Consider the following 138,249-nt stretch of genomic DNA (forward strand, 5'->3'; position numbering starts at 1 on the left):
AATTTAAATGTCAATTTAGGGATAATTTACATCTTAATAATATTGATTCTCCCTATCTATTTATTCATGATTTCTTTCACATCCCTCATAACATTTAAATTTTTTGGATACTCTTCATGTTTTTTAAATTAAGTTCATTCCTAGGAATTTAACCTTTTCTGTTGTTGTAAATTAGATTTTTAAAAATTATGTTTTCTGATTTTTTTGTATATAAGAAACCTATTGATTTTGTAGGCTGATTCCATATCCTATCACTTATTAAATTATGTTATTGTTTCCAATGATTTATTTCTGTTAATTCTCTTGGATTTGGCAGGCACACAATGCTATCATTTGCAAATAATGATACTGTTCACTCTACCTTTCAAATTTTTTTATCATTGACTTTGCATGCCCAGTTTACATTGGTTGGTGTTTCTAGAAAACTGCAGAATAATAGTAGTAGTAGAAAACATCCTCTTCTTGCTCCTGAATTTGATAACAATGGTTCTTATTTTTCATCAAGTATGTTTATTTATCTCTATTAAGAAGGTACCCATAATTTCCTATCTTATCAAGAGTTCTTATTTTTTTAACTAGAAGAGGGGATTGAACTTTCTCAAATGTTCTTTCAGCATGGATTTTTTTATACTTGACTGATGGATATGGTGTCTTAATGGATTTCCTCAATTTTCTCTTTCCTAATTCACTTTTTAAATTTTTATTTGTTCCTTCCTTTTCCTTTCTATAAGTTTAGTTGGTTATTTTCTAGTTTCTTGAGTTAATGCTTAATTCACTTATTTTCATTTTTTTTCTTTTTCTTAGTAAAAAGAAGAGTACCTAATTTGCACTTCTCAGGATAAAGCTCACCGATTTCAGTGTACAATGGTTTCATTACCGTTATCTTTAGGAATTCTGCAATTTGTTTTATTATGTTTTTGATCCAAGAATTATTTGAAAGAGGCATTTTGCTTTTTGTATTGCCAAGTGGTAGAAACTTCTGATAATTTCTAGTTTTATTATTAATACCTTTTTAAATAATCAAGTTAATGAAATATATTAGAAATGTTATTTGTTTTGTGATTTTAAAAGGTTTTTTAAATAATTTTTTGTATGTTGGGCCAGCCCGTGGCTCACTCGGGAGAGTGTGGTGCTGACAACACCAAGTCAAGGGTTAAGATCCCCTTACCAGTCATCTTTTCAAAAATAATAATAATAATAATAATTTTTTTGTATTTGAATAGACAAATTGTCCACAAGTTACGAAATTATCCACAAGTTAAGAGTACAAAGGGCATACGGTTTCCCTCCCTCGCCTTTCCTGAGCTGGACAGTTCCTCTCCTCACAGGCAACCACTGTTACAAGTTTCTTGTTTTTCCTTCCAGAAATATTCCATGCATTTACAAACATATATAGATACGCATCGTTCATTTTTATTTGTAGTTTTTACTCACACAATTGGTAACACAATGTGTACCTGCACTATCCAGTATGGGAAGCACCAGCAACCTGTGGCTTAGGGACACTTGACATGTAGCTAGTATGACTGGAATTTTAAAACAAGAGACGGATGCTTCCCGTGTTGCTCTGTTTTACTACATGGTACATACAGAAGAGCGTTGTGCTCAGTTTTCTGAAATAGACTATACAAGTGTCACAGACACAGCTGTTAAAATCATTCAGTATTTAAGTGCAAATGCTATGAATCATTGCTGGTTAATGGAACCACTGAAAGAAACAGAAGACAATAAATTTGATGATCTTTTCTTTGCCAAAGCTCCTTGGCCAGATTGTGGAAGAGTTTTTCTAAGACTTACTGTACTCAACTCTCGATTTTCTTGAAACGAAAGGAACGCTTACCAAATACGCAATAATCAAAGATAAAAAATGTAAGGGGCAGTTTTCTAACCAATATCACATTACATATAACCAAGCTAAATTTGAAACTCCAAGTAAAGGCAAGTTCATTTGTGACCTAGCCAGACAAATATAAGAATTTCTAGTTAAATCTTTTTATAATAGTGATCAATAATTATGCTTTTACATACTTTTCTCCCATGAATAAATATGCAGAATCCTTAATTAAAGTAGTCAGCATTGTTTAAATTGGCTACAACAATTACAAAAAAAAAATTTAGGGAATACTTTGTTGATACTGATAAATTGAGAGCTGCTTTTGAATTTATGCAGTATCATTTTAAATTTATGTTAATTATACCGAACTGACACAAGAGTTAGCAAATTGAACGTGGACTGGTGTAGTTTTGAAACTGATATGCTTTTGCTTCTAAGTCAAATCACTTTTTCCAAAAAGGATAAACTAGTTTGTCAATGAAGCTGCAAATATTAAAGGAAAATGTTTTTTGGTATTCAGTTCACTTATTGGAAAATCAAGTTTGGAACAACTTGGATATGTGAGTCTGCTTTTTAATCTGTGATGCCAAGGAAAATAATTCACCACCATTAAATAGGTAAGTTTTGTTGCTGCTCCCCTGGATTGAGACATGTCACCTGGCCCTTTCACAAATCCACGCCTGAGACTGCTCTGCAGTAGAACTGCCACATCTTTGAGGTGGCCACCTCATTGTGTACACCCAAAGCAAATTTTGTGTGGCCAGACTGGCTCTTCCTCACCAACTTCCACCACCCTGCTCCCAGCCTCCCTCTCTCACCCCAGGCCTGATGAAAACTTCCCCCCAACCCCCACCAAAGGCAGGATGAGTGCCCTGCTGTGCTTACCTCAAGTTCCCCCTTGTCCTGGAAGTTTTCTCTGGTCACCCATCCCCAGGACATCCCCCAGCATGGGGCCTTGAGCTGGGGAACATCTTCTGTACGTGTGCATCTTATTTCTCTAACCCCACCTGAAGCTCTTGGAGAACAAAGATCCCACCTCTTACTCCTGCTTAATGATAGCTGAGTAACTCACAGCTGGGGAGTGACCTCCAAAGGTGACATTTCAGGCACCCGGAATCGGTTAATTGAAGCCAAAGGTCCTTCTGGTGCCCTCAGAGCACATTGCAAAGAAAGCCCTCAGCTCTGTGTAGAGAATCATGACAGGGGGTGAATACAGAGGGGACAAGAACCTTGTGCCCAACACTGGGCATCAGTCATTTTTCACGTTTCTTCACTTAATCCTCAAAACAACCCCTTAAGATGGAGTTTATGATCCTCACCTTACAGATAAAGAAGCAGAAGTTAAGAGAGATTCAGGAAGCTAAAAGCGATTCTCTATTTGGGGTAATTAGGGTAGGGCTGGGGACTCATAAATGGTAGGATTGTCACCGACATGCGAAGTCCCAGAGCAGGTAAACATTTGCTCAAGGGTACCAGGAGTTGAGCCAACATCTGGACACTGTTTTCCCTGACTCTCCACTCGCCTTATGAACACCACCAAGCCACTCTGCCCGCCTGAAGTCTCCCCACACCCCTCCATGAGACCCGTGAGTCTGTCACCACCAGGGATGGCGCAGGAGGACGGGTCAGTGGGACTCTAGGGTATGGGAGGCACGGGGAGGGACCAATGACTCCTCAAGGTCTCATTAGGTTTGAGGATGTCTGTATTTCTGGGCAGAATTTCCTGAAATGAGTGTCTCAGGAACGCAGGGACTGGTTGGTCACCCAGGAAGGACCTAAGAAAGGGCAGCCCTACCTGGGCAGGAGGGGGGCACAGAATCCACCGCATCCCGGGAAGATGCTCCTTAGCCAGGGGGAGATGGGACCGAGGGCTGCTCGGCCTCAAGTCGCTAAGATGAGCCGCCCGCCCCAGCCAGGGTCAGGGTCACGGAGGCTGGGCCGTGGGGGAGGGCGGTGGGGAAAGGGGGAGGGGAGGGAGGCGCGGGGAGGGCATCCGGCCCGGGAGCCTGATGGGGTGGGGAGGAGCCAGCGCTGCTGGAGGGGACCCAGGAGGGGAAGTGGGGGGAGATGGGGGCCGCCCCGCGGGACGGCGGGAGGAGACGGGGAGAGGCTGACGGGCCCAGGCCAAGACTCGTGCTGCGGGAAGGCAGAGAGGGGAGGTGAGCAGGGGACAGCGGGCCAGAGGGAAGCCTCTGCATGGACGGCAGGAGAGGGCGGGCAACGGCAGCAGCTCCGAGGCGAGACTTGTAAAGCCCTTGCTTTAAGGCAACACCCTGGTGTCTTTCCACTGGGAACCACCAGTACAGGCGAGGTTCTCTGGGAGGGTCACCCCTCAGGCGACCCCAGTGATGGACGGGGGGATGGGACCAGAAGGGCTGGGACAAGGGAAGTGGAGAAAGCCCCAGAAAAAAAGGCAAGGGAGGGAGGATCTGCCTGAAGCGGGAAAGCCAAGGCTGGGCCGCGGCGAGACCCCCATTGCTGGGGACAGGGTGGGGGTGACGGCAACGGCAGCCCCCGTGCCGGGAGGGTTAAGCATCCTGCTCCCACCCGCTCTGGGTCCCGCCCACGTTGTTTACGTCCTCCCCAAAATATTCAGCCTCCAGCCCGCTCCTCTCCGAGCCCCAGCCCCTGCCCCTCCCCCACGGTTCGCTGGGGCGGGGGCGGGGACGTCGTGCGAGCCCGAGACCGGGGACTGGGAGGGAGAAGCGGTCAGGGAGGAGAAGCCGGAGGTGGGGGCGGCGGAGGGGAACTCTAGGGACAGCGGGGAGGACAGGGGGTCAGAGACCGTGGGGACAGAGAATCGGCCAGCAGAGGGACGAAGGGTAGGAGTGGGCGGCAGGACTGCTTCCCGGGCCATCGGCAGGGAACTTTGCTGAAACTTTGCTAGCCCCAGGGAACAGTGCGGGTCAGGGGGAGGGAGCGGAAAGGACCAGGAGGACATCAAGGGCGATTTCGGGAAAGGGCCAGTTCTGCCTTCCTCCGTCTCTGCCCAGAGTTCTGCCAGGCATGGCCCCCGAGGGGCAGGGCAGGGGAGGAGGTGGCCCCCCGCTGGCACGAATCGCTGAGGACCCGTCACACACACACACGTTTTGCAGGCCAGGGTGACCGAGGGGAAGCCATGAGGCAGCTGCTGATCCCGCTGGCCCTGTGGCTGGCTGCGGTGGGCTTGGGCAGTGCCGAGCTCACGAGGGTCCAGCGCCGGGGCCTGCAGGTGGCCCTGGAGGAATTCCACAAGCACCCACCTGTGCAGTGGGCCTTCCGGGAAACCAGCGTGGACAGTGCGCTGGACACGGTTAGTGGCATGGCCTGGAGGCAGGGAAGAGGGCTGCACGTGGGGAAACCAGCATGCTCCCGGGAAGTGGCAGAGAAGTCGGGCTCTGTGAGCGCCCAGCTCTCTTTAGAGAGGCCGCTGCCACCCCAGCCACCTCCTTGGCTGTGCGGTTTCACTGTGGGGAGAAAGGCGGTCACACCCAGGGATTGCTTTGCCGCTCAGCTGGCTGCTGGCCCTCCTCTGTCTGTTGGTCTGTCTGCAGCTCTTCCCAGCCGGGACCTTTGTGAGACTGGAATTTAAGCTCCAGCAGACGAGCTGCCGGAAGAAGGACTGGAAGAAACCTGAGTGCAAGGTTAAGCCCAACGGGGTGAGTGAAGGGGTGGTGTGTGTGTGTGTGTGTGTTTGTGTGTGTGTGTGTGTGTGTGTGTGTGTGATGGGACACGTGTTGGGGGTGAGTGCATGGAATTGGGAAATCCTGCGGGAAGCCCTAAGATTGGAGACCCCACAATGAGGAGCCTCCCAGGAAGCGGAACTGGCTCAGTCTGAGCCCATGGTCGTGAGGGCAGTGGGTGGGCCGGGGGCCTGGAAGGCGAGGAGAGTGAGGCTTGAGTTACCCCCAGGACTCATCATCCCAGAGCAGGTTCACCTGTCTGAATTCCACTCTCAGGCTTCAGGTCACTGGTGGAACAAGCTCATGGTATGGGATTTGTCTGGTATCCACTCTCGGCCATTGAGTGAAGATGGCCCGGCCTGGGCTGATTCATAGCAGGGCTCCACTGTAATCAGCTACCTTGGGGGTGAACTCACGGCTCTGGGGGTGATCCCTGGGCTGGGAGTGCAGCAACCTGGGTTCTGGTTCCTGCTCTGCAAGCACCAGCCCTGGGCTTTGTGGGTTCTGTGAAGGCCTCAGTTCCCTCCATGTGCAAAGAAGGGAATTGGATTCTATCAGTGACTTTCAAACCTCTTGGTTCCGGGACCCTTTGGTTCAAATCAAATCTTACAAGAACATGTAAATGAATAGAATAGATGACAGTGGAGTGGCTCTGGTGGAGTCAGATGGGGAGAACCCAGCTAGAGAGGTTCTTGCCTTCACATCTGCACACATGTACACACACACGCCACATTTGCACCCTGGCATATACACTACACCCCATGCACATGTGTGCGCACACACAGCCATGCACATGCTTGTGCACGCACGTGCCACATACACCCTGCTTGGGAAGGATTCCTGCCTACACACACGCTAAAGTCCCATAGTTAGAAACTACAGGATTGTTTGAGTTCTGAAATTTCCCAGTCCTCAGGTGGGCTGTGCCTGAAACCAGCTGGCCCGCATGACCCCTTGCCCCCTGCTCTAGGGCCTGCCGGGGGAGCTAGTCCCATTTTGGGCGCCCCCAGCTCCCACCCTGGTGGTGCCGCATGCCCTCCTCACCCCTTTCCCTCACCCCATGCTCCCCTCCCAGAGGAAGAGGAAATGCCTGGCCTGCATCAAACTGGACCCCGAGGATAAAGTTCTGGGCCGGATGGTCTACTGCCCCATACAGACTCAGGCTCCACGGGTAAGACAGGCAGAGAAGAAGCAGAGGGGGCTGGAAAGACAGATAGAAGCTGGGCCTGTGGGAGAGGGAGAGAGGCAGAAGCCTGGATAGAGGGGAAGGGGGCGGGGGAAGGAGGGTCTCTGGGCCTGGTCCAGACATTCCCTGGGGGATGTAGAGGTGGGGCACTGCCCGCCCTCTCCAGGCACTGCCTGAATAGTTGCTGGCACTGGCAGGAACCTGAGCAGCACCAGGAGACCCAGTGCAGCAGGGTGGAGCGAGCTGGCGAGGACCCCCACAGCTACTACTTCCCTGGACAATTTGCCTTCTTCAAGGCCCAGCCCCCCAACTGAGCCCTGGACTGGTAGGCGGCCAGGAGAAGGGACGGCCCTTGGCATGAGAGTGGGCTGTGGGAGGAAGGGAGGGGATGGGGTAGGAGCCTGGGGAGAAACTGGGACTTGGACCAAAATGGCCTTCCTCACACAAATCTCAGTTTTTCCCTTTTCTCTAGAATTGCATCCAGCTTCCTAAACAGCTGCGGGTGGTAACCAGTGGAAGAGCCTACCCTCCCAGGGAGATGAACCCTTTCTATCCTGAGCTAATAAAACTGCTCCCCAAGTTGTGTTCTCTCCGCTCCTTGCGTTGTCCCCTTTCTCCATCCAGCCCACGGCAGGCCATCTGAATGAGAGGTCCTGGTGTGCAGGACCCTTCCTGTCACACCTCCAGGAAACAGCAAGTGGAGCCTCCTGAGCAGGACAGACCAGAAGTAAGCAGAGGAGCCTGAAGACGTAAAATGACAGGCAGCGACACCAGTGAAAACAGAGCTGTTTAATAGGGATTAGTGGGTGGGAACAGGCATAGAAGGCTCCAGGGAGGCACAGGACCGAGCCACAGTAGGCAGTCATCTGGATAGGCAGATATGGAAGGCGGGTGAGCTCCAACTTCCAGGAATGTTCTGGAACGCTCTACTCTGTCCAAACACTCCTAGGAGTGTGACAGGAGTGGGGCTGGAGGCGCGCCTATCCCTACCTTTTCCACTTGTGGCCTTAGGAGGAAGGAACTCTTCCCATTAAGTCTCAGCTGGAGCAGCCAGGATCAGCAGCAGCTGTGGATGGAGGCTCCACAAGGCCCTTTCCCCGCTGCACAGCATGTGCCAGCTGCCCGTGGAGAGCTTCCCACCTGCTAGAGGCACTCAGGAGGGGCGTCCCTGCAGTATGTGCAGGGAGGGTGGGGAAATGTTCCTGAAGCGGGAAGGGGAGGGCGAGGGTGAGGGGCTGCTGTCAGGACAGGGATAAATGAATAGCCCAGTTTCCAGGGCCAGTGACTGCCATGAGGAAACCGGGAAGACAAGTGCAGAGGCAGGGAGGGAGATATGGGCAGCCAGATCACCTGCTAGGCTTTCCTGGGCCATGGGGCACACTCAAAAGACAAAGGAAGAGGTAGTTCCTGCGGGGCTGAGTGCCTGCTCGGCCTGGGCCAAGCTGTCACGGGCCTGGCGGTCCAGGTCGTGGCACTCCTGCAGTGTGTCCTGGAACTGCCGGCAGGCCTCCTCCAGGATGGAGCTGCTCCGGGTCGTCCGGGACTCCCAGTACCCTTGCTCCACCCAGGGCTGGGCCTCAGTGGCTCTGGGGCCTGAGCTGGAGCTGGGGCGCAGTGAGCTGTCCAGGTCTCGGCACAGCTGGTAGAGCTCACTGCCACGCCCAGACACACGCTCCCCGTCGATGACTTTCAGGCCGGGAAGCAGCTCTCGGACCACCGCCCAGTAGGAAGGGCTAGCACACAGTGGGTTGCTGAGCCGGGCCAAAGGGTCCCGGAGCCGCAGGTACTCGAGGCACCGCAGCCCAGCCAGACACTGCAGCTGGCCAGGAGAGGCCAGCAGGTTGCCTGCAGCACTGAGACTTTGCAGGTTCTCACAGGCAGCCAGCGGCTCCAGCCCAGTCAGCCGGTTGTTGGAGACGTTGAGCACGGCCAGCTGGCGCAAGGAGGCCAGCGGGCCCAGGTGAGTGAGCGCATTGCCCGACAGGTCCAGCCACTCAAGGCCCAAGCACTCCCCCAGGCAGCCCAGGTCCGCCAGCCCCAAGCCTCGCAGCTTCAGCAGCAGGATAGACTCTAGGGCAAACTCGCCTGTGCATGACTTCAGCAGCTGGGGTGTGATGCGTGGCCCATCAGCCTCTCCGGGCTTTTCACCTGCAGGCTCCATGCAACAGAAGTCAGGTCTGGGCCTTGGCAGTGCTGTCACAAGGATGTGGGTGCCACTGGGGTTCAGTTGGCTGCTCTCCCCCAGAAAGGCACCCCAACTCTCTCCAGGCCAGCTCCAGGAGGCCTGTGTCCGATATCCCACTCAACGGCAAGCAGGTCCCTAGGGAGAGACAATGACACGATCAGGCAGGCCTCTCCCGAGCATGTCTTGTGTCCTGTGCAGCAGATGATGGCACAAAGCCTGGCCAGATTTACCACCAGATCCAACAGTCTCCACGGCCAGGAGAGACCTGAAGGCCAAGGTCTAAGGCACAGGCCACAAAAGCCCACGTGCCGGGAGCAGGGCGCAGGTCCCAGCCTGAGAGGAGTGGCCTGACTCTCCTTGGCTGGTTAGGGCCATGCTGGACAGATTCAGTCCCAACATTGTCAGTTCTTTCCATTTGTCCAACATAGACTTAGGACAAAATCTCATTACTTTACTTTTTCAATACCATTCATGATCCATCCTTCATACTAATTTTGAGGTGTTTCTTTTTTAAAAAGTTAAATTTGTTTTTGAGTCGACAACAGGTAACCATCCTACGATAGTCAATGCATATGCAACATAAATGACAGCTCACCGAACTTTCTTTTATTCACTCAGAAACGCTATCTCAATTTTTTGTAATATTAACAAATAATTCAAAATGATTTCTAGATGACAGGGACCAACTTGTGCTCTCTGGCTGCAGCTGTAAGCCCTATGGGGTAAGCCTTTAGTCACAGACAGGAAACTGAGGTCAAGGGACGGAAGGGACAGGCAAGCCCAGGTAAGTAAGTGGCAGCACAGCCCGTTCCCACACCGCTGCTCTCCCCACTCCACCCTGGCCTGCCAAAACCAGCTCCTTTGCTCTGGCAGCAGCTGCTCAGAGGTCAACAGGCTGCATTAATCATGATGTGCCAGACAGCACAGTGCCAACTACAGATATGACGTGATTTCCCAAAAGGGCAAGTTGGGGGAGGCTGGCTAGTCAAGGAGGTTGTTTTGGAAGGAGGAGCAGGGTGGCACCTCGGTGGCTGAAAAAGGGGGAGAGGGGCATGTCAAATCACCAGTGGCTGGGACAGCATGAGCCCAGGTGCTGGGGGGCAGCCTGCGGGAGGGACGGTGGTGATGCTGTCCAGAGGGGTTAAGGTCTAAGCAGAGAGGAAAATGAGAACAGACCTCTGCTCCCAGTGCAGCTTCCCAACCCTGCAGACTTTGGCCAGGCCCAGCCTCAGGCATCTACCAGGCCCGCAAAGCACCAGGGCATCACGCTCCCTGTGGTGGTTAGCACTGGGGGGTTGCAGCTGTTCACAGAACCTTTGAGTTTGCATAATCAGCGCCACTTTTTATCCCCCTCTCCAAGGAAACCAGGCCCAGAGCCTGGTCTGTTAGCTCCTCCAGCCCCCACTGGCAGGGATATTTAAAGGGCTCCCCACCAGGGGGCTTTGGGGAGGCTAAAATCATGCTGCACAGCCTCCCTCTACCCCATCCAAGAAAGGGAGGTCCTTATCCTCATGATCCCCGTTTCCTTACCTAGCTCCCCTCTATCCACAACACTCCAGCTCATTCTTTTTATACCTCATTTCTTTCCAAAAGGGACTGGAAGCATCTACTGAGAAGTGTGGATTCCCTCAGTGCAAATGGGATCTGCTGGGGTCTGGAAGCAGGAAGTGATGCTATCACTTTGCTTTTGATTAAATGCAAAGCCTGTGGGGTGGAGGGTGCAGGAGGAGCACCTTAAAGCCTGTTGTGGTATAAAAACATAAGCAAGGGATACACAGTTCAGCAAGTGTAGGAGACCGGTACCCGAGGGGAGACAGTAGAGAATTAATGAGTAAACACGTTTATGGGATTAGGAGGGTTTTTCCAAGCTGCTGGTCTGAGAAAAAAAACCCTAGTTTATTTCAGGTTCTGTTTATGAGTCAATATAAATAACATATTATACTGATTAAGCCAGTTATGTCTGGTACAGAGCTGTTTATAGAACACTTTCTGTTGCCATGGCACTTTGAAGGTTCAGGGCTAACTACTTATCAGCAAAGTAAAAGCATAAATTCCTCCTTTAAAAAGTTCTCAGGGTCCCAGGTTCATTCAAAGTCCAGATCTCAAGAAGAGGGAGGAGGGGGAGACAAGCAGATGGGCAGCCAGGTTTTGCTGGCACAATTCCAAGACAGCAAGGACCATGTCACCTTGCTGCCTAGGGCCTTACAAGCGAGGGCATGAGAAATGGGACAAGGGAACAGGACCTAGAACAACTAAGGATCTGGCAAGGTGACTGGCAGAGGCTCCCTTCTCAAACATCTGGTACACAGATGGGACAGGCTGAGGACAAGAAGACATCCAGCTATGCAGCAGTGAGCTCGAGTGACTGTGGCATTGGGCTGTGGAGGCAGTTGGTGCTCCAGGCTGAAGGGATCAGACACGATCAGCAGGGGGTGGTGGCTGGAGTCGAGGAGAGGCACGGGGTACGGACCTCTTGCAGTATGTGGAGGCCTCTCTCCAGGCGTTTGCACACCTCTGCCCCCACACTATCTTGGGGTGAAGGTGGTTAGGAGCCCCATGCACAGTGAGAAGTAGAGGGAGGGGGTGGAACTCAGGGGAAAGGGCCACTGCCAAGGCTGAATGAGTGTGAGTGTGGGAAGGATGCTGAGGAGCAGCCGGGAGGGCAGCGAGGCTTTCGCAGAGGGAGAGATGACATTGCTAAAATGCCCCACTGGGCTCAGGCAAGGTGAGGCTCACGACAGAGCTGCTGAGTGGGCAGTCCCAGGTGGAGGCCAGGCCAGGCCAGACTGCAACCGGAGGAGTGAATGCCCTGACAACCTGGGCTGCCTTTTTCCACAGAGAAGGTGGCATAGCGAAGGGAGGGAGAGAACCAGAGGAGTAGGCAGAGGGACACACGGAGGAGACAGCGGTTGTGTGTACTCACAGCATTAAAGCTGCGAGGAACATGGTTTACAGAAGAGAAAACAGAGCAGTAATACCCACCCAGGACAGAAATCCGGCCTTTCCCACCCCAAAGTGCCACCTGGGTAAGACTTGAGCCTGCCTGCCCTGTCCTTCCCTCACCACGACACAGGCTGCCTGGGTCTTGGTGACTGGATGAATGGCAATAGCACTGTGTGGTTGCAGCAAAACCGTGACCCTCACAGGCTCAGTGACCTCTGCCCTGCTCATGGTCATGGGTCACACCTTACATCTGCACACTGAAGCCAGGTAGCCCTGGGTAGGGCTGCAGACCACCCACTGCCCACCCACTTGGCTACCCTATCGAGCAGCAGGGCTGGAGGCAGGCAGTCGGCTCTGCACCAGGAGGATAGCCTCACGCGTGACTGCTGCCACTCTCCTCCAGAAAAAGGGAGCCACCCTTGTCCTACTTAGGGGGATAGACAGAGTCCTCTTGGCCCCAAAAGTAAGTAAGAAGGACTTGGTGACATGGATGACACTTGGGTATCCTGAGGGAGGCTGACTGTGAACAAGGGAAGACAAGCCCATTCCCTTGTTGAGTGTCAAGTTTACCTACCTAGGAAATGGGGCCAGAAAAACGATGCCTGTGAAGTAAGGCTGGGGGGAGAAATGGTTCAACCCAGAGCAGCCTCAGGTAAAGTCACCCAATCGCTTAGGTGGACTGGGGACCCTTCCTCCGCCCCATTCTCTCCCCTCTCCAAACAGTTTGGAAAAGGGTTTCTCCATCCTGGCATTCTTGTCATTTTGGGAAGACTAGGACTTTATCGTGGGGCTATCCAGTGCACGCAGGAGGTTTAGCAGCATCCCCGGCCTCTACCCACCAGACACAATAGAACCACCCCTCTTTCCCCCAGCTATGATAACCAAAAATGTCTTCAGACATTGCCAATGGCCCCTGGGGAACAAAACTGCCTCCAGTTGAGAAAAAAGCTCCAGAGCCCAAGCCTCCTAGCTTGGGACCTTACAGCTCTCTCACATTCTCCCCCCATCCCTGGTTGTCTCCCACTCTAGGCCTCCCCATCTTCTCCGAGACACTGGAGAGCAAGTTCAGTGATGCTGCCTGACAAAGGCACGGTGCCTCTTCCAAGAAGAGCTTGAACCACTCAAGGGACAGTGGCACAGACCAGCGTACAGCCCCTCAAGCAGCTTTCGGATGCATCCTATTCCTGGATCCCCTCTTCGCCCTCCATCCCCCAGCCATATGGAATCAGAATACTGGGAGCATGGCATAGGACTCTGCAGGGAGACGCCAGGCTGCGGCCAGGCACGCCCTGTCTTCACTACTCAGATGCACTTGATTCGGAGCAGGAGCCATTAAGGAGGTCCAGCTTCAGTCAGGGACCCTCCCCCAGACAAGACTCACCTCTCATCAGTGGAAGTCTGTGAAGACACCCTCCCCACCCCACTCCCCACTCCTGGCCACTGCAGGGAGAGAGGTTATCTAGGCAATCTGGAGGACTAATTCAAATCATGCTACTTCAGCCATTAAATATGTTTACAAAGCTTTATTTAAAATATGCAATTACTATACTGTTAAAATGAAAATACCACATGCAATATAGTACACAGGGTATAATCTCAACGTAAAAAAAAGGAAATACATCAATGTACAGAGTCTATCTCTGAGTAAAAGGATTATGGTTAATTTTTTCTGCTTCCTTAAGTTTTCAGTAATTTCCAAATGTCATAATGAATTAGTCATAGTGAAACATACAGGTAACAATTCAACCAGGAGACACAAGGTGACAGGCTTCCAGGGCTGCCAGCCCAGTGAGAGAGCAGTTTGTCCCTTACCCCCACAGCCACAGCCAAACTGCAAGTTAGGCCTGGGGCACTCACGCCAACTCTTCTGACCTCATCTCAAGGGCCACCGTTCCCAGTGACAAGCCCCCTCAGGCTACCTACACTTGAGTCCTGTGGCTGGCCTGCCCCAAACACACCTGGCCTCTCTCCCTTTCCTCTCCCATCAAATCCCATCCTTTCCTGGAACCTGGGCCCTCAGGTCCTGTACTCTACCCTAAAGGAACTCTGAGCAATCCATTTGTGGGCTCTATATGTATCTTTCTTGCTTATAAATAAGGGATTTGCCCTTTAAAAGTGGCCAGGGACAAGGGGAGGTAAGGGTGCTGACGAGTGGGATATATACTCAGCAACCTAGAGCCTGGGTAAGCTACTGAAGTTCTTTCTGAGGCTGCTTTCACTGTAAGAAGAAATGCCAAGATTTCCAGCAGTCTGGAAACAAACTACAGACAGCCCCTGACTTCTGATGGTCCAACGTATGATTTTTCAATGAAAGCAATACATATTTAGTAGAAACCATACTTTGAATTTTGATCTTGGGTTAGCAACATGCAATAGGATACTTCCCTTGTGATGCTGGGCAGCGGAGGTGAGTTGCAGCTCCCAGTCAGCCACATGATCGTGAGGGTAATCGACCAATAACTACAGTATACTATGTGGTCTCGGTTTTCTTGATATTGTGTTCTGTGTTTTTGCATCCCCTTAGGTCTACAAAATGCTCATCCTGTCTCCTGCTTCTAGTGAGAAGAGGAAGGCAATTTCTTTTTAAACTAAACTCTCAAGATAATTGCCCAGCACGAAGGTGGCAAGCCAGTAATGGCCATCATATGTGAGTTAGGACTTTTACAATTCACAATCTTAACCATAAAAAGCCAATGAGTGATGCAGTGAAATCATCAGCATTGGTTAAATCCACTGTCATCACAAACAAAGGAGCTGGGCCAATCAACAATATGGAAAAATTACCTGACACACGGATAAAGATTGGATACAGAAGCACGTACTGCTTAGCCTACTGATGGTCCAGGCTAAGGTTAGAAGCCTTTTCCACATGCTAAAAGAGCAAGCCGATGATCCTACCTGTACGCAAATGCTTTAAACAAGTCATGGTGGTTCCAGTGCTTCAAAGGCATCATAACTTTCATAATGTGAAGGTCAGCAGTGAGGTACCAGGTGCAGATACTGAAGTGCCTAAGCTTTTAAGGAAGAGCTGCACAGAATAACTGCAGATGAGAAAAATTTGCCAGAACAAATATTTGATGCCAATGAAATGAGCTTGACCTGGAAGCATTGCTGAAGCAAACAAACACCCATCGAAGGGACTTCCATTCAAGATGGCGGAATAGTGGTCCCCAGCATCACTCTCTCCCACAAATCAACCAATTTATAACTATAAAAAAGCAACCACAGCCAAGCTGGGGCCACAAGAGCTCAGGGAAAGAGGAGGAGAGACCTACAGAGTACATGAAGCTGGGAGAAGCCATGATGAAAGAAAAAACCCTCCAACCATTTCAAATCCTGGCTGCTTCCAGGCTGGAGCTGCTGAGTGCATGAAACAGGAACTGGCAAAAAGCCACAGCTGTGCCTTTCAGATGAAGTTGCTTGGAAGCAGCAGCGCAGAAGAGGGCCTTGGTGGCCCCCAGGCCAGCAATACCACTAATAGCGTTCCCATGGACCCACATAGGACCGAGGAGCCACAACTGAAAAGAAGGAGCCACTCAGAGGCCGGTGAGTCATCACAAGGGACTGGAGCATGGCCTGTCCCATGGAAGTGTTTGGAGCACAGGTGGTGGGGGAGACGGGATCACTGGGGGAATACTGGGGCACCGCAAGGACAACTGATATGTCCCCCAATCAGCGTAGGACCACTGAGAGAAGACTGGTCAGGAATATAGAATTGCATGGGGTGTACTTTGATAAGAAGACTCAGGCCCGGACCATTGTTTCTACACAACCCAGGCGCACCATATTTCACTAGAACCAGAAGTACCTATAAAGTCAACCATTAAAACCTGAGCTGCACAAAAAGCCTTCCCTAGGGAATCAGCAGCAAAGCAGCAATTTAGTTCAACCACAGAGCTCAAGTTCTGGTCCCCACAGGAAGTTCCCCCATTTTAGAAGTAAGCAAAGGACAACAAATTAGTTCCAGTGCAGAGTTTGAGTGGTGGGAACAGCAAATAATTCAACACAGAAATGAAAGAAAAAACAAAGTACCCACAACCAGAGACAAAATTTAATATTAACTAGTAAAGGTCTCATTTCACCAAAGAACACCTATAACACCTAGAAGGACAGGAAGTCCCCTGGGCTACCAAGCCAGAAAGGCAGAAGGGCCAGGGTCCTCAGCCATGCCCCCCAACACCTGCAACCAGCCCCGAGGGTGGGGGCCTTGGGTCTCAGCCACACACCCCCAACAAGTGCAACCACCTCAGCGATGACCACTCAGCTGCCAAAGGAAATTCCCTGGGCTCTCGCAAGCTGGGGTGGTGGGAGGCCTCGGGCCTTTGTCACACTCCCCCCCAACACAAGCAACCAGCCCAGCAATGACCACTGACCACCGAGCCGCAGCAAGAAGGGCTCTGGGTTCCCAAGCTGGGGTGGTGGGAGGCGAGGGCTTTTGTCACACCCCACTGACATCTACACCCAACCTGGCAATGACCAAGCCACCGCTGTAAGTCCCGCAGTCTTCCCTGTGGGGGTGCCACAGGCCTCAATCTCGCCCCTCCTCCTTCCTCTTCTTCCATCACACTTCCTTCTCCTTTCCCCTCTCCCTCTCCCTCCCAACTGCTCTGCAACATCATAGAATGTAAAAAAACAATATTAATAAAATAAAATAAAACACATGATAAAAATACTGACTTTTACACATGAAGATACTAAAAAGCCTCATGCAAAAATTATATACTCAGTGATTACTCAAAAAACAAACAAACAAACACTCATCAAGGGTCCAAGATAATGCAAGGATTCAAGGCATTCAAAGACTGTGTGTCCCTGATTTTGGGTGAAAATGGTGTAGGGTACAAATTAAAGCCTTTCCTCTACCACTTGGAGAACCCTAGAGCATTCAAGAATGTGAGCAAGCACACAATTCCTGTATATTATCGCCATAACAAGAAAGCCTGGATGACATCAGCATTGTTTAAAGACTGCTCTTTGAGGAATGGCCAGTTAGTTCTGTTGGTTAGAGCACCACCTTGTAACACCAAGGTCAAGGGTTCAGATCCCTGAACCTGCCAGCTGTGAAAAAGTAAAAAAAATTAAAAAAAAAAAAAAAAGACTGGTCTTTGTAACTGTTTTATTCCGCAGGCAAGAGAATATTGGAAGCAAAACAACATCTCATGCAAAATTCTTCTGATCTCAGACAATGCTCCATGGCACCCACAGCACTTCGGCGACATGCATCCTGATGTAAAGGCTGTGTATTTGCCCAACACAACCGCGCTCATTCGACCAATGGACCAAGGTTCAACGGTTGCCTTCAACGCATTTTATTTACACCAAACGTTTGCGCAGGCTGCTGAAGCAACTGAATCTGGCCAAACACTCTGAGAGTTTTAGAAAGGTTTTTAACCTTCTAAATGCTACCAGGAACATCACTGCAGGATGGGAAGAAGTAACACAATGATGTATGAATGGCATGTGGAAGAAAGTTTTGAAGACACACATGAACACATTTGAAGGCTTTAACAAAGATTCTGCTGCTGCTGAATAGTAACAGGATATTAGTGCCTGGGAAACACCTAGAATTGGACACTGATGAAGAGGATACTCATGAACTTGTTGGCATTAATGCGAAAAAGCTTTCCAATGAGCAGCTGATCAAACTAGAGGAAGAAGTAAGAAAGAAGGTGAGGCAGAGGAAGAAGTTACACCTGAGGCACCAAGAAAGTTCATAGCACAGAAGCTGGCAAAGGCATTTGCTACCATCAGCAGTGGTGTACAGATGTTAGAAGAAATGGATATCAATTACAAGAAATTTGTAAGAGCTGACAGGCAGATATTAGATGCCCTTGCTTGCTATAGAGAAATACATAATGAAAAAAAGGAACAAACTGTAAAGTCAAGCTTGAAATCTCCTGAAGATCACTATGACTGCTAACCCATCTACAAGCGTCAATGCCCCAGTGCCTTCTACCAGCTATTCTTGAGGCCCATCAGAAGGGAGAGAAATCAATGACCCTGTCGCTGTGGCATCTCCATCTTCCAGCTGATTTTAGTTGAATGCTTCTTCAGACCCGGTGTGCTTTCAGCTGTGGATGTTAATGGTGAGTACCATACAGCCATTCTGTTTTTCACTTTCAGAATTCAATAAATTATGAGATACTCAACGCCTTATTATAAAATAGGCTTTGTGTTAGATGATTTTGCCCAACTGCAGGCCAATGTAAGTGTTCTGAGCACAATTAAGATAGGCCAGGCTAAGCTATGATGTTCACTAGGTTAGGTGTATTAAATACATTTTCAATTTATGATATTTTCAACTTACAATGGGTTTATCAATAGCTTACCAGGATCTAGGTGGCTGTGTATATCCTACCTGCCAGCACACGCCTCCCCTTGTCCCTGGCCATTTTTTAAAAAAGCAAGCCTCTTCAAGGTATGTGTCCATTTATCCACATGGACAAGTTGTATGTAAGGTCCTCAATACCCACTATTATTTCAGTAGAACATTACGTTTTCTAAAACTGTTTAATACAAGCCATAGTCACTTATGAACACAGTAAACCTTTCCTGTGCTCATGTTGCTAGATATGAATGAGGCAACGGGTAGACAGAAAATGACATCTCCCAGGAAAAAAAATATGGCAGTTTGTCAAGAATTGAGAAACTGTCCCCATTCTTACCAATTAGGTTTAATATTCTGGATGTCCCCATCTGATGTCTCAGGATGCGACACTCTGCTCTCTGTTTTCACCTACTGCAATTTCCATGGGTAGGTTTTGAGGGCATCAGGCTGTGAAGTGCTCTTCAAAGCTCCTGAGACTCCAGGAAGCCATGGACAGGATGACTGCCTACACCCCATCCATGTCTGCCCATCCACACATGCTGGGCAGACTACAAGGTCTGTTCCACCTTGGCCAGGTTGCTACCGGAGAAGATAAGGGGAGGTGGGGTATAGTTGGGGAAGTTCTCCAGGTTGGTCTTCAAGAAGAGGAGATGCTCAACGGCCTCCACTTGGAGAAGGGAGTTCTGTTCTATGATGGTGGGGCTGTGCAGGGAGGCAAAAATACTCTTAGAGAAGGCTCTTGTTGGGGGGCAAGACAGGTAGATAGTGGCCAGTCTGGCCAGTGCTGGCCAGGCTTCACGCTTCTTTTCCCAGTAAGCCAGGGGGTCCTCCTGGGCTCCAACAGTCTCATTCTCCCGCAGGTACTTCTTGATGATGATGCTAGCTTGATGGTTCTCAGTGGCCAATGAAGCCCCGCTCCTCTCAGATGCCAACAGCCCCACACTTTCCAGCCGCTCCAGCAAGCTCTTCTCCCTCTGAACTAGCAGGAAAGACCCGGAGCTGCTGCTTCTCTTCAGAGGCTCCTTCTGGCTCTTTCCCTCAGCCCCAGAGCTCCTGGCTATTCTGCTGGTGACCACAGGCGGACCTGTGGGGCTCTGCAGGGATCCTGAGATGGGCAAAGCATATTCAGATACCATAATCTCCTTCACCTTGTATACAAGAACTTGTTTCCAGTGGTCAATGTCGGCCCCCACGGGCAGGATGGCCTCAATCTTGCTCTTGAAGCGGGGATCCAATAAGGTCGCCAGCACAAACTCCTCACGGTAGAAGAGCTCATTGAGCTGACAGTCTGTGGAGAGCTGCAGGGCCAAACCCTCAGCCAGCCGGATGGCTGCACCCACCTCCCCGACACTCTGCTCTTCAAAGCACCCATGAACCTGCTCCAGGAAGATATGCAGGTAGCGCAGCTGGGGCAGCACCTGGCTTAAAGAAGCCTGTGCTGTGCTCGCCTCCTGGACCACCATCTGGAAGGGCTGCAGGAGCTTGACCAGACTGTCCGTCAGGCTCCAAAACGTGGCAGACAAGGCCGTGCCAGTCTTCCCCAGCTGGTATTTTTCCTCATATGCCTGAAGGGGCTGCTGCTGCTCCATCAGCCATTCCATCAAGTGGTAGGCCGAGACCCAGTGGTCTGAGAGTTCCTCAAAGGGCTGATGGGCTGGGAGGCCACACTGGTGCTGGAGCTGGGCAAGGAGCCTCCGGGCCTCCACAGAGCCTTGGAAATGGTTGCAAATGGCCCTGGCTGTGCCCAGGATGATCTGAGCACTATGATGGTGATGCAGAAAGTTTCTCACCACAGAGTCTAGGCAGTGGATGAAACAAGGGATGTGAGTATAACCCTCAACCCTCACTGCCTGCTCCAGGCTGGGGCAGCCGCCTGACACCAGGAACCCTGCTCTCAGGGAACCGCGACCCAGCCACAGGCTGATCTGCTCCAGCAGCTCCAGCTGCCCATCCTCTGCAGCTCTCTCTGGGGTCAGGCCTCGGACCCAGAGCACAGCTTGCTTTCTTGGGCTCCCCGATGGTAGTGGCCTGCTGTCCGGCTGTGTGGCTACCCAGTGGGCAGTGACAACCACATAGTTGACAAACAAGTCCTGAGCTGACATGGAGGTGGTGAGGTGAACACGGCCCCCCTCAGCCCACTGCATCTCCTGCAGCACCTGCTCACCCACAGCCTCGTGCAGCAGGGGCAAGGCTTTGTCAGAGAAGAAGGCCAGAGAGGGCAGGTGGTAGCAAGCATCGACCTGGGCCATGAACTTTCTGAAGGGCTGGGACGAGATAAAGGAGAGTGGCAATGCCAGGCTACAGAGCAGCTCTGCAATGCTGTGGTTCCAGGCCTGTGCTTGGGGCTGATTGGGAGCATATATGCCACAGTGGTTGTCCCTGACTGCTGTGGGGGAAGCAGGCAGGGGTGGTGAGTCCAGGAACAGCTGCTCAGGCTTTCCTAAGGCCAGTTCCCTGTCACTGCCTTCCAAGGGTGCAGCATCTGGGCTGCATGTTGGAGCCAGGAGCCCCTGAGGGGCAGGGCTGGTGGTAACTGGTGGCAAGCCCTTCTGCTGTGTCCCCTCCTCTCGGCTGGCTGTAGCTGGCCTTCTTTCCCATTTCAGCCCATGCTTACTTGCCAAGTGACGGACAAGGCCCGAGGTTTGGGACCGCCCCTCAATTTTGCCCTGTCGGATGCTGGTGTGACACAGGCTACAGATTACATGGCAGTTGTTCTTGCTGTCAAGGGTAAAGAACTGCCTGACATCTGGTGTGGGCTTCAGACCCGTGGCATGCAGAGGGTCCACGGAATGTGGGACAGAATCCAAGCCCTTGGTCTCTGCTTTTATAGCTCTGACCAGCTTTTTCAAGCAAGGGGGCTTCTGGAGGCTCGGCTGAGGCCGTGACTTCTCCCTCACACCAAGAGGCAAATGCTGCTTCTTCCGTTTCTTGAGGAGTCGCACCTTTCTGGCCACACAGGCCGTGAAGACATCAACTTGCCTTGCTTCCTTGCTCTCGCTTGACTGGCTCCCCTCCAACCTGTCTGGACTGGTCACATGGGGGGACTGGGGGAAGGTCTGGACCAGAGCTGGGATAGAAGGGGCCCGGCCAGAGCTGAGCAACGGGGACCTCGACTTCCTTCCTGTCTGCTCCCCTCCTTCTCTCTGTCCACGTGACTTCTGCCTGGATGCCTTCTTCTTCTCAGGCTGCAAAGGGGGCTCCTGCCCAAGCACAGGTTTGAGGCCATGGACTGCAGAGTCTCCCTTTGGCTTACTCTGCCCAAGGCTAGCCCGGCACTTGGCATGGCAGGTGACTGGGTGAAGACCAGGCCTCCCCAGGGAGCAGGTTTTTCTCTTCTTGCTGCAGGCAAGTAGGCCAAGGGCACCTTCTACCTGCCTTTCCAGGAAAATTTGGTCCAGGTCAAGTGAAAGGACTGATGTGCCACTGGGCCAAGGGCAAGGTCCGCTGTTTTGCAGGGACAGGTCCCTTTCATGATTCTTTTGGGAAGCAGAGTGTCTGATTTTCCTCCTGTGGCCACTGCCAGCCTTTTCCTCTATGTCTATAAAGTCAAGTTTGACCTCAGTCTCTGGAAGGCCCTCCCTGGCAGTCCAGTCAAGTTCATGAGGGATGCTGGTAGCTCTGGTGTTGTGCTCAGGGCCAGGACAAGCCAAGGTGGCAGCTGGGATCTTGGGTGTGGTCACAGGGGAGTCAGCACACACTCGGGATTTCTGCCCCACTGATCCTGAAGGAGCCTGTCCTTTGGGAGGCTTTTCGATCTTTTCCACTTCCAACATGCTTGGGAACCTGGGGAAATGAAAAGATGGGCCTAGGCTGCAAAGCAAGATGAAAAGAATGGCTCTCAGCTGCACTGCTTAACTGTGATGAGCACTGAGGAGGAGGTAGCCCAGATGGGAAGAGAGAAGACCCAATGTGTAGCAAGAGAATACAAAATCAGTCCCAGGACAAAACTCTCCAGACTACACACTCTCCTTGGCAGAATGGGGCACTCTAGCACCAGACCCCCACAGCCTTCTGCACACTAATGGTTTCTGTGTCCATCTTCTTTGACAAACCGACTGATTTTTCTTTTTTCTTTCATTGTTTATTGAGAACCTAGGAGGCACTTGGCAATTTTTCTATGTGTTAGATACACTGTAAGGTAGGCAAGACCCTCTGTATTCGTGTGGCCTCCATACCGGTGGGAGAGAGACATGAATAAAAGATTCATACTCACAACACATAGAACTAGAGCCACGGTGAGGGTATGAAGGACCACATGGTGCTGTGAAGACCCTAAGGAGGGGACTGACCTTGCCAAGTCACAAAGGTTTGCCCAGAAGACAGATCAGAACTGGCTGCTTTGAGTGCTGGCCAAGAGGGGACAGAGCTTCTCTGGTCTCTGTGTCCTGAGCACCTGTGCTGCACCTGGCACCTAGGAGGCCACGGCAAATGTGCAATGTAGCTCAGCAGCTGTTAAAGAAAGCAGCCTAAGCCAGAGGCCTTGCTCATATCCCTGAAACTCCTTCCCTAGACGTCAGCCTACCTCAGAGAACACAGACTGGGCAGCTCCCTAACGCCCTGTGTCCTCTCTCCTTTCTGTAACAGAGAAACTCCTGGAAAGACTGTTTATAATTTCTCACCTCCCATTCCCCTTGAAACCCACTCCTCTATGCTCTTGCTAAGGCAACCAGTGACCAACTTGTCACTAACTCAAATGGACTTTCTGCAACACCTGAAGCCCCTGCCTGCTTCTTCCCTTTCAAATGCTGTTTTCCCTGGGCCCTGGAACACCACATTTTCTGGTTTTCCTCTCACCTCTCTTTTTCAGTCTCTTTTCTGGTCCCCTCTTCCTCTGTCTGTTCGTTTCGTGACATTTCTCGGGCTGCTTTTGTAGGCCCTCTGCTCTCATTTGACACAATCTCCAGGGTCATTTTCTTTCCTCCATGACTTGATTACTATCCACATACAGGCCACTACCATGTCTCTTTCAGGCTCACAACTCTTTCTTAAGCTCCCCCTCATCTCCTCTTCCCACTCAATCTTGGTAAATGGGATGTCTGTCCACCTAGATGCTCAAGCCCAAAACCTAGGTGTGATCCTCAATTCCTTTCCTTCTCATTCATTTTCCTGGAGATTAGGTCAAGTTCAGGAGAAAAGAGACATGAAGAAGTCAGAAGAGAAATAGGTAGAGGAATGAAAAGCAAATGATAGGGAAGGAAAAGCCCAGTGAACTAGGATGTGTTTCCTTGGGAAAGGGAAGATTCAGAGGAAGATGACTTAATAATCATACCACGAATATCTGAAAGTAAGTAGGCTTCATCTCTTCAGATCAGAACAAGACCTAGATTAGATAGGAAAAGATTGAAAACCCATACATTCTGACACTGAGTGATGTTAAACATTAAGGACCACCAGAGATGGCAGGGCTCCCTCTAACAAGTGACAAGATGGCTTAGGTGACTCAAGTGAGATTCTGCCCAGAGAGAGGAGCTCCTTCCAGCCAGAGGAGTCTCAGATGGGTTAAGAAGCAGGAGCTTCAAGCCCACCTCTCAAGCACTCAGTTAGCCCCCAACAAATCGAATGAATAAGGCCCCTGTGAGGTGATGCCTGTGGAGGGGCTGAATAAAGGTGCAAATGAAATGCAAGATGCTGGTCAAGACCCAGAAGAACTGCTGTTAGAACTGCAGGGGACTTACCTCACCTTTTATCTCATGCCTGAGAAAACTACAACCAACAGTGTTAACATCCAGGCGTCCAGGAGCAGTCTGTGAGATCTGTCACCATCAATAAGGACACAGAACAGGGCGTGAAACCAGGCCCTGCCAGACAATGGTATAGAAAAGGGAAAAACCTGTCTGTCAGGACTGTGGCCTGTTCATACCCTGAAACCTTCAATTTGAAGACCTACGAGTTTAACTCAAGGCACCAATCCTGTTGTTCCCCAATTAGCATTGTCCCATCAGGAACTCTATACTCTGCAGATATTCTTCACACATTTAATCATTTAACAAAAATTTATCAATATCTATAATGAGCCAGCACTGTGCTCTCAAGATCCAAATATAGGAGAGTAACTGCCTGGTTTGCACCTGGGGCCAGGAAGAGAAGGCAACGTGGAAGCAGGTTCATCACATTAGAGCAAGGGAAAGTGGGGTACAGGACTAATAGGCAGGGAGACAGAGGCCGCCCAGGGAGGGCCCCAGGCTGACCTAATGTTAAACAGACTCTTTCACACTGAAGAGCTTGGATTTTGTTTTGTAAGGGGTTGTTTACCTTATCTGCTCCAGGATCTTTAATTCCAGACAGACCCGTTGGGTATATGTGGGATCTAGTCCAATCACTGTACATCAGTAATGCCGCCCTGTTCTCTTCCACTGGAGCACATCAAGATGACAGCAAGGCTGATGTTGTTGAGAGCCAACCTTGAATCTGAATCAATCTAAAATGTAAACTTTCTTCGGATCACAGCACAGGCCAGCCACCAAAAAAACAAACAATTCAAAAATAAACAAAAAACAAACAAAAAATAATAAAATGTAAATTTCAAGAAAAAAAAAAGAAAGAAAGAATAGAAAATCATCCACAAATTCCAGTACTTTGACTATTAGTAAGAAGCTACTTGTGACACACATCACCACAGGTGACCAACCCACACTGGAGAACTACAACCACAACAAGGGTTTCTAAGCCAAGGTGTGGCATGCCAAGCTGATCACACAGGCAGCAGCCACTCAAGAGGCAGGCACATCACTGGGAACCAAGAGGTAAGGAGGGCCAGCGCAGGGTAATGAGGGAAGGACAATTTGTAAAGCTATTCAGGAGGTAGACTATGCTTGATTGAGATGTGGAGGAAGAAGGGAGAGACTCCCTAGTGATCCCATTTACTCATACAAGTCAGTTTTGGATATACTGAGTTTGAGGTTCTGCTGGAACAAATCTTCAGGCAAGTTTCCACAGAAACTGAAGGAAAAAAATAGGGAGAAGAGAGTGGAGGGTGCTGCCCTGGTAACCCTGGCAATACAGGGAGGCAGAAGATGAGCAAACCTCAAAGACAACTGAAGCAACGGGGAGAGACAAAGAAAAACCAAAAGAAAGTGATGTTAGAGAAACCAAGGAAAGAGACTTCCCAGAAAGGAGTGATCAACGGGGTCAAAGGTCACTTCACTGGCAGTGCAGTGGGAAGGGTGGGAGAAGCAGGCACTTGGGATGCTGGGGTGGGGATGGGAGGGAAAGGATTGGTTGTGTCTCCATACAGAGAAAAGGTGCAATGAGGAGAGGTGAGGCCAACCACACAGGAAAGAGGCAAAACCAACGGCAGGAGCTTCCAGAGGGAAAAGGGATCTCCAGGGCACAGGTGGTGGATAGGATTAGCCTCTGAGGCAGGAAGGAATCTTACATGTTTTGACCGAGGAAGGAAGCAGGATAGCTTTGGTGGCAGGCAAGTCTTTGAGTGGTGGTACGGAGGGAACTGAGGCAGTTTATGCCTGAGAGCCCATTGATTCCCCAGGGGAGCCATGTTTGTAAAGGCAGCAACCTGCGGGATGAGTGGTCGGTCTTCAGCAGTGTTTGGCCTGGGATGGGCGATGCCTCAGCATATGCACTGGATCAATAAATTAGACTTTCTCCTAATTGCTCTTGCCAACCTTTTCCCACGTGCATGCCCAGAAGGAAAGGGGCCACTCTTGTGCGTGCCTCACCCCAGGACCTGTGCCAAGCTCAAGCCACCCTGGGCATTCCATAATGATGCCAGACCTTTCTCAGATCTCACTGTGCCCAGGCCACCAGCCCCTCTCCTCTCACCCCCTGTCCTGGGGGAGGAGGGAGTGTCTACTCCCCGCACCACCCCCCAGAGGACTTTAATGCACTTGCTGGGCCCTCAGGTCCTGGACTCCCTCACCCCCACCACCTGCGAGGAGACTGAAAGGTGGGGAGGAAGAGAATACAGCAAACCACTACATAATTTTGGGTTTTGTTCCACATGCAAATTTGGCTTCTTACAAAATCTGAGGGAAACGTTTGAAACAATAGTCATCATCATTAGACTTCACGGGACTGCGAGGGTTACAGGAGTCAGCATCTGCGACAGGACCGGGGCAGGTCTGGCACAGGGGCTGATGGGCGGAGCTGGCTCTAGGCACGGGGGCGCTGCGGGGAGCGGGCTCGCCGAGGAGGGGCCGCCCCTCCCCGAGCCCCAGCTCCCGGTCCGTGAGCGGGGGACGGCGACGACCCCGCCCGGCTCACCTCAGGCCAGGTTCCGACGGCAGTCCGCCGCCCGCTGAGCCCGCGCTGGCCAAGCCGCGAAGCCGGACGCGGCTCCGCACCGCAGTCGCCGGCGCCTTCTCGGCCGCTGAGAAAAAGCCGCCGCCAGCGCCCCGCCGTCGCGCTCCTCACCGCACAGCGGGCGGGAGTTCCGGAACGTGCCAACCGGCTGGCGAGAGGCCAGGGGGACCCCGGGTTCCGGGGAGAGCAAGAGGCCACTTCCGGGAGCGCCAGCCCGACATGCGCACCCCCGCCCCGGAGTTGGTACATTCCTCCAGCCCACCGCCGCCCAAGGCGCAAGCGCGGGAGGCCGCGGCCGGAAGCGGTGGAGTCGGGGCGAAACGAGGAGTCACGCTGTGGAGACCCGGACCAAGATTCCTTAGAATTAGTGCGGTAGTTAGGACTGGTTTACACTATGGCATTGCGGAAAGCACTTACACGTCCTTATTCGGTACATATTTGGTGGTGGTCACTGTGCCAGGCTCCGGGTCGATGGTGGCCTAGGTTTCCTCCTCCACAGAGGGGGTCTCAGGTCTCCTTCCACTGGGCCCTCTGTTCAGTGTGAGTCTCAGTTCCCGTGTGCGACACATTTCTCGTCCGCACGTGCAGATGGAAGGGGTCACAATGGCAGATTCACACGTTGGGGGTGTCCCTGCCTGGAATGCTCACCCATAATTTAAAGAAACCAACCCAGGATGTCTCCTGGGACACGTACCCACTGCCCAGTGTTGAAGCAAAACACTTCAGTCTGTAAGGAAATTTAAATGAGGCATTTATTAGATTTGCAAACGTGGGAGACCACGTCTCTGCGTGATTATGTGAGTCTGCCCAAGACAGAAAAGGTGATGATAATTTACCAATATCTTGTAATGTTGAAAGCTCTTTGACTTCCACATATACATGCTAGAGAAGTTCCAGCACATGTGCACGAAGGCGTATAAAGGGATGCTTACTACTTGTAATAGGAACACCTGGAATCAATGAAAGTGTCATCAATAGGGGAGCAGAAAAAGAAAATGTACGGTATATCCCTAATGAGCTAGATCTATATGTAATAATATTGTGTCAGTCAGCTATGTTGCAATAATGCTGCATAATAAAACACCCTAAAACTATGTGACTTACAACAACAAGCATTTAAGTTTTGCTCATGTGTCTCTGCATCAGCTGGGATTTGGCTGATCTAGCCTAGGCTTGGCCCGACTTGGCTCCAGGTCATTTTGTGATTCGTCTGCTGCACGTTTCCACTTCCCTGGGCCAGTAAGCCACCCAGGGCATGAATTTCGAATACGAAGGCAGAAGCACAAGCCAGCTACACTATGGGCAACTAGAGCTGGGGAAACTCTGAGAGCCAGTTTACATACCAACTCACATCAGCCATTGGTTGAAGACTGTGAGCCTGGTGATCATTTCCTGATGGCACATCCAGCCTGCTGCAGGGCGACACAGGGAAGAATGCTGGTGCTGGCAGGTGGAAGTTGTCCACACCCTCCCCCACCCCGTGTACATGAAAGTGTTAAGAGCAAGAATAGGAAACACATTGACAGTGTCTATCATAGACTTGTCTACTACAGTCTGTCATCATAGTTTTGCTCTTTACTAATATCATAGGTAATAGTGGAGTGACACTTGTTTTAATTTGCTTTCCTTGATTATAAACGATGTTTAGCATCTTTTCATGCTCAAAAGTCTTATATACTTCTTTTGCAATTTGCCTGTTTGTGTCCTTTGCCCATTTATCTACATTGCAGAAAATTAGAATTTCAATTTAGTTAAATTTATAAAGCTTTCTTCATAGCTTCTATTTCATAGCTTCTGGATTTCTGTTTTTCTTCCCCTTAGATAGACCTTCCCTATTATATAATTTTTTAAAATTCTCTAATTTTCTTCTAGTACATTTGTAGTTTCATTTAAATTTGTTAAATCTTGCATCCATTTGGCATTTATTTTGTTGTCAGGAAGGGAGAAGGGCAGAGGGATCCGGGAAGCTCTGAGGGTATGTCTGTGTGTGGCAAGGAGATAGGAGTTGAGGGGTGCTTGTTAGAGAAGGAGACCAAAAGAGAAGGGTGTCCTGGATACTGAGTAAAGGGGACCCCAAGAACTGGAAGAGTTCCACTACTGCAACTGTGACTGTGCCTGTGTCCCCAGGAGGGGAGGGCAAGGCGAGCATTTAAACTCTCAAAAGAGAGGATTTCCAGGGGAAACTGCAGTGGAGCCTGAGGTGGCTGCGGCCTGGAGAACTCCGGTGCACGTGGAGCGGGGAGACATCCAGTGGGGGAGGCAGAAGCTCCGCAGAGACCACACTGCTGCCGTGCGATCCAGCAGCCCATCCCAGTGCATACAGAGCAGAGAGACGTCCAGCAGGGGAGGCGGAAGCTCCGTAGAGACCACACGCCCTGTGGGGAGGCCACTGCTGCATGATCCAGCAGCAGGTAGGCTTCACTGCTGCCACCTGGCTCCATCCTAAGCCCAGCCCAGTGCACACGGAGCACGGAGACATCCAGCAGGGGAAGGGGAAGCTCTGCAGAGACCACATGCTCTGCAGTGCCTCTGCGCATCCCAGCAGCCTAGCCCAGTGCGCGCGGAACAGGGAGACGTCCAGCAGGGGAGGTGGAAACTCAGCAGAGACCACACACCCTGCAGTACCACCCTGTGACCCAGCAGCCCAGCCGAGTCCAAGCTGACCAGAGAGGTGGCTCCCCGGAGAGGGCCAAGACCCGAGGCAACCACACACCCAAAGCACTAGTGGCCAACTGAGCAGTCACTGAGGTAGCCATACCAAATTGGCAACCCCAGCAACATCTTAGTCAGACAATAGTGTCAAAACTATGGACTGTGAAACCCCCTGCCACAATGAATAAACATCAAAGAACAGATACCAGAACTACAAAAAATCAACAAAGTACACCACCAAAGCATAATAACTCTCAAGCTCTAGATCCTATAGAACAAGAAGCCCTTGAAATGACTGACAAGGAATTTCAAGTGATAATTCTAAGGAAACTGAATGAGATAAAAGAAAACTCAGCTAGACAACATGATGAAACGAGGCAAAGTATACAGGACCTGAAAGAAGAAATGTACAAGGAAATCAATGCCCTGAAAAAAAATGTATCAGAAATTGCTGAACTGAAGAATTTATTCCGCGAAATAAAAAACACAACAGAGAGTTTAACCAGCAGGCTTGCAGAAGTTGAAGAGAGAACCTCTGAACTTGAAGATGCACTGTTTGAAATAACACAGGCAGACAAAAAAAAAAAAAAAGAAAGAAAAAGAAAAAAGAATCAAAGGCATTGAAGAAAATCTGAGAGAGAGACCAGACAACCTTAAGAACTCAAATATCCGAGTCAACGGTATTCCAGAAGGGGAGGAAAAGGAGATTGCATTGAAAACATATTCAACAAAATAGTGGCAGGAAACTTCCCAGGTATAGGAAAAATCACAGATCCAGGAAGCTCAAAGATCTCCAAACGTATTCAACCCAAAATGGTCTTCTCCAAGACATGTTATAGTCAAATTGGCAAAACTCAAAGACAAAGAGAGAATCTTAAAAGCTGCAAGAGAGAAGCATCAAATCACCTATAAGGGAGCCCCAATCAGACTAACATCAGACTTTTCATCACAAACCCTAAAAGCCAGATAAGAATGGGATGATATATTCAAATACTAAAAGACAGAGATTGCCAGCCAAGAATACTCTACCCTGCAAGGCTATCCTTCCGAAATGAAGGGCAAATAGTGTATTTCTCAGACAAACAAAAGCTGCAGGAGTTCACCAACACATGAACACACAAGAAATTTTCAAGGGAGTACTGGGTTTGGTTCCTGAAAAATAACTACCACTGCCATAAAAACTCAAGAAAAATCAAAACCCACTAGTATAATAAAAATGGCATTCATGAAGAGAAAACAAACAAAGAAAAAGGCAATCTACAACCCAAGGAACCAACAAACACAGAAAACAAACAGTAAATCAGAAAGCAAGGAACAAAAGACACCTAAGACAACCAAACAATAATCAATAAAATGCAAGGAATAAATTAACACTTTTCAATAACAACTCTTAATGTAAAAGGTTTAAATTCCCCAATCAAAAGACACTGACTGGCTGACTGGATTAAAAAGGAGGACCCAACTCTACGCTGCCTTCAAGAGACCCACCTCACCCATAAAGACTCACATAGACTAAGAGTGAAAGGATGGAAAAAGATTTACCATGCAAACAGAAAAGAAAAACGAGCTGGAGTAGCTATTCTTATATCTGATAAAATAGACTTTAAACTAAAAACCATAAAAAGAGACAATGAGGGACACTACGTAATGATAAAAGGACTGATCCATCAAGAAGACATAACAATCATAAATATATACGTGCCTAATGTTGGAGCAGCCAGATTTATAAAACAAACTCTATTAGACCTAAAGAAGGAAATAGACACGAATACCATAATAGCAGGGGACCTGAACACCCCACTGTCAATATTAGACAGATCATCTAGGCAAAGAATCAGTAGAGAAACACAAGATCTAAACAAGACTCTAGACCGACTGGACTTGGCAGATATCTACAGAACATTCCATCCAACAACCTCAGAATATTCATTCTTCTCATCAGCACATGGATCATTCTCCAGGATAGATCACATGTTAGGTCACAAATCAAGTCTCAACAAAGTCAAAAAAATTGGAATTATCCCATGTATTTTCTCAGACCACAATGGATTAAAATTAGAAATCAATAACAAACGAAATTCTGGAAACTATACAAACAGATGGAAATTAAACAGCATTCTACTTAATGACATATGGGTCCAAGAAGAAATCAAGCAGGAAATCAAAAAGTTTATTGAAACTAATGAAAATAATGATACATCATACCAAAATCTACGGGATAGTGCAAAAACAGTACTAAGGGGGAAATTTATTCCATTAAATGCTCAAAAGAATGGAAAGATGGTAAGTGAACAGCCTAACACTTCACCTTAAAGAACTAGAAAAACAAGAACAATCCAAACCTAAAGTTAGCAGATGGAAAGAAATCATTAAGATCAGAGCAGAACTGAATGAAATTGAAGCCCAAAAAACAATACAAAAGATCAATGAATCAAAAAGTTGGTTTTTTGAAAAGATAAATAAAATTGACAAACCATTAGCAGGGCTAACAAAAAAAAGAAGAGAGAAGATTCAAATAACAAAAATTAGAAATGAAAAAGATGACATTACAACTGATTCATCTGAAATACAAGGAATCATTCGAGACTACTATAAACAACTATATGCCAACAAATTTGAAAATCTGGAGGAAATGGATAAATTTCTGGACACACACAAGCTCCCAAAACTGAGCCATGAAGACGTAGAAAATCTGAACAGACCAATGGCAATAAAGGAGATTGAAGCTGTTATCAGAAGGCTCCCAACAAAGAAAAGCCCAGGATTCACAGCAGAATTTTACCAAACATTCAAACAGGAATTGACACCGATCCTTTACAAACTATTCCAAAAGATTGAAACAGATGCAAATCTCCCAAACTCATTCTATGAAGCAAACATCATCCTGATACCAAAACCAGGTAAAGATATAACCAAAAAAGAAAACTACAGGCCGATATCCTTGATGAATATAGATGCAAAAATCCTCACTAAAATACTAGCAAACAGAATACAGCAACACATACGTAAAATTATTCACCACAATCAAGTGGGATTCATCCCAGGGATGCAAGGTTGGTTCAACATACGCAAATCAATAAATGTGATACACCATATTAATAAACTCAAACACAAGGACCATATGATCATCTCTATAGATGCTAAAAAAGCATTTGATAAAGTTCAGCACTCATTCTTGACAAAGACCCTCTATAAGTTAGGTATAGAGGGAAAGTATCTCAACATAATTAAAGCCATATATGATAAACCCACTGCCAATATCATCCTGAATGGGGAAAAGCTGAAAGCTTTTCCTTTAAGAACAGGAACTAGACAAGGATGCCCACTCTCACCACTCCTATTCAACATAGTGTTGGAAGTACTAGCCAGAGCAATCAGAGAAGAGAAGGAAATAAAGGGCATCCAGATTGGAAAAGATGAAGTCAAACTGTCTCTGTTTGCAGATGACATGATCCTATATATCGAACAGCCTAAAGCCTCTACAAAAAAACTGTTGGAGTTGATAAATGATTTCAGCACAGTAGCAGGATACAAAATCAACACACAAAAATCAGTAGCATTTCTATTCTCCAATAGTGAACATGCAGAAAGAAAAATCAAGAAAGCTTGCCTATTTATGATAGCCACGAAAAAATAAAATAAAATAAAATACTTAGGAATTGAGTTAACCAAGGAGGTGAAAAATCTCTATAATGAGAACTACAAACCACTGCTGAGAGAAATTAGAGAGGATACAAGAAGATGGAAAGATATCCCATGCTCTTGGATTGGAAGAATCAACATAGTGAAAATGTCCATACTACCCAAAGTGATATACAAATTCAATGCAATCCCCATCAAAATTCCAATGACTTTTTTTTTCAGAAATGGAAAGAACTATCCAGACATTTATATGGAATAACAAAAGACCACGCATAGCCAAAGCAAAGCTGAACAAAAAAAAATAAAGCTGGAGGCATAACACTACCTGACTTTAAACTATACTACAAAGCTATAATAACCAAAACAGTATGGTACTGGCATAAAAACAGACACACTGATCAATGGAATAGAATAGAGAATCCAGAAATCAACCCCCACACCTACAGCCATCTGATCTTTGACAAAGGCACCAAGCCTATACACTGGGGAAGAGACTGCCTCTTCAGCAAATGGTGCTGGGAGAACTGGATATCAATATGCAGGAGAATGAAACTAGACCCACACCTTTCACCATACACTAAAGTCAACTCAAAATGGATTAAAGAATTAAACATACACCCTGAAACAATAAAACTTCTTAAAGAAAACATAGGAGAGACACTTCAGGAAATAGGACTGGACACAGACTTCATGAATACGACCCCAAAAGCACGGGCAGCCAAAGGAAAAATAAACAAATGGGATTATATCAAACTAAAGAGCTTCTGCACAGCAAAAAGAAACAATTAACAGAGTTAAAAGACAACCAACAGAGTGGGAGAAAATATTTGCAAAATATACATCTGACAAAGGATTAATATCCAGAATATACAAGGAACTCAAACAACTTTACAAGAAAAAAACAAGCAACCCAATTAAAAAATGGGCAAAAGAGCTAAGTAGGCATTTCTCTAAGGAAGATATACAAATGGCCAACAGACATATGAAAAAATGCTCAACATCACTCAGCATCCGGGAAATGCAAATCAAAACCACACTGAGATACCATCTCACCCCAGTTAGGATGGCTAAAATCCAAAAGACTCTGAACGATAGACGCTGGCGAGGTTGCGGAGAAAAAGGAACTCTCATACATTGTTGGTGGGACTGCAAAATGGTGCAGCCTCTATGGAAAATGGTATGGGGGTTCCTCTAACAACTGCAGATAGATCTACCATATGACCCAGCTATCCCACTGCTGGGAATATACCCAGAGGAATGGAAATCATCAAGTCGAAGGTATACCTGTTCCCCAGTGTTCATCGCAGCACTCTTTACAATAGCCAAGAGTTGGAACCAGCCCAAATGTCCATCATTGGATGAGTGGATACGGAAAATGTGTTATATTTAGAAGATGGAATATTACTCAGCTATAAAAAAGAATGAAATAGTGCCATTTGCAATGACATGGATGGACCTAGAGAGAATTATATTAAGTGAAACAAGTCAGGCACAGAAAGAGAAATATCACATGTTCTCACTTATTGGTGGGAGCTAAAAATAAATAAATAAATTCACACACACACAAGAAAAAAACGGGAGAGGGGAGAAGACGTAATAATTAGAATTCCTTGAAGTTGATATGACAAGCAAACAGAAAGGGCATTGTTGGGGGAGGAGGGGGGGAGGGAGGAGGGAGGGAGGTTTCGGTAATGGGCCACAATAATCAACCACATTGTATATCGACAAAATTAAATTAAATTAAATTTAAAAATATATATATATTTTGTTGTCGGGAGTCTGGACACTGTTCATTGCCTTACCCATATTTTCTTCATGGATTTGATTTGCCATGTTTATCATATTCCTAATTCCTGATTGCAGATTTAAGTTTATTTCTGGATTCTTATTTTCTTCCATTGCTTTGCCTGGCTGTCACCTGCCAGCACCATTGTGTTAATTTCTGCAGTCCTGCAAATTGTAACTTTATCATGCTTTTTAATAGCTGGAGTGCTAGTATCCCTCTCAATACCCTGTTTTCCAGGAATATCCTGGTTAACTCTTTCTTTCTTTCTTTTTTTTTTTTTTTTTTTTTTTTTGGTGGCTGACCAGTACGGGGATCCAAACCCTTGACCTTGGTGTTATCAGCACCATGTTCTAACCAACTGAGCTAACCAGCCTGCCCTGGTTATTTCTTACATGTCTATTTTTCCCTGAGAACTTTAAAATCAGCATGTCAATTATAGTGCCTATTTCCTCCTCCACCCCTCAAAGAATTTGTGCTTTTATTGAGAGGACACTATATTTATAAATGAAGAATTGACATGAAACACAGAAATACAGATATATAAATAGGCCTGGGTATTTTTCACAGCATTTATTTCCCAGGTCCTGTCTCACATATCAAAGCACGTAGGGTGCTTGCCACTTCCTGTTCCCCAGAGTGGATCAGCATGGAGTCCATGACGGGAATGAAAAAGGGGAAGGATGCTCAGGTCCTGGCAGAGTACAGTGTGGCACGGAACTCAACAGTTAATATGTAAAATAATGCAATTAATAGCTGGCGTGTACTGACCGCTTTAATCCATTATCTCGGTTCATACTGACACCCTCGATGAGGCATTATTAGCCCAATTCATTAATAAAACTAAAGCTCAAAAAGATTAAGTAACTCACTCATCTAACAACCAGTGGAGCTTGAATTTGAGCCCCAGCAGTCCAGTTCTAGGTTCTGCACTTTCAACCTCAAAGTTGAGCTGAACTGCTAAGTGGAGATGAACAGCTGCTCAGAGGCTGGGTAGAAGGAAAGAGAATAATATGTTTGCCGAATCAATTGCTGTTGACCAAGAGCAAGGCCACTGCACCTGTCAAACTGATTAAGGTTGCAGAATCCGCAGTAATTATTGGGAGTCCAGGGCTCCTGCTGTATGAGACATGGAATGGGGAGGCGAAGCGTCACCACCCCAGTGTGTCCCAGGCCTTCTCCAGGGGATGAAATACTGATCTTTCAGCAGGGAGGAAGACTCCCGTTGCTATCACGGCCCTTCATCCTGAGGTTAAGGAGCCAAGGTGGGGTTCTGTGGGTTTCTGAGAATATCCATCCCAACCATATCCACCCACACCTTTCAGGGAGACATCTGCGAGGGTGAGCTCAAGGCTCTGTGGGGCCCAGGTGCAGTGCCAGGCTCCCTGCCTTGCCTGGCCTCCAGTGAACCACCAGCTTACGGATGGACCACCTGGTGCTGGGAGTTGTGCCCATTTTGCTACCCAATAATCCTCAATAGCTTGGGTGCTTCCTTCCTCCCTGGATGTGGTCTCCAGTCAGAAGCTCCAGGTCCTGCTGGGAGAGCAGGACGAAAGGCTTATGGGCATTGAGGGGTGTGCAGGGTCCCAGCTTTCCTCAGGGTTACCCAACCTCCTTCTGCAGGGGTTCTGGGTTGATAACTAGATTTGGAAATTGCTTGAGGGGTTGAGATTCTACAGTAGTGATTCCCAAGGGTGGGTGTGGGGGGGGTCGGAGAGGTAGGGGGGTGGGGAGGGGGATTTGGCTTCTTCAGGGAACATTTCAAAATGGCTAGAGACACTTCCGGCCGTCACTAACAGGAGCAAGGAGAGGGGTTCTGCTGGCCTCTGGTAGGTGGAATTCAGAGGTGCCACTAAACATCCTACATGCACAGGACAGTGCCCTCCCCCTACCCTCCAAAAACCCCAAAGAATTATCTAGCCCACACTGTCAATAGTGGTGAGGCTGGGAAATCTTTTCCTAGAGGGCCTCAGCACCAGCACCCTTGGTAACTGGTTTAAAATGTGAAGTCTAGAACCCCATCTGTGAGATTCTACTATGGTAGCATGTGGTGTGGGGTCCAGAAACCTACATTTCCAAGCATTCCAGGTCATTCTATTATAGGCAGAAACCATACTTGACACTGAGAAATACCACTGCAGACTGATTCCAAAACTCTGGTCCCTAGACCTGTGTGGGCCTGCCTGTGAGAAGCAAGTGGAAAGCTCGTTAAAAGTCCAAGTCTTTCTTGCTCCTGTCCTGGAGACTCTGGCTTAACTGACCTGCTTCCATTCCAGCATTCCATGGGTTGTTTTGAGTGATTCTTTTTTAAAAAGCTAATTTATTGCTTAAGTTGACAAATAAAAATTGTGTATGTTTATGGTGTCCAACATGATGTTTTGAAATATGTATGCATTGTAGAATGGCTAAATTGAGCTAATTAACATATGTATTACCTCACATTCTTATTTCTTTGTGGTGCATCGTTTTCTTCAAGTACACGATACCTTGTTATTAACTACAGTCACCATGTCATATACTACATCTCCTGAACTCCTCCCTTTTGTCGAGCTGAAATTTTGTATCCTCTGACCAACATCTCCCCAACGAGCGGTTCTTATTTAGATGTGTTAACCTGCAGTGTGGCCTGAATTAGCACAGGGCTTTGGTCATCTGCCCTCACTTTTCTGGTGTTACAAGTCAAACAAACCTGTGGTGGCTGCCAACTGGTTTCATTCCTGGAAACACCTAGGTTTACAAACAGAAGGTCACTTCTGGCATACAGATAAGGAGATTACCAGGAGCAATGCTGTGGGGAATATCCCCACACTGTTTCCCCTCTGGATCCTCCCATTTCCAGAATCATCAGTGATCTGATTTCTCTTCAAAGCAACCACCATGAACTGAGTGCTGTGCTCTGGGGGCTTCAGCAGGGAGAGGTGACGTATGGCCAGCAGGAAGAGTGCTTCCCTCTCCCCATTGAGAATCTGCGCTGATGAGTATTTCTATTCTAAACTGGAATGTGCCAGGTCTCTCAGGGATGTTGAGGTAGGAAAAAGTCACAGAAGATTGTTTGGAGAGCCTGGGATCAGGGCAGTATAAAGTTGGCAGGATACCCCAGCCCTCTGGCTTCCCCAAGCAGCACCTGGCACCTAGTAACTGCTCAATAAACGTTAGCCAATGTTATCACTAAATATCCTCGAAGGACATTTCATCCTGTTATTTTCTGGAGACTTACCACTGCTCCCTACTCAAAGCCACTACTCCGAGGCCGGGATCCCTAACACCAGCATTCCAGGGTGTTGTGGAACTGGACGCAGTCTTCCTGGCGCTTTCCCTCCTGCGGGCAGGCGCTGCCGTCTGTCATGTGCACTGTGTGTGTGCAGCTTTGCTTACCTTGGCTGCCTTGACTTTTCTCAATAGGCTTTGTCCTCTGTCCTGGGTGGTCTCCAAGTCCGCTTCCCACTCTGCAACCTGGTATAGTTCAGGGGTACCCTACTCTTGGCCGCTGCCCATTTTTGGAGATCTTTTGCTTCGTGTAGGCTCTCTGAGCACCTGTGTCAGAGGCTGATATTTACTAATGTGCCTCCCATGCTGGGGGAGGGGGATCTTGCTTGAAATTGAGAGTTATAAAAGAAGTCTGCGCCCAAACCACTGCACTTAGAAACTGGACCAACCCTAGCATGACTTTGGCAGCCCAAGGCCACATCTCTGGGTCCACCCAGCCCCCCTTTGAGATCCTGTCTGAAAAAGCTCAAAGATGTCAGAAGAGTTTACTGTTTCTCTAGACAACCCCTCCGCCTTTCTTAGAGCACTTACCAAAAAAGCTTTCACTTGTAAATCCTTCCTCTGTCTCTTTAAGATGTTTAGGTATGTATCTCCTACTGCAGTCTGGCTTCACTGCCTGTCACCAAAACTGCCAGCCGACCTTGAGTTCTTGGGGTGGGGATATGATACCTGGGCCATTCTCTCCTCTTGAACCACTCTTCCTCTGGGTCCCCTGGCATTACACGCACCTGGCCCTCCTCCTGCCATCTCCCAGCCTCCTTCACCAGCTCATCTTCCTCTGCCCACCCCATAAACTCTGGCATTCTTTCTGGCTCTATTACAGGATTTTCTCTCTGAAGCTCCCCGAACAATGCCATCCCTCAGGGATCATTAGTGATTTTACACTGATGGCTTCGCTCTGCATCTTCAGGTCACATCTTTCCTGACCTTCCAACCCCCCATCCAACCACTTACTGGACATTTTCACAGGGATGCCCTGGACACACCCAGCTCAGCGAGGCAGGCAAAATAAAAGCCCAGCCCATGATGACCCTCAAACCTGCTCCTGCTCTGTGCCCCATCAGAGCTGTCCCAACCAGCCAGGGTTCCCTGTCTGGAGAAGTCCTGGGCACAGAGCCAGTGGACGGAGCCCTGCCTCCTCCCTCTCCCCATGGCCAAAAAACTGTCATTTCCACTCCCTCCTGCTCTCCTGTCCTCACTTTCACCTGCATCCAAACTGTCCCCTGTCCATCCTGTAGAGATAGAAATCAAATTGGGACAGTCACTGCCCTGCTTCAAAACCCTTTCATGGCTTCCGATGGCCCTTAGGATCAATCCAAGTTCAGCTGGCTTTCAGGCCCTTGGCAGTCTGGTTCGGCCTCATTTCTCCCAGTCCCTCCCACTGCCACCCCACCATCCTACCCCCCACCCCACACCGTGGAACTTTTTTCAATTCTTCCCATAAGCCATAGTGCCTGGCTTTGGAGTGCTGGGTTCCCTCTGCCCACTTCCCCACCCGCCTGTGCAGGAAGCTGAGCCTATAGGAACGAGGCAGGCCGTGCTCTGGAGACGCTGGGACCTGCCCTTGTGCATAGCACAAGCCCAGGGGCCATGCACTCTGTCATCTGGACACAGATGAGCTGTGGTCAAAGTTCTACTTGAACAAGCCCTGGTCTTCCTCCTCTCGCCACCAGGCTTGGTTCTGGGCTGCATCCCGAGGTCAGCAGGGGCCCGAATTTTCCTCCAGTTCTCAGTGTCCATGTCCCAGAACTGCAGCTCCAAGGGCGTCAGGTGCCAGCCCCTTTCCTGTGCCCCAAATCCACTTGTGGATGAAATGGAAATCAGGTGGTTGGGGGTAGCAGCCACCAAATGGTCATCTCCCATCACCACAATTTATTAGACACGAAGCAGGTTTTCAGCACAAGTCACACCCGACACCCTCCACCCCACAGGAATGGCAGTGAGGTCAGGAGAGGAGCTTGGAGGGGGGATGTCCATGGGAGGCCCCAAGCTGAGCTCACTGGCGAGCCCAGAACAAGGAAGTCTGGGTGAGATGCATCCTGTCGCACTGCCCTTCCAAAAGTGATGCCCACGAAAGGGGAAGAAATGCCAAATAAATAGTCAATAAGTAAGCGAGGCTGGCTTATCTTCCCCGCAGAGGCCCGTGGACGAATCTCCTCGGGAACCAGACCAGGTGGGTGAGCTCTGCCCTAATGAGTGCCGGCAGCTGGGCGGGGCTGGAGGGTGCCCAGGTCCCCTCTGGTCTGACCCTGTGTGTTTCGCTTCACACCAGTGAACATTCTGCTTCAGGCTGCTGGTCCTCCATCCCTTGCCACCCCCAGCACAGACCCAAGCACACTCGGGGAGCAGGGGGCTGATGCTGGCCTCAGGAGCCAGAGGGCCTGGCGCCAGCGGTGCCCCTCACACCACACCTTCACCTGCCGCTCCTCACCCCCAACTCATCCCTTGGCTGCTGCTGCTGCTGCGAGAGGCTTGGACGTATGCCCCACTGTAGCCCAGTGGAGCAGAGCCCAGGCAGGGGCCCTGTGCTTAGACTGACAGGCTCTGGGGGGAAGGGGGCTGAGCTATCTACAGAGGGGGAAGCCCCAGTGGGGGAAGAAGGTGAACAGAATATTCTGAGGAGGCACAACTTTCCGAGCAAGCCAATTTAAACGACTTGATAACTACAAAGGATACCAAACGTCTAGGTTTCAATCTTGACTCAAATTACTGTTGCTTTTCTTGTGTCAATGTTTCTGTATTACTTCAACATTTTCAGGACTTTCACATCTAGATATGTCAGAAAATTAAAGAATACTTCCATGCCAGAGCTGGACAAGGCCTGTGACATAACCCGACAGGGCCTCCCTTTCCCAGCAGGATGGTGGCAGAGCGGCTAACTCGGCCCCGACACCCCACCTGGGCTTGGAACATCCTGGGCTGGATGCCCCTTCTCCACAAGGACCCATGTCCTTCGCTGGACTGGGCTGTCCTGCTTCTGCCCCTGTATCAGCTCCTCAGCTGAGATCTACTTAGGAGGGAGAGAAAACTTCAGAGCCACGGGGTGCCCCTGCTCCAGCCTGACTCTGAAGGGCAGGGCTTTCCCCAAGGGCCTGCTGCCTGGGAAGACACACTTCCTAGAACTAGGCAGGCCCTGGGGGTGTGGGTCCTGGAGTGCCAGCAGTGGGGAGCTCAGAGGGACCAGGACAACTGTGGGGGGGATGAAGGGGTTGCTGAGGACAGTTGAGTCAGGTTCATCCTGAGAGCTGGAACACCTGAAAAGCACAGCACATTAAAGGGTCACCACCTGTCTGTGGAGACCCCACTCTCCACCACCCCCTCCCTGGAGAGCCTCCTCATCCCTGCCCCTGCCCTGGTCACTCAGCTGAGCCTCAACCTCCCTCTGCCCAGCAGGTACCTCATGCTCCTATGCCCCAGCCGCACCTCCCTCAGACAGACTCTGTATGCCCCGCAGCCCCCTCTGTGGCCTGGTGAGCCCACAACCAAGGCCACCTGGCCGTGCCTCAGGACAAGGCACCATGAGGACAGGAACTACAGGACTGTGACTTTTGTTTCCTTCTGGTGGCCAGCACAGTACCAGGCAGGAAGTTGGCCTGTCTCTCTTTTTTCTGCTAAATAAATGAAAGCCTGAATGCCTAAAAGAACTTGTACCAAGGCCCTGCCTCTCTTTCCTCCATGCAAGGCCCCTCCACCCGCTTTCCCCCACCGTCCCCCCATACCTGGGGCCAGGGCAGTGGGTGGTCACTCCCACAGGAAGCGCACGTACCAGATGGTCTCGTTCTTCAGCTGGGGCCCGAACAGTGGGTTCAGCTGGGCCAGGATGGCGATGAGCCAGCTGCCAGGGACAGCACAGTGAGGATGAGCCGGGTGCAGAGGGGCCACTCACGGCCATGGGAAGGCCTCTGCCACACCCTGCGCAGCCGCGACTGACCAGCAGATGGCAAGGCCAGTGTTCTGTGGAGTGAGCCAGCCACAGTCCAGTGGGGATGTAGGGGTGGTCTGGGGCTTGTGGGTTTTGGCTTGGGTTTGGTTTGATTTCACTGTATGTAGATTTGTAAGATCCCTGAGTTGGGGCTGGACCCTGGAATCAGGGAAGAGGGAGGCAGCCCCCAGGGCACTGTGGGAGCAGCTGTCAGCTGTGCCCTTACCCATCATCAATCCCCAGGCACCTGGTAGCAGACAGGGCTGGCCTGATGGGAGGCACGTCAGAAGCACCTGCATTTAGGAGTAGGAAAAGGGAACAACCCCGGACGGAGCAGAGCATCTCAGGCCCAGGCCTGCTGCTGAGCCATCTGTGTTCTCTCCAGGGACCTGACCCGTGACTGCCATCAGCCACTGGAGGTCTGGATGGTTGTCTGGCCCTGGCATTCATGACAAGCCTTCCCAATTTCACTTGCCCACAGTAGTAGGCACCAAGACTCTGAAAGCGCCTGAATTGGAATGCCTCATGTGACCACATCAATAGTGCTTGCTTTCTGCAGGGAAGATGGATCTTTCTCACCTATGAACCTCCACAGCAGCCAGCAGAGGACCTAAGGCCCAGGAAGCCATCAGAAATCGTTACCTGTTTTACGTCAGCGTTATGTCCAGGTATACATTTTGTAAATACGATTTCTAGGCATGGCATTTTCTTAAAATGGCCCCACCTTTCTGCCTGTATGCATCTCATTTGCATCCTGTTCTCTGTTTCCCATATGTTGATCCCGTATTTGTAATCATCCCACATCTTGTGCATACTCCATCTTCCCCACCCTCCCAGCCACCATCCTCTATGTCTGGTCTCTGAGCCATCAAATCCAAGCCCCTCTGAGGCCCTCCCTGGGACAGATGAGGACATTCTGCCAAACCCTGAAGGACGGAGAAACAGTATTAGAGAGAGGGTCTTAGAGATGCTCTGTGCAGGGAGGATTTTTTAAAAACCATGTGTTCCCATGCATTTAAGTTAACATCTAAGAGTCATCATTATTTTTAACAAGTTTTATTTTTTGTTAGTGGGAAGTAGAAAACATCAAACATTATAAAAGGTAAAATAAGAGAGAATTCACTAATAGGAATAAATGACCTAATCAGGTAAAATAGGTTTTAACTATAATAACATGCACCACATCTGAAATCAGTCAAGTAAATTTTTAAAAAGTGGGTTTTGTCCTACATGTTTTGGAAAATTTGGCAGTCTTGGGAAATATTCCAGTTGCTTTAAAAATATTCTGTTACCTTTTAAAGAATGAGCATCTCATCTATTTACCTGCCCTGTTTTGGTTGTTCTGAATTAAGAACACCAAACTATGTCAAGCTGAACCCATAAAAAGAATATATAAGACACAGGAAGATGGGAAACTCTACAGGCTTAAAGCAGTTTGATTAATAATAAGAGAGGCCTCCCCCAAAACTAGAGTGTGAATTCCAGATCCTTTGTTTTAGCTGTCAGAATGATTTAAACATGGAGCAATGTAACAGCAGGATAGGGATGGACGGGGAGGGAGGGGAGGTGTCTTTTCCCCCCCTCTGTAAAGAGGAAATGGCTATGGTGAATGGCAGTTTTAGAAAGAGAACATATGAACATTGAGAACCTGGACACTGATTCCCTCACATTGTCCAAGTACTCACATCCCTTGGAATGTTTTTCTATATCCCCAGGGTACCTTTCCTAAGTATGAAGACTTGCTCAGCCCAGTGGTTCTGAGCTGGCTGCATTCCAGTCACCTTGGGGCACTCATTAACACGGTCCTAAGTGCAGACCTTGAGAGTTATGATTTACTGGGTCTACGGTGGAGCCCGAAAGCTGAGTGTGGACAATCTCTCCAGGTGATTCTGATTCCCAGTCAGGTACAGACAGCACTGAGCCAGCCCAACTCATTCATTTCGCAGGTGAGAAAACTACGGCCCACAAGTGTTACAAAGCTTGCCCTGGTGACACATCAGTGGCAGAGCCTGAACCAGAGCCCGGAGTTCATAACTTCCAGCCCACTGCTGTCTTTACCATTCCACACTGACTCCACTCCTGTGTTTTACAGATCCAGCCTTCCAAGAGGTGTTCACTACCAGGACAGAGGGAAGAACAGGCTAGTGTGAGGAGGGCACAAGTGGGGACAAAGAACTTGCTGACTGTGAGCTGGGGAGAGCAGTACTTACAAGAGGTAACAGCAGACAGCAGTGGCTACCAGCATGGTGATGATCACTCTGCAACAGAAAGGGACACAGGACAGGATGGTTGGGGCCAGCACCCTCAGGAAATCCTGGCCAGGACCAGAGAAAGAGATCCTGGCATCAGCTCTTTTCTCACTGGCCTTCTTGATGCTACCTGGACACAGGAGGCTGGGGTCTACTCAGGGTAAGAATTGCAAGATGAACAATAAAAACTTTGTGTCACCTCATGAGGAGGCCAACCTGGACCACATCCAAGTTAGATTAGGAATCCTTCCTCTGGGGCCCTGCGGATCTTTAAGAACAAAGGCAACACCATAGGTCCAAGCAGCTTCCAGCCAAAACTAAACCTAATCCAAATCTGGGCCCATAACCTCTAATCTAAACCACTTCAAGTTGGAGAAATTAGCACTTGAACACTTCTTTCCTTCTTTCTTTTTTTTTTCCAAAAGGCGACCGGTAAGGGGATCTTAACACCTGACTTGGTGTTGTCAGCACCACGCTCTCCCGAGTGAGCCACGGGCTGGACCTTGAACCCTTCTTTCAACATTACTAAGTGGCTTGGGCCAGCCCTGGCTGGGCACTGGGTAGACAGTGGTAAATAGACAATCTCTGACCTCGAGGAACTTGTATTCAAAGGAAGAGAGTGCTTTATAACACGATCATATGATGCAGAAACTGGTGAATGGTGCGGAAATCTGCTAGGGGACCTTCAAAAAAATAACACCAGCTAAAATCATCCAATACATAAAATGTGTCACGTACTGGTGTTTAAAAGCATTATTTCGGGCAATCCACACAGCAGCCTTATAAGGCAGGGGTCGCCACCATCCCATTTTACCTATGAAGAAACTGAGGCTTGGCATTTGCTCAAGGTCTCAGAGCTAGCGAGGAGTGGAAACACTGCATCGGTGCCCATGCATGCCCTTTACTGACTGCAGGAGGGAGTGACACTTAACGGTCTCCAATGTCTGTCTGCTCTTCACCTTCTATATCTGCCCCTGATCTCCTGCCTGTTCCTGTTAATGCGGCCCTGGTGCAAAGACCTCGAGGAGGCGTCGGGGTGCCTGGCGTCCCCACTGCGGCATTCGCTGCAGGGCAGAAGCCGCCGCCCGGGTGCAGGGGCGAGCCGGGCCAGGCGCCAGGCGAGGGGCCCGCAGCGAGGCACGGCCTGCACGCCTTCCTTACCCGCGGTTGGGTCCCTTCGGCACGAACCAGGGCCCGGCGATGCCGATGAGGCCCCAGAACGTGGTGAAGACGATGACCGGGAGCGCGAAAGAGTGCGCCGTCATGGCCGGGCGCGGGATGCCCAGGCGAGGATGCAGGGCCGAGCAGCAGGTGCTCCAGGTGCGCGCGTCCCTGCCTGGCAGTGGGTGCCGAACATGCGCAGCAGAACCCGAGCGGCCGAGCTGCTGGGATGGACCTGCGCAGGCGCGTCTCCTGACCACGCTCCCCGGAACGCAGCAGGCCCGGCGCGCTGTCACTCGGGTAAGGGGCGGGCCTTCCGAGGAGCCCACTCATTGACTGGCTGAGCCGGGCCGCGGACCGGGAGAAACGCCGCGGTTGAAGGAGCGGGGGTTTTGGGGGTCCGCATCTGCCTGGCGTCCGCACCGCCAACCTCGCGCTCCTTCGTTACTCCCGAAGACCCCTGGAAGCTGGGGGTCCACCTCAGAGGGCGTCCGGGGTATCTCTTGCCCTGTCACGCGCTGCGCCGCTTCGGCCCGAGAGCGCCCAGGGGAGCCCGATCCTGGGCCACCCCTAACCCGACAGCCCCGCGGCGGCTCGGACCCGAGAGCGACGTCCTCTCGCCCCTTGGATGCGCGCGGGAATGCCCAGGGACAGGCGGGGCGGCGGGGCGCCGACCGAGGGCCCGGGGCAGAAGGAGGCGCGGCCAGCACGGCGCGCGCCCTCGGTTCGCGGAGGACCCCGGGAAGGCCGGGGCTGCGCCTGGACTCGAAGATCTCGGTGGCTGGAGGGGACAGGGGTTAGGCCAGATAGGCAGGAGGCGGGGGCCGACACTGGGCAGTCCCACACCCGCCCAAGTACAGCGCCCCCTCCAGGCGTCTATCTGTAGCAAACCCAGCAGGGGCCTCGGGATTAAATGCCAGTTTGCTTTAATATAAAGTGGGGCGTTCTGATCCACGTACCGGCCAGCCTCATATATACATGTATGTATCGGGGGATGACGATTCTTACGAGGTTGCTGGAGGATTAAGTGAACTAAGAACGTGAAAAGCACGTTAAGCACGTGAAAAGGCACAGTAAGCCTCCTTAGGTTCTTCCATCAGGGCTGGAGGGGATCTTAGAGCCTGGTATCTTCCTTGGGCTTTTTGATCTCACATATCCCTTCCTCTATAGAGATCAGTGGCTCCAGGAGGTATCTTTTGCAGGAGGTACTGCCCCAAGCAGCCTGCCACATGTATCCCTGGCTTCCATGGTTGCATAACGTGGGAAAAGAAGCAGTCCCCACAGGATGGAGAAGGGAACTGTACCTGACCTTGTACTGACAACCCCGCCCCCCCCACCCCCCCGCCCCGACCCCGTGTCTGCGAGATGTGTGCTCGGAGCTGTTTTCCCAAAGCAGGAATATTCCACCCTTCCCCGTTCTCTAGTTGAGACCTCCTTATCCATCCCTTCAACAGCCATGCAAGGTTGGAGGTGGGAATGGGGTGGCAGATACATAAAGATTTTAGGTATAAAAACATCCTCCGTCCTTTCAACATTCATGCAAGGTGGAGGTGAGAGGGAGATGATACATAAAGATGTTAAGTATAAACTACCATCCTAGCCTAGGAGTTTATTCTAGTTGAGTGGTATATTCTGGTAAAACTATAATGTTGGCCAGACTGGGCTAAGAGCCTTGTGATCAAAATAGTCAATGTCCATGAGAATTAAGAGCCTGGAGAAATCAGGGAGGACTTGCAGAAGTGAAATTTTAGCTGGATTGTAAAGAATGCGTAGGAATCCCATCTAGAATGTGTACTGTTGAGAACACGCCTGGGATACGGATTCACTTGGCGTCCAAAGGACAGAGTAAAGCAGGCTGATTACACAATCTTTCAAAAAATCACCAGGAAAGTTCATCTCTCTGAAGTTCAAAAAAGATCTACTTCCCTGAATTTTGTTCCAGAAAAATAAGTCTCTATAAAATGACAACTGTACAGTGAAAAGTATTTCCTTCTTTGCCTCAGCTTTGGCTAGAACCAAAGCCAGTGCTCAGTCTAAATAGCCAGATCATTTTAGGTGCCTGTTCCTTCTACTCTCAGTTCTTTTAATGGTCTTTGATGTTTTATTTCTGTCCTAATATGCATTTGGTTGCTAGTGTCATCTGTTTGGCACTCCTGTGGTCCATAAAGGGACCAAAGCCATAAACTGGCTCCTACCGCAACCACTGAAGCCTCATCTGGGTCCACCACCTCTGGGGTTCCCTAGAACATGACTGATGATGTGTGCACCTCCACACTGGGACTTCCTTTCCAGGAGTGAACTGTCTGCCTGATTAAACAGCTCCCCAAAATGTAGTTCCACACTACCACATATGTATTTCATAGACCTTTGTTTTTGGCCGAAAGGGATCTTAGAGGCTAAGGCAACCCATTCACTTTACGGGTTATAAGACTGAGGCCCAGAGAATTGAAGTAACTTGCCTAAGGCCACACAGTTCATCAGTAAAAGAACCAGAACCTGTGGCCAAGGCTTCTCATTCCTAATCCAGCGCCTTCTACACAACCCTGGCTCACCCCCAGGGGCTCGTGTCCAGGCCGAGGACACTATTTTCTAAGGCATAACCTGAGGCAGAGGCTCAGTGTTAACAGACCGCTGCCCCCTGCCCCCTTTCCTGAGGTGAATTCTGGCTGATACTGGCTCCACTGACTACACTGCCATGCTTCCTCCATGAGGGCTCATTGAGGAGTTTCCATGACATCTCCCAGGGAGTGGAGTCCTGATGTTGGTGGCACCATTCCCGGGTACACACGTGAGCGGCAGCCGTACAGGTACCAAGTGCAGCAGAGCTGCAGTCAGAGGCAGCATCAGAAGAGCCAGCAGGGCAGGGACCAGCCATGTGAGAAGCCCAGCAGTATCACTTGTTGTGGGAAAGGCTTCTGGGATGCAAAGACCATGCTGACCCAGGAGAAGACCCACAGGGAGGAGGCTCTACCTAAGTGTCCCCAGCAATGGGGGCTGAGGCGTCTTGAGGGAACCAGCTCAGAAATGCCTGGTGACTGCACACTGGCTGTCACGAGTGTTCCTGGCAAGAAAGGCAGGACCCAACACCTTTAGGCCTCAGCTCATTTCTCTCCTTTTGTCTCCAGCAAGAGCGAGGGAAGGGGCTGCTGCTTGGAGCTGCCTCCCTGGGAAGGGGTTGAGGAGACCCTGCCCTCATCCCCACTGTGGGGTCATTTCCTTACTGGGTGGAAGCCAGTTAGGCAGTTCTGCCTGCACCGACTTCTTGGTCCTAAACCCAAAGCATTGTTCCATATGCCGTGGCTGCCATGCTTACCTTAATGTCTTTCTAAAGACATATAAGACTGAGTCTTCTCAACCAGAGAGATTTGGTTGTCCTGCAGTTTACAAACCTTTGCTAAGGTCCTGTCAGAGAGGCTGCATCCAGGATATGGAGCTGTTAGGGCTTGCTGAGCAGGGCTCCAGAAGGGATTCTAAGAACTGATCCCTAGTGACCAGTCTGGCATAGTAGCTTATACTACTGATGGATGTTTTTTCCTTGAAAACCTGGCCTTTTCAATCCCAGTAAACCAAATGAGACAATGAATGTGAAAGCACTTTGTAAACTATGATGTGCTAAATAAAAGGCAGCCAAGCACTTAATTACAACTCTCACTAAATGTTTACATCTTATCTCTACCTTCTCCTAACTCACAGACAAAACCAATTTAGCTCACTTTCAAGGATCGAAGAGAAAAAGCAAAAGACAAAACCAAAGGTGAACACACACTTCTCTGCCCATCTCTGTCTTTGGCCCTGTCCCCTCTTGACAGAAGGAAGATCTACACTTAGCTTTGATCGCCTTCTCCAATCTCCCTGTTCTTGCTTAGGGGCTTCCAGGATAGACGCATGTGTTGAAATATTTTATTGATAGCAAAAGGTTAAGAATCAAACATAGTATTTGCACATCTTTGAAACCAGAGGAAAAAATGTCGCTGGGCCAGTCACCCTTAGTGTTCTTAGGCTAAGCAGACACTTAAGTGAGAGAACCAGCCCACCTTGGCACTGTCCTGATAGGTATTTAGCACCCTAAGAACACACCCTTTGCAGGAGGGAGAGGCAAAGGTCTGGAGTGAGGTCACACTCGCTAAGGTACCTGGCCAGGATGGGGGCTGAGTCCCCCTCTATGGCTATTGAAATCACACTGTCAGTTCTAATGCTGGTTACTGGGAACATCAGACCCAGGCATCAGTCGTCAGGGAGAGGGAGGGAGAGAGAAATGCCAGGGCGCTACCACCATTACAGGTAGGGAAGGGGTGGAGGCCACGGCTAGGACTCTGGCCAAAGGGCAAGTGCTTGCCCCTACTACCCCCAGTGCCCTTCAGCTTATGTTCTTGTGAGGCAAAAATAGGAAGCAGCTCCAACAAGGAGGTCCCCAGGCTCTGGGGTCTGAACACAGTTAGCCTGGCAAAGCAAAACAGAAGCCAGCCTGGGCAATGGGTAGTAAGGACACTCACCATGTTTCCACCGGGGGTGCTGAGCAAAAAGGTCAGTATTCTTTCTTCTCTGCCTTTAGCTGAGAGAGGGGAGCTGGAACATGCACGCACCCATCGAGAAACCTGGGTCAGGCAAATACCTATGGTAAATAGCATTTTCAGTTGCCCTGCACCGAGGGGATCCACTTTCTGTCTATCTGAGGAAGGCATTGATGGCATCCGAGCACACTGATATGGAGAGGGCAGGGTGCTTCCTCACCCGGCTTCCCGGCCAGCTCCTAGAACTGCTCCCACAGACACCTTCACGCACGCTGCTCACAGGACTGGCCACTTGCTCTGAGGGTTTCTTAGAGGACGGAAGATGCTGGGAAGGGAATTTGCTGAAACATCACCTCAGTATGGAATGGGTGGGAGCTATAACCCCACTTTAAAAGGCCCTGCTCTCTTCCATTCCACCTATTCACACCCACAGCACTTGATCTGGGGCAAATTCCTGAACTCCCATAGAAACTTCTGCGAATGGGAGAGGGAGGCCTGTGCTCCATCTTGGCCATGTGGATAGTAACACCTCGCAGAGCTCCAGCTCTAAAGGCCTCTGGTAGCCCTCAGACTTCCAGGCCGACAGGGCTGGGAGACACTTCCACGAGTTAAAGGCAGAAAGTGAGACAGGAATTCCTAACTAGAGCTGAACAAGATAGAAAAGCAATGTCGCCAAGGCTAAGTACTAAGGGTGGGTGACGCCATGGGCATCTGAGATATGTTGAGGTGCTGGATGCCAGCATATCAGGAGCTTCCGGCACCTTCTGGGAAGGGGAAGTGGGCAGACTACTGGTTAAGGGGACCAACCACATGGACTTGCAGCACAGAGCAGGGAACCGGCTGCAGATGAGGAGCAAGCAAGGTCCAGATGGAGCACCACATCCTGCCATGTAAAATGAGGGCAAGGCAGGGCAGAGAAGCCCCTCCAACATTCCTTACTTCCCACTGTGGTTAAGGAAGGCAGAGCCTAGACAAAATCATCCCCATCCGGACAAGTAGTCTACTGAGCCTGACAAGACAAGGCTGCCTCTGGAAGGAAAAGTGCTCTACTTTAGGTTGAAAAGGAAGCTGGGGCCAGGGGATTGGGCACCTCAGAAGTAGTGCCGGAAGCCCTTCTGTGCCTTGAGGGTCGTGGTTCTTAAAGTGGAGAGCACTGAGGAAGTTCCTGGGAGAGAGCTTGTTAAAAACAGCCAATCACTGAGCCCTAGCCTGGGGGATTTAATTCCGCATGTCTGGAGTGGAGAATATTTAAAAAGCAGCCCTACCTATTCGATGCAGAGGGTCCCCAGCGCAATTTGGAGAAGAGTGGACTACACTGTCATGTGGATGGTACATCTGGAGAACACCTCTTCCCAAAATAAGGACTTTAGTGGCAAAATTCATGCCTGTCCTCCTAAGGACAAGGACAGGGGCTGAGGCAGCTGAGTCCACACTATGCGGGCTGAGATCTTTGTATCAAGGAGCTCGAGGCTCTCACTCACTAATCCTATGGCAGACGGGAACCAGCAGGCAGTTTTGGATTCTCTGCTGCCACTTCGTGAAGAGGGAAAAACTGGGGCGCAGAATGAGGAAGGGATTAATCATGGTTAAACCACTTTCTGCAGCAGAGCCAGGGCTGAATCCAGGCCTCCTAGCTCCAGACTTGGTGCCGTCCACTGCTTAGGAAAGTGGGCTTGGCATGAAGCAGGGCAAAGACATGTGCTCCAGGGCAGGGACCATGAGACTCCCTTCCAGGAAAAGGAAGTATCCCCCCGTTCGGGAGCTGCAGGAAGACAACCTTTCTTGGGTGGGCTGCTTTGTGCAGCGTTTTTGTTTCATCCTAGAGGAAGCCTCAGGAGGAGGCAGAGATATTCTCAGATGTGACTTCCCCACCTGATGGAGGCCTCCCTGCTTCTGCTGCAGGAGCCAGATGAGAGGTCACAGAACAATCATTCCCAGGAGCTTTCAAGCCAGGCCAGCTGTCCCTGGAACATGGTCATCCTCTCCCCCTAACAAAGTGGCCTTTCCCCCTGGCCACTCAGGGACATCCAGAGGGCTGGGGTGCTCCGTTAAGCTCCTACCTCCAACAGTCTCCCACCTTAGAAAAGTCCTCTTGCCACCAGAACATGGGGTGAAATCTTTCAAGATGAGATTATTTCTGCAGCCCCTTAAGAATGAGCTGGAGATGGAAGCTTTCTGGCAGATTCAGTGCAGTGAGGCATGCTGTGCTAAGAGGGCACCAGTGAGGAGCTGTTGCCTCCTAGTTCCCCTGTCCCCTGGGACGCAGGCTTCCACTGTCTTGTCACTGCCCAGTCCCTGTGCTTAGAGTGCATCTCTACCCACCAAAGGAAGATTCCAGGGCAGCCTAGACTCTGCAGGTATCTCCATGATCACAGGGCAGGGCCCCATGGGGGTCTCCAAGGAAGTCCCAAGGACTCCTCTCCCTCAGGACAGCTTGGGGGCCTCACGGCTGGGGCAGGGGTATAGGAATCTCTTGGGAGGCTCCATGATGCCATCCCTGGAGGGCGGGATGGCCAGCTCCTGGGTCACGGACCCCTCCGTGTACAGTGTGCCCATCTCCTCCTTCCTGAGTGCCACACCTGTGTGGGAGGAAAGTGAACTACCATTAGGTCAATCAAACGATGACCACCTTCCCACACCCAGCTTCATAACAAGGACTGTTTGGTGAAGAAAACATGGCAGAATAGCCTGGAGATGGAACTAGGACCGCCCTCTGCAGTCCTATCTTTCCTACTCTGCTTATTCTTTTACCCTAGGACAGGGGATCCCAGCCGAGGATGATTTTGCCCCCTTGGGAACATTTGGCAATGTATGGAGATGTTTCTGCTTGTCACACCTGGGGAGTGCTACTGGTATACAGCAGGCATCTAATGGGATGGGGTCAAGGGTGTTGCTAAAGTTCCTACTATGCACAGAGGGGCATGCACAACAAGTAATTATAAGGCCCCAATGTCAACAGTGCCGAGGCCGAGGAGCCCTGCCCGGGAAGGAGGGCACTGCCTTACGAAGTCTGGGGGTGCTCTCCATCTGCTCCCCCATGTGCACTAGACCCACGCTTGCCCAGTGTGCACAAGGGCGCACCCAATGTCATATCCCTTCCCTCCCCCCCCCAAAGGGCTGGACACCAAGAACAGCTCACTCAACCATGCTCGGGTGACAAACTCACCGAACCTTCCCTCTTGACTGTCTTTTAGATGATGGGTCTCTTTTCCTGCCCCCACCTGCCCACTGTGACTCCAGGGCCACCCTGCTTCCTCCAGAGCCTCTGTCAATCCCAAGACCCCATCCCACTGCTGGTGGCCACAGACTCAGAGGTAAAAAATGAGAGCAGAAGCAGCAGGAGGGAGCAGAAGCAGCAGGAAGGAGACCAGTGTGAAGATATCAAAAAAGAGAAACCACTGCTCTGTCCCTGATAAGCAAACATGAACAGCCTGCAGAACCCAACGACTAGCATGGTTTCTTTGGTTTTCAGTGCTACTTGAAAAGAGAAAAGTTTCTTGCTTATGGCTCAGTTACTTGCCCTCCTTTATAATATACCTTCCCCCTCAAGCCTAGTCCCTGACAAGCCCTCCCATCCTGCAAGGCTGTTCACTCTCCCCCATTCTGTGTGATTCTGTGCCTGAAACACCCACCTCCTCATCCCATCTCACCCTTCACACCTATGCTGACCTGTGCTGACCTCTTCCCTCTTGCAAAGCTCTGCATGGTCCAGAGTTGACACAGCCCCTCTTAGAAGGTGGTAACACTGCCCTGACCTGTCCAGTCCTTTAGTTATTTGCAGTTGTGACCTTAACCTTTAACTAGTACCATTTGCACTACTTGCTAGACACTAAGTGCTTTGCATGTATTAACTCATTTGATGAAAAACCAAAGCACAGCCAAGGCCATATAGCTGGTTAGGTGGCAGAGCAAGAACTGGAACCTGGGCAGTCCAGCTCCAGGTGTTCTTGCTCTTAGCACAAGCCGTGCTGCCTAGAGTGTGCTGTTTTATCTCCAGCTGGATCATGAGCTCCCAGAGGGCAGCATCATGTCTCAAGTCCCCACTGGCCTAGCATATGGTTGGGCACACTACGGACACCCCACAGGCCTGCAGAGCAAGCCTATTCTGCTGGCTGACTTGCTCAGACCTCTGGCTCAGCATGGGACTGGGGAGAGAAGATTCTATTGCTTTGTTTTCCTACATCCAGGGACTCTGCCATGTGTCTTACTTGTGTGGGAGCGGGCTGGCACCTGGGCACAGGCATACACGTGGCTAAACCGCCGGCCTGAGGAGGTTAGGTACCAGTGCTGGATGGCGGGCTGGGGGTTGTACTCTGTGACAGCTACGCCATTCACTGCTGTCATCATGAGCATGTTGAGCACCTCATTGGAGAGCTTGGTCCTCTCATCGGTCCTGATCCGGTTCATAGCCTTGAACCCTCGTCCACAGCAGGAGGTGGAGATGGGCACACAGACCACCACAGCCAGGAGCTTGCTCAGCAGGGGGAAGCGGTAGTGCTGGGCCAGGGCGTTCTTGCACAGCATGGAGAATGGCAGGTGCTGGGCGATGGCTTTCAGGCCCAGCCACTCCTGCAGCAGGGCTTCCTCACTGTATCCCGAGGGGAGGGAGAGCTCAAAATACCTGGCGAGGGTGAGAATATCATCATTCCCAAAACTGCGAAGTTCAATCCCACTTGGCCAGGCCACGGTGTCAAACACCTCCATGTTCCTGAGCTGCGGAGGACGGGCCATGTCAAACCTCTGCTGCAGGTACTCGATGCCTGTCAGGATCACTCTCTCCCTGTCTGCCTGGAACCGCTGTTCTGCCATCTCCATTCTCTCCAAGAAGATGCCATGGAGCTGCCCATCCTTGAAGCTAGCATTGAACTCTTCCTCTTTGGGCCCTGCCTGGTAGCGGAGGGTCTCCAGTGCAACGTAGGCCCGTGCCAGCGTGGAGGTCACCTCTGTGATCAGCACGATCTCCTTCTGGCACACCTCAGACAAAGGCCTATAGATGCTCAGGAAATCCAAAAGGAAGTGGCAGAACTTGATGAAATGGAAGCCCTTCATCAGCTTCAGCATGCCCTTGGCCCTGTGCCCACTCTGGCCACCTGCCTCTGCCACACTCTGGAGGTGCCTGGCCAGGGCAGGCCAGCTTGCGACGAGTGCGTTTAGCGTGCGTCTCTTACTGGCCACCCAGCTGATGGCATTCAGGTCCTTCAGACGGACAATCTCCTGCTCCAGAGCAGCTGCGCCTGCCTGTAGCTCATTCAGCCTTTTGTTTGATGACTGATAAAACTTGAAGACAGTTCGGATGTGCCGGTCACACTTTTTCACCAGGTCGATGCTCCCGCATGCGTCCACCACAGCCAGGTGCAGCCGGTGAGCCACACAGTGCACAGGCAGCAGCCGGGGGATGATCTCCTGGAACTTTTCCACAAGGCCACCTCTGCAGCTCAGTATGGCTGAGCCGTCGGTTCCCAGGCCCACCACCCAGCCTGGCTTCCGGAAAGGGATGTCCAGCTCATCCAGGGCAGAGATGATGGTCTCAAAGTATCCATCCACAGTCTCACTATAGAGAGGGGCCAGAGTGATATAGGACTCTTTCACCTCCATCTTCTTTAAGTAGCGGATGTAAATCCCCACGCATGACTGTTCGGTGGTGTCCGTGGAGCTGTCCAACAGCACACTCATGCAGGGGGATTTCCGGATATCGTCAAGGATCTCTTTCTTCAGAGTCTCGGAGATGTATTTGATGAACTGCGTGCATGCCGTGCGATTTCGGTATTTACCTAAAATCATGGTCCCAGTGCTCTGGAGGAGTTGCAGGATCTTCTCAAAGTCATTCAGGGGCCTCGAGTGGTACGCGATGGAGTAGGCAGCATTGAAAAAGTGTTCCATGTTTGCCATGAGGTCGCTGGAGATCTCTGGGACTAGGGCAGTCTGAGGGGTGTCTTCCTTGATTTCAACAGTGTTGACACAGAGCTTGTGTGCTTTGCTGACTTCGTGGTATTTTAAAGTCTCCACTTTAAAAGGCCCAGTATAACCTCTGACTAACCGAGATGATTTGTCGTGGAGATTAGGTCTTTCCTTACAAGCTGAGCAGAAGAGCTTGGTCTCTTTTGGGTCAATAACTAACCATGGGAACTGCCCAAACCATGACCTCTGAATTGAACGGGGTCTGTAAGTCCTCTTGAGTTTCCTAGGTCCATCTACTTCTATTTCACAAATGCTGGAACTGCAGTAGGCAGTACATGTCTCCACGGAAGGAGTTGGAAGTAGCGCAGATTCTACAGCCGAGGCTTGTGTGTCTCCCTCTCTTACTTCCACCATTTTCTTTTTCCCTGTGGAGAAAATTAAATTGTGCTTGGTTTTGCTATCCAGAACCCTACAGTCTTCTATCAGCTACAATACTCCCAAATTCACTGAGTACCCTGATGCAAAGCAGAGAAGACAGATGTGATCCATCTTCCTGAAGCTCATTAGTGGCTTCTAGTTAAAGCTTTCCCCATTATTACCTATGAAAGTCAACCCTGCTCTCCAGGTTGCTAATCCTTGTGGATCCTTTTGCCAGCCTCTCCCTCTCTGTCCACATAGCTACCCTGAGATCACTGACACCAGATGCTTAATGAACCACCCTGGGCCATAGACACTACTGGATAAACAGGTGGCTTTAATCCTCTTGTAAGACTCCACCAAGCAATGAGGTTAAACATTGTAAGTCTTCTTATGACCCTCAGGAAAGAAGGTACAGAAGTATACACAGCAGCTACTGGCCAAAAATTTGAGATATGCAAAACAAGTAATTCTCATAGGCCCATAGACCAACAGTGCTGTCACTGAACACCCAAGGAGGAGGTGTGGAGGGAGGGGAGCTCACAGGCCTACAGGTCACCTGGCTCCTCGTGTCCAGTGTCCCCTGTGTACTTCCTCCCATAGGCTCTGCCACAACTCCCTTCGGCACTCCTGCTCATCAAAGGACCTTATTTGTTCCGTACTATCCCAGTTTCGCAGACTATTCTACACTCTGAGGGCAGGGTTAGTTTCTCATTCATCTCTGTCCACCCAGGGCCTGGTGCACAATAAGCCCAGGAGAGGCATGGCTGAGCTAACATCATGAGATTCTCCACAGCTCCACGGGCTCCTCCATGTGCCCTTCAAAACTCAGTAGTTTGAGACTCACCTGAAGGATGACCTTTCCCCCACTTTGGCCCACTTGGGTCCTTGATCCAGGGTGCAGCTCTCCGTTCCAGTTTTGAGATCAAGTCTGGTTTGGCGGCAGCAGGCCCTGTCACAGGGACGAAGAGTCAGGCTAATATCACTGCTGTAGACCACTGAGTGGCCCGCCTCAAGCTAGACCTGAACCCTGAGATATGCAGGGATGCCTCTGGGCTCTGTCCTTGCTAAAGCCTAGTGAGCCAGGGGCAGGCTGAGGGCATCCCCACCCAGAATGCCAAAGAGGTGGCCAGGGGAAGGCTCCTCCTTCCCCAGGATGGAGCCCCTCCTCGGCTCCATGGGCCAGCCACGGGAGCCACGGGAGCCACGAGCCAGCAAAACACACTTGCAGGGCGGGGAGGGTGAAAACAGGAAGAAACACGGTGGATAAAACAGGAGAGAGAAGGCAGGAATGAAAAAGAAGCCACATGAGATGTGGAAGTTGCCACCCACAACTGTCCCCTGTGTGCGCCCCTCATCACATCCACAGCTGGCCTTTGTGCAGGGGGCCAACTACATGGGTTATTTGAAGGGACACTTGGAAGACCCCTTGAAGATGTCAAACACTTGCAATGGAACATGAACTCTGACTAAAAGATATTAGTGTCTTTGGATTAAGCACTGGTCTTTGCTCAAAATATATATATTGTTCAGTGATATGCAAATAAATTGCCTCTTTTATTTAAAATAAAAAGGATTACTACTTATCTGCTTATATGCTTCTGTGTGTGTGTATGTAAATGTGTGTATAACCTTCCTTTGGAAGGACTACAAGCAACTGGGAACTGTGGGTATTTCTGAGGAGGAACTGAAAGACAAGATGAAAAAGAGATTATTTCTCACTGTTCATCTTTTGGATCACTTGAGTATGTTCATATTTACTATATACGTTATGTGTGTGTGCATCTACATATTTACGACTAATAAAAATATAAATAAGTAAATTATTAAAGTGTGGCAGATTGAACATAAATCCTTCTTAAAACATCTCTAAAATGAGAGCATAGTTATAATAAGACAGAAATGCTAATACATTTTTGGAAGAAGGAAAAGAGATAACGCTTGAGAAGAGCTAACAGAGCCGAACACCAAATGCCGCAGAAGGGCAACAAGAAGCAGCTGGTTTGCACCAGGTGTGGGAGAAGGTGGCAGGTGAGGAAGGGTGGCTGGGGACTGGCTCAGAGTCTGCAGAGAGACCTGCTCTAGCCCAGGTCCTCTCACCTGTGCTGGGAGACCAGGAAACATCCCCCATCTCACCAAAGAGGAGGGCAGAGATTCAGTCTACAGACAGACTTACCCACAAAGGCTCCAGAGCCTGGGACCCTGGGCAGAGGGGAAGGGAGAAAAGCAGGGCACTAGAATCAGAGCGAGGACATGGAGTCTGTAGACGGAGGGATGAGGACGCTGACTCGGCTCCAGCAGCGCTGGCCTGGCTCAGTCCCTCCAAGCAGGAGATGGGAAGAGTTTTCTTTGGAGAAACAGAATTGTCCCTTCCTCTCCCCCTCAGAGACCTATGAATACTGACTTCTCAAAATCTTTTTTTTAGACTTTTCTCTGCAGACAGAGGGTACTTCAATGAGATATTGGCCTTACAGCTGATCACACCACAGCAAAACCCACCCCTTGCTGAGTGCCAGCTAGCCACAGAGCTCCCAGTCAGTTTTTAAGGCTTCACTTTTAAATAGGAATGAACCTAGAGATACTTAAGAAAAGCCTCTAACATGAAAGAGAGAAACCAAGTAGGAAAAATGATTGGAAGAATTAGATATTGCAGGGAGCAAAACAAAACTTCAAAACATAGAGAATTAGGACCCAGAGAGAAAAGTCATGATAGCCATCCAGGAAAGGAGCTTGGAAACTGAAAAACCCAATAGAATAAAATATAAATAAACAGAATTTTTATCAGATAAAATTGAGGAAATCTCCAAGAAAGTAGTACCAAACACAGAAGTAGAAAACAGGAGAAAAAGAAACAAAGGAACAAAAAACCAGAGGTTCAATCCAGAAGTCCAACATCTAACTAATAGGAGTTTCTGAAAGAAAGAAAAGAGAAAATAGGACGAAATTGTAGAAAAAATAATATAAGAACATTTCCCTAACCTGGAAAATATGTTTCTACATGGAAGGGAAGCACCAGATACCCGGAACAAAAGATAGGAAAACACCCACATCATGAAATACCATTAAAAATTTCAGAACACTGAAACAGATTTTAAAAGCTTTGGAGTAGGAAAAATAGGTTATATTTAAAGATTTAGGAATAAAAAAGGCATTAGACTTCTCAACAGCACTGGTAAAACCTAAAAGAGCATGCTTTCAAAATGCTGAGGAAAATTATTTCCAACCTAGAATTCTATGTCCAAGCAAGTTGTCAATGAATTGTGAGAGTAGAACGTGGGCATTTTCAGATACGCAGTCTTAAAAAAAAGTCCTCCCATGTACCCTTTCTTAGCGAGCTACTGGAAGATGGACTCCAACGAAATGAAGATATAAACCATGAAAGAAGAAGAGAGAGCCAGGAATGGGGGAGAGACAAAGGAGAGCCCAAGGCCACAGCTATGTGGCAGGGCTACAGAGTGACCAGTGCAGACAGGGCAGAGGGAGGGGGGCCCAATGAGGGAGGCCTCCAGAAAAAGCATGAAACTGACAGATCACAGCATGTTTGACCACGTGGAAGAGACTCTTCAGAGGAGTTTTATAATTCCACTGGAGAGTGTGATGAGAGTACAGAAAATCAGCAAAATGAAAAATAAAAAAAAATTCCAATTCCAGGAAAAAAGTCCTACAACAAAGGAAATATCATCATAATATACCACTTTGCTCGGCAGTAAATAATACATAATCATAATTAGACAAATAATTTACATTGAGTTAACCAAAAAAGTGTGATATACCTGTTCTGAGAGGATGGAGAGAAGAGAAGTGGGGGTCTGGGTGGTGTAAGAGGGCCATATCTCCATCTTCCACAGTAGGAATCAATAGATAGTATCTAAAACCAATAAATCAGGAAGAGCAATAAACATATGCACAGGATATTAAGTGTGATTCTGCTTGCCTGTTTTGGTTGAAGGCCCCAAAATTAGGAGCCAACTATCCCACATTCCAAAGCTAGACTCCTGAAGCATGACTTAGAAAGAGTCATGTGGCTGAAACATCAGTGCTGCAACCCCAGCCCTCACCCACTAAGAGGGAGTCATAGAGCTGAAATGGAAGAGGTCAGGAAGTCAGGTATTAGAGATGTTTCTGGAAAGAGTTGACAAGAACATTGTGAGCATTGGGTGAGGTGGGCTTTTTCCCCAACCTTAAGCCTAATGGGACCACATCCTAACCCATGTCCCCCACAGCTCTGGGGTGAGTCATGAGTACAGGCCAGGAAAAGAGTTAAGGCAGAAACTGACTGACGGGCCATGTTGGGAATAGCCTATACTCCCAAGGTGTGTCAGAGCAAAGGATATACACACGTTTTCCATGGGCCATGCTTGGGCTATGTAAGAGGCCTGGGGCCATCTTAAAGGGACTGCTAGGGACAGCTGCTTATTGGTGTGATGCTCCCCCAGGAAGGAGAAGGGCAGACTGCCAAAGAAGACATTGACCCACATCAAGGAGTTACAAGTGGGAGGCCTCCAGTGACTGGGATGGGGGGGCTCTGCAGAACCCACAAACACATCCAAGAGTCAGCTTTAAACTATCACAGATATAAGCAGTTGGTAGCAGATTATGTGGACGCCAGGAAAAACCTTTCTTGAACCTCTCCTACGCAATCAACCACCCACCCACCACCCCATTCCCATTCAGGATGCGTCAGAAATCCTGGGACAAGCTGGGGGGTAGGAGGAGAAGAGCCCCTTTCTTCCTACTGCATGATTCCAGATTCTAGACCTCAAGCAGGCTGAAGCAGGAAAGGCAAGAAACTAACCTCAAAGGAAGTCTGGATTTTTCACGACTACACAAGGACTGAACTTCTGTTCCTAATTTTTCCTTTCTGGTAAATTTTTGATATAAATTCAAACTTACAGAAAAGTTTGAATGATAATACAAGAAATTCCAGTCATTTACATGCTGTCTCATTTCTTTTACTGTGCTAATGAGCTCTCCTGCACACTCTCTGTGTATGTGTGATATATATGTCACACACACATATATATTTTTCTTTTTTTTTTTTTTTTTAAAGATGACCGGTAAGGGGATCTTAACCCTTGACTTGGTGTTGTCAGCACCACGCTCTCCCAAGTGAGCGAACCGGCCATCCCTATATAGGATCCGAACCCAGTGCCTTGGTGTTCTCAGCACCACACTCTCCCGAGTGAGCCACGAGCCAGCCCCATATATATTTTTCTGAACCACTGGAGAGTAAATTGTTTCATACCCCTTTATGCTTAAACATTTCTGTGTGTCTTACCCAAGCAAAAGGACCCTCCCCCTTGCCTAATCCCTCCCCTTAGGGTACACATAGAATCTGAACATGATGAGATGTGTCACTCCTGTGATCATGTGACGCTGCATGGCAATGGGAGGTTCTCTGGGTTGACGTGACCTAATCCCATGAGCCCTTTAAAAGCAGAGTCTGCTCCGGCTGGCAGCAGAAGGGGAAATCAGAGCTTCAAAGCACAAGACGATTCTACATGATTCCACGCACCGTTGCTGGCCTAAGGATGAAGGAGGCCACGTGGAAAGAACCTCTGAGCAGCCTCCAGGGGCTGCGAGTGAGCCTAGTCAACAGCCAGCATGACAGAGGGACCTCAGTTCTGCCAACAACCTAGAAGGGCTTAGGGCGATTCTTCCCCAGCGCCTCCAGGTAAGAGCCCCCTGGCTGACACCTTGATCTTGGCCGTGTGAGACCATAAGCAGAGAACCCAGTCGAAAACAGCTGGACATCCGACCTACAGAACTGTGAGATGGATAACAAATGAGTTTGTGGAGATTTGTTATGTGGCAACAGAAAACAAATACGTCTTGTACAACCAAAGTATATGATCAAAAACAGAAAATCCACATCTACAGCTAAATTTGACTTTCCCCCAAATGTCCTTTATAACTATCTATATCTATTTTTGCCAATCCAGCATCTAAAGCAGCATAGTGAATGGTTGTCACACCTCTTTAATCTCCTTTAATTGAGACACTTTGTCAGCCTTTCTTTGTCTTTTTTAAAGAGTATAGCTCTGGACATTTTGCTCATTGAAATTAGACCATGAATGTGACTGAAAAGTGCCTTGAGGATTTTCTGTTATCGGGAGTGTGACAAGAAAGAGTGTCATGTCCTGCCCTGGATTCTACCCCGAGGGTGAGAAGAAAGGCCCAGGGAGCTGCCATGCACCAGTCATGACCGAGGGAATGAAGCTGCTTTATGAGCACGTCCTACTGAAGGCCATTCTGTCAAAGATAATGTCCACATGTATTATCCAGAAATAATGAGGCAAATTACTGGAAAAACAGCTAAAAGATTTGGGGAGGAGGACTTGGCAATAGAGAAAGGTGGGACGGGGGACTGTCATCTTTCATGCCTCTTACTAGAACTACTTTGACAAAAAATGTAAAAGAAAAGCATTTTTAAAGAATAATAGAAAACAAAAGCAGAGTAAACATTCCTGCATCTGTTTGCCTCTGTTTATATTCTCCTTGGGGACTGTCCACATTCGATTGCTGCTGGCACCACCACCCTGGCCCCAGGAGTACTCTTTGAAGCTGTGGCCTAAGTGTTACCAAACCTTTTCTTTTTGTTCCCTTCAGAACAAGTACAACAGAAGCAAATGTTCACAGACTCTTCTCTGACCGAGGGACATAACTACAGCAAGTGCGTGTGCACACACACACTACCAGCCTCGGACTGTGACCGTCCATAAATGGTTTGGCTACCAAAGTACAGATTTCTTTTTTTTGTTTTGTTTTTTAAGAGATGACCGGTAAGGGCCGGCCCGTGGCTCACTCGGGAGAGTGCGGTGCTGATAACACCAAGGCCCCGGGTTCGGATCCCATATACGGATGGCCGGTTCGCTCACTGGCTGAGTGTGGTGCTGACAACACCAAGTCAAGGGTTAAGATCCCCTTACCGGTCATCTCTTTTTTTTTTTTTTTTTTTTTTAAAGATGACCGGTAAGGGGATCTTAACCCTTGACTTAGTGTTGTCAGCACCACGCTCTCCCAAGTAAGCCACGGGCCATCCCTATATAGGGATCCGAACCCATGGCCTTGGTGTTATCAGTACCACACTCTCCCGAGTGAGCCACGGGCCGGCCCTCAAAGTACAGATTTCTAATCCTTCGGGCTAACTTCGTGCCAAGGCTGGCAGGCCCTATCCTGTGAATCAGGTCTGAAAAGGCTCTTCGGCCCCTCACCTGGTTCTTCCCTCTCTAGCTGCCAGCTGCTCCCACATACAGGCTAGTGTCACATCGCCTGTCAGAGAGAAGCTGGCCTCCTAGACACATCTGAGCAATTCTAACTCTCCCGCTCATCTCCTTTAAGGCCTTCCCACTGTTTTGGTTTCCACTCAGTGACACAACTTCTTCCCCCAGCTGTGTGAGGTCTGGTTGTGGTAAGGACCTCTCCTGTAGACAAGACACTGCCCACCTGAAGAGAGTGACCCGGCCATGTAGCGTACAATGACACCTTTACTAATGAAATCAAGGGCTACCCACATAGGCCTTAGTTGGCCTGTCTGCTTCTGTTACAGACAAATAGTAGTTTCTTAATAGTGGAATATAATTGAGATTTCTGGATACTTTTTTAGGGGAAGCAAGAGATCTCATCAAATATGGTGGAAGTGTGAAGCCAGAGTTTAAAGAATGGGAATAAAAGAATAGTTGGAAACTCTGCAGAGTGATAAATAAAACATTTTTAAATGAACAAGTCCACAAAAGTAAAGACTGAAACAAGAAAACACTAAAAATAAAACAAAAACCTCTTCTTTCCTCCATAGTCAAGATGACTGTCCTCTACAAGTTCAGCGCTGTGGATAAGGCAGCTGGGGAGGCCAAGGCAGATGTGACAAGTGAGTGGCTGTCACCCGGAAACCTACATCTGTCCAGAGGCTTCAGTCTATGCAGTATAACTGCCAGACGGTTGACAGAAATTAATATTAAATTCAACTGCATCAAATTGAGACTGTCTTCTTAAAAACAGAGACAATAACTAGAAGATCTAAAAGAACAAACCTTTTCAGATTTTTTTTTCAGTTGTAATTCTGTAATTGTATTTTCAGTTGTGAACTCTGAAAAGAGGACATGGGAGAATTAGCTGCATTTCCTCAAGTGATGAGAGCAAAAGGATATCGTGGCACAACTGAGCTGCGACGTAGCATGATGTCCTCCAGACCACAAGGACCCACGCCCTGTGCTGAGCCGAAGCCAACATAGCCTGATCAGCCCCAGACAGTCCATGCTCTTTTCCCATCTCATCCTCACAGAGGGGAGAGAACTAACAGTGACCTATGGAGAAGGACCTAAAGAGCCAGAGCAAACTACTAACTGCCAAGCAGCAGGGACTGTGGACTAAGAGGGACAGGAAGTGAAGACTCATTTTTTTTTTAATCTTATACTGTTTGAACTTTTAAATAATCTAATATTATACTTGGTGCTATTATTATTTTAATATCAACAACATGATGAGCATGAATCTTGAAATGAAAAGAGAGTAAATTGGTAATAAACATATGCAAAGCAGGAATTTTATCCGAGTCCAATGCATATTCAATGGACAGAATAGTAAGAATCAGTTTAGCCATTTACCAACTAAATTGCTCAGATCCTCAGGGCTGTTTTCTCATCTGAAAAATACCACTACCACTTGCTTACAGGACTGGTTGAGATTAGACAGAATATATGTAAGACACTCAACACAGGACCAGCACTCAGCAGATGCTCAGTCAAAAGCAAAAGCCACTGTAATTATTATTTCCAGACTTAAGAATTTTAAAAAACGACCAAAGAAAAACAGATGATTCCTACAACACCCAGTACAAGCAGATCATAGAGTTTCTTGAACACTAACATACAAGCAGGATTAAGAAATGGATGGGAGATTTTTCAAAAAGGATTTTCTTGGCTGCAAAAATTATGCCGGAGGTTTTCTTTTACAAAAACTGAGTTCACTTCAAGGAGTTCTATTTATAAAAAATTAAACAATAACGCAAAATAGTATTTGTTTTACATCTCTTAAAGCATTTGTCATGGGGGGTAACTCAAATATGTAAAACTGTTTAAATTGGGAGATAGTTAAAGAATAATAGCTGGAGACCTAATTAAAATAACTAATAGGAATCATACACAAGCAATTCAGTTTCTAGACTCCTGTAGCCATTTTAATTTCACAGACAACTGAAAAGGACGACCCCATTCTCCATAAAGCCTTACTGTTTGCTGCCTCCCACCCTTAAGCAAAATTAGTCCCCCTTACTCTGATATTTTCTGTGTATCCAAACCAAATTTAACCTAGGCTAAACTGTACCTTAACTTCCCCTCGTTAGCTAAGATTTTCCTACTTCCTAACTTATGCAAATTTTTTAAAAATGATAAGATGCTTAAATCGTGCTGTGTCAAAACACAAAATTTGAGAGAATAGTTAGCACATACTGCACTGTGGGAGAGGCCCATTGTCAATAGTGGTTCCCTGGTACTTTTGCTGTAATTGTCCACAGGGCAAACAGAGGGCAAACTGGGTTGCTAGTGAGGATTACTAAAGGAAAACCCAAGTTTTTGTAAGTGGGTTTGTATTTTTTCACAAATGAATTTCCCCCTCGGTCTCGTTCTCACTGCTTTTCAGCACAGCAGGACAGCAATGCTCTTTGAAGGTACACTAAGTTCAAGTGTCCTGGACCTAGCACCTGATTACAAAACCTCTGTTACCACAAAGTGAATAATTATTTATTTCTGAATGTTTGGGACCCATTTAAAAACGAGGACTAATGACAAAAATAAGTATATAGGTCAAGAATGTTTAGAAAATAATCCCAATCTTAGCTGCACTGGAAAGGGCAGTGTAAACAAGGGGATATGACATCAATTAACTCAAATATTCTTACTTATTCTGTACAAGTCATGACACAGGTTGTTCCTGGAATTCCTAAGTTAGGTACAGCAGCCTGTTCTGCAAAGTTTCCAATACAATATATGTTAGTAAAATAAAGAAATAAATAAAAGCTTTACAAGGTAAAGAGTTGTCTTCCATCTTGATGCTGAAGAACCTTGGGTGTCTGCCCAACAGAGTCAAAGAGAAGAAAAAGAAACAGATGCAGGCGATGAGAACACTATTCTAAAAAAGTCATAACCACTACCACCTTCGTAATTCTCCAAGGTCCAAACCTAGTGACACCTCTGCCGCAGGCTGCCCACCCTTGCTGGCACCTGGGAAGGATGAAGAAGACTTAGCCTTGAACTGCACAAAGGGCAGGGTCCACTTGGAGGCCCTTTGCCTCCCTGCCTTTGTCACACTGCCCCTCCTTCTGTCACGCCTAGATGCCCTTCCTCCCTCTAGTCCACCTGGTTTTAAACCCAGTTAAAACATTTCGAACTCTGTCAGCTTTTCCTGATCCCTCCCTCCAATGCCCAGCAAAGTCAAATCACTCTTCTTCAGTAGCCTCAGGGTACTCTTCCTGAAGCTCTCTTATGGGAGCTTGTATTATTTTATAGTTTCTCATCTAAATGTCTGTCTCTCTCACCAACCTGCTAGACACTTGAAAGCAGAGACCTTGGCTCATTCATGTTCATCTTGCACATAGTAGGTACATGATAAACATTTGGGGAGGATGGATGGGTGGATGGACAGGTGGGTAGATGAAGAGGTGGTAAAGTATAGTATCCCAAAGCAGGGAGAGCTCAGTACAAAAGATATCCCTCTCTGCCTATGTACAGGGAGGAGGCAGAAATGGGAAGATGATCACAAGCCACTGCTGCTGCTGTGAGTTTCCCAAGTCAAATGATGGTGGCAAATAAAAGTCTATATGTGTCTTTACCCAGGGATGCCAACAGCTCATAATTCATCCGCATCACATCTTGGTACAGCTCCTTCTGTCGCTTGTCTAGCATGCCCCACTCCTCCTGGGTGAAATACAATGCCACATCCTCAAACACCACTGGGAGCTCCTCAAACACCACTGGAACCTCCTCCAACAGCCCCTCTTCATAAGGGTCCTGCAACAAACAGCAGCAGTCACTCAGCATGCCCTTTGACTCAGACACCCGCATGGCACTTTTGGGGGCCTTCTTAAGACCCGTTTCTCCTGGGAATCTCACCAAAAGGCCCAGATGCGCTCCGAGGCATTAATTTACCCATTGAAAGTCAAAGAATCAAATTCATGAGGCTCAGAATTAGTAGGTAAAAACTAAATGAGCCTCTGTCAGGTCCTAGGATCTGCTGGGAAGAAATAAAAACACACGAAAGAAAAGGCATCTTGGTAGAACCATGACTGCATCCTGCCTTTTAGAGCCCAAAGAGCCGTGTCTGCTACTGGTCCATGGCTACAAAGGTGACTGTCTGCCTCTAGGGGCACCTGCTAAGATTTCTCAATGGGATGGGAAGGAAAAAGTAATCAAAGAGAACTAAAGATGTTCATAATCAATGACTAGGCTTACTAGCATCTCATTGCTAAAAGAATTCAGAGTTTAAGAGGTGAGACCTGTTTATTAGCTTCTAATACTAAAAAATATCAGCAACATGAACATGAAGAGAACTGAACTTTGTTGTCTTTATGAATTCTGGAAAATGTCAAACTCACTGACTTGAGCCAGATTTCTTATGATGCTTAGCTATGAGGAACATCTGAGCTATTCTCATTGGACTCCTGGAGGGGGTACTAAAAATGATTTAAAGTAAAATCCTACTTATATGCAATAGTTAGGAAATGCAGAAGGTTCTAGGTACTCAAAGATTTAAATTAACAGTTTCCTTAGGGGCCAACTTTCCAAAGAATTAGATAATTACAAAATAAACCCAAGGTAAGCACTTGAGTCATTTAGGATCCTTCTCTGTAAGTCAGTGCCATCGTTGTAAATGTATTACCTGATTGCAACATTCAAGAGCATCATCACATAAAATGTTCTTGTTTGAAGAGCTGTGGATGTCATCAGCAATTTCTTTTTGCTTCCAATCTGAAATGCAGTCTAGATACAAGGCAGGAATTGTTCCATTCCCCCCAGGGTCCTCCAGTTCAGTTCTTGAGCTTGGCTGGAGCTTGGCCATGTTATCAAACTCTCCCAGAGGTCCTGGGGGGTAGAATATGGGATACTCTGCAGTGAAGAGGTGCTCCGGGCTGGCCAGTGCATCTCCAGACACATCTCTGACACTCTGGAGCCGGGAGGCCCAGATGGGGTCCCGAGCCGCCAAGGCATTGACACAGAACATGTGAGCTTTGCTCTTGGCATGGTACTTGAGAGTCTCCACCTTGAATGGTCCAGTGTAACCTTCTATTAGTCTGGACCGTTTGTCCCTGACAGATGGGTATTCTCGGCAAGCAGAGCAAAACAGAGCTGTCTGGTCCTCGTTCACGATCAACCACGGAAACTGTGCAAACCATGACTTCTGGATAGACCGGGGCTTCAGGGGTTTCTTGCTTCTTCCTGTCCAGACTCCCTCGACATTGCCACTCTCCATATTGAAGTGGGAAAGACAGGCTTTCTTCTGAGGCGGCAGGTAAAATCCGCTCTCTCTGGCAGGACTTTGCACACCCATTTCTTCCATGTAGCCCATCTGGTTCTTTCCTTTAGAGAAACGAAACAAATGGAATTTGCTTTGAAATCCTATAGGTAGTAATTGTAACTCACCGAGGCTCTCAGACGCATCAAACATGAAGGGCAGAAAGCACACACTCAGTCAAAATGGACACAGCCTCTACCTCAATCCTCTTCTCTCCCCAGGCACATCTTATCTAATCCAGAAGAAAATCAAAGGGATGGGCTTTAAGCAATCCCCACACCTTTTTTTAAATTTAAAGGACAGATACACCTTTGTACTGTGATATATGCAACCTGAGATATCAGCACTATCTTCAACAGTTCCAAACTTTCCTATGGATAAGAACATTGACATACTAGAACATAGGGTTAAAAAAGAGAATTAAAACCATATAACACAACTCCTTGCTCAGCAGGAATCCCTTCTGTAGTAAGCCTAACAGAGAGGCATCTGCATTTTGCTTAAGTATCTGTAGGGCAAGAGAGCTACCTATCTCCTGGGCAGTTTTGGTCCCCAGATAGTTTTCCTTAAGCTGCAATCCATCTTCGAGTCTTTCTACCTGGTGATACTGAGCCAGCCCTCAAGAGAAACTCAAGGTTAATTCATCTCTTACACCATGCCTTGGGTTGAATGTCCCCCCAAACTTAATCCCCACTGTGACTATTAAGAGGGTAGGAAATCCTGTTATGGTAATTGAAAGGTGGGGCCGTGAAGAGGTGATTAGATTGTAGGATCATGCTGTAGTGAATGGATTAATAATGGTGGTCAGGGGCTTGGTTCTGAGGTCTCTAAAAGTAGAGAATGTGAGAGGTTAGTCTCTCTCTGCTCCATCATTTTTGCAATGTGATACCTTGCTGTCACTGAAGTTGCCATCAAAGAAAGCCTTCACCAGATGTGTTTCCTGGACTTTGGACTTCCTAGCCTATGAAACTGTAAGCAATAACTTACATTTTCTTATAAACACCCACTTCTGTGTATTTTGTTATAAGCAACAGAAAAACTAATACACACTGCAACCTTTTACCTTTGACCTTCATCTTTGACAGTCATGACCTCACTAAGACTTTCCATCTTCAAGCTGAACTGGAAGTTTCTTTATTCACTACCTAGATGAAATTCAACTTAGATGACTCTAACTCCTCTGGAGCCATTTCTTCTGCAACAACATAAGTTCAGACCCCAGAGGACAAGGCATCCACTCGCTCTAGGCCAACAGACCAGTCTACAAAACTGTAGCTAACCCCAAGAACACAAAGCTGTTAATATAGAGCCAGTAGGCTCAAAATTAAGAGCCAAGTAAGGAGAAATTAAACAAATTAGTCTCTATGATAGTTTACAAACTCACAAAACAGTCTAGGGCTCCTTGTGGTCCATCTGAGAAAAATCACAAGGGAGAGCAAACTTTTGTAATTCAATTCATAGAGATCTTGTTTTCCACCTCCCTCTTCTCCCACAGCAGGGGATGGGTTAATGCAGTCATCTTACATAATGACAAGATGCCTTCTGGCCTGGCTCTAGCTAAGCCAACAGGAGAGGCTTATCCAAGGAGGAAAAGAGAGATAAATCCCTAAAACTCAGCAGACAGCAGCTCATTCACTCATTCGGTGATTATGTTTTGTGCAACTACCTGTGCCAAGCATTGCTCTGGGCACAGGGAACACAACAGAAAACAAGGCAAAGCCATGTGTTCATGGAACTTATAATAAATAATCATAAATCAACACACTCTTGGGTAGAAATAAAATGAAGGGAGCCAAGAGATTGGAGAAGGATGTTGGGGGAGGTGTGCATATTTAGATAAGGTGACAACTGGGGAAAGCACAGCATTTGTTGTATAAGCTGGTAGAGAACAGTGAGGACAGAGGAGAAGCCTGGAGTCCTGGTGCCCAGCGCCCAGCTCCTCTCCAGCTGAGCACCACTTCTGAGTGCAGGTACACACTCACCTGGGAGATGGTCCAGGAGGCTCCTCTGGCCCTGGATGTTGCCTAGCCATGGCTCTGACCCTCGACCAAACTTACAGAACAGCTCAGGGTTGGCAACAGTTGGTCCTGAGACAGGAACAGAGAAAAGCAATGTGAGGGTCTGGCTGCAGGTCACAACATCAAGGAGAGAGCTGTCTGTGACATACTCTCAGCATCACAGGATAACAGGTCCAGGAGGAAGGTCAGAATCTTGATAGTTCAGTGCAGTGGTGTAGAAACTCAGATAGCTGAGAGGCCCCTAAAAGAATGGGGACCAGGCAAAAGCAAGGAGGGGCACAGGCAAGGCTAGCAAGGCATGAAAACTCTCGGTTCAGACAGAGGCTCACAAACCCAAGTGCCGAGTGGGGCCAGTCTGGTAATATAACTGAGGAAACTAGGCCAGGCATGGGAGGCTGGGACAGCCTAGAGGATGTCACCCCATGAAGGGGGTCTGCAGCCACTCAAGGCCACCACATGGGATGCATACGCAGCACTGCCACACAGTCCCATGTGCTGAAAGAAGCCAGAAATCCATATTTTTATGTGAAAACTCCTAGTGGTTAAATATTGGCAACTTATTTAAATATGTTTAAGAAGCCAAACAAAAGCAGTAAAAGCCAAAAAACAAAGCAAAGCAAGGCAAAACAAAACTCCAATCTGTGAGCCAAATCTGGCCCATGAGCTGCTACTTTGCAATTTCTAGTTTAGAAAAATCAGTGTTTTTTAAACCCTTTTTAGCAGGCACAGGAAGAAGACCCACCCTGGCTACAATCCCTCTACCCACAGAAGGCTGTGATTGTGGCTCCCACTATGCCTTAGACAGGGACCAAGGTGAAATAAGAAAGGCATGGTAGACAGTCACCAAATTGCAATCACCAAATAGTATGTATGTGTGCACATACGTGTTTAAATCCAACTACCTCTGGCCTTGGTGCAGAAGAACTACCCATAGAAGCAGAGGAAAGGGCATTCAGAAAATGGAAAAGAAAAATATCTGCATTTGTACAACATTTTAAACTGTTTTATTTCATCCAATCTCTATGACAACCCTAAGAAAAAGGAAATCAAAGCTTAAACAGGCTGCACACTCTCAAGTATCCGTGGTAGAGCTGGGAGTGAGAGCACATTTCCACACTGCAAATCTGGTGCTCTTTCCACCACCGCTTACCGCTTCCAGTGTCCTATGGGCTCCACAGCTCCATAGGCTGGGCTTCCCCCCTGGCACTGTGGGATATCCCGAGGCATCTAGGAGACAGTCCTCAAGGTCTAGCCTTGGCATGCCACATTCCCCCTCTTCTCTTGGCCAGTTTAAGGGGCGAATTTAAGAGAAAGAGTGGTGCGCGTGTTCACATGCAATTAAGTTAGATACAGGATTGAGCAGCTAGGTGGTGTGATGATGCCTGGAAATATGATAGAATTCCAGAAAAGTCTCCAGCATGTCCTGGCCCAGATGGGGTTGGGATGCTGATCTAGACTGACAGTGGTGGGGACGCAGACAGGAATCCATACCCAGCGGTGCCACCAGCTTGTTGGAACCACAGATCTCCTGCTGCTGCTGACTCAGCAGCATCCACTCCTCCTGGAGCAGGTACACCGTGATGTCATCAAACGTCACAGGAGCCTAGAAAGAAAGACGGCATTCGCTAAGTACCAATTTCTTCCTTATCCACGTTCACAACCACCCGAGGGCACCCCTACTCCAGAAATGTACCAAACTGGGGGCAGGGGAGGGGGGTGGTGTTATCAATTTACACACGACCTGCACCCCATCTTTCTCCCTGCCTGGGTGCAAATCACAGTGTGAGACTCATTCTTCTAGCAAGTGCCATACACTGAAACAAAAGCGAGCCATACAGAAGGCTGACTCGGGAGTTCAATATCCTTTCCCTGTATGCGCTTCCTCTGCCTTCCCATACAACCTACAACCTCTTAGCCAGTGGCTCCGCAACAATTTATAGCACCTCCTTTCACAAAATCTTCAACATGGTAAATCTTCACTTAGGAAGATGTACCTGATTTCTAGAAACCGTCAAAAGTCATTTAGAACTATGTCTGTGAATGAGGTCGACGATCAAGACAGGCAAAGCTCTAGAGCTCAAATTTACATCCCATGTGGCTTGTGGGATGTGGGAAGTTCAGAAAATATTTGAGGGAGTTCTAAATTAAGATGGAAGATTAAACAAGTACTTTTAATTATGCTTCTTCCCTGTGAATTTAAAAGACACTCTGGGGCTGGCAGGTTAGCTCATTTGGTTAGAGCATGGTGCTATAACACCAAGGTCAAGTGTTCGGATCCCCACACTGGCCAGCCACCAAAAAAATAATAATAATGAATGAACAAATAAATAAATAAATAAATACAAGACACTCTTCCCTAAAAACATAATACCCACTAGAATGGGGACTACAAGGAGACGATAGCAATACAACTTTGGCAACTGAAAAGCAGATGAAAAAGTAATAACTGAGTAGATCCAAGAAAATTGAATCCTCACCTGGCAGTGGGCAAAGCTGAGAAACAGCCCAATTCACACCACTAAATCCTCAAATTGCTCAGGACCTGGCAGCATGGGAAACCTCTGACCTGGGAGTGAAGGCAGCTAGGCTAAAATAAGAATTGGGAGAAATCTGTGCCCCCACGAATGACTACCCAGATTCTCCTACATGGAGGCTCCAAGCTGACAAGTCCCTCCCCTCCGTGTGCTCAGAGCATTCGGTTAGATTTTTGGTCTTCCACTATTAAATGTTAGAAAACTGGACTACCAGACAGCTGAGGAAAGCCTCTAACAGGGACAACAAAGACCAAAACGGACAGGGGGAGGGGGATTTAGAAAACAAAGATGAGACACGGAGAAGAAAACTTAAAAAAACCCAACTATCGTTAATAGCTTCAGAGAGGTAACACATTGCAGCCATGGAACAAAGAAATAAAACAATCTGAAGTCAGAGATGTTGTTCTGTTTATCTTTTTTAATTCTGTACTATGAAAACTTATCACCTAGTCAAAGAAATAAAATATAAATACAATTATCAACAAAAAATAAATTCCCCGCTCCAAAGACAAATAACATTTTGGGAAATGGCAGCATGCCATTTAAAATAGGTAAAATACCTATTTTAACTTCAACAGTAGATGTGTCTTGAGAAAAATTGTATAGACAGATCTTAGTTGCAATTATAAATTCAAAAAATAATTTGAGGTTTTTTTTATGAGTCAACACATATTCACTACAGAAGATTTAGACAATAGAAATAGGCAGGAAAAAATGTTTTAAGGTCACCAACACTCCCCTCACTGAAAAAAAAAAAATTACTGTTAACATTTGGTACATAACCACCTAGCCTTTTGTCTTTGAATATGTATAAATGAACAGTTTTAAAAACAAAAATGGAATTGTACTGCCAAATGTGTATGTTTTAAATAACTATTTGCTTTCTGGATGTCTTCCAAAGCAAAATGTAATCCTTTTTCCATATATTTAGTAGGCTCCACTAAAAGATGGCAGTCCAACAGGGAATGGGTATACACAAGATACAGCCTAAGGAGATCCAATGGGGAAGAGAACCCCAAGATTAAGCTGAAGGCAGATGCCAGGGTGACTGCTGTATACCAGAACTAGAGGGCAACCTGTTCAGATTGGGGCAGTTTTAAAAACTTGTGCTTAAGGACAAGCAGGGCTTCTAATCACAGCCCTCCTCTCCCCCGGAGTGAACAGGTGGGCACAAGGAAGGCCAACAGACCCACCACTTTAGCTCCACAATGAGGAGTATGGCTAGGACTGAGTGTCTGGGTAATAAACAATGGCTTCCCAGCAAGTGATTACACCACACCTCGTATCTCTCTTAAGCAATATTACGGCAAGAGCCTTCTGATCCAGGGTAACTGCAATGTAAAGAAAACACAAATCTGCTTGAATAAGAGGAATTCCTTACTTATGCATAGTGCAAAGAATATCTCTGGATATTCCATTTTAGTGGCTCCCATTGTCTACAGAGTAAAGCTCTGACCTCTCAGTCTAGCACCAAAGTCCCCTCCATCTGAACCTTCCTTCCCAACCTCAGCTCTCTGTATTGCCCCACCAGGAATCTCTCCTCCAGCCAGATTCGTCTCACTGCAATGGCTCAACCTATCTCACACCTTTCCTCTCTCTGTCCACACCCAATCTTTAGAGCCCCTGAGGAAGGTGGGTAGCCTTTTCCTCCCGCCTACTTAGTGTCTACCCACCCATCAGGTTCCCATTCACATTCCACCTCTTCAGTGAGGGATTTCCTAAGCACCTAACCCAAGCATTTCTCCTACACCTAACAGCAAGGAAGGCTTTATGTGCCTCCTAGAGCCCGACAGTCAGGAAATCTGTGCTGATTGGCTTATTCGGTAACGCCCCTTACCACCAACACCCTTCTCCCCACCACCACGTTATACAAGAAGTACTTAATAGGCACTTAATTCATGTTTTCATTCAACATACATTTATTACTTAAGTGTTCCAATGTGCTTGGTGCAAGGTGACCCAAAGATATGAAAAGATTAAAATCTATCAGGAGGTGACAGACAACTGTAAATGCAATCATAGAATTGTGTTCAAAGTGAGAAGGGAGTGATCACCTCTATAGGAAAGACAGAGAGGGCTAGCTAACAGAAATGGTGAGGCATAAATACATACATAAATAAGTACATAAACAGACTCCTGTTTGGCAGCATCGACAACAGTCTCCCAGGAGAGCACGAGGTGTTAGACTAGTGTTCTTCATAGCACCCACACTGGCAGCCAAAGGGCTCCTGCAGTGATGCTATTCTAAGAACTATTCTTTTGAAAAATACTTCTTGAGAACCTATTAAATGCTACGTACTGCTCCACTGTTCCAGCTGGGGATATGACAGAGAGTGAAGTCAACAAACATGTAAATAAATAAATGTAAAATTCTGCATCGTGATAAGGGCTGGAAATAAAATAAAACAGGATAATAGGATAGAGCATCATGGGGAAGTCTTTGACCTCTATCCATTACTCTGCCAATGACAGGCAAGGTATCCCACACCCAATCCACTGGCCCAATATTGCTTTTAGTTAACAAATTTCACAAAATAGCACCAAAGGAAGATTTTAGTAATAGACCAAGCCACTACCTCAAGAGATGCCCCCGTCCCCCAGCTTTGACACAGCTCCCCCCAAAATGATATTCAGCATTGAGCTGTAGAATAGCACACCCAAGCATTTGCCACCATCACTCATTTGCAAGACATTTTACAGTATCAGTTGGTTTTGCAATCACTTTATTTCATTTTTGGATAATGTCCTCATTTCTCAGGTTAGGAAACAGATATACTTGGGATGGGTAAACACCTTTTTGAGACACCTTACAATCAACATTAAAATCACAGGTGAAATTTTCACTCTCCAGGGTTTTCAATTAGTGGTTGAACCTGAAAAGGACATCTAATTTCTCCTCCACCTCCCCAAATGTTTGTATTTCTCTCTTCTCCCATTAAAGGCTAAGAACGCCTACAACTGAACAGTATAGCTTGAAAATCAACCTCAAATCATTAATTCCAATCTCAGTGCCAATTTTTTATAACCCTTCTTTCCCCTACACTTTGCTATTCCTCGTCCAAATTCAGGTTCAATCTAAACTAATCTGGGGATATTACCTAAGGGTAAGGGCCATTTCCTTTATTTTTTGTATACCTCATAGTGCTTAACATAAGACTGACACATAGTTCAACTTCAATTTTTCTTTAGGCTCTGTTGAGCTTTATTGTCTTGAACCGTGTATTCTGTAGATGTTGCTTCTAGAAAATGCATCATTGTAGCTTGTGGAGGGAAGGCAGGATGGAAGAGATGCTTTTGTAATTAAGAGTCTTCCCCGGTCTTCCCAGGAAAAACTACAGCATCAAAATAACCTCATTATCCTTTTTCTTTTTTGAGTGAGACAACCCTTCCAGGCTTGTCCACATTACTGAAGTGAAAACTGCAGGAGAGCTCCTTGAGGAAAGCGGTCGTTTCCTATTTATCCTTGCACTTCCAGCATCCCGCTCAATACACAGATCACAAATGTTGGTTAAATGAACAATTTCTTTAAAAGAAGGGATTTGGTAGGCACTCAAGAACGGGCAGCAAAGAGTATCTAGAAAGATCTTAGTCCCAAGAGGCTGCCACTGTCTCCAAGCCATGTGCCTACCACCACGCCTGTCTCTGAGGACACCGGCTCGGAGCTCTCGCAATCCTGTCAAACCCACTTAACTCTATACTCAAGCACCTTCTCCCCGCCATTTCTCCCAACTCAAAGCCTCTTGCCCAAAGCCTGAAGCAAATTTATGGAACATGCTTCTGAGCAATGCCCACGTATTCCATGAAGTTGATACTCTAGCAACAGAAGTCGGCAGGAAACATGCCAGACGCCGTCTCTTTCTTTCCAGCCCTTGCTTGGGAAGGAGCATCTGGGCAGGCTCAAGCCCTCACCCCGCCTCTGGATTCCTGTCCTTCGGCTCCCACTGACGTCCTATCCAGCCTCAACGCCTTAAAACCACCTGGGCCTCTTCAAAACGCCCACGGTGGTCAGGGGAACAGGAAGCACTTTGGCGTCACCACACTTAGCGGGTCAACCAACCCAGCATCAACAGGGCGGCCACTTGCCAGCGAGCGGCGGCCCCGCCGCGGGGAGGGACAGAGACCGAGGGTGGGCAGGCTGGCTCCTCTGCGGGGACTCCGCCCGCAGCGCCAAACCTCGCCACAGCCCAGACCAGGGATCCACGGGAGAGGCGTGGGCGGCCCCAGGGCCCCACCAGTCCTACCTTCCCCGACTCCCCGGGCTCCATGGCCCCGCTTTCGGTGGCCCGTGCTGACCCCGCCACTGCCTCCAGGCCGCCCCCTCCCCCCGCGGCCTGGCCTGAGGACGCCGCCGCCACGACCACCTTGGGGACCCGGGCTCCCGGAAGGGGACGGCGCCCCGGCTGGGAGGAAGCGCGGCCCGGGAACTTTGCTCTCCCACGTCGTTGGGCGGTGGCGCTCGCGAAGCCGAGACGGCGCAGAGGGGACTAGCGTCGTGCCGAGAGGACAGCTTTACGGCAGCCGCCTAGCCCGAGGCAGCGGGGCATCACGGGAAGCGTAGTCCAGCCTCGGTAAGGGTCTCTCGGAGCGACGATTGGCTCCCGAATGCGGGGTCCTGATTGGACGCCGAACATCTCGCTGTCTGCCTTTCCACCTCCCTGCAGCAATGGTTACTAGGCAACGTCCCCAAGGCGTTCCCCGGACGCTGCAGTAAAGGCAAAGCGCCCTGATGGAGCTGCGAAGTTCAGCTCCCTCGGATTCCTAGGGCCAATGTCAACCTTGAAGGTTTCAGGATTGATTTAATCAAAGAGGGCAATACTTTTTCTTACGTTCATTCAAAAAGCGCCATTGATTGCCTACCATGTGCTAGGAGGCACCGCGCTAGGTTTGGGGAATACACAATTAAGACAAAGCCCCTACCTTTAAGGAACTCATAATCTATTGGGGACACAGACTAGAGACAGATAATTACAAAATAAAGAGACAAGTGCAGCGAAAGAGGTAAGCACTGCTAAAGCACACTTTGTCACCTTAGAGTGAGGTGGCGAGAGGATTTCCTGGGAAGTGATCCCTGAGCTGAATTAAAACGAGAGGTAGGAGTTAGCCAGGTAAAGAAGGTACCGTGCACTGAATTGTGTTTCCCTTTCCAATTCATATGTTGAAGCCCTGATGTGATGTTATTTGGAGAAAAGGCCTTGGGCTGGTGATAAGGTTCAGATGAGGTCATGAGGGTAGGGCCCTTCTGATGGGCTTTGTGTCCTTATACAAAGAGAAACCAGAGAGCTTGCTCTTTCTCCACCATGTGAGGAGAGCCAGAAGGTGGCTATTTGTAAGCCAGGAGAAGAACCCTCACCAGAACCCAACCATGCTGGCACCCTGATCCTGGATTTTCAGTCTCCAAAACTGTGAAAAAATAAATGTCTGTTGTTAAGCCTCCCAGCCTATGGTATTTTGTTATGGCAGTCGGGGCAGATTAAGACAGGAGGGGAGGGAAGGTGCTGCTATAAAGGTCAACTGGACATAAGAAACAGCATGAGCAAAGCCGGGAAGGAGAGAAAATTGTGTGTGCGTGGAGAGTGGGTAAGACAATGGGGAATAATGCTGGAGAGATGCACAGAGTCAGGGTGTGGAAGGTGTTGTATGCTACCTTAAGGAGTTTGAAGTGAGTTTTAAGCTGGCGAATGGTGTGGGCAAATTGGCACTTTAGTTGGATCAGTCCTATTGCAGAGTAGAGGGTGAATTTAAGGGGGAAAGACTAGAAGAGGGAAGACTGTCTTAGTCTGTTCCTGCTGCCATAACAAAATACCTGAGACTCGGTAATTTATAAAGAATAGAAATTTATTTTCTCACAGTTCTGAAGGTTGGAAGTCCAAAATCAAGGCACCAGCAGATTTGGTGTCTAGTGAGGGCTGTTTCCGGCTTTCAAGATGGTTCCTTACATGGTAGAAGAAATTAACAGCTCCCTTGCACCTCTTTTATAAGGGCACTAATCCCATTCATGAGGGTGCATTTAATCCCTTCCTAAAGGTCCCACCTCTTAATACAATCACAATGGTGATTAGGTTTCAATATGAATTTTGAGAGGCCAGGGCAGAATGCTATGATTTGAATAGATGTGTCTTTCTGAAATTCATATGTTGGAAACTTAATCCCCAATGCAGTTGTATTAAGAGGAGGGGCCTTTAGGAGGTGATTAGGTTATGAGGGCTTTGCCTTCACGAATGCATCAGTGTCCTTGTGCAAGGACTGGAAGGAACTAGCTAGGCCTTTTGTCCTTTTTTCTTTTTTGCCACGTGAGGACAGAACAACAACCTGCCATTTTGGAAGCAGAGACAAGGACCTCATCAGACACAGAACCTGCCAGCACTTTGATCTTGGATTTCCTAGCCCTTAGAACTATGAGAAAATAAATTTCTATTATTTGTAAATTTCCCAGCCTGGGGTATTTTGTTATAGCAGCATGAACAGACTGACAAAAATCAAACTATGTACGTATATACATACTCTCTTTTCTTGTCTTCTTTAAAAGACTTAAAATTATATGAAGTAATAATTATAATAATGTATTGGTTAGTTTATAACATATATAGGTGGAATATGTATAATAATAGCACAAATAATGTACAGTAAAGTGCACAAGTCTTAAGTGTAGAACTCAATGTATTTTTACATGTGTACCATGTAGACACCACCCACATCGTATAGAGACAACTTCTAGCCCTCCAGAAAGCTCCCCTGTGGCTCTCACAATATGTATACACAGAAGTAAAACTACGGAAAATAAGAAAGTGATTATTATAAAGGTCTCAATAAAATTAACTTTAGGAGAGAGAGAAACGGGTATTGTCGAGAAGGGCCGCACGAAGGGCTTCTGGAGTAAGAAGTGTTTTTTTGCTAGAACTGGATGGTGGTTACCAAGATATTTGCTTTACAATTATTCACTATGCTTGGCAGGGTCAATAAGAATATCTTCTCTAGAAATGGGAGAGAGAGTCCATACTTCCTTGTGGGTAGGACTGTAATGTTTGATCTATGTGCTTTGAGCAGACACCCTATGCTAGGTGCACTTTGTTGTAGGGAGTCTGCATTACTAAGAAAGAAGAATGAGACAGATAATAAGAAATGTGGAGGAGAAAAAGTGAGAACTCTGTGGATTCCTAGTGGTCTTCTAATCTCCAGCTCCCAGGCTCAGCTATTCACTGCCTTGGAAAACTATATTTCTGCCCATGAGTTATCCCTGTATCTTTATAACAAATTCTCTTTTTTTGGACTAAAAAATTGGAGGTGAGGTGGATGAGACAGATAGGGTAGATAATTCTTTTGACAAGTTTTTTCATGAAAGGTTTTCTTTTCTTTTAAAAAGATGACCGGTAAGGGGATCCTAACCCTTGACTTGGTGTTATCAGCACCACACTCTCCCAAGTGAGCCACGGCCTGCCCATCATGAAAGGTTTTCCATTTTCCCAAGAAAAATGGGGCAAGATCTAGAGGGAAATGGAAGCACAAGGCCAGCAGACTGAGATGTGAAACACAAGATCATATTTTTATGTTGATAGGAAGGGAACTGATGTTTTACAGAGATGGGATGATGCAAGGACCCAAGTCCTTGAGAAGGCGAGAGCAGCTGGGACCAGAGTACAAAGGGTCCTTTCTAGGGGTAGAGACTTCTAGATTATGCCAGGAGGGAAGAAGGATAAGATGGGGTAGGTTTGTTTGTAGATTTACTGAGAGAATTACCATCTGATGATGTCTCTCGGAGACAAGGTCATCTCTTGAAAATTAAATGGTTGAAAGAAGAGAAGTTATACATAGTCATTTCATAGAATGGGTAATAGAGCTTACTGGGAAAACACAGCAAGATGGTCAAGTAGAATTAAGGGCCAATATGAGGTTTATGATCACAAATTTAAGGTAAAAATATCCTAGCTGCAAAATTATGTTCAGAAGCAGAACTTGGGCAGATATTCGGGTTCATCCAGAATTGGAGTATTGCCGGGTGCGGTGAATGAGGGGATAGAAAAGCAAGGGAATGAACAATATTTGCATTGGAATGATTATAATGATATAAAAGTGATTCGCAATTCCAGCTGTACTTTAGAATCACTTGTGGAACTTTTAAAAATCCTGATTTTAATAGGTCTGGGATGGGACCCGGGCATTGATATTTTTTAAAAGCTCCTCAAGTGCTTCTAATATGCAGTTGGTGTTGAGAACCACTGTATAGACCATGAATCTAAGTTGAGTCATGGGAGAGGATAGGAGGGGGCTAATGAAAAGTAAGTGGTGGGGTCAATGAATTTGAAATCACAAAAACAGTAATAAATTCTAGCATGAGTACTAGGCATGAGTCCCTACTCCCCTGCCAGGTGGCAACAGGCAACCACTGATCATTCCTGATTCTTGACTTTGAAGCCAACCTGAGATGGCTGACTTACCATGCAGGCCTGCTATGGCCGGGGGGTGGGGGGACCTTCTAAAATGACTCCCAAAGATGTCCCACCCTAATGCCTGGGACCTGTGGATCTGATAAGAAATCGTTTTCATGATTATGTTATGTTATATGGCATGGTTGACCTTAAAATAGGGAGATCATCTTGAATTGTGAAGTCCAATGTAATCACATAAACCCCTTTAAAAAGCAGAGTTTTTTTCTGTCTGGGGGCAGAAAGGAAGTCAGAGAAATTTGAGGCGTGAGGGGGATTCAGTGTGCTCTTGCTGGCCTGAGGATGGAGGGGACATGAGGAAAGGAAAGCAACCTCAAAGAACCAACAGAGCTGACAGCCAGCTAAGAAATGAGGACCTCAGTCCTACAACTGCCAGGAACCAAATTCAGCAAACAACCTGAATGAGTTTGGAAGTGGATTCTTCCCCAGAATTTCCAAATAAGAGCCTCATCTTGCCATAACCTTGATTTTGGCCTTGTGAGTCCTAAGCAGAGATCCCAGATAAGCGACACCGGACTCCTGACCTACAAAACTGTGAGGGTTGTTTTAAGTTGGTATGATTTGTTATGCAGCAATAGCTGACTTGGAACAACTGCAGAGATGCTGCTTTGGTTGGGACACCCATGCCCATTCATCTCTTTTGACTTGCATTAGTAAATTGTCACCATTTCTGCCACAGTTGATCCTGGCACACCCAGATACCTGGGAGGGTCATCACTGGGCATTGCCACCAGCCTCCTGAGGGGTAGACCACTGAATTCTTGGGGAGTGATGCCCTTTCAAAGATTTACACTCAGGTATAGGAGAGATAAGGTAGATGTCAGTGTTGGCCAAGGACTTAGATTTTCTAGGGACTGGGAGAAAGATATACAAGGGCACTTCAAAAAGTTTGTGGAAAATAGAATTAAAAGATAATATGACCGGGCCGGCCTGTGGCTCACTCGGTAGAGTGCGGTGCTGATAACACCAAGGCCCCGGGTTCGGTTCCCATATACGGATGGCCGGTTCGCTCACTGGCTGAGTGTGGTGCTGACAACACCAAGTCAAGGGTTAAGATCCCCTTACCGGTCATCTTTGAAAAAAAAAAAAAAAAAAAAAGATAATATGAATCTTTTTATGAACTTTTTGAAAAGTACCCTCATAAGGTGTGAAGGAATCAAAGGTGCTCATCTGCGCTAGTCAAGAAAGAAAGAGGACCTAAGAGAGGCTGATAGATTTGGAAAACGTAAGGACCCAGATGCTGGAGGGCCAGGACAAAGAAGCACAGGAGGGTGTAGGTGATCGTGTGGAAGGTGGAAAGGTGGGAAAATGAAGTCAGAGAGTGAAAAAGGATTTGCAGGAAGGAACGTTTTCTAGGAAACACATGGAAGTCTAATATGCTCAATGATAGCTCTTTCAGGAATCCCACTCACTTGGCATGACAGGGCCCCCACTTAGGGCCTCACCTAAAACAATCCAAGTTCCTGGTGCTCACCTGAGTCCCCCTCCTGTGTCCCACTGTTATTAACTACAGGTCCTGTTCCTTTTCATCCCTCCCTCGGGCCCTCTCCCCTTTGCCAGCAACTCTAGCTGTGTGGGACTGTCCCTTGTGGGGCGTCGGAGGAATGTGAGGGAGGGGCACTAAGCACTGGCGCACGGGCGACATCTAGCCTGGCCCCCACCCTCTCCACCCAATCCTGGAAATGGAGCCTGAGACAAGGACTTGGTCCAGTAAAGTGATTCCATAGAGTGGGGCTGTGGGACTTGGGAGAGGGAAGCAGGGAGGAGGAAAAATGGATACAAGGGGATCCATTTAGAGATCACTGCCATGGGCACTGGGGGCTCGATTCGGCTTCTGAGAGTCATACCGAATGCCCCCCACAATAGGCTGTGTGGAGAGTGGGAGGCCGGCGCATTTATCTACAGCAGCGCTCATCTCCAGTAGCTGAGGGTCGCCCCCCAGAGGCATTAACTGCATTCTATCCCTGCACTTGTACTTCTGGCAGTACTTGTGCAAAATCCACGTGGTCAGAGCAAGGTGCTTATTATAACACCATGGTTCAAGGTTCGGCCATCCACCAGACAAACAAACAAACAAAAAAACTGCAATGAGATACCACTTCGTGCTCACTGAATGGCTATTTGAAAAAAAAAAAAAAAAGATAAGCATTGGAGAGAATGTGGAGAAAACAGAACCCTCGTATATTGCTGGTGGGAATGTAAAATGGTGCAGCTGCTTTGGAAAACAGTTTGGCAGGTTCTTAATTCAACGCAAACCTTTTTTTTTTTTTTTTTTTATGACCGAGGAATTCCTGTCCTAGGTATAAGATACCCAAGAGAAATGAAAGCATATGTCCACACAAAGACTTGCACAAGAATGTTAGTAATAAATTTATTCAAAAGACATAGGGAAAAAAATTGAAATAACCTGAATGTCCATCAGCTGGTAAATGGATCAAGTGTGGTCTATCCATACAACGGACTGGTCTCCAGCAGTAAAAGGGAACAAGCTACTGATACACGGTATAATATGGGAGAACCTCAGCATCATCACGCTAATTGAAAGGAGCCAGACATTTATACACAATGTCCAGAAAAGGCAAATCTATTGAGATAGAAAGCAGTTTAGTGGTGCTTGGGGCTAGAAGTGGGAGTGATTGATTGCAAACGGGCATGAAATGATGAAAATGTTCTAAAACTGGATTGTGGTGATGTTTGTGCAACTTTACTTTCTGTAAAAGTCACTAAAGTATAAACTTAAAATGGGCGATTTTCATAGCATGTAAATTGTACCTCAATCAAGCTGTTGTATAGAGGAGGAGAAGCAGACGTTAGCCCGACCTTGCCTGGCTGCAGCTGACATCACATTGGGTGGAGGGATACGCCTGGGACACTAGAGATGTCTAATAGAGAGGTCTTCAGACTTTACATTCAATCCTGTCCTGCCACAGATCAAGAAACTGAGGCTCGAGGCGGGAAGTGACTTGCCCAAGTTCGCCAGCGGCGGTGAATGCCGGACTCTCAGACCCACCCTTCCTGCCTTTTCCCACTGGGCCCCAAGATGGAGACTCTACACACGGACTTCCTACCAATGTCACTTTATTTAGGACACTCTAATGCCAGGGCACGGATCCCCAGTCGGGGCGGGTGGGGGAGCGTGGGAGGTGGCGGGCAGTGAGCTGAGCCCCGGGATCGCGAGAGGGACAGCAGCGGACCCCTCCTCCACGGAGCTTGTCAGCGCTTGGAGAAGTCGCCTCCTGTGGGACAAGTAAGGAGGAGACGGGCTAGCAGATGCAGCCGAGCCGGGAGGGAGGGCTGGAGGCAGCAGGGCAGCACGCGGGGCGGAAGAGCTGCCAAGAGGACGCCCAGGGCACATGCCGGCTCTGCCACGGCGCTGCACCCAGGCGGCATCAGCGCGCTTCCACCTGCTTCTCCCTCACGTGCCGCACACGGGACCTCAGGGTACCAGGTACTCAACAAGACCCGGGCACCCGCCGGGCACTTCGCATGCACGCTCTCACCAAGTCCTCCCAACGAGCCTGTGCAGCGGTGTCAGCCCCGTTTAACAGATGAGGTCAGGGAGGCTCGGCAAGGAAATGGATGAGCTGGGATTTGAACCGGGGTTGGCTTATTCCAAACACCCAAGCTTACGCAAGGGAAAGGGTCGGACTGGAAGGACTCAAGGAGAACGGAGCGAGGAACGACGTGTGTGTTCCTCAGGCCTGGCTCCGAACGCCGGGTCCTCGCCCAGGCCCGCAGCTCGCCTCGGCCCCGCCCCTCCATGAGCCCCGCCCCCGACAAAGCCCCGCTCCATCCAGGAGCCCCGCCCTCGACAAGGCGCCGCTCCATCCAGGAGCCCCGCCCCCGACAAGAGCCCCGCCCCTCCAGGGACCCCGCCCAGACCCACCCTGGCAGGCGCTGCACTGGCAGCTGTGGATGACGGGCAGCACCACCGGCTCTGTGTGGCCACCCGGACAGCGCAGGTTCAGGATCCGCACGGGGCTGTCGGGGTCCAGGCGGTAGCTACAACAGTCGCACTGGCTCTGCAGGTACGGCTCCTGGACGAGACGGGGTGGCTGAACTGGGAGGGGCCAATGGCCTTTCCCATCCAACCGGGGTGTGGCAGAGGGAGGGCCAGGTCCCAACTCCTCGCCAAGCTGGGTACCCGGGCCCGGCCGGGGAGGGAAGTGTCAGCACCATGACTGCATCCTGGTAGCAGGGGAAAGACACAGCTTCTACACCAACAGACTTGCAGTCTAGTTGGAGAGACAGACTAATAATATATGAAACTGCGAATAATGAAGCCCTGATTGCACAATTCTGCACCTAAGTGCAAAGTGAGTTCCCACTCCAAAGCAGAGAATTTGATTTAATTTTATCTATAACTATATTTATAATTTTACTCTGAAATATATAGGCAATAATAGATAATGCATTCATATAATACCAAGTTTTAAAACTACAAAAGGTTATTCAACGAAAAATATCTGCCTCCAATTTCTATCCCACTTTAGTTTCCCTCCCCAGAAAAAAAATCTCTATACTTTCTTTCCTCACTCTGTGTTTTTAAAATTCTAAATGTAATTTGAGAAAGCACTCCCAGGAGGTGCAGGGAGTGAAGACTGAGGGGCAGCATCTTTGGGGACCAGGTAGGAAAGCATCTTTGTCTTACAGGACTAAATAACCCAGGCGGCCAACGCAGGAGGGAATGACCAGAGTCGAGGGAAAATGAGACCTGGCTCCTGGGGCAGGAGCCGAGTGAGGCTCGTTTTCCCAGGAGTCACAGCTCTCCAGGCTCAAGTTTAAGGGAGTCAGAGCCACTGAGAAGATCCTAATGAGCAGGGCTCAGCTTCTGGGTCCAGGCAGAGCAAGGCAGAGTGGAGCCACCTGCCAAGACTCAGAGTCAGCCTTGGGACCTGCTCGTATACCTTACCAGGCAATGTCTGGGACGATCATATTTATAAAAACTCTATCCCATCAGAGCTGTCAATTGTATGATGAGTTCTGATTTCAGAGTCTAACCCAGCCCCACCTTGCTCTTCTTTGTTGGTGTCCTGGCTTCTTTGCCTTAAGGGGCACATTGGGTTGAGGCGCATGCTCTGGGAGCTGCGTGCAGCCACAGCAGGAGAAGACCTCCTCATGAGGGGGCCGAGGCACGCAGCCATGCTACTGGGCCAACCAGCAAGTGTAGACCACAACCGGTGCAAGACTCTGACCATCTATATCCTCAATGCGACTGTTAGCTCTGTGAGCATCAGCCATGTCCCTTGTGTCCTCTGGAGTTTGTCCAGGTCCTAGGCTTGCAGCCAGCCCTCTGGCACTGCTGGCTGACCTGACTCCCCTGGGTCTGTACAGCAGCCCACTGGCTCACCTCAGGCATGACATTGGTGCTGGATGGGCAGTGCCCGCTGCAGTAGCTCACTTCTACCTGGTCCAGGTAGCAGGGGCCCTTGGTGAGGTTGCGACGCTCAGTGAGGTGCCTGCAGGAGTCTGACTGCTCCTCTGTGGGGAGGAGCAGGTGAGTGTGGCAGGAGTGGGGGCAAGGAAGTGACTGAGGAGGACTATGGGGGGCGGCTGGGCAGAGCAGTCTGAGGGGAGCACGTCGGGGCGGGGATGGCCAGGCGCTATGTTGCAGCAGGGAGGGGTCTCCACTCCTGTAATCCCCACGGCGGCAGACCAAGAGAGGGCACATGCCAGACTGAAAAGGCCAGGTGTGGGGGTGGTTTGGGAGAAGGGTCCAGACAAGGGAGAAGCATGGTAGGAGGCACCCCAGGTCTCCTCCATACCCAGAGTCTTCCAGCGGCAAGTGGGACAACAGTTCCCTGGCTCCTGCACCAGCACCTCGTCCTGTGGAGGGAGCGGTCCCTAATTCCCTCAGCAGGCTGGCCCTGACACACGCATCCAGCACTGCCTGCCCAGAGACCCTCAGACCAGCCCGGAGGTGCACCCAGGAAGGAGCCAGAGGAGCCACCCTGAGAGGGCAGCAGGGCTGCACTAGTACCTGAGCACAGGTGAGGAGGGGGCAGTGCTGGGTGCAGACACTCCTCCCACTGAGGCAGCGGCAGCTCTCGCAGGCCTCCTGCCATTCAGATCCCGGCTGGGGAGAGAGGGATGAGCCTCCTCTTGGTCTCCACTACTTGTAGACTTTTCTATAATAATATCCCAGATCCCCAAACCCAGCCTGGGAATACCTAGGGCAATGAACTTGGATTAGAGTCTCAGGAGGGAGATGGACTGTTGGAGCCAGAGCCAGGTGGTCCAACCCAGGGCCAGAGACCGTCTCAGTGATGGTCAAGCCCCACCCACTGCCACAGGGAGAGTGTGGGGGTGGGGGGTGGCAGTGGAGTTACAGGCACCAATTCAGTAGATGGGGAGGCCTGGGGCCAGGAAAGGGTGGGTGGTAGCAGAGGGGGGTATGGTGTCTCACCAGGTGGGGTCGTCCATGGTGCCAGCACTCACAGCGGTCTGCAGGCACACAGGGGCCCGCCTGGCTGCGGAAGTGCCCTTGCTGGCACACGCAACCCGGAGCCTGTGCTGCGCTGCAGTTGCTCGGAGTCTCTGTGGTGTTCATCTCCCGGCATGTCCGCTCACAGGGCCCCAGCTCCCCGGGGACCACCTGCTGCCACATTTCTTCAGGGGGGCACTCTGCCAGGGAAGACCATCCAGCCCACCTCTCAGATCAGCCCTGGATCCAGCCTCCCTAGCTGGGCGCCCCTCGCATCCCACCTCCCCTTCTCATGCGCTGCCTCCTCGGCTCCAGCAGCTTCCTCTTGCTCTTCTCCACCCACCCAAACACTAGCTGGGCCAAGGCAAAGGTCTTGCCTCCTCCAGGAAGCCTTCCCTGACCAGTCCTGTTCACCCCAACCTCTCCATTCTCAGCACTGATGTCACATCTTGTTGGTGCCATCTGCTTGTCAGAGACCGGAGAGACCATCTCCTGTGTCTACCTGATCCCACGGGTGGTCTGCCCTACCAGCCAGGCTGGGAGTGCCGGGGACTAGCCGTGCCTTGTGTTTCTGCATCCACAGAGCCTGGTGTGGCAGAGTGGGGCACACAATGGGTGGGCCCTTGGTCTGGACTGGACGGGGCAACACTGCACAGGGCAAACACTGCCAGGCCAGGCCCCTCATTTCCGCTGGCACCTCTGGACCTCAGTTTTCCCATCAGCAGGGAAAGAGGCTTCCACTTCCTACATTACTCACAGCCCAGGCTCAGTGTGCACACCACGTACTTGATGGACAACCCCCGAGAGGGTGGGCTATGCTGGGTGCCTAGAGAGCCCTGGGCGGGGGTCCCAGCTCAGGGAGAGGTCAGCATGGACAGACTGGGAGGGGCTTCCAGAAGGCGATAATTTGTCTAGAATGTGCGTAGGGCTCTTATCCCATCCTCAGGGTCAGCCCAGCCCTGGCTTTGGAGGGCCAGCAAGACACAGACAGCCACATCTCACCTTGACAATTGGTGAGGGAGCAGCTGAAGGCCCCACCTTGGCAGACACTGGGAAGACAGGAACAAGCGCTCAGATGCCTTCCACGCCCCCTCCCCACCACCATCCTCGGCAACCCCTTCCTCCATCCCTGCTCCCCACCCCTGGCCCATGGGCTCTCACCAGTGGGTGCAGTTCTGGGTTAGCACAGTCCCTGGGGGCAGCTCCCGGGCCTGCTCTTCGAGGGTCAGGGTGAGGCCCCAGGGCAGAGAGAGCTGGGTGCAGGGGCAGGCGTCAGGGGGCACGCACGTGTTGTTGTGCAGCAGCTGAGTTGGGCAGGCTCTGTCACACTTGTGCCACCACCTCTCCCCTCCCCACCTGCCCGCTCCCCCACATGGGAGTCAGGGCACAACACCCCGAACCCACCTGCTCTCCGGGACAGCCACAGCCAGGCTGGCAGGGCTCCCGTACACAGACGGTGCCAGGCTGCAGGTGTGAGCAGAGGCGTGGGCACAAGGTGGCACAGGCGCTGAGCACCTGGCCAGGGGGGCACTCTGTGGGGAACATAGATCGTGAGGTGGGAGGGACCTGGAATCTGTGTCCCAGGAACGGGCTTCCTTGGACCCCCTCTCCCCAGTCCCACCTCCACACAGCTGGGACAGGCAGGGCCTAGGCTCAGCAGCAGTGGAAGGGAGAGGGGTACCTGCCACCCAGGGCACTCACCAGGGCAAGGCTGTAGGTTACATTCGCGCTGTTGCTCTGTGTCCTGGGCCTGGCATGGTGCGCCCCCAGGACCCTCTTCACAGCTCCGATGTCGCTCCATGGTGCCCCCACCACAGGGAACTGAGCAACTGCTCCAGGCTGACCAAGTCCCAAGAACTGGACACTCATGGAGTGGGCACACCAGGGACCCATTGACACAGGTGCTGTGGACAGGGGTGTGCAGAAAGGACCCAAGCCCCAAGTCAGTAATGCCCATAAACAATGATTTGCAGACACCTCCTGCCCACAGCTCCCCTGGCCCTGGCTTGGCCATACCAGTTTTTGCAGTCCAGCAGCACCACCTGGGTTGGGGCCAGCTCCCAGGAAGCATTGGCACTGGGGAGGCCACAGCGGCAAGAGGAGATTGGCACGCAGCGCCCGTCCTGTACCAGTTGGCCAGGGGGACAGCGGCAGCCTGGGGGTGGGGTGGGGAGGACAAACAAGGTCCAGTGCTCAGGCAAGGCTCACACGATGGATCCCTCTGGCAACTAGATCGAGTCCAAAGCCTGGTCTTTGCGATATCTCCCACCACCCATGCACAGGAATGGGCCACTGGAGCTTGCCCTGTGTGTGGGCACCACCTGGTAACCCTTCCAGCCACCTGTGAGCATCTTCATGGATACGGCCGGTCTTGATTGAGCCTCACTCTATGCAGGACTCAGCTGGTTGCTGAAAGTGACCCAAGGATCCACTTTCCTGCCCTATAATTCATGGTCCAGCAGTCTGAACCTCCCCCCACCTCCCATCCCCGCCCAAGGTCACACAGTCTCTGGGAGCAGGAGGTGGTGAGAGAGGCCCAGCCTCCCCAGAACTCCCAGGTTGGGAGGTGGGTGGCCAGCTACCTTGGCGGCAGGGTCCCTGCAGACACTGCACGCGGTCCCAGAGGTCAGCGCAGCTGCGAGGGCACTGGTTGGCACAGTCCAGGGTGAACACTGTGTCTCGGGCCTCGCAACTCTCCCCTGGGGACCAGAAGGTAGGAGTGTGTGCTGGGGGACACTGTTGGGCCCCCAGGAGGGCCCTTTCACTGCACACCTCTAGGCAGAGGCCACAACCTCCTCAGGTGCCATCCCCAGATGTTCCAGTCCGGCCCCTCCTCCAGGTGTTAGGATGGGAGTTACCTGGGCAGGACCCTAGGTTGCAGCTCTCAGTCTGAGCCCATGGCCCCCGGCAGCCTCCTCCAGGGGGACCCCCTGCCTGTCTCCAGCGCAGCCGGAATCCCCCACTGCAGGGCACCTGGCAGGGGCTCCAGGGCCCCCAAGGACTCCACTGGCACGAGTCTGGGGAGGGTAATGTGGAAGTCAGCACCCAGGCCCCTCACTGCCTGCCTCCTGCCTCCATCCCAGGGCCTTGGGCTCCCCTACGTGCACTCTGGCATGCCTGAGGCCCGCTGTACTGCCTTCTGGTTCTTTATACTGCTCTGGCCCTAGCCCAGCTTCAACCCATCAGGCCCTAGAGGCAAGCAGGAGGCCCACTGACTACTGTGCCCTGGAGTGAACTCTGTGGCCCAGCCTCACTGGCTAGGTCGCCCTCACCGCACTCTAGGTCCCCCACTGCCCTGCTGGCCTCCACCCCTCCCCATTACCACGGCAGGTTCCAGGGTCGGGACAGAGGCGTTGCTGGCTGAGGGGCGCGGTGCAGAGGTGAGGGTCTCCGGCCCAAGGCCTCCCTGACTCAGGGTCCAGACAGAGGCGGTGGCGGTGCTGCTCCGAAACCAGCATGGCGCCCGAGGTTGAGGTGAGGCCGGCTGAGTCGTGGGGCCAGCGCCCCTCTAGGGCAGTCCTGGAGGCAGGGGCCAGGGTGCTGGGGGGCAGGCAGGGCCCACAGGGCGACCACTCGGACCAGCCGCTCAGAGGCAGAAGACCTACAAGGGCAGCATGTGGGTGCCCTTCCCAGTGCCCCTTGCCCTGACCCAGAGACCCCATGGACAGGCAGGACAGCTCAGGCTTATGACCAGGAAGGGGTGGAAACAGGACAGGCTGAGGGATGTGCGGGGGCAGTTTGTCTTGAACTGTCCCAGTCTTAGCACTGAATGTTCTGCATCCCAGAAACCCCTCAGTCCCCAGCAGCGGGGACAGTTGTCTCCCTAGGTCAGGGTTACCTTGACAGCCCTGGCTGGTGCACTGGAGCTCTCCACGCCGGCATTCACTGTGGAGGGAGGGGTCAGGATGGGTTCTGGGAAGCAAGACCTAGCCTGGAGCCAGGGGCTCACGTTGGGGTAACTGAGCTCTGGGTGCATGTGGGGCATGATGAGGAGCCACAAGGGCTGGCATCTTGGGGCCCTCTGCCCAAAGGCTGGGCTGGGCCCGTGGAGCTTAACTTGGCCCTTTCTGCCTGGGTCAAGCTCCTCCTGGGGGAACCCCTGCCCCACTCCCTGGCCCCAGCCTCCACCTCCCCTCAGCCATCACTCACCACTCCTTACAGCCCAGCTGCAGGCGGTCCCCTGGGGCCAGGGTCACCCTGGCTCCCTCTCCTGAGGTGTGCCAGCAGTTACACTGCTCTGGGGGGACGCAGCCCCCAGCCTGCTCCAGCAGCCCCTGTGTGGAAGGAGAGACAGGGACGGGGCTATGTGGTCTGTGTCGCCCGAATGTCCAGCACCATGGCCAGCCAGCAGCAGGTGCACACGAATATTGCTGAGTGAATGGATGGGCAAATGAACACAGGCTGGGAAAAGGCACCAAGTACCAAGGGGTCTGGAGGAGGCGGGGGTCACCATGGGCATCATGGGGGGAGGAAGTGTGGGAGTGTGGACAGAGGACCCCCTTCTCCTTGGGAAGCTCCCCCAGCTCTCACCTTGGGGCAGTAGCAGCCAGGCTGGCAGGGTGGCAGGTCCTGGCAGAGCTGATGGCTCAGGTGTGTGGCACAGAGCCCGGTGCAGGGAGAGCCACAGGCCTGGAACTGGAAGGGAGGCGTGCAACTGTCCTCTGGGGGGCGAGGAGAAGGCAGGCTGCTGGGGGAATGGCCCAGAGACATGCTCTCCCCTGCAAGCCCAGAGCACATACTGCGTAGTCCCACTGAGGCCCCTTGGGTTCAGCCAGTGAGAATACAAGACTGCCCCCCTGCTGCAGGTCAGTACAAACCAGTGTCCCCCATCTGGCACCCACTCAGCCCCTGTGGGTGCCCCCAGGGAAGGATTAAGATGGGTTGGGCCTTGGAGAGGCAGCAACCTGCATAGGGGCGGGGGCTGCGGGGGTTAGGGGTTTGCTCCAGGGACTGGCAGAGGGGGACAGAAGGGTGGAGATGGGTGGCAGCTGCAACAGGGGGTGGGCAAGGCATGCTGTCCCTGGGGCAGGGGCCACAGCTACAAGGGACAAAGCCACAGTTGGGCCAGCAGCTGCAAAGTGTGAAAATCACAGTAAGGACTTGAGGGGAGTAGCTGGGATGAGAGAGTAGCTGGCGGAGGGAGTCACTGGGTGCCGAGGGCAGGGGGCAACCACTCTGAGGTCCTGGGGCAATGGGTCTGCTCTGAGAGGAGCTGGGAGTCCCTGTGGGGACCCTGGAAGCTCTGCCCTGCTCAGCTCCCTGGCGTCTTGCTCCTGGGCCTCACCAGAGCAGTTGCGGAGGAGGCAAGGCCGGAAGTGGCCATCCAGACGCGTGCATGGGGGGCCCTCTCCAGTGCCTCCGGGGGCTGGTCCCTGGTGTCGGTAGCGCTGCTGCACCAGCACCTGGCACGAGCAGCGTGTCCAGCTGCTCCAGCTGCTCCACACGCACTGCTCTAGGGATGGGGGAGGGCGTGTCAACAGGGGACCTCTCTGGGCTCCCCCAGCTTCTCCCTTACCCACCCTCCACTCTCGCCCCAGCCCTAGCCAGGACCCAGCACAGGAAGAACGAGAGGGAACCAGGAGTCCATAAAGGCCCCAGCTGGCTGGGTTCCCTCTCACCTGGCAAGGGGGGAGCCTCTGAAGGGAAGAGAAGGTGGGAGGAGAAAAGGAGAGAAGCAAAATGTTGGGTGAAAAGATCTAGATGTATTTGCGGGGGACAGTCTGGGGGTTGGGAAAATCTGCATTGTTCCCTGAATTTCCCAGGGTCAGAAAACAGGGGAGGGGCTTCATTCCCATGTACACTCACCTGGGCAGGGCCCTGGGTAGCAGGCCTGGGTGTCCAGGTGGAGGAAAGTGTCATTGCAGGTGAGGTCTGCCTGGGCCAGCAGGCAGGGGCAGGACCCAGAGCGGGAGGCCAGACCTGGGCCACAGCTGTGGGAACAGGGCCCCCATGGGCCCCAGGAGCAGGCCTCCAGCATCCCTAGGCATGGCTGCGGCTCACAGCGCTGGGTCTGGGTGTTGGGGCCCTGGCAGGGTGGCTCCCTGTGGTGAGAGGCCAGGGCCAGGCAGGCCCGGGTGCGGACCTGGTTTCCACCTCCACAGGAGACAGGGCAGTCAGACCAGGGGGACCAGACCGTCCAGGCCCCGGGCACTGTGGGAGGGCACGGCTGAGCTTAGAGGAGTTGGAGGGAGCAAGGGCCCAAAGCACCAGCTCCGGTCCTTCATGGCACAGAGCATGGCAGTTGGGTGGAAGGAAATATGGGACACAGAGTAGATGGCAAGCAAGGCATATGGCTAGTAGGGTGGGCTGAGGTGAGGATCAGGATGAATCCCAGACCTGCACACTCGATGTCTTCGCAGATCACGCCCTCCGGGGTGCAGGAGCTGGGGGAGGAGCCCAGACTCAGTGACCCTTCTCTCCAGCAGGACAGTCTGGGTCACCCTTCCTGGCCCTGCACTTACCACTGCTGGCACTCTCCCTGTAGCCAGCTGTCCCCCAGGGTGCGGGGGCGGGTGCCCTGCAGGCACAGGGGTGGGCACGGGGACTGAGGGCAGGGCTGGCTCTGGGACTGCTCTTCCTGACACTCTGGGGCCCACGAGCCCGATGTGGAGGACCTGGGTGGAGCCCAGAGCAGAGGATGTGAGAGGTGCCCCGGCCCTTCATCACTCCTCTGCCTCCTAGTGAGACGTCCCAATGGCAAACCCCAGGTGGGCACGGGGGTGTGTGGCTAAGGGAGGACCAAGGCTCGGGTTGGTGCAAAGTCACCAGTGAGGGCAGGACCAGGATCTCTATGTCAGAAGGAGATGGTGCCAGGCAGGCAGAGGGAGGCCCGGGGTGGGAGAGGGACATGTAGTCTCGCCCAGCCACATACCGGAAGCGGCTCTGCTGCCCTCCGGGGCCACACGAGTGGCTGCAGGGACTCCAGGCAGACCAGCGGCTCCAGGCGCAGTGGGTGGGTGGCGGGCAGGGCTGCGCTGTGCAGGAGAGCTGCCCATCCTGGCAGGAGCAGTTGTTGCAGGCGTCCTGGTGCTGGCTCCCCGGGGCCCAACTGTGGCCCCGGGCATCTGTGCACTCACACTGCCCAACTGGCACGCAGCTGCCGTCCTGCTCCAGGGACCCTGTGGGGAGGGGGCCCTCATGGGCTGGCGCTGGCACCTGTGGGTTCCACCCACCTTCCCACTGAGGTGCCCTGACAGGACTGAAGGGCCGGAGGCACCTACCCTTGGAGCAGCGGCAGCCACGCTGGCAGGCCTGGCCATCTTGACACACGACTCCCTCCTGGAGGTCTGAGCAGCGGCGAGGGCAGCGGTTGGCACAGCTGACCACCTCCATGCCCACTGGGCAGCCCTCCTCTGAGCAGACGAGAGGCCCAGAGTCAAGGGGGCCTGAACCCCAAGGATCAGAAATCCTCCCCCTGCCCCATCAAGGACCCCCTTAGCTCCATGAAGCACAGGACCCATCCTTTCCCCCCATGTTGGTGCCCATGGAAACACAGGGGACTTGGGGAGACGCTGGGTTGGGTCATTCTCAGTAGACAGTGAGTTCCTGTCAGCTACCTGTGAGTTCTCAGCACCTAGCCTGGTACCCAATTGATGCTGAGCTGGACTGAATTTGTGCATCTCAAAAGCCAACATTCTCACCTAGAGCCTCCTCTGTATTCCTCCAGAGGGGGTGGGAGTACCCAGGTGGGTGGGGATTTCCTAACAGAGGAGGTGGTCCTAGAGGAGCCAAGGCCCTGGGGCTGGAGAGCTTGGAGGAGCACTTGGAGGAGGGCCTGGGGGAGCGGGGGAGCACTATGGCCCCTCTGGCTCAGGCACACTCCTGACTGTGACTCAAATCCTCCAAATCTTGACAGGGCTGGGTGGCTCTTCAGGAACTGGAGGGTGGGGAAAGGAGCTCTACCCTGGGGGCGGGGGGGTGGATTCCCGCAGCTCAGCCTTGGGCCTTGTCACAGGTGAGACACACACGGGGAGTCCTCGTGCAATGTCCGATCCAGCCGTCTATCCCTACCGGGTCTCAGTTTTCCTAACGGGCCAGTGCGGTAGCAGCCCGTCGCCCTGTACCTTGTGGTGCTGTGGGGATGAAGTTAGAGGGGTGGGGAGAGCTCTGCAGAGCGAAGCCCAGGAGGAAGGGGAGGATCTGTCCCCATTGCTGTACCACAGGGCTCGGGATTGCAGAGCCGGGCGTGGTGCCTCTCCCCAACACAGGGGGCACCCCCGTTCTTGGGTGGGGGGCTCGAGCAGCTGCGACTCCTCAGGGATCGGCCCGCCCCACAGCTCCGGTCACACCAGGACCAGGGGCTCCAGCGTGACCAGCCTCCGGGCACTGTATGGGAAAGAGAACGGCTGCGTGAGTGGTGGGCCGAGGCAGGGGGGCCTCTCCCTCGGGTCCCACAGCCCAGGCCGGGATCTGGTGCGAGAGATGGCAGTGCCACACAGGCAGGCATACTGCTGCCAGGGGCTTCCCAGGGTAGGGCAGACCCTGGGGCACGCCCTGGTTCTCCCAGCCCACCTCACCTGGGCAAGCGCGCAGGCTGCAGAAGCGGCGCTCCTGGTAAGCAGTGAGGATGTCGGGGCACCAGTGCCCCCCGGGCCCTGGGGGATGGTATGCCCGCAGGCGGCGCTGCTGGCCCACCCCGCAGCTGCGGGAGCATGGTTCCCATGGGGCCCAGGCCGTCCAAGAGCAGTTCCTAGTCCCGCAGCTAGGGCCAGGGCACAGGGGCAGCTCTGCAAGACAAAGCGGAGCTGCCACCAGCCCCGGCTGCATGGAATCCGCCCCAGCCTCTCCTCTCTGCTGCTAGCTCAGGCGCAGACCTCCCACCCGGGCCAGCTGTGACCTCACCCAGATCTTTGAGCTCCTGTTCTGGATCTAATGCTGTTGCCTGGCTTTGGCAACTGGGCCTCAGTGTCCCCCTTTCTCACAGGAGACAGTAATCCCAGACTCACAGGGCTGCTGAGGGATTTGGGTGGGGCTTTAGGGGAGTGTTAAGCACACATATGAGCAAGACTGAGGAATTTGCTGGAAGTTGGCAGGCTCCCCAACAGCTGCTGGAGTTGGCAAAGAGGACCCAGGGCCTGGAGTTAGACACTGATTTGAGATCAGATGTCAGCATTAAAAATTAATCACTGTTTGAGGGGTGTCAGATGTTGGGATTTGGGGACTGGACACCAGCCAGGGTTAGGAGTTGTTTGAGGGCGGGGGCGGAGTCAGAGGTGGTTGAGGCTGGAAGATGCACCTGTACACGAGGGCAGGTTGCAGGGGCGCTCCTGCCAGGGGTCCCCCACGGTGCAGTTAGCCAGGCAGAGGCGGGTGCGGCTGCGCCACGCAGGGTGAGAGAGGTCTGTGCAGCTGTGGGAGCAGGGGGACCACGGGGACCATGGGCCCCAGCCACCTGCAGGGAGGGAGGAAGGGAAGGGTGCCTGCTGCTGAGCGAGCCCTGGGCTCCGGCCTCTCCTGGAAGCAGGGCTGAGGAGAGAGAAGGCCCTGGGCTTGCTCTGCCCAAAGGGAGGCCACACAGGAGAGGTGCAGGGAGTCTGGGGCTACCTGGAAGGCTTGTCACTGGCTCCACCGTGGATCTTTCAGCCCCTGTGGCAAAGAAAACCCTGCTCAGAAATGTTTCTGAGCCCACAGTGCAGTGGGACCACATTCAAGGCTGGTGGCCAGCGCTCCGAGCCTGTCACTGTGTGGTCCAGCCTTCACTCCAGGTCCCAAGCACAGCACTTTCTCGTGGGATCAAGGCCTTTGTTTAAGTTGTTCCTGCTGTCTGGCAGTCCTTCCCTTCCAGTGTTGCTGAAGTTCTCTCCATCCCTCAAAACCCTTCACATACTGCCTCCTCCAGGTAGCCCTCCTAGACTGCTCCTCTAGGAGAATTCGTTCCGCACCCCCACCCCACCCCGCCCCTGCATTTTCCACAGCACGTGCTTTCTGCAGAGCTCACCACAGGCCAAGATGGGTTATCTGAGCCTCTGAATACCAGGGTCAGGGGCCTTCCCCTCCCCTGTACACATAGTGTGGAGCATTTGGCAAGAGCTCTAGAAATGGTGGCTGAATGTACCTGAATAGAAGAAAAGTCTAGGGATAGAAGGTGAGAGGAAGAAAGCTCTAGAGACAGCAAAAGGGACAGACAGACAGGAAAGGACAAAGGGCAGGCTAAAGCAGATTTGGCTGCCCAGTGCCTTTCTAACCTGAGCCCTGCCCACCACCTTCCTGCTTGCCTTACCAGGACAGTCTGGGCTGGGGCAGTACTCAAGGTCCTGGTGGGGCCCGTGGCAGCCCTGGCCACTGGGAGCTGGCGTGGGGCGCACACAGTGGCGGCTGCGGGTGCGGGTGCCCAGTCCACCACAGGAGTGGGAACATGCGCTCCATGGGCCCCAGGGGCCAAAGCCACTATGGGCCTTGGAGCAGTCCTCCATGGAGCAAGACAGCTTCCCATGTGCACAGGAGCTGGGCAGAGGGCATGGAGGTGAGGAGCAGAGCAGGACAAACTGGGAGAAGGGTGTGGGCAAGGGTCCTGAGCCCCAAAGAGTGAGAAGATGGAGCCAGGTTAGCCCAGGCCAGGTGGTGGGCAGAGGGCAGAACCAGGCTCCCTGTCCTCTCACCCTCTAACCCCTTCCCTCCATCCCTTCCCAGCCCAGCCCCACACTTGTCGACCCCCTCACCAGTTGCTGCAGCCTGTATGTAGCATCTGGCCTGAGGCTAGTTCATCTCCAGGCCCAAAGAGCTGACCGCCCTCTCCCAGGAAGGGTGGGTGCTCCCCCGGGTCAGTGCTCGCGGCTGCCAGCTCCTGCAGCAGTGAGGCCGTCAGTGCACAGGGGCACTCCTGGAGGGGGGCGGGCAGAGGAGACAGTGCCATGGCACAGGCCAGCCACCAACTGGAGCCCCTGCACACCCTCTAGGGACACTTGGGGGAGGGAAGCAATAGGGGTGGGGAGGACAGTGTAAGGACCCAGAGGAGGGCTCTGGGCCCAGGAGAGCACTTCTGGGAGCACGTCAGGGGGTGAAGGCACCAGGAGAAGTGCGTGGTCCATGGGCTTTCCTGCACAGAGCACTTAGCAGGACGTAAGCAGGGGTCAACAGAGACCCTAATAGGACAGGTCTTGGTGGGGGGCAGAAAGAGCTTCAGCCAAGAAGAGGGACATCCAAGCTTGAGTCCGGCTCTGCCGCTCACTGTCTGTGTGACCTTGGTGTGTCTCTTCCCCTCTCTGGGGCTCAGTGTCATCATCTCTAAGTTGGGGTGGGAACAGGTGACTGCTTGGGTCCCTTCCGGCCATGGCATTCTGGGACTGTGGCTGGAGAGAGGTCTCAGGGATGCTGGCTTCAGGATTAGGAAAGGAATCCCCAGTGCCTGGGGGCTCAGCCCAGCAGAATCGGCACCTACCTGCATCCAGACCCCCAGCAGGAGACAGAGGGATCTGGAGCCAGGTAGAGTGGAGGTGAGGGGCATGACAGGGAAAAGAGGCAGTGGAGACCCCCGTCCCCTGTGGTGGACAACAAGGGAGGTGAGGCTGGGTCAGTGGGGCATGGTGTGGGGCCCACGGGGACCTGGCAGAGCCAGGTGTCGAAGGGCCAGAGGGGACACACCGCACCAAAAAGTCAGGGGCTACGCTGGAACGCTGTGGGTGGCTCTGAGCCGCAGGTGGGTGCACCAGGTGGCTGCGTGGCCTCGCCTTCCAATGTGGGTGCCCTAACTCTGCCTGCCCTGACGCTGCAGCCAAGGCTCAGTCAGCTGCCAGCCCGCACGCTGCTCAGGGTCACAGGAGGAAGGGGCCGCGGGGTCTGCAGGGGTGATGAGCTGACAGGTGGGGGGGTGGGCAGGGCCCTGGGCTCCTGGCTGGCTGGGTGCTGACCTGGACGCAGGCCAAGTGGTGTTGGAAGGTGCCTTCGGGGCAGTGACAGCCCTCCTCGCAGCTATCGGAGAAGCAGCCCATCTGTTGCGTGACGTGCGCACAGGAGAAGGGGCATCCCCCGCCGGGCGGGCACTCGCGGTACAGACGGCCGGCCGGGCAGCCTGCCTCTGAGGCAGCACCGCGTCAGTGCCCAGCTCCAGCCCACTGCCCCGCTGCCTGTGCCCACCTTTTCTATGGCCTGCTTTTTACTCCCAGTGCCCATCCTCCTGCCCTGGACAGTGCCCATCCGCCTGTCACAGGCTCCCCAACCACCCGGCTGTTTCCTACTCTGCTTGCCCATCACTGGCTGGGGAAAGGGCAGGTGTGGGGATGGGGAAGGAGAGGTCAAAAGGCGCCTGTCAGTTGGTCATCTGTGGACTTGAGGTCAAAGGCCAAGATGGGAGTATCAAGGGCAGACGCTGACTGGGCTCACCTCTGCAGACCTGGGTGCTGCAGGTGCGGCTCTGGCGGGCTGGCCCCGGGCAGGGGGGACGGGCGCAGCGCCGGGAGCGCAGCTGCTCCCCTCCCCCGCATGAAACACTGCAGGCCTCCCAGGGTCCCCAGGAGGTCCACATGCCAGGACCAGGGCAGCCCGGCATCTCCTGGCACTGCAGGACGCCTGCCACACAGGTGCTGGGAACAAGGGACGGGGCTTCAGAGACAAGGCCCGGCCCACTCCCCTTAGGGCTCTGCAGGCCCCCTCCCCACTTCTCTTGGCTTACCAGTTGTCACAAGGCCCAGTCACCACCTCTCCAGGTTCCAGGCTTTCCCAGGAACTGAGCCCAGACCCTGCTGACCGGCTCTGGTTCTCAGGGATCCCTGAGGGACACAGGAGTAGGGGTGAGGACCCTAGACAGCTCAGCACCCTGCACCGATCCCTCCTGCTCCCCCACTGCCTTCTATTCCTCTCATTATCATCCTCCTCCCCATGGTCCCCTGTGTCCTGGACAAGGGAGATGGGAGCTCCAACCTGGGCCATGCAGGATGTGTGGGGATGTGTGACGAGGCCGATGTAGGAGACACTAAGGCCCAGAGAACTGGAGGGGCCAGTTGCTCATTCCCAACCTGCAGCCCCAGGTTGGGTGCCATAGCCAGAGGCACAGGAGATAGGCAGGACAGCATTGCAGTACTTGTGGACTAGCGAGGGTGAGGGAGGCACTGACCTATGGCTCCAGGCTGGTACTGGCAGCGGCAGAGGGCTGGGGGCACACAGAGCCCATCCTGGGACAGCTGACTGGGGGGACACCCACAGCTGGGCTCGCAGCCTGTGGAGCCTGGCTGGCACATATTCCCGGGGGACAGGTCTTGGCAGGAGTGGGGACAGGGCCGCCCACAAGGGAGCAGGCTTTGGCCACCTCCGCAGTCTACAGCAGGGGGTAAGCAGAGGGGACAGGTCCTGAGGGATGTCTAGCACTCAGGTGACAAGACCTCTGCCACGCCCACCACCTGCTCAGACCTGCCACCTGTCCAGGTCCATGGGTGACTGACCTGAGGGCTGTCCCTCACAGTGATATGTGTGTGGGGGTCAGAAGTCAGAGTTGACATCTCTTTAGACATACAAGGGCCCCCCCAGACCTCACCAAAGGTCTCACCTGTGCATTGGGTGGAGTTGTCCTGACAAGGGCGACTCTGCATGTGGCCTCCAGGGCAGGGCCTGCCTCCCTCAGAGGTGGGGGGCCGGCTGCATGCTCGGCTCCGAAGGGACTGCCCCAAGCATGCATCACAGGGAGACCACGGTCCCCATGGGCTCCAGGCTCCGTCCACTGTGGGATAAAAAGTGAATCATCCACCCCAGGAGGCCCAGGAGACCCCAGGTTATCAGGGTTGGAGCAGACATTGGGGCCTGCAGGGGGAGGGGGCACCAAACCTGGGCACGGGGCGGGGCTGGGGCAGGGCTCCTTCTGATGCTGGGTGCCTGCCTCCCCAGCTTCCCCGGGGCATGGGGCGCCCCCATGCTCAGGAGCGGGACAGGCGCAGGCCCTGGAGCGGGTCCTCATCTGGCCCTGGCAGGGCTGGGAGCATGCTGTCCACTCCGACCACGGGCACCAGCCTCCAGGCACTGTGAAGATAATGGTAGGCACTGGAGTGTAGCCCATCCACTCCCCAGTCCCAGGCCCCCTCTGTGACCAGGGCCACCTCTCACCTCCCTCCCAGCTGGGCACGTACCTGCGCAGGGCAGTTCCGTGCAGTTCAGCCTCCCCTCCAAGCAGGTGCTGGGCAGGGAGTGCAGACACGGGAGGAAGAGGCAGCAGCTCAGTCCTGCTCAGAGCCCCCCACACCCCGTCCCGGCTGCCTCTTACCTCCCCTCACCTCTGCACTCCCTGGTTCCCTTCAGGTCCCAGGTCTGTGCCCCCTCTTCCCGCTCTCCAGTTCCCTGGCCCACTTAGCTGGTGTGTTCTACTGGGGGATGACAGCAGGTGACCTGCAGATGACTGTGGGACTGTGGGAGCAGTGTCCTGGTGCTCCCGCCCAGCCCCTTCCTCCTCCTGAGCACAGGCCCAGCCTTCAGCGGACACGTGGAGCTGCCCACCTCAGTTTCCCCACCTATCAGACAGGGCTCACAGTGCCTGCCCCGCATCTTTATGGGGACTGTGGGGGTCCAGTGGGCCATCAGCTGAGACTCAGGTGCACAGCTGCCCCTGCTGGCACCCCTGCCTCCTGCCACGGCGGCCCCTCACCAGTGGTTGCAGCCGTCGGGCCTTGCCAGCAGAGCACCCGGGTGGTGCCGCTCTCCGGTCAGCAGGTCCAGGCAGTCGCAGTGACCCGGCCGCACGCACACAGCCCCGTCGGCACTCAGCACCTGGCCCGGGGGGCAGTAGCAGCCGGGCTCGCAGCGCCACACGCAGTGCTGGGGGGACAGCGAGGGACGGCTCTGGTCAGTAGAATGCAGGGTCTGAGGGGCCGGGCGGGGGAGGCCAGAGAGGTCAGAGGCTTCGTGTTTTAAACTCATTTATGCCTTGAAGCTCTGTGAAGAAAGGCAGGAAGGGGAACAATCGGCCGGCCCTGCGTTTCCTTCGGAGTTGCAGAGTCCCTGGGGGAGGAGAGGAGGGAGGGCAGACTGACAGGGGTCCCCTGCAGCCCCGCAGAGGGGATCTGGAGCCAACCCGGCGTCCTCCAAATGCAACACCTGGGATCCGACGCATGCCCCAGACCTAGAACTTAGGGAGCAGGGAACCCAGAAAGCTGGCGGGGTGAGGGAGGCAGTTGGAGAAGGAGCCCGGTACCTCCTCCTCGTCCTCCTCCCTGCCTGTGGCCGGGAGCCTCCCCTGCCCATGCCAGGGCCTCGCAGCACCACCTTATTCTTCTCAGCTCTTGTCCTGCTGTCCATGCTTTGGTTCATGTCTGTCTCCGTGGGGACAGGGACCCTGCCTGTGTTTGCCTCCATGTGTATCCACGGTGCCTGGGCGGGCACTCAGTAAGTACTCACATGCCCATCCCAAAATGCCCATGGCGTGTAAGATGATACAATGGGGTGACGTTCCCCTTCCTCTGTGTTTATGCTATTTTCGTACTAAAAGTTTTAGTTTGAGAAATGCTTGCTGTACTGAAGACACGGGCTGCTGGTTGAGGCGAACTCCCCCTGAACAAGACGAAGGGCTTGGTGTGCGCTGCCTGTGAGCTGAAGCCCAGCTGCCATGAGCCCAGAGCCACACCCTGCCCTCCTGTAAGTGACCCTAGGGTCAGAGGTCAGGCGGAAATGCAGAGGGAGCCAGACTCACCACTAGGTCATCACAGGAGCGAGGACAGGGGGGTCCGCAGGGGCTGTACTCGGCCCCTTCTATGGCAGTGCAGTTGGTCACTGGGGGGGAACGCAGGTAACAGGATGGCCTGAGAGCTGTGTGGGGCCACCCCCCTGGCCCATCTCCAGCTTCTCCTCCTCTGCTCCTGGACCCGACCCCTGTCCCCTGTCCCTGGCAAGTACCTGGGCAAGGCAGAGCCTGGCAGGCCTCCCCCTGGGCCCGAGGCCCCTCACAGTAATCCCCCAGTCCCTGGGGTGGGGGCTGGTCACAGGCTCGGGTCCGGCTCCGCAGGCCTCCCCCACAACTCCGGCTACAGCTGGACCAGGGCCCCCAAGGACCCCAGTCCCCAGCTCCTGGAGGACAGCAGAGGAAGGAGTGGGGAGGGGCTTGGCTGAGGCTGGGGGCAGCTGGTGTCAGATGGTGGCACCCGCAGGGCCCAGTGGGTACCACTCTGGGCTCTACGGGAGGGGCCGGCCAGGCAGGGCCGGGTGCATACTCACGGTCACACCCTGGCAGGAGACACGGCTCCTCCTCAGCCTCCGGGCCTGGGCAGACAGGCGTGGGCGTGGCTGGCGGGGACAGCAGAGCCACGCTGGATGGTGCCACGCTGGGGGCCCTGGCACAGAAGCGGTGTCGGTGGCGTCGGGCAGGGCCGCAGGAGGCTGAGCACTCACTCCACGGGGTCCAGGGTGACCATGTGGGCTGACCTAGGGGTGCACAGGCCGGGGAGGGCAGGAAGAAGGTGGGCATGTGCGGGCTGGAGAAGCCCACGCAGCACGGGTAGAGCCCCTTCTCCCTCTCCCCTACCCCCCGGCGTGCTTCCCCCAGCCTCAGCCCAGGCCCAGTGCTGGAGCCGAGGGAGGAAGGTGGGTGCGTGTCACAAGCGGGGACCCCTCCTCACCCTCCTCACAAGGCAAAGAGCTGCAGTTGGTGATGAGCCCAGAGACACAGGAGCTGGAAAGGGAGCAGGAGAGGGTTGGGTGTCTTATGGGCTGCACTGTGTCCCCCCAAATCTATATGCTCAAGTCCTCACCCCCAGTACCTGTGAGTGTGAACTTATTTAGAGATAGGGTCTTTATGGAGGTGATCAAGTTAAAGTGAGATCACTAGGTGTCCTTATGAGAAAGGAAATATGGACACAGACAGGCCCAGGGGGAAGACACGGGGAGAAGACGGCATCTACAAGCCCAGAAATGCCAATAATTGCAAACTGCAGAAGAGTGAGACCTGGGACAGGGTGTCCCCCACAGCCCTCAGAAGGAGCCAACCCTGCTGACACCTTGAGATAGAGACAGGTAGGGATGGGTGGAGGGAGAGGTGTGCACAGGTGCGGCCTCAGAGGGCCTGGGGAGGGGGCCTGTGACTCTGGGGCCGACTGGAGCCAACATCCCCCACTGCTGGGGAGGGACAGCTGCACAGCTGGGTTCTCAGGGTCACAGGGCCACTGTGTGGCAGGGGCAGTGTCTTACCAGTTCTCACATGGCCAAAGCACAGCACTGCCCGGGCGATGGAGGCGGCCCCCGTGGGTGCAGGGGCAGTCCTGGGCGGCCACGCAGACGTTGTTCTGGAATCAAACGCCTCCATCATCTTCTGGCTTCCGGATGGGCCTGGCCTGCTCCCTCCCCAGTCAGAGCCAGCACCCAATTCCTCAGGCCCCCTCAGTGCCACCTACGCTCCTTCTCCAAACACACTACTCTCCCCGCTCCCCTCCCACCAGGCAAACGCAGACTGTCAGCTGCAGGGGCCATCGGGGCATGGACCCCCAATATCTGGGAGAAAAAGACCATCTTCAATTGCAGGACACGAGATCCCACATTTTCATTTAAAAAAAAAAAAAAAAAAAACAGAGAAAAATGATGTGCTCAGGGAGTTTGGACAAAAGTTGCTCTGTTTTAAAAGAAAGCACCACCTAGTAGCCCATGATTCAGTCAAATGTACTGAAGTTTATGGGCCAGGCCGTGGGAAGCAGTTTACCTCACCATCTTACTGACTTCTGTTACTAGGTACGTTATTGCCCCATTTTTACAAAGGAGGAAACCGAGGCATCAGAATACTCTGCCCAAGCCCACAGAGCTACCAGTAGAAGAGCCTGATTTGGACCCAGAACCAGCTAGAACTATCCCTTCGCCATACCCCGTGGTTCAACAGCGGCTCTGCAACCCTTCGTTCACATTCCACCATGCCCCACCCCCAGCTCCCACCGCCCTCTGACTGCAGTGGCCGCCCCCCACCCTCCACGCCCTCCAATCTTTGCTGTTCAAGTCAGGACCACCTCATCCAGGATGCCCTCCATGACTGACCCAGCCCACTCTACAATGGACAAAGCTCCCTTCATGTCTATGTGATGGCTCTGTCTTCATTCTAGGGGCTCTGGGTCTGGTTTCCCCAGACTGGATGCTTCTTGAGGGCAAAGCCTACTTTACCCCCATGGCGTAGCCCAGCCCAAAACTGAGCATACAGTAGGCATTCATAGAGACCTTCTAGACCTATCACCATTTTACAAACTTGAAAACAGAGGTCCAGGGAGGGATGAATGAGACTGGCCCACGGTCACCTGCTGGTTCCTGCTGGAGCTGAGCCATGACCCCTGAATGCAATGCTCTTTCCTTAAGTGCAGGGTTGTGCCTCTGCCAGGTCCCGCCAATCCCTTCCTTGCCACCTCAGGTCCCCAGGCCCCAAGAAGATCTGTGGGGTGGCCATGCAGGGGGACGCTCACCAGCAGGAGCATCCCAGATGGGCAGTAGCAGCCAGGGTGGCAGGTCTGATTAGTCCCTCTTGGAGCGCTGAGCTCTGCACAGGAGGCTGGGCCCTGGGCACAGTCCAGCCACCGCTTCCCCCTGGGACACATGCCAGGCACTGGCCCTGGGGACACAGAAATTGGCAGCCCAGTCCTTGCACATCCAGCTCTCCCTTGGTCTCCCAACCTGGGAGAGGCATCAGCTCTGGGTATGGCTGGGGTTGTCATGGAGCTTGCATGGGGGCTGAGGAACAGGGCTGGCTGTGGAGGCAGGGAGGGGTTAGACAGTGCCCTGGGCTGGTGGGAACGAGAACTGGAGGGTTCCCAGGGCAGCCCTCACCTGCACAGGGCTGCAGGCCACAGGTGGAGAATTCCATAGGGCTGTGCAGGCCACTGCCTTGGGTGCGGTTCCTGTAGCCCCCGCCGCAGGGCACAGAGCACGGAGACCAGGGGCCCCACTCCCCACCAGGACCTGGGGGTGGTACCCAGGTCACTGCAGGCCGTGCCTCCCATGCCCAGCACACCTCCTCCTCCTCCCCACAGACACCCCAGAGCACCTCTCTCTTCTCCTAGCTGCAAATCATGTCCCACCCTGGGAGATCCCACACCTGCAGCCCGGAACTGAGCTGGGAGGGTCTTTCTTAGGGAATGGACTTTCAGGGGTTTCAGGGGACCATCTCTTAGTGGCATGTCTTAGGGAACTCCTTGCAGCTTTCAGGGGGTTCTGTGTGTGGCGGGGAGGGTGATGGGAGTATTCTTGGATTTTCTGGAAGTTCTTTAAGGAGGTCTCAGGACCTTGGTCCCAGCTCTCACCTCGACATGGTCGCAGGCTGCAGAATTCAGCTTCCATGCTGGGACCCTGGCACTCAGCACCCCCAAAGGCAGCTGGGGGTGCAGTGCCTGCTCGGAAGCGCCGCTGAATGCCCACATTGCAAGTGCGGCTGCAGAGACTCCATGGGGTCCAGGGACTCCACCCACAGGCCACTGCCAGGGGGTGTTTATGAGGGGTGGGGAGGGCAGTATTTGTGAACCAATCAAATCATCCTGGACCCCGACTTCCCCAGGGCACCACCAACCCTACCAGGAGTTATCTCTGAAAGGGCCCAAATCCACGGTCCCTGAGGACCCACCACTGCCCAATTCCCAGGCCCTGAGCACGGGGGTACCTGGGCACAGCTCCGAGGTGCACTCCATCTCACCGGAGATACAGGTGCTGCAGAGAGAGGGGCCGGTGAGGCCTGACCCAGCACATCACGGCCACAGTCAGCCCTGTCCTGTGCAGCACTGTGTGCCTGTCCCCAGGGGAAGAAGCCGGGACCACTGTGCCCACCTCACAGAAGAGAAACCTGAGGGTCTGGGGAGTGAAGCGAGGTGCCCCATGTTCCACGCCAAACTCATGATGTGCCCCAGGATTCTCAACCAGGGGTCCCCCCAAGTGTCACCCTTGGAGAGCTCCATGACGCCCCAGGCACTGTGCTGCCCCTCTGTCCCACGGTTTCATCAGGAGTCACCTTTCTGTACCTATCATCCCATTTGTACTCACTGAACACTATTTGGAAATGACCTTGAGTGACAGGGCCAGGTAGGAGTGATTTAGAAAGAGCTAGAGTTCTCCTGGGAAGAACTGGGCACTTCCTTCACTTTTGGTTTTTTTCATTATATGTTTTAAAGCCTATTTGTCAAATATTGGAAGCTCCAGGAAAAGAATCTAAGACAGGAAAAGTGAGAGAGAAAAGGGCGGGAGGGAGGACGAATGAAGAAGGAGGGGGTTGAGGGAGGCGCCAGGGGATAGAAAAGAAAAAGGAAAAAACCAAGAGTGAAGAAAAGGAAATGAGGCGGAGACAGAGAAAGGGAAACAAGGGGCCGGGCAGGGGCTTCGGACGCCCTCTCCTGGCAGACGCTGGTGTCAGCTGCGCGTATTGGATGCTTCCAGGTTCCCCGGCAGAAATCGAGCAGATCCCAGGTAGAGAATGACATTCAGGAAAGAGAAGCACAGGAGACTGGGAGGAGAGGTTAGACGCCCTCTCCAGTCTCTAGTTCCATCATAAATCGCTCCGCCTATCTGAGATCCAGTCTTCCCATAAGTCAAATAGGGACGACCATTCCTTACACACACCCACCGAGGCCAGGAGTGTCTCCCTCACTGTGGTACTCCTGGGGCCCCTGCCTTGCACCTGCGGCTGCTCTGACGTTTGGGGAATGGAGGCATGATGAAGTCCCAGGTGGGTGTGTGTGTGTGTCCATGTCAGCTCACTCTGGAGTCGCCCAGCCCCACCCCTCCCGCCCCCACGCTGGTGTCCTACCAGTTGTTGCAGGAGTCCAGGCGAGCCACTGCTCCCGGCGCGTGGAGCTGCCCGTGCAGCTGGCAGGGGCACTGGCTGCGGGGCAGGCAGCTCGCGTTGTGCAGGAAGAGGCCTGGGGGGCAGGTACAGCCAGGGGCACAGAAGCCCGTGCACTCCACCCCAGAGCTCTGCGACAGGCACAGCCGAGGACACGGGCCCCCCTCCTGGCGACACTGTTCTGCTGAGCGGAACACCATGTTCCCTGGGCACTGGGCTGGATGGAAAGACAGAGCAGGTCTCACAGGGGCAGGAGGGAAGGGAAAGGAGACCCAGGGGTGGAGGGGAGCCGCAGCTGAGACTGAGGAAGCCCCCTCCTGCTCCTGCACCCTGCAGGCTTGCTCCAGTGTCTGGAACGTCACCAGGAAAGAGTCATGGCTTTGCTCCACTTTAATGTGAGTATTGTTGAGGGCAGACCATGAGGACGGCAGTCATCGGGGTTAGGAGGAGGACTCAGAGGACAAGCGAGAGAGAGGAAAGGCTGGGGCTTCTAGGCTGGGAGTAGGTTCTGTCTGAAGTGGGGCCAGTCTGACCTCTCGGGAGCCTGCCCTCCTGGGCCTGCCACCAGCAGGGAGGAGCAAAGAGCCTGAGCCTTGGCCACAGCAGGTGCCTGGTCCCCAGCGGGTGGCAGAGGGAGGAGCTGGAGGGGATGTGGGAATCCACAGTCTCCCTTAGTCAGGGCACCGTCCTGAGGTCACCGATGTGCGAAGGTGGGGGAGGGGAAGAGGTCAAAAGCCCTAGGAGCTGGGCTGGACGCAGCCAGCTAGAGAATGAGGAGGGAATTCGGTACCTGTGCAGGGCTGCGTGTTGCAGTCCCTGGTCTGACTGTGGGGTCCCTGGCACGTGGAGTTCCTGGGAGCCGAGCCCGAGCAGCTGCGGCCACGTATCTGGATGCCTCCGTCACAGGGGGCTGAGCAGGTGGACCAGGGAGCCCACAGCCCCCAGACGCTTGGCCCTGCAGGAACAGCGAGGCCACAGTCACAGACACGGGCGTGTGGGGGGGATGAGGGGGGTGCTGGAGGGGCCATGGCTGTGTGGCATGCAGCCCCCACCAACATCCACACCTCTAGGTTGGTCCCAAACACTGCTGCAGGCCAGGCCCACGCTGCCAATCACGGGTGGCTTCCTCCAGCCAGGTTTGCTCCGACCCCTCTGCCCCCTCCCCTCTAGGTATTTGGAATCTGCTCACAGGGTCATTCTTCTGTGCTCCTCCTGGTGCCTGGGCCACACCAGAGAGGGAGCGGGTATACCTGGGCATACAGGGGGGTTGCAGAGCTCCTCCTGGGTGGCTTCTCCTGGGCAGGATGTGTCCCCGGGGATGGGGCAGAGCCGGAAACGACGGCGCCAGCCCGGGCCCCCTCCAGGGGAGAGGCAGCTCTGGGAACAGGAGGACCAGGACGTCCAGGGAGTCCAGGCCAGAGCCTCTGGAGGGGGATATAGGACAGGCCTATTGCACAGGGGCCCAGGCAGGGATGGGGAGGGTTGGGGAGCCTGTGTCAGGTCTGAGAAGCTGGTAGGGTGGGGTCAGGGAACGGCTCATGAGGGTGGGGAATGGCTGCTCACAGGATGTGGCCTCTGTCCCCTCCCAGCTCCTTGGGATCCCTACTGTCCAGGCCACTTCTCACGCTCAGGAACCAGGATCTGAGCCTCCCGCTGAACCTGGCCCCAGCTCCATTCCACACCCCAGCCAGCACCCTACCATGGCCACCACCCAGGCTCACACTTCTCCCAGATCAACTCTTCCGGATCCTTCTATTCCAGAAACCTCAGAGTCCTTGCAGACATCTGTCAAAGCTACTCGCCACTGGCCCCTCCTTCCCTCCTAGGCGAGAGCCTGGCCCTGACCCCCGGACCTCCCCCTTCCTCCTCCTCTTCCTCCTCCCTCTTTCTCTTTCATGCCATCTGCCCTGCACACCAGCGATGCTTGGCCTGCTCTACAGAGACCCCCGCTGCACGCTGCACTGGAAAGAGAGAAACTGTCTGGCACCGTCGTCTGGCCTCTAGGTGCTCCTGCCCACCTCCCTGAGCTCGGCACACAGTCAGCCCAGCAGGGGCGGCTACCTGTCCCCCCAGGCCAGCCCGCTCGTGGCTGTGAGTGGGAGCCTCTGTCCCTGCCCCTGCCCCATCACAGCCCCACCACCAAGGCCAGTTCGAGGGCTGCCTCTCGGACTGCACAGGCTTCACTGACCACCCATCCAGAGTTGCCGGCGGGTCCCATCCCGCTGTGTTCCCAGGGGGATGGGAGAATTGGGAGGAGGCAGGCAGCTCCTGTGTCCAGGCTCCTGGCCGTACCTGTCCCACACTCTGTGTGGCAGACCTGCAGTTCCTGCCTGTCGCCTTCACATGGGGCACCCCCAGAAGCTGCTGGAGGGTTGGAGGGAGACCTGGGGAGAGAAGCAGCCCTGGGCACCTGCCTTCCTCTCTCCCTGCCCTTCCCCCTGCCTTCTTGGTCCTCCTGTCTCTGTCCCCCACCTTCCCCCTACCAGGGCAGGCCCGGCTCTGAACCCCTCTTTCTCCCATTTCCTTCGCCCTGGCACACCTGAACCTGGCCCTCATGCCAGAGCCACAGGAACGGTCACAGGGGGCCCAGGAGGACCAGGCTGACCAGCCGCAGGGCAGCGGGCAGCCCCCTGGTTCGCACAGCAGCGCCCCCTTCTCACACATGCTGCAGGGAAGGGAGAGGCTGAGGAGCTGCTTAGGTCTGGGGAAGCCCCGGGCACAGGGTCCTGCCCACAGCAAGCCGCCCTCACCATCGGCTGCAGTTGTCCAGGAGGAAAGACACCCCCGGCTGCTTCAGCTCTTCACCCATGAGGCAGGGGCACTCGGAGAGGGGCAGGCAGCGAGTGTCATGGAGAAGAAGCCCCGGGGGACAGCGGCATCCTGGGGGTGTGGGGCAGGAGGTCACTCAGCCCCTGGGGGGCAGCAGGCAAGGCTGAGGGCTGGTGGGCCTGGCTGGCACCCCGTGCTTCCCCAGCTGGGTCTGCTCACCCTCCACACAGCGCCCATCACAGCTTCTGTTGGCCTCGGGGTCCAGGCAAGAGGGTGGGCATGGGGGCACCAGCCCCTTCTGGCACAGCTCAGCACTCACATGCACAAGGCCCATCCCACAGTCTGGTGGGAGACGGGCACCAGCTGGAGTGGGCACCAGGAGACCCAGAGACCTGCCCCACCCCCCACACCCACAGAGCTCATCTCGGGATGCCCCTGCTCCCAGCCCAGCTCCCCCTTACCTGTGCCACCTGTGCAGGGCTGCAAGCCACAGGGTGCCCTCTCCTGGGAGGCCCCGGGGCAGGGGGCACCACCATTCTTGGGTGGGGGGTCCACACAGCTCCTCCGGCGACTCTGATGGCCACCTCCACAAGAGACGCTGCAGGGTCCCCAGGCCTCCCACATGGCCCACACCCCAGCCACTGTAGGGGAAGGAAGAATGCGGGTCGACCCAGAGGAGCCCATGGAGACAGACTGTGTTAGAGAGAGCAGGGCGGGCAGTGGCAGGGGATCCCTCCCCTCTGGGCCTGGGCAGTGGCCAGCCAGGCAGCCGAGGACAGTGCTCTGGGGGCTCTGCAGCTTCTGCTTCTGTCTCAGGACACCTCCCATGGGTGGGGGTAGCTGGGGAAAGATCTCTAGGTGCCTCCCAGGATAAAGGGACACTCTGGTCCCTGGAAAAGGGCTGGGACTGTGAGAATCCTGGGGCGGGGCACTCCCTGGTGGCAGCAGGTAGACTAGGATGACCAAAGCCAGGGTACGGAGCCACGTTTGGGGGCTGAAGAGACCACGGTGTGGAAAGCCCCTCTGGAATGCACAGAGGTGGGCCTGGAGCCCAGTGACAAGTTACATGGCCAGCAGACAGCTGAGGGCTGGCTCCAAACACCCTCAAACACCATCTCCCTTAATCCTCGTGTGCACCTTCCAAGGTGGGAATGACAGTGCCTCCCAGTGTACACGCATGGCACGGGGAACCTGAGGCTCACGGGTTAAGAGACTTACTAGAGGCCACTCAGGCAGGAAAGGAGGGGCAGGGCTGGGAGCAGGTTTCCTGACCAGCCTTTGGGGATTCAAGGCTGTGACACCAGAAGGTCACTGTCCTCCTAGAGTCCCATAGTGGGAGGCTGGACACTGGGGACCTCAAAGGAGAACAGTGGGCACTTCCCTGGTGAGGGTCTTGGATGGGACATGTGCTCCAGGTTTCCCACCTGAAGGAGCCTGAGGAGGCCTGAGGGGCCCATCCCCACCTCCCTTGGGAGCCGGGGCTGTCTTGAGGGGTGGCCGGGGTGCCGGCTGACCTGGGCAGGCCTGCACAAAGCAGGACTGGCTGCGGAGCCGGTCAGGCGGGCAGCTGCCCCCAGGCAGGGGAGGCCGCCGCAGCTCCCGGCGCTGGAAGGCGAGGCCCAGGCCACAGCTATGGCTGCAGCCGCTCCAGCCGGACCAGGGCGCCAGCACGCAGTCCACTGCAGGGGGACAGGCGGGCCAGGGCTCAGAGCAGCTCACACAGGAGGAGGGCCCTCGGGGCTGCCCCGCCAGCTGCACATACCACAACCGTCCTCGTCGGAGCCGTCCTGGCAGTCGGGCCGCAAGTCGCAGCGCCGCTCAGCGGGCAGGCACTCTCCGCTGCCGCAGCTCAGCTGGCTCGGGGAGCAGAGGGCTCGCGAGGTGGGCAGCCCAGGCAGGGCCGTGGTGGGCACCGTGAAGGGCACAGTGCTTGCTGCCCAGGAGCAGGGGAGCTACATAAGTGATTCCTGGCCGAACGACAAACTGAGCCCTTCACCCTCAGGCCTAGGGTGGACCAGAGCCTGCCCACGCCTCCCGCAGCCCATGCTCGGAGCAGGCTTCCTTCCACTACGTGCGGGTGAGGCCACAGGGTCTTTGCTCTACACAGGCTCTCACGCCATCTCTCTAGTTGTCAAAAGACCTTGGAGTGTCCAGAGAGAGGTCAGAGCATCTGGAAGAGCAGTTCGCTCCCTTCGAGTGCCCCTCTCTGGGACTGGCTGACACCTGATTTCTCTTCTCCGGACTGGAAGGCTAGCTGTTGATTACAGTGATCTACTTTGTACGGATGGATAGGTGGGTGTACGGCTGGATGAAAGGGTGGATGAATGGACAGACAGATGAATGGAAAGATGGATGGATGGACGGATGGGTGAGTGGGTGATGGACAGATGGGCAGATAAATGGATGGATGCACACGTGGATGGACAGATGGATAAATGATGGGTGGGTGGATGGAAGAATGAATGAACGGGCAGATGGACAGATGGGCAGCTGGGTGGGTGGACGGACGAACAGACGGACAGGCAGCGTCTCCTCCAGTTCAGACAGGTTATAAAACAAGCTGGGACCCGGGCCTATCCGGTTGCCCTCTTCAGCATTCCGAAAGACACACATGTTCCTGGTTGTTCCTACATCTTTGGTTTCTCTCCACTCCCTGCTGCCCCAAGCCTCTCCCAGGTCCTTCCCATATGAGCTGGAAAGGTGGGACTTCCCCAAACCTAAAGCCCTCTTGCCATCCCCACCCATGCGACACCAGACTCTCGAGGGAGCCCAGGGGGCCCCGTGCTCACCGCAGCGCCTCTCGTCAGAGCCGTCAAGGCAGTGCTCCCTCCCGTCGCACAGCTGCTCCTGCTCCACGCAGCCCAGCGCCTCGCACGGCCGCTGGCCGGGGCTGCACCGCACTGGCGGGAAGGGCCCTGGGGCGACACTCTGGCCTGTGGGCATCACCAGAGCCAGCTGACCGGGACCCAGCCCACCCTGTCCTCCCTTCCTTGTCACCTCCCAGCAGTCCCCAACCTCCCTCTTCTTGGCGTCCGGTGTGCCCCACCTTCTGCCTCTCTTGGGATAATGGACAAGGAGTGAACTGGGTCAGGAGGCTTGGGTCCTAGGCCTGGCCCTACCGAAATGACCTTGAGCTGTGTGACCCTGAGCAACGCTGCCAACCTCCCAGGGCCTCTGTCCTCCTCTCAGGGAAGTTGATGGGCTCACACAGGCTTTGCACACAGGCACAAGGGCTCAGAATCTTACCCATGGGGGTCCCCGGAGTCACTGGGTGTGGGGGGAGCACCGTCACGGCTGCCATTCCTGGTTGCAGGGCTTTGGCCTCCGGCTGGGAGGTGGGGATGATGGTCACCGTCTGCACAGATTCCCCAGAACTTGGGTGAGGAGCCTCAGAGGCTGGGACAGGACTCACTGGCCTCTTCTCTGTGGTGCAGGAAGGAAAGGTGAGGCCCACCCAGCTCCCCTTCCCACGGCAGGAAGCAACACGGGCCCTCCAGAGGGAATCCCAAGCTTCTGGGTGGTGCACGGCAAACACAGGTACCACAGGCTACATCCCACCTTCCCAGGGACCTCAGATCAAGGAGGAAGTGGGATTTTGTAGTCCAAGGAGCATAAGAAGGGTTTTAACTGGACATAGAAGGAAACTTAGTTTTGATCTGAGGTTTGTACTCTATTCTCAAGAAGACACATATGGCAACTCCCAAGCTCAATCTCACTGTAAAATAAGACATTTAGGGAGACAAAGGACTGAGGTCATTTAAACACAGCAGCAGAAGGAGCAAACACTACCAGAGACCCAGGACGAGCCCACTGCTACTGCTGTATAAAAAAACTGGTTTTGAGCTTCTTGGCAGCTACAGTGAAAAGGGTGTTGAGTCTTTTTCTGGCAAGAGATTAATTTCCAAAGAATTTTTTTCTAGAATTGGACTTAAAATAAAATTAGAATTCATCTCGTGGTTCTACGTGTTGGGAACCTGAGGAGGGTATAAGTTGCTTCATCTGCTTCTCATGAAAGGCATAAAAAACAGCCCAGCCAGGCTCCCAAATAGCTTCCATCAGAACTCACAGGGAGGACATAGTGGCCATCTGTAAGCCCTTCTAGTCTCACAGATGCGGAAACTAAGGTCCAGGCAGGTGGCGTGGTGTGCCCAACATCTCGTGGGGGAGGACAGAGCCAGGACAAACCCGCTGCCCTCATGGCCCACCCCTCCCCTCCTCCCTGGCCACCTCTCTATGGGGAAAGTGCAGGTGGACGATCAGGTAGCCCCAAGAGGCTGCTCCACAACCAGGCAGGGAGCAACTTCCTAGAGCTCCCGCCCATCACCATGCCCACCCAGAGGCAGCAAGTGCTTCAGGAAGGGGTGCCTGGTGCATGAGCCCGAACAGGTCGGCAGACGGAGCACAGCAGGGGCCAGGCGGCCTCCCACCCCCACGAGGAGACAGCCACACCGCAGGGCACAGGCTCAGCCCTGGGAGCCAGCCTAGAGCCTCCCCACCACTGACCGACGGCCCTCACATCCTGGGATTCCAGAGAGTGGGCAGAGGCAGGACCTGGCTCTGTCCAAGGTGACGACCAGTGTCTCCCTCCCTGAGCCTCTCAGTTGGGGGGATGTCAAGGGTCAGGGGATTTGAACCTCTGAGATGTAACTGCCCCTTGCTCTAGTAGGGCAGGTGGGGATGGGGTTATGGGGAGGGGGCTAGAGTTTGTGCACATACCTGTGGGGGGCACAGGTGACAGCTGGCCAGGATGCCAGTGCGCAGTCTCTGCCAGACCCTACAAAGGGAGAGGGCTCAGCCACCCCCTGGAGCCCCGGCCCCACAGGCAGCTCCGCACACCCGTCCAGGCCCCAAGCCTCTCATTCCCACGGAGGAGCAGCTCAGGCGCCCACAGTCCCAGCACAACCCCCAGCTCCATCATCCGTCTGCCTCCCCACCAAGCTCAGGGCAGAGCTGAGGAGGGACCTGACTTCTCTGCAAGTGAGGTGTGCTGCCCCCTCTGCGTGGGGCGCCCCCAAGCCAGCACACTGCCCTTAAGGAGCTCAAGGGCCCCTACTCGCCCTGGCCCACTATTGTGATCCACTTCAATTCCTGTCCCTCAAGCTCCCCAGCACACGCATGTGCACAGACACACAAGTACACACAAACGTACACACATGCACACGCACGCACACACGCGCACACAAACGTGCACACACGCACACACTAATGTGTACACACATCTGCACACACGCACATAGTTGTACACATGTACACAAGTGTGCATGTACACACGCACACACGCACACATACACGTACACACACATGCATGTGCACACACACGCGTACACACACACACAGAGACACACACACGCACACATGCACACTCTCTGGGCTCCTGGCCAGGCTGCTCCCCAGTGGGAAAGTGCCCGCGCCTGCCCCCCCCGCCCCCACATTACAGACACTCTTCTCGCATCCTTCAGGCCTTGTCCAGGAAACCTCTGTGGACCCCTGAGCACAGTGCTCTTCTCGGCTCTGAGTGTCAGATGTACTGGTACCTGCCCCGGGGGGCATAACCTCCCTACCAGGGCACAGGCCTCTGTCCCCCAAACTCCTCTGGGCATTCACTCTGCCCTGAAGGCCTGGCACTAACAGACTGACTGACAGAAAGCAGCACCAGGCACACACATGGAGAAGGGGTGGGGAGCTGGCAGGGGCAAAGGCAGGGCTGGCAGGCAGGGAGCCCGGCTCCTGTCCCCTACACCACCACACCCCCCACTGGGCCCACAGTGCCCACTCACCTCTTGGGGCTGCGGGGGCAGCTGTCCGGGCTGGGTGGAGGAGAGGGCCGGGGTTCTGGCTGTGGAAAGGACACTGGGAAGAAAAATAACCAAGGGGGCTTCAGGGACTCTTCCAGCTTCCTGGCCCCCATCCAGGTGGGGGGTCAGTGTTCTCTGAGCTAGGCCTAGGGCTTGTGCTGGGCTGGGGCTGGACAATGGTGATGCTCTAAACAGTGGTTCTCAACTTGATCATGGGTTAGGTTCACCCAGAGGGCTTGTAAAAGGCACATTGCTGGACACTGCCCCTGCTAGTCTAGGGCAGGGCCTGAGAATCTGCATTTCTAACAAGTTCCAGGTGATGTTGCTGTCCGGGGACCTCACACTTGGAGAACCACTGAACTTCAGACTCTATGATAAAGGCTCTGAATCCTAAGACCCCATGGCAGAGGGGCCTCGAAGGCACCCAGCTGTGCTTCCCAGCACTAAGGGTCCATGCACAAGGGGTGGGGGAGGTGGTGAAGGTGGTACAGGGCACCTCCCATGTGGCTGTCCCCTCCAAGGCTAAGCCTATAGTGCAAGCTGGACAGCGGGCCACAACATACCTGCCAGTACCTGTGGGCAGGGGCACACATCCCTCCTCGTCAGAGCCATCCTTGCAGTCTGCAACACCGTCACACGGGCCCCCTCTGGGGACACACTCACCATTGGAGCAGCGGTGCCCGGCCCCTTGGCATGGGGGCGCTGGTGGGGACACTGCGTGGGGGTGTATTACTTGAGGGCTCCAGCCATCACCCCTTCCCACTTCTTCCCCTCCCTCCCCCAGCTCGGCCTTTACCTGGCTCACAGCCCAGCAGATCTACCCACAGGAAGACACTGCGGTGGACATCACTCTGGTGGCCATCATGGGGCCACACCCTGACGTGCCTCGCCTGCACCATCTGGCTGAATGTGTATACCTCGGGGGCCACATCATCCCATTTCCCAGGGAAGAGCTGCCAGCAAAGGGTGCCGGTTGGTAAGTCCCACCTCTTGTTCAGGCTACCACCATAATCCTGCTGAGTGCCCCCTCCTCTCTGCTCATCCCAGTCCCCCAACCCTCAGGGCACAGACCCTGCCCCTGCCAGAGCTTGTGCCCTCCCATCAGTGGCCATCTGGGTCTCTAGAGGCTGCAGGGGGTCTGGTCCTGGCCTAAGCTTTTCCATTGGGCTGGTGGCACCGCAAGGGCAGGGCCAAGTCCTGCTCACTGCTGTGTCCCCAGGGCCTGGCACATAGCAGGTGCTCCTTAAATAGCTGAGAGTCAACACATGGTGTGGACTGATTCCTACTGTTTCGCGGGGCTTCTCTCCCCAGATAAGTGCAAAATCCAGGAGGGCAGGGCTGGGCCAGGCCGCTCTCCACATGGACCTGTGTGGGTCTGGCCTCCCCATGCCCTCTGTGATGTTGATGTGTCTGCACCCCTCCCTCTGCAGGCTGCTATAGAGCTTCGCGTATCTACCCTGCATCTTGGATGGTTTCCAACACCCATTTGACAGACAAGCCGTCCACTCCACAGAGCACGGTCCCTGCTACTTACCAGGTATTGAACAAGCAATCTAACGCAGGGAATGTCCCTTGGGGAGACTGAAAGGCCCTTGAGGACAAAGAATGAGGGACCCACAGAGGAATATGGTGGGTTACTGGCCCAGGGGACCTTGGGCAGGTGGTACCTGGGGCAGAGGCAAGATGCTAGGCAGGACGTCACCATAGTCGTGCCAGTGTAGACCATCACTGCTGAACTGCAGTGAGAAGCTGGTGACAGAAGCATGGGAGGAATCAGCTCCCTGCACTACGATGCCTGGGGAGGGGCAGAGCGAGGTTAGGGGTCAGTGCTGAAGGAGCCACTCCCCCAACCCACCATCATTTCCCCCTCCTCCAGGCCCCCTGCTGACCAGTTAGGTTGCGGGGCCACAGCAGGTCCAGCTGCAGGTAGAGGGGTCGGGTGTGCCACTCAGCGTTAGCATCCTCTCCGGGGCTCCCTCCCTGAAAACTGGGCCCCTCAGTGGGAGCCCCCAGGAGGGCAGCCCAGGGGGAGTACTCCAGCTGCTGCCACGATGCACGCTGGCTCCCCCTGGGCAGTCGGGCCAGGCCCAGGGGCGAGTAGCAGGGGTCTAAGTGCAGAAGAGAGAGAGTGGCTGGAGCGGGGGAGGACAGAGGGTGGCGGGAACCTGCCAGGGGCACAGTTAGGAAACTACAAGGGGAGCTGGGGATTTGAAGGGCCCACAGAGTTGACCTGGCCCAGGACAGAAGGGCGGCCCAGGGAGGGCAGAGTTAGGGGAGGCAACTTAAGGCAGGATGACTTCCAGATCCTCAGGATAACCATACACTGCACGGAAAGCAAGGGGTATGTCCCAGTGGCCCTGTTTCCCCCCGGTGTGGGCAACCCCTGGGCAGTATGTCTCCTTCTCAGCATCTGCTACAGAAGCACATGGCCCTTACCTCCCAGTGGAGGCAGAACATAGGTGGCCAGAGGGGGTCCGATCTGGGGACTGGGGCCTGGAGTTGGGGTGGGAATGGCGATGGTGTGGACTGTGTGGTTCTCTCCTGTGTAAGGAGACACAAGGGTCAGGAGGGAGAGACTGAGAGGGGCTCATGCCAGTCCCTGGCCCAGCACTTGGGCCTCTCCCCACTTCTTGGAGCACTTTCTCTCCCATGACTTCCCAGGAAACCCCCCCGCAGCTGGGAAAGATCCCTCCTTCCCTTGGTATGAATTGGGGTTTTTCACTTTTACTGAATATTTAGAGAACATAGAATAAAACTACCAGTCTGAAGTCACTTTGGGATGAGGATTGAGCAGCTGCAGTTCCTAATCCAGGCTGCTGTCTCTAAGGGCACCTCTGGGCATTAGGAGGGGGCTGCCTCTGGATGGGGGTGGACCTGCAGGCTGGAGTCTGCCCCCTCCTCACCAGCTAACCTGTGCAGTGAGCAACCTGTGCAACTGTGCATGCTGGCTCTGTCCCAACCTCGGCACCCCACCCCGTGAGGCACTTTTAGGATATGTCAGTTTTTGAGGCTTTGTATTTTTCTGCTTCATTTATAACTCATTTTCAGTAAAGATGCTCTTTAAAAAGTCCAACTTTGTCTTGGCTGTTCTGAGGGGAACAGGGTAGTAACCAGATCTGCCCAGCAGAACCAGAGAAAAAGTGCATGCTCCAGGTGGCACTGTGGGGGAGGCAGAAAGCCTCAAAAGGACAGGGGAGGCAGGCAGAGAGGGTGGGCAGAGAGAAGCCCTCCCACCCGGAGGGGCCCTTCCTTCCCCCAGCATCTGGGACCCAGGCTTCCCGCCACCCCGAGGTTGGGGTATCCAGCTGCCCCCTCACTTGGTGCTGCCACCCCTGGCTCCCTGAGTCCCCACCGGATCCTCCTCCCCTCAGGGCTCCTCTGCCATCCCCCAGACCCACTCACCAGGCAGGGCACAGTGACAACAAGATGCTCCCATTCCTTCCACCAGGACCCATCCCTGTGGGGGGCACAGAAGTCAGGCCACCTGCCTCCCTCCCACCCACTCCATCGGCCTCCCCTAACCCTGTCCTCTACACACCCCTCACCTGAGGGCAGCTGCCCAGCGGGCAGTAGGGGGAGCAGTGCGTGGTGCGGTTGTGCAAACACTGGCACACGCTGCAGGGGCTCCCGCGCCAGCGTTCCCCAACGCGGCGGCCTCGGCCCTGCTGCTCACACCCCTCACAGGGCTCTGTCTGGCACCTGGGAAGAAAGGAGGCATCCCTGATCTGGTGAGGAGGCTCACCTAAGGTGACCAACCCTCCTGGTTTGCCTGGATTGAGGGGATTCCTGAGATTTGGGATTTCAGTGATAGAAGAGGGAAAGACCTGGGCAATCTGGGACATTTGACCGTCCTATCACCCCCACTCCACACCAGCCCCTGAGAAATTGCAACTACACTAAAAGAGGGGCAAGGAAGCAATTTGTGCCAGCACCGCTGGCCAGTGCAGCCAGTCCAGAAGGGGCCGGGCAGGCAGATATGGCTGCACCCCCTACAGGCCTCACCCCCTACCAGCCTCACCCCAGGTACCTATAGAGGCACAGGGGGCAAGCCAGAGGGCCCACTCCAACCCCTGGGTTTCTTCAGCTGCATTTGTGGGCTCAACTGACCCCCCTTTTGGATCTAGAGGGCATAAAATTACAGTAGGAGAAGGCCAGGGACCCCAAAGATGTGCTGGGAGTCCTGGGGTTTAGACTGGTTGGAGCACAGAGCAGGGGTTCCTAACTTGGGACCAGTGGTGGATGTGGAAGTAGCCATCATGGGAAAGGGCACACAGGAAGCTTCCCACGTGGGAGGCAGGGGTGAGGGTCAGGGTTCTTGCAAGTCCCTGAGGTGGGAGGGCACAGAGTACCTGCGGGCCTTGCGGTGGATGCCGTGGCACTGGCGACCTCGGCCTGAGGGGCGGGGGTTGTTGGGGCTCCGGAAGGACCACTGGATGCTCTGGCTGTCACAGGGGCCCAGACATTCAGCCCAGGGGGACCAGGATGACCAGCCACAGTTCACTGAGACAGGGCCAAGAGTCAGGAGCTGGGTCCTCAGGGTGGGGAGCACCCAGAGGCAGGGCCAGGAGGAGGGGGTGGGTGCCCAGCTGGCTGGTCAGGAAAGGGGACTTGGGACCCCGAGGGAAGGGCCAGGGTGGGGCCTCACCAGCACAGTTCGGGTTAGGCCGGCAGCGCCGGGGCCGCCCATCCTGACAGATGCAGAGCCGGCAGTCAGCCTTGATGCGCTGCCCAGGCCAGTAGCGGGTGCCGTCCACCAGGCAGGGGCACTGCCGGGGCCATACACACCGCCCCTCGCTGCCCAGCACCTGCCCTTCTGGGCACCAGCAGCCTACAGAAGACCCAGTGTGAGGCTTTCATGCCAAGCTTGGCTTCTGCAGACCCAAAGCCCAGAGCCAGCCCTTGGGCCCAGAGCCCCCTTACCTGGGCTGCTGCAGGGACGGTCAGGTGGGCACATGGTCTGGCCAGAGATGTCATCACAGGTCAAAGGGCAGGGAGCACAGGACCGGAACACCAGCTCCCCGGAGCAGGTGGCATTGGGACAGCTGTCCTGAGGGCAGGGCTCTAAGAAAAAGCCAGAACTGGAGGTCAGATGTTCGGGAGAGTTGGGGAGGGGGGAGGGTACGGGAGGGTGGGGAGGGACAGGGAGGGTAGGGAGGGTGGGGAGGGTGGGCCAGCCTCCCCGGGAGGGTGGGCCAGCCTCCCAGCCTCCCAGCCTCCCAGCCTCCCAGCACCAGCCCCTCCACTCCCCGACCTGTGCCTTCTCCCTTCCACTCACTGCTTTGGTGGGTGCTGTGAGGGCCCCCGGGCAGCACAGCACAACTCCTGCCCTCGTTTTGGGGTGGGTGGCACTGCCGATGTCGCATCATGGCACCCCCGCACGACTTGGAGCAAAGAGACCAGGGAGACCAAGGGCTCCATTCACCGTCCACTGTGAGGTGGAGGGACAGGGCAGGCAGGGGTGGATGCTGAGGTAGGGTTGGGGGTCTGGGAGCCTTCTCCTCCCCTCCTCTCCCCAGGCCCCACCAGCCCCGCCCCTCCGTGCTGCCCCAGGCCCCTCACCTGGGCAGGCCAGGGCAAAGCAGGCCTGAGACTGGTGTTCGGGGCCCTGGCAGTGCTGCAGCACCCACAGACTGGGTGGGGAGCAGCGGCGGCTCCGGCCCTGCACCCCCGGCCCACATGTCTGGCTGCACGGCCCCCACGGGCTCCAGGGGCCCCAGACCCCACAACCCTGCTCTTCTGGGGAGGGCCCTGCCTCAGCTGCAGATGCACAGTCGGGCTCCCCGTCACACACCTGGGGAGGGAATGGGGTCAAGGCTCCCTTTGTGCTGGGTGGCACAACAGCTCTGCTTTCTCCAGCACCCATCCCCACCCTCACCAGCTGGAAACTGATGCAGATGCCGTCAGGGCAGGAGTATTCTGGGCAGGGAACTCCTGTCCTGTTAGGGCCTCCTGGGGCAGGCAGTCCCTCTGGGGAAAAAGAGAGAAAACACAGTTGGCAGAGAGTGAGAGCCACCCTCTGTGCCCACATCAGCTGCGGCCCCCATCAAAACAGTGTCCATACCACAGCCCAGCTCATCCTCGCCCTGGGGACAGTCAGGGACCCCATCGCAGAGCCGCTGAAGGTTCAGGCACAGCTGGGGAGCCAGACCACAGCGGAAGAGGCCGTGGCATGGAGGCAGCTGGGTAGAGCCTGTGGGCACCGTGAGAAGCGTCCTGCTGTGCTCCTGGCCCTCCTGCCCCCTCCCTACAGGGGAAGCCAAAGGCACTGGAGGGCAGAAGAGCCAACACGGGGCCAGCAGCAGCTCAAAGAACCCTTTGGGAGGGGTCCGGGAGGGGCAGGCAGGCCTGGGTAGGAGTCTGGGTCTGTGGATAGCACCCCTCTCTGGGGGAGGTAACCAGAACCCGTAGTAGGGCTGACCCGCAGGGGCACAAAGAGTTCCACCTCGGTCTGGTGGGGAGAAGCTGGGGCGGGCGGGGGGCCCTCCAAACAGACTGACTCCCCGCTGCCCCCTCGTCCCCCTTTTTGTCCAACTATAGGCAAAGACAAAAGCCCCTTTCCTCTCTCCCCAGGGCCTGGGTGGGAAGGCAAAAAGTTTTCAAAAAAGTTTCATGCAAAAGAACAGACTAGTAGAAAAGTCACTCTAGCTGCGGGCCACGCGTGCGCAGGAGGCGACGGTGGGGGGCACTTTGGAGAGACGGGCCTGGCCTGCTCGGCCAGGGGACCTGCGCAGGTGCGGGCGCGGGGCTCTCACCGCAGGCGTCGGGGCCCTCGTCCGAGCTGTCGGGGCACTGCGGCACGCCGTCGCACAGCTGTCCCGGGGCCACGCAGTGCGGCCCGCGGGCGCAGGGCGCGTGGTGCAGCTCGCACGACCCGCCGCAGCCACGCTCGTCGCTGCCGTCTGCGCAGTCCTCCTCCTTGTCGCAGCGCCAGCCGCGCGGGGTGCACTCGCCGCTGTCGCACGGAAACTCGAAGGGGCCGCAGGGCGGCGCTGCAGCGGGCGCCGGCGCTAGACCCTCGCCGGGGCCGAACAGACCCCAGGCTGGTCTTGCCCGCTCGTGCCCACCACCGACTCCCCGCGGCGCTCCGCCCGTCCGGCCCCTCACCTGAGCCCGGCGCGCACCCCACCTTCAGCCCCTCCCAAGGCCCGTCCCTCCTGCGTTTGGCTTCCCTGTTGGTTTTCCAAAAGCTCTCCCCTGGCTCAAGAATTTCCCTGCCACTCCCCTCAGCTCAGAGGGAGGCCTTGAACACAGGAAGCAATGTCTGGACTCTTCCAGTCCCCTCCAGCGCCCTCCACGTCGTCTCTCGGGTGTCTTCAGGAGTCTCCCACGAAGCCTGCTCCTCCCACCCCACGCAGGGCCCCAGACGCCTCCCTCCTCCGCTCTCCCCGTCCCCCTGGCTACCAGGCCTCCAGCTTTCCAACCTTCTCACCCCATTTTCTTCAGGAGACTCACCAGGGCCGGCGCTGGCAGGGGGACTTGGTGCAGGGTACAAGGTGCCAGCAGGGGGTACAGGCAGAGAGGGGAGGGGGCACTGCCCAGGCCCCTCATCAGCTCCATCTGGGCAGTCCCAGACTCCATCACACAGCTTGATGGCCCCAACGCAGGTGCCATCAACACAGGGCAACTCCCCAGGGACGCAGTTCACCTGCCCTGCAGCCGGAAAGGGGGAGCTGGTACCAGGGCAGAGCCCCTTACTCCTACTGCCTGGGGCGCTCCCTACCCACACACTCCCAAGGCCCAGCTTCGCAGCAGGAATCTGGCAACCGAGGGTGGCAGGTGAGGTTGGGGCTCATGAGGAGGTGGGCCTTGTGGAAGGGGGCGCCTGGGGGACTGGAGCCAGGCAGGGACAACTCACCCAGACAGGACTCCTCATCAGCAGCGTCTGGACAGTCAGGATGCCCATTGCAGAGCAGGGCCAGGGGCAGGCAACGCCCATCAGCGCAGGCCAGTGAGTCTGGTGGGCATGGGCAGCCCTGCTCATCCGTCCCATCTCCACAGTCATCCCGCCCATCGCAGAGCAGGGCCAGGGGCAGGCAGTGGCCAGAGTTGCAAGACATCTGCCCCTCTCCACAGCCTGGGGTAGCACAGCCTGGCGTGGGGCAAGCAGGTAGGCTCAGGACGCTGCTGAAGGGTCCCAGAGAAGCTCCTGACCCCAGAAGGACCCAACACCTTACCCACCCCTCACCCTCCATCCCAAGTCACAGCTCCTGGCAATAGGAGGCAGCAGCTGACAATGCCACCCGAGAGACAATGGCTTCAGCCCCAGTAAACCCAGTTGCACACGTAAGGACTGACCCATCCCTGGCACTACCACACACAGGCGAAGATACTCACCTTCCTCGTCTGAGCCATCGCCACAGTCGTCCTGGTTGTCACAAAGCCATCCAGGGGGCACACAGTGCCCGCTCTGCTGGCATGAGATCTCTCCCTCTGCACAGCCAGGCACCAGCTCCTCACAGTGGGCACTATCACCCCCACAATGCCACTGACTTTCCTGGCACGTGCTGAGCACAAAGTGTCCCAGGGTCAGACACAGGCCTTCCCTGGGGGCACGGGCTCCTCCTGAGGCCCCCCACTCACCAGTTCCCGCAGTCCTTCTGCAGCATGGTCCCAGGCGGGAAGAAGCTGCCCCCCCACTCACAGGGGCAGGACGCCGGCTCCACACAGGCTCCTCCTGAGATTATGGAGCACAGAGTTCAGAGCAAAAGGGGCATGGTGGCCCCTGGCCCAGCCCTGTCACCATGGCCTTGTGGCCCTTTCCCAGTCTCAGTGTCCCCTCCCCTCTGCTCATTTTGACTCTACACACCATGCAGCAGAGTTCCCTCGGGACAGAAGCAGCCCTCCACACAGGCAATGGCCTGGCAGTGCCACCCAGGCTCAGGATGGTGGTCACGGCAGGTGGGGGGACATGTGGGGCCACAGGCCTCATACACCTGTCCTCCTTCACACTGCAGGGCTGGGTGGAAGGAAGGAGGCTCAGGTCACTGAGGTGCAAGGGCAACAGGATGCAAGGACACCAGGTGAGCTGGCCCCAGGGGACACCCACGGAAGGCACAGGGATGCATGGGCGGGTCTTAGCTGAGACTCTCCCGAGGCGGTATGTAACAAGCCAGCTCTACAGGGCAACCATTCTTGCATGTTTGGTTCATCTAGAAAAGTGTGTGGCACATAGTAGGACTTGATAAACGTTTGTCCTTGAATGAATAAACAGCTGGCTCGCAGGACAGGAGAGGCATCCTTCAAGGAGCTGAGCATGTGGTGGCACTGGGCATCAGGACTGAGGGCTGGGCACACTCACGGCAGAGCTCCTGGCTGCGCCAGCGCACGTGGTGCCCGTGCCGGGCGCACTCGTCTGCGTAGTTGGCAATGGCCGAGCAGAGGCACTCACAGTCGCCCCCCGAATCGCAGCTGTGGGAGGGAGCGGTCAGCCCCAGCAGCGCCCCTCGCCACCCTCTGGCACTCCCACCCCACCCCCAGCCCTGGCCTGCCCCTCCTCACCCGCAGGCATCGTACACACACCACTCGTAGTGCTGCTGCGGGGGCACCTCCGCGTGGCACGAAGCAAACAGCCGCAGCATCACCCCACAGCGGGCCCGAGCCCAGCCGGCCCGATGGGCGTTCACCTGCAGGCATGGGGTGCACGTCTCCAGCACTGCACACCAGCCCAACTCCCTCCCCAGCCCTCCACCCCTGCAGTCCCCTCCTCCTTTCCCTTTTTCTTGCCCCTCCTCACAGTGCAGGGGTGTGGCAGGTCTCCTGGCTCGGGGCAGAGGGGACTGAGGCGCCAGGAGTGGGCAGCCAGCTCAGCCGTGGGCTCCAGGACTCCCTGGCGGCTCCGCAGGTCATTACTGGCATCGCCATCAAAGTCTCCACACAGCCCAGCTACACGACCATGGAACTGGGGAGACAGCTGCACCAGGACCCGGGTGCCTGGTGGCAGCATTGTAGAAAAATGACCCCGCTGGCCCCCATCAGGGCTGGCATGGGTAGAAGACCAAGGGGGCATAGTACCCCCCAATGGGGGCACCGGCTCCCTCTTTTTTGGTGTTGTGGGGATCACTGGTGGTGACAAATGAAGAGACCTACATTTGGAGAGCCACGGGTGAGAAGTAGGAGACTGTTTTCCTAACTAAAACTGGTATGGTGGGGGGCGGTTCGAGGCAGGGAAATTCACGAGGCTGGATTCTGGACGGGGAAAGCAGGCTCCAGGAGGGACTGTGCGAGCCACCAGCACCAACGCCCCGGCCCGGAAGCTCGGAGGGCAGCCAGCTGGGCTGAGCCTCGTCCATATGGGGTGATTTTGATTCCCCTCAACTTCTCCATAACAGTTATATTTCTAAAACGCCAACTGCTCGCGTCCTGCTGGTGGGATGTTAGGAGACTTATTTTCATTTCTTCTTTCTAAAACTTGGTATTTTCTAAATGTTTCTTTGGTGAAGACATATTGCTTTCATAATGAGGAAAAACATAATGATGAAAACGTCATTTGGAAACTCCGACCACTTGCAGGTGCTGCGAGGCAGGGCTGGCGCTGGGCTGGGTGGTGCAGTGGGGGCTGTGGGGGCGGGGGCAGTGTCCTGGACCCCGGCCTGGCTGGCAGGCTAGAAATCTGCCCTGTGGGGTTGTGGGGGGCTCAGCCCTGGCCTCAGAGCTGAGGAAGGCCAGGAGGAGGGAAGGTCAGGGATAGGGAGGAAGGGCCCAACCCCCGTGCTGCTAAGACTGGGGATGGGTCAGAGGGTTGGGGGCAGGGGCCTGACCTCCGTCCCAGAGCACGGTGAGGCCCAGGCGGGTCGTGAGCAGCAGGAAGAGGCCGGCGTGGCGCAGGCTCAGCCCAGGGCCCGTGTAGACCTTGGGGGGCATCACGCTCACCCCATTCACCATCACTGCCCGGCCTGTAGCGGAAGAGAGGCGTTCAGACCCCACCTGGAGAAAAGGGTCTCCAGGTCCCTGTGAGGCCCTCCCAGGCTCCCCTCTGACCTTCCTTTTGCTTCTCTACCTACATGGCCTTGAGCAAATCTTTAGACATCTCTGGGCCTTAATTTCTTGGAGGCTTCCAGAACTGATTCTCAACCACCGGAGAAGCACCAGCCCCACTGTACTGAGGGTAACCAAGTCCAGCAAAGACTTGGCTGGTGGTGGTCAGACACAAGGACCTCGGGCCTCAGCCACCCTGTGGAGCTGTGTGTGTGCCCCTCCCTAGCAAATGCCACCCTCTCAATGTTAGAGTCACCTCTGAGCATGTGCACAACAGTGCTCTCCAGACGCACGGCCAGTGCCTTGGTGCAGGTGAGGCCGCTGGCCCCGCAGGGTAGGTTCTGGGCCGAGACTGTGAACCGGCCGCTGGCCTCTCGCACCAGCAGATACTCGCAGGCCCCAGGGAAGGTGAAGGCCAGTCCATCAAATGTCACGTAGTGGGGGGCACCAGACGCCTGGCACTGTCCACTGCATCGCTGGCCTGTGCAGTGCCACTGCCGGCCCTGACACACACTGTGGGCAAGAGGGGGAGGACAGAGTCACTGAGGACAGAGCTGTATCCAGGGGATTCCAATATCCAGGATCTCGGCAACTCGAGGCAGGTCCTCAGCATGGAGGACTCTGGAGTGTTCCTGTCGCCTAGGCTGGGCTGGCTATCCCACCCACCTACCACCCCAACCTTTTCTAGTGTAGGGAAGATTATGTTTGGGGAGCCAGGGGCCACAAGGTCAAGGGGGCTGGGCATACCAGATGTTGCAGTCCTCCTGGATGGTGGCATTAGGTGGGTACCACTGCCCACTGTGACGGCAGGGACAGAGGTCAGGAGGCACACAGCGCTCATCCTGGGCACAGGGTGGGGACAAAGCGCACAGTGGAGGGCTTTCCAGCAGCTAGGGGAGCAGGACAGTGCCCCGGTTTAGGAATGCTACCTGCTGCCCCACACAGGACTCACCAGCAGCACAGTGCCTGGAGGACAGACGCAGCCATCAGCGCTGCCTGACGGGCACGAGTGGTTGGCTCTGGGGCTGTCACAGGTGAGGAGGCAGGTGCCAGGAGCATAGACAAGGCCCTGGGGGCAGAACGCCCGCTGTGGGGGGCAGTGGCGAGTCGTGCAATTCCAGAGACCCCTCTCCTGGCAGACACTGCGGGAGGTCGGGTGGGAGTAAGAGCCAGACCCAAGCACAGACTCAGCCACAGGCCCCTGGTCTGAGCTGGTGAGAGTCTCAGGAACCTAGACACTGGGAGCCCAGGTGTCTGATCCCCTAACACTGAGTGAAAACCCAGTTCTGATGCTGGAGACCTGAGCAGCTCACTTCCCATCACCACGGTCACCAGCACAGGAAGCTGGGCCATGTCCAGCACCCTCACATGCCTGCGTAGACGCTGTCACCCTTTCCTGCCCCAGTGCCAGTGGGGCCATTCTCCGGGCTCTGGGGTGGGCAGAGATATTGAACAACCCCACTCCCAGCCCAGGCAGGGGAAGGATTTCACGAGAGCCTCACCCCCACCCACCACGCCCTGCCGCCACAGGTCTATAACTTGCCTTTATTTCTCATTAGCAAGCTATATGACTCTGTGAGCCATTTAGCCTAACTGAGCCTCAGTTTCCTCATCTGCAAAATAGGAAAAATTCTTCCACTTCCTATTTGATTGAGTTATTGCATGAAAAGAAGACAGTGTATATGAAAGTGCTTTATGGATCCTAAAATGAGGGGAGGTTCTCACACGTCATCTCCCACGTGCCTGCTGTCACTGACAAGGCTACCCCCCTGGCCTATTCTCTCTCATGGTCTACCTCTTCACCCCCATGTTGCTCCCCCACAAAGGTCGCTGCCCTCACCAGCGGTTGCAGTCCTTCATGGTGGCTCTGCCAGGGCCATAGCGATGGGCTCCGAGCTGGCACGGACACAAGTTGGGGGGCACACACTGGCCCTCAGGGTCCCACAGCAGCCCTGGGGGGCAGTTACAACCGGCCACACAGCCGCCTAGCTCCCCACAGTCCTCTGGCTCCCCACAGTGTTGACCACACACCGGGGCACACTCCTGGTACTCCTGGCCACCAGAACACAGGACAGCTGAACACAGGGACACATGGGGGTCAGGGTGTAGGCACTGCCAGCTCTGCCCACCCCATCCAGACCCCACTGCCCACACCCCTTGTGCCTCTGCAGGAAGAAAAGCCCAGCAATCTGCATGGCCATGCCCTGCCCCCAGCTACTCCTAGAAGGGACTGGGAGGGAGAGGTGGGACGGAGCCTGGGCTGAGTGAGCTCACGGCAGAGGGTCTGGCTCCTCCAGGGAGATGGGGCACCCTCCTGGGCACAGCGGTGTGCATAGGCAGAGACCACGGGGCACAGGCAGTCCCGGCCTGGGGCACAGCCACACACAGCTGCCAAGCAGCGCAGCTGGAACGGCTCCCTGTCCACTAGCCTGTGGCATTCCTTAGGGGGAGAGAAGGAAATGTTTCAGCTCCTGCTCCATGGATTCTCCCATCCCCTTGGATCCCCACTGCCACCTCCCTATGCTCAGCAGCACCACCACACCTTTAATCCTCCCAAGAGCCCAGGAGGAGGGCAGGGCAGGTGTTGTCCCATCTTATAGGTGTGGAAGGGAGCCCAACCCGGCTACCTGGAAGGCTGGGCCATGCAGGATGGCACAGGCTGCCTCCGCGAAAGCATGGCGCTGGGAATAGGTGCTGCAGGGGGAGAACAGGGCACTGTCCCCCAAGGGGCACCTTCCCTCGCCTGCCACCTGGAACTTGCTAGTAAAGGTGGCAATGCTGGTCTCCACATCCCCAGCTGGTGTCAGGAAGTCATCCTGCTGGTTCCAGGTGAAGGTGCCACACAGACCCTGTACCTGGGCCGCAGGAGTGCACAAGGGACAGTCAAATACAGTCCCACATGGCCTTGCCCAGCCACTCACCTGCCTCCCTGGCACACCTGGTGGGCATGGCGGGGGTCCAGACTGATGTAGGCTGCAGGGTCAGACACCCCCCAGAGGACCCGGGCCCCCGGCCAGTGCAGCAGCAGGAAGATGGAAGAGGCTCGGAAGACATGGAGCCCCCCAGCGCCAAACCAGGGCAAGCCCACATCCTGCCCATCGACCAGTACAGCTCCTGGAATAGGGGGCCTGATGATGGGGAGGGTGGGGGGGGCGTGGAAGGATGAGGCTGCAGAAGGGAAGACCTTGGGTGGAAGGTAGGGGGCCTGTCGGTGTGGGCTGCCAGGCACAATTGGAAGTCACCTGGGCACACCCCCACCATGGCCCAAGGACCACCCTCAGCACCACTTTTGCCTGTCCCTTTCCCTTTGTGGTCGGTGTGTGGGGAGCTGGACAGAGAGAGCCTGGAGCAGATGGGACAGGGGGTGGGGGGAGGCTGGAGGGACAGTCGGCTGAGAGGGGCCTTTCAGACTCCCGCAACTGCATGACTTGTATTTTCCCCTGAAGACGGGGCAGAAGATGCCTTGGAAAATTTATGCAGGACTCTGTGTCTGCTTTAGAGATGGAAGGGTGGGAGAAACTGAGGAAGTGAATCTGGAAGGGGGAAGTTTTGGGGCTCCAAAGCCATTGGGCAGTATGGAGGGAAGGTGAGGGATGGCACCTGAGTCTGTAGGGGGAGGAGTGGTGATAGGATGCCTGGTAGGTGGTGTCCCCAGGAGGCAGCTGAGGCTACCTGAGTCCCTGAGCTGGACATGGGTGTCTCCCAGGGAGACAGAGATGGCATGGAGGCAGCTCCCAGAGTCACAGGCCCCGTGCTCCAGCAGGATCTGCAGCTGCCCCTTGACATAGTCCTGGGGCAGACAGGAGGAATGTGGTGGGGTGAGGAGGGGCAGGCCGGCGGGCTCCCTGAGGAAGTCCCTGGAACCTTCTCTGCAGACCCCCTTCAGCACACGCCAACACCTGTACTGACCACCTCCCAGCCAGCCAGATTCTGTGATGTAAGGGGCATAACCCTCTCCGAGGGTTGGCACACGTAGACTGTCTGTGCATATGTGTGTGCATGGCCATGTATGTGCACTGTGTGTAGGTATGTGTGCATGCATGTTTGTGTGTGCACTTGTGTGTATGTACATGCACGTCTGCATTTTGGGGCAAGATGGCTCTTTCCTCCCCATGGGTATGTATGTTCATCTAGAGCATGTGCATATGTACATACAAGCTAAGTCAAATCTGTGTGCACATACATGTGTGTCATGTGTACATGTCTGTTTGTGTCTATTTGTGTAGGTGTGTGCATGCAGTGGTGTGCAGCATGTGTATGTATGCACACGCGTCTTTGGTTGTGGTTGTGTGTGTTGGGGAGAGACGGCTGCCTCTTCCCTCCCCGTGGACAGGCCATCAGCCTGCCTGAGGACACTGTGCTCCCCCGATTTCCTCACCCCACCGCTAGTGAAAGGAGCAGGAATGGTCCAATAGCTAGCTGGAGGCATCACCGATGGGACCCCAGATGGTGGAAAGGAACAGGACCTGCACCTGAACTTGGGCAGTGGCCTAACTTTATTGGGGGAGTGGTGGGGGGCGCGGGAAGGAGGGCTTTTCGTTTCCTCTGGGGTTGCCCCATCTGTGAGACAGGTTTGTGAGGACGGGTCTTGTATGGTGGCCCTGGGCTGGGGGGACGATGACAGGAGGCTTTCACTGGGAATATAAGGAGGTGAGAACCCAAAGGGGGACTTAGGGGACTAGGGCAGCCATCCTCCTTCCAGCATTAGTTCGCGCTCAGCTTTTTCCTGGAGGACTGTGTTTCGCTTATTTATGCTGTGGTTTTCTTACAGCCATCTCTGCCCCATCAACACCCCCTAGGAGGGGACCCGTTCTGGCAAGACCCATCCCGGAGTTTGCCTTCTGCCCACCTGCACCAGGATGTGGCGGCAACCTGGACCGCCCCGGAAGGAGAAGCTCCGCCCATCAAAGGTGACGTAATGCCCGTCCCCGCCCACCGCACACTCCGCGGGGCACGCGGCCTGCGCGCAGTGCCAGCGGCCGTCCTGGCACACGCTGTGGGCACACGGGGTGGGACAGTGCGCTCTGGCATCAGCCCCACCCCAGCAGCGGGGGAGGCTGGGCTGGATCTGACCTCCCGCCCCCAACGCCCTGGTTCCTTCCCTCCCCCACACCTCTTTGCTACCACAGGAAGGGGTAGAGGTCAGATGGCAAGGTCTTTAAGCAGGGCTGTCAGTCAGGACAGGAGAGGTCACAGGTCACCGTGAGGAGCCCCCAGAAAGAGGCTGGAAATTTGGATGAAGCAGGCTGGGAAACAGCATAAAGGGTGGGGGCAGAAGGAACTACACCGTTGCCACCCCAGCAAGGCCCGAGGACCCACCACGGGTTGCACAGCTGGCGCACAGTGTCGCCGGGAGCGTAGCGCTGGCGCCGGTGGTAGCAGGGGCAGCGGGCGGCAGGCACGCAGAGGGTGCCATCCCAGAAGAGGCCGGGTGGGCAGGCACAGCCGCTCACACACTCCTCCCCGCAGGACCCCTCCTCTCCCTCACCCACCGCCGCACAGCTTGGCGGGCAGGACGGGACACAGTCTGAGTAGAGCTGGCCGCCCGGGCATGAGCGCTCTGTGGGCACAAGAGTGGGCTGTGAGTGGTCTGTGATCTCCTGCCAGCAGGGAGGGCATTCGGGGGGCCCTTGGTCAATTGGTCAGGGTGGGGAGGCCCCATTGGTACCACAGAAGCCAGGCTTCCTCCAGTGGATTTGGATGCGCTGCCTGGCACAGGCCTGGGCGTAGTTGGCAAAGGTGGCACACACGGCTTCCTGCCGCCCCTCTTGCCCACTGTCCGCCATGGCCCCTGCACAGTAGGCAAAGAGGCAGGCCTCATGGTATTCAATGGGGTGCACCTGCAGAGAAGGACCTCAGCCAACAAATGCCTTCTCCCGCCAGCTCCTCCCACCCCTTGCTTCCATCAGGCCCTGGTTAACATCTGGAAGGGACCTCCGAGAGCATAGCATACATATGAGCCCTCTCTGTTCCCAGAGATGAAACCAGGACAGAGAGGGGGATGGCAGCACCAGATTATCCAACTGGGACTTCTCTAGCACCCCTCCTGCCTGACCCCCATTAGGTGCCAAACCCCACCTCCACCTCCACCATACCTGGGTGTGGCATTGCCTGAATGGACCGTCCAGCAGCTGATGGCAAATGTCCTGGGCTTCAGCCCGCAGCTGGGCAGTCTCCGTGCCTGCCTCTGTGCCCTCCAGGGGGTCCTCACAGCCCTGGGCTGCCTCCACCACATCTAGACACCCAGGCTGGGGACAAGCAGAGTCAGGCAGGGATGTCCATTAACCAGGACACCAAGAAAATGACCACTGCCCTTACAGTCACTTCACAGCCCACCATCCTGTCCCCCGGCCCAAACCTGGGGCTGTTGGGAACAGCAAAGTGGCAGGCCTGGATGAGGAGGTGGAGAGGCCCGGGCCACAGTCAGCCCATAGGCAGGAGGTCTGATGACCAGCTAGTTGCCCAAAGGTGGTCAGTGACCAGGTTGGCAAGTATGATCCCCAATGGTTGGTTCTCAGCAGGCTGCTGGGATGTGGGCAGCACCTCACACCAAGTTACTTGGGGCACCTGGGGCCTGCCCCCTCTTCCCTGGGGCCAGCCTGTCCTGGGGAAGAGGCTAGTGATGGAGACAGAACAAAGGCTTGGAGAAGTCAAGAGCTAGGGCCCTGGTGAGAAGCCAGGCATGGGCAGGCAGGCGGCAGGAAGGGAGCCCAGGAGGCCAGTCTCACCTCAGACTCCGGGAGCCTCCAGGAATTCCCAAAGGTGGCAACTAACACGGCCAGTCCCCCGCCTGGCTGCAGAAAGTCATCTGAGGGAGGGTGAGGCAGGGGCGCTGGGTCTGGGCCTCCTGTCTTCCCTTCCCTCCTACCAGCCACCAAGCCATGCCCCCCTTACCCTCAGGCTGGCCATTGTAGAGCCCGCAGAGACCTTGAGTCTGTCCCCAGAGCCCGTGGTCCACGGAGATGGAAACCGAACTGGACCTGTCCAGCCGCACAACGACCCCCAGGCCCCCCGACAGCACCAGCCAGTCCCCCTGCCACTGCAGACTCAGCCCTGGGTGGGGGATGGGGCTCACTCATCTCCTGCAGTCACACTCCCCGCCCCCTCCCACCAGCACAGCAGGGCTCAAACCGCCCAGGGAGGAAGGGAAGGGGCGCTCCCAGTTCCAGTGAGCTCTGCACTTTGACCAAAAGTACCTGCTTTAAAGCAGAAGCGATAACTTTTCCATCCCCGTCCTCTTTGAGAAGCTCGTGACTGCTGTGCAGTGAGGGAGGCTCACCCCACCTCATCCCCCAACCCCCATCCCAGCCAGGACAAAGCGTCTAGTAAGGGAGCTTCCCGTCTATCAGCACCAAAGTGCTTCTTCACAACAGTCCCATGAGGCAGATGGGGAAACTGAAGCTCGGGGGGTTAGACAGACTCACTGAGGTCATGTTTGGAGGGGGTTAGTGGGGCTGGGGGACTAGGCCCACATCCTCCAGCTCCTCATTTACAAATGCCTCCCAACAGCAATTTGGCTTGGTCCCAAACTGCCCCTCTGCTGCTCTTCTGGCCCCCGCCCAAGGGGCAGGAAGATGGTCCCAGAGGAGCAAGTGGAGCAATTGTGGAGTCTCCTGCTCCCCAGAGTGCCCTTACCATGGAGCAGCCGTGACTCCCCACTGGGCACCAGCTGCCCCTTCACAGAGACGTTTCCCCCCTGGACCAGCACCTCCTCAGGCCCCATCGTCACCCGGACCTTGGGGAGGCGCATAGTGGAAGAGGGGTCAGCAGCTCACCTCCTCCCACATCCAGCCCCTCCCTGTGGCCGTCCCCATCTCCCTCCCTCACCAGCTGACAGTGCCCAGGCTGAGGGCAGTGGCCCCTGGGCCTGAGGTGGACAGCCCAGGTGGAATCAGCAGCTCCCGCCAGCAGGTAGGTGCAGTGGCCCAGGAAGTGGTAGTGGCGCCCATCAAAGGTGCGGTAGTGGAAGCCTGACCAGGTGGCACAGGTGGCTGAGGGACGCTGGTGCTGGCTCCAGAGCTGACCCACAGCCCCTGCTAGGGGCTGCAGGAGGGCTGGAGAGGAGGCATTGCCTGGGTGAGACATAGCAGACTTGAGTGTCTGAGTGTGGGAGCAGAGACCTGGGGAGCACACAGGTGGCAGACTGGGAGGCAGGAGGACAGTGCATGATCACTCTAGTGGGCAGAGGCATGAGCATGGGCCCTGCAGAGAGTCCCAGAGCTCAAGGACTCCATGTGGCAGTGCCCAGGAAGGGGGTTGGAATAATGGCTGGGACTGGGCCCGCCTGGCAGGCCGGGGTCTGTGGACTCACCTGGAAAGTGTTGGCTGGAACAGCTGAGGCAGGCCTGGGAGCTGCCATTCCACCAGCTGTGTCCCCAGGGCCGGGCACAGCACTCATCCAGGCTTCCTGCCGAGGCATTAGCTGAGCCTGCCCAAGGCTGGCACTGCCACGTGGCAAAGCAGTGGCCCTCAGAGCTGGCTTTGGCAAGGGCTGTGGAGAGTGGAGAAGAGAAGGGGTCAGCCCCAGATAGTGAGCATGGGGGCAGCCTGGAGCTCATGGCCTGGCACACCTCTCTCCCCAGGCAGCCTGCTACCTCCCCCAACCACAGAACTGAGCTAACCTCCCCTGCCCAGGACCCCCAGCAGGTACTGCTCACCCCACCCACTCAGGGGCTTACCCTCGGTGCAGTGGGGTCCCCCCCATCCTGGGCAGCAAGCCCTCACGGTCCGGTTCCACATAGCAGGCCGGGTTTCTGGGGGCCTGCACCCACCGAGCAGGTGGGAGCAAGAGGAGATGTTAGTGTTCAGCTCAGTCCCATCACCAGGACGGGACTGGGACATTTTGTCTGGTCAGCTACTCTCTGAGGGGCCTTCTCACATAATTGTCCCTTCTTAGCCTTAATTTCCCATGTGCAACGTGAGAGTGGTGTTGGGAAGGCAGACTGGGGGTAGGCAGAGCGGGCTTCACGCCTCTCCCTGCTCTGCCCACCGTAGGCCCACTCACCCACCCCAATCTAGCACTCTTGCCCTTCTTGAGCCCAGCCAGGACCTACTTCCCCGGTGCCTGTTTCTGCCATCCTCTCCCAGTCCTCCCACGCTCTCAGGATGTCCGGCCTGTCACTCCTTTCCTGCCCAGCAGACAGCCCAGGCTCTGTCCCTCACTCACTTGTAGATAGGACAGAGCCCAGGCGCTGGGAGCCCCACACGACCAGTCCAGGGCAGGTCCAGCCTCCAGCCCAGGCGGCTGTAATGGTAGAGGCTGGTGCAGGGCACCAAGTCCTCCCGACGGGGGGCCACTTCCTCCTCCACGTGGATGGTCTCCGTCCGCTCACACCAGCGCCTGCCCATGGATGGGCAACAATAGCTGCTCTCTCCTGTGTCGCCAAGAAGCCCTATCCTGTGACCCCACTCCCATAAGAGCTAACTCCCAGGGGAGGTTACTGAAGTAAGGATGAGGCTAAGGGTGGAGAGAGAAGCACAGGGGAGGGAGCCTGGTGCCCCAGAGGGTCCCTGGGCTAGGCAGGAGGAGGATCTTCGTTGGAAGGGTCCTGGGGAAGCTGCTTACCCTTTAGCCAGTGCCCATGCCATCCCAAAGAGAAGAGTAGGGAGCAGCATGGTGCCCCCCACCCAGGTCATCTTTGGGGGAAGGCGAGGCTTGGGCCTGGGGGAGGCAAAACTTCTGCAGGTGACCAGAGAGGCCAGCGCTGGCCTCCCCGGCCCACACCACCGTCTACTGCAGCCAAGGTGCTGAGAGCGCCGGCCCTTAGGGCTGGGAGGTTTTATCCCAGCTTCCTGCCCCGGGGTGCCAGCTGCCCAGAATGGGATTGGACCTGCACACCATCCCCTCAGAGGCCAGGTCTCCCTAGAAACAGTCCCCTCCAGGCCCCCTCCGTGTGTGTGTGTGGGGGGGTATGTGTGTGCGTGTATGTGTGTGGGGTGTGTGCGTGCGTGCGTGCGTGCGTGTGTGTGTAACAGAGGTCACTGCCAGATACTTTGAGCCTCTGTATTTCCACTCTCAGTCATGGCCACAAATTAATGTGAAACTTGGGAACTTGGGGCAAGCCACACTCCCTTACTGGACATCAATTCTTCACCAGTAAAAATTTCAGGGACTTCCCAGGGATGCATGGATGGGACTCAGGGACTCCATGAATTCTTTGAAATTGTATGTGTGCACATTTTTCTGAGGA

At 53.5% G+C, this 138,249-nt stretch overlaps 6 protein-coding genes across 14 annotated transcripts; 1 reads left to right on the forward strand and 5 right to left on the reverse strand.

Annotated features, from left to right (window-relative positions):
- The first annotated feature begins 3,909 nt into the window (after positions 1–3,909).
- Positions 3,910–7,261, forward strand: RARRES2 (retinoic acid receptor responder 2). 6 transcript variants are annotated; one of them, XM_063099195.1, is made up of 6 exons: positions 3,910–3,993; positions 4,930–5,126; positions 5,368–5,472; positions 6,572–6,667; positions 6,880–7,007; positions 7,155–7,261. In XM_063099195.1, the coding sequence occupies exons 2-5, from the start codon at positions 4,953–4,955 to the stop codon at positions 6,994–6,996; spliced, it is 492 nt and encodes a 163-aa protein (XP_062955265.1). In that variant the 5' UTR covers positions 3,910–3,993; positions 4,930–4,952; the 3' UTR covers positions 6,997–7,007; positions 7,155–7,261. The 6 variants fall into 6 exon arrangements, with proteins under 6 accessions (XP_062955265.1, XP_062955266.1, XP_062955267.1 ...); XM_063099196.1 differs by lacking the exon at positions 3,910–3,993 and adding an exon at positions 3,998–4,080; XM_063099197.1 differs by lacking the exon at positions 3,910–3,993 and adding an exon at positions 3,998–4,071.
- Positions 7,262–7,456: 195 nt separating this feature from the next.
- On the reverse strand, positions 7,457–26,545 carry LRRC61 (leucine rich repeat containing 61). Of its 4 annotated transcripts, XM_063099185.1 has the most exons (4): positions 26,359–26,545; positions 25,514–25,651; positions 24,391–24,568; positions 7,457–9,002 (listed from the first exon to the last, which is right to left on the reverse strand). In XM_063099185.1, exon 4 carries the CDS (start codon positions 8,841–8,843, stop codon positions 8,064–8,066), a length of 780 nt encoding a protein of 259 aa, XP_062955255.1. In that variant the 5' UTR covers positions 8,844–9,002; positions 24,391–24,568; positions 25,514–25,651; positions 26,359–26,545; the 3' UTR covers positions 7,457–8,063. The 4 variants fall into 4 exon arrangements, 3 of the variants coding, with proteins under 3 accessions (XP_062955255.1, XP_062955253.1, XP_062955256.1); XR_010023841.1 differs by lacking the exons at positions 24,391–24,568; positions 25,514–25,651 and having other exon boundaries at positions 7,457–7,548; positions 7,673–9,002; XM_063099183.1 differs by lacking the exons at positions 24,391–24,568; positions 25,514–25,651.
- LOC134379882 (putative protein ZBED10P) lies at positions 18,667–19,601 on the reverse strand. Its single transcript, XM_063099182.1, has one exon. The coding sequence runs from the start codon at positions 19,599–19,601 to the stop codon at positions 18,687–18,689; it is 915 nt and encodes a 304-aa protein (XP_062955252.1). The 3' UTR covers positions 18,667–18,686.
- Positions 26,546–39,593: 13,048 nt separating the features above from the next.
- ATP6V0E2 (ATPase H+ transporting V0 subunit e2) lies at positions 39,594–45,297 on the reverse strand. Its single transcript, XM_063099200.1, has 4 exons — positions 45,074–45,297; positions 43,874–43,921; positions 41,461–41,576; positions 39,594–40,995 (listed from the first exon to the last, which is right to left on the reverse strand). The coding sequence occupies exons 1-3, from the start codon at positions 45,175–45,177 to the stop codon at positions 41,483–41,485; spliced, it is 246 nt and encodes an 81-aa protein (XP_062955270.1). The 5' UTR covers positions 45,178–45,297; the 3' UTR covers positions 39,594–40,995; positions 41,461–41,482.
- Positions 45,298–48,968: 3,671 nt separating this feature from the next.
- ZNF862 (zinc finger protein 862) lies at positions 48,969–77,586 on the reverse strand. Its single transcript, XM_063100983.1, has 9 exons — positions 77,545–77,586; positions 77,197–77,439; positions 71,913–72,024; positions 70,386–70,490; positions 67,771–68,468; positions 66,725–66,902; positions 56,747–56,851; positions 53,793–55,907; positions 48,969–52,163 (listed from the first exon to the last, which is right to left on the reverse strand). The coding sequence occupies exons 1-9, from the start codon at positions 77,584–77,586 to the stop codon at positions 52,009–52,011; spliced, it is 3,753 nt and encodes a 1,250-aa protein (XP_062957053.1). The 3' UTR covers positions 48,969–52,008.
- A 7,023-nt stretch (positions 77,587–84,609) lies between these two features.
- Positions 84,610–137,674, reverse strand: LOC134379866 (SCO-spondin-like). Its single transcript, XM_063099151.1, has 103 exons — positions 137,625–137,674; positions 137,226–137,399; positions 136,738–136,820; positions 136,371–136,550; positions 135,887–136,131; positions 135,695–135,794; positions 134,954–135,112; positions 134,788–134,867; positions 134,155–134,307; positions 133,728–133,899; positions 133,379–133,619; positions 132,909–133,053; positions 131,732–131,849; positions 130,998–131,173; positions 130,687–130,914; positions 130,334–130,499; positions 129,900–130,134; positions 129,012–129,201; positions 128,807–128,901; positions 128,316–128,572; positions 127,843–127,977; positions 126,819–127,015; positions 126,584–126,708; positions 126,384–126,493; positions 125,892–126,041; positions 125,666–125,759; positions 125,420–125,589; positions 124,941–125,174; positions 124,538–124,735; positions 123,838–124,074; positions 122,961–123,052; positions 122,645–122,876; positions 122,361–122,513; positions 122,006–122,146; positions 121,731–121,913; positions 121,435–121,585; positions 120,631–120,784; positions 120,488–120,542; positions 119,522–119,626; positions 118,975–119,193; positions 118,753–118,880; positions 117,882–118,038; positions 117,649–117,799; positions 117,068–117,140; positions 116,007–116,064; positions 114,537–114,713; positions 114,048–114,223; positions 113,053–113,242; positions 112,805–112,969; positions 111,752–111,931; positions 111,510–111,632; positions 111,272–111,401; positions 111,061–111,186; positions 110,814–110,905; positions 109,772–109,945; positions 109,312–109,476; positions 108,486–108,738; positions 107,349–107,395; positions 106,996–107,166; positions 106,523–106,654; positions 106,162–106,307; positions 104,915–105,009; positions 104,347–104,399; positions 103,946–104,152; positions 103,628–103,798; positions 103,425–103,504; positions 102,384–102,553; positions 101,872–101,918; positions 101,573–101,764; positions 101,298–101,468; positions 100,869–101,069; positions 100,428–100,524; positions 100,139–100,338; positions 99,667–99,833; positions 98,479–98,639; positions 98,040–98,263; positions 97,364–97,405; positions 97,056–97,211; positions 96,337–96,546; positions 95,978–96,145; positions 95,041–95,172; positions 94,692–94,938; positions 94,282–94,434; positions 94,157–94,203; positions 93,626–93,970; positions 93,105–93,272; positions 92,351–92,481; positions 91,970–92,094; positions 91,659–91,705; positions 91,143–91,421; positions 90,679–90,837; positions 90,403–90,519; positions 89,837–89,975; positions 89,522–89,724; positions 89,225–89,352; positions 88,982–89,124; positions 88,823–88,869; positions 87,803–88,020; positions 87,377–87,472; positions 87,162–87,222; positions 86,747–86,877; positions 85,283–85,433; positions 84,610–84,632 (listed from the first exon to the last, which is right to left on the reverse strand). The coding sequence occupies exons 1-103, from the start codon at positions 137,672–137,674 to the stop codon at positions 84,610–84,612; spliced, it is 15,498 nt and encodes a 5,165-aa protein (XP_062955221.1).
- Between the last annotated feature and the right edge of the window lie 575 nt (positions 137,675–138,249).

The sequence above is a fragment of the Cynocephalus volans genome, chromosome 6 (assembly GCF_027409185.1).
Source record: "Cynocephalus volans isolate mCynVol1 chromosome 6, mCynVol1.pri, whole genome shotgun sequence".
Taxonomy (NCBI): Eukaryota; Metazoa; Chordata; class Mammalia; order Dermoptera; family Cynocephalidae; genus Cynocephalus; species Cynocephalus volans.

Bases quoted from the DNA above. Each gene is read 5' to 3' on its own strand.
- RARRES2 (XM_063099195.1), top strand. From the start codon at position 4,953: ATGAGGCAGCTGCTGATCCCGCTGGCCCTGTGGCTGGCTGCGGTGGGC. The intron at 5,127-5,367 runs GTTAGTGGCATG...GTCTGTCTGCAG, and splicing joins TGGACAGTGCGCTGGACACG to CTCTTCCCAGCCGGGACCTT. The intron at 6,668-6,879 runs GTAAGACAGGCA...TGGCACTGGCAG, and splicing joins TACAGACTCAGGCTCCACGG to GAACCTGAGCAGCACCAGGA.
- LRRC61 (XM_063099183.1), bottom strand. From the start codon at position 8,843: ATGGAGCCTGCAGGTGAAAAGCCCGGAGAGGCTGATGGGCCACGCATC.
- LOC134379882 (XM_063099182.1), bottom strand. From the start codon at position 19,601: ATGGTGGTCCAGGAGGCGAGCACAGCACAGGCTTCTTTAAGCCAGGTG.
- ATP6V0E2 (XM_063099200.1), bottom strand. From the start codon at position 45,177: ATGACGGCGCACTCTTTCGCGCTCCCGGTCATCGTCTTCACCACGTTC. The intron at 43,922-45,073 runs GTAAGGAAGGCG...TTTCTGTTGCAG, and splicing joins CCGAAGGGACCCAACCGCGG to AGTGATCATCACCATGCTGG. The intron at 41,577-43,873 runs GTAAGTACTGCT...TGTCCCTGGCAG, and splicing joins GCTGTCTGCTGTTACCTCTT to CTGGCTCATCGCCATCCTGG.
- ZNF862 (XM_063100983.1), bottom strand. From the start codon at position 77,586: ATGTTCGGCGTCCAATCAGGACCCCGCATTCGGGAGCCAATC. The intron at 68,469-70,385 runs GTGAGTGTGTAC...GTTTCTCTAAAG, and splicing joins CCTCCTGGACCATCTCCCAG to GAAAGAACCAGATGGGCTAC. The intron at 52,164-53,792 runs GTAAGACACATG...CCTCCCACACAG, and splicing joins GCCAGCCCGCTCCCACACAA to GTGTGGCACTCAGGAAGGAG.
- LOC134379866 (XM_063099151.1), bottom strand. From the start codon at position 137,674: ATGCTGCTCCCTACTCTTCTCTTTGGGATGGCATGGGCACTGGCTAAA. The intron at 135,795-135,886 runs GTGAGGGAGGGA...CGCCTCCCCAAG, and splicing joins AGCCTGGGCACTGTCAGCTG to GTCCGGGTGACGATGGGGCC. The intron at 97,212-97,363 runs GTAGCCCCAGAC...CCCTCCCTGCAG, and splicing joins GCCAGTGACAAGCCTTCCAG to GTGGCTGGGGCCCATGGTCC.